General features: G+C 44.8%; 1 long non-coding RNA gene across 1 annotated transcript; it reads left to right on the forward strand.

Moving 5' to 3' along the window:
• Positions 1-11,501: 11,501 nt before the first annotated feature.
• Positions 11,502-70,411, forward strand: LOC143809711 (uncharacterized). The gene is made up of 3 exons (XR_013222411.1): positions 11,502-11,586; positions 61,523-61,629; positions 70,174-70,411. It is a non-coding gene; the product is annotated as an uncharacterized LOC143809711 (long non-coding RNA).
• Positions 70,412-144,179: the final 73,768 nt, after the last annotated feature.

Genomic DNA, 144,179 nt, shown 5'->3' on the forward strand with positions numbered 1-144,179 from the left:
ACTATTGATTCCAGCCAATCTTGCGTTCAAAAAGTCAACTGGTGCTCCCTCCCTTCCAAGCCCCGACGTGCACCCAAACAGTGGTTTACCCCCACATATGAGGTGCCAGCATACTCAGGACAAACTAGACATCAACTTTTGGTGTCCAATTTCTCCAGTCACCCTTGTGAAAATAAAAAATTGCGGGCTTAAAAATCATTTTTGAGGAAAGAAAAATGATTTTTTATTTTCACGGCTCTGCGTTATAAACTTCTGTGAAGCATTTGGGGGTTGAAAGTGTTCACAACACATCTAGATAAGTTCCTTGGGGGGTCTAGTTTCCAAAATGGGGTCACTTGTGGGGGGTTTCTACCGTTTAGGCACACACGGGCCCACCAAACGCGACATTGTGTCCGCTAACGATTGGAGCTAATTTTTCATTCAAAAAGTCAAATGGTGCTCCTTCTCTTCCGAGCCTTGCTGTGTGCACAAACAGTGGTTTACCCCCACATGTGAGGTATCGGTGTACTCAGGAGAAATTGCCCAACAAAATTTTAGGTTCCATTTTATCCTGTTGCCCATGTGAAAATGAAAAAATTGAGGCTAAAAGAACTTTTTTGTAAAAAAAGTACTTTTTCATTTTTACGGATCAATTTGTGAAGCACCTGTGGGTTTAAGGTGCTCACTATGTGTTAGTAGTTGAGTTCCCACCACTGCACAGGGGGAATCTTGAGCCATGTCTGCTGCGGTCTCCCATTCTGCATCAGCCTCAGTGGAGACTGCTGCCTCTCCAGGCTCTGCTATTGTACCCTGCACTGGTCTGCGGCGAACAGGCTTTTCTGGGACTAAGTCCTGCTTTGCACACACTAAGCATGCCCAGGGTAAGATCTCTCAATGGAGATCAAGGGTCACATGCTCAGGTACTGCAGCAACTTCCATTGGTCCTCCAGGAAGGTCTTGTACCTGATCAAGTTCTGTGGCAGCCTTCCATTGGTCCTTCTGGGAAGGTCCTGAAGTTGCTGCAGCTATAAAAGGTTCTCATGACCACAAGGCCATGCGCTAGTATCAAATATGTACGAGCTCAGCACCAGTGTGATCGTGTGTGTGGTCAGGGACCTGGCTGAAATAAGCCCTTAGAATGCTGGCAACTCCGGCGAGGATTTTTGTGTGTATGCAGTCAGGGACCCGGCTGAAATAAGCCCCTAGAATGCTGGCACCTCCGGCGAGGAGTTTCTTATGAGTGAATTCAGGGCTGGCTAATAGCCATTAGAATTCCGGCTCCACCGGAGAGGAGCTGCGTGTTTGGTTTGGACTGCATGACCACTGTCGGCTCTACTCAGTAGCTGTGTCCCCTGTGGGTTAAACAGAGCACAGCGTTCTCTTTACTACGGGCTCTGTGAAGTAACAGAGTTCGTTTATACTAATTTACTTCACCGCCTTACTTAGCAGCAGGTTCTTTCCTGCACGGTGGATCCCGGGTTGCGAACGCACCTATCTCACCTAATAAATATATGCAGTGCATTCTGCCAACCCTAACACTATGCATCTAGATAAGTTCCTTGGGGGGTCTAGTTTCCAAAATGGGGTCACTTGTGGGGGAGCTCCAATGTTTAGGCACACAGGGGCTCTCTGAACGCAACATGGTGTCCGCTAAAGATTGGAGCCAGCTTTTCATTCAAAAAGTCAAATGGCGCTCCTTCCGTTCCGAGCCCAGTCATGCGCCTAAACATATGGGGTATCGGCTTACTCAGGACAAATTGGACCACAACTTTCGGAGTCCAGTTTCTCCTTTTACCCTTGGTTAAATAAAAAATTGTTGCGAAAATATAATTTTTGTGACTAAAAAGTTAAATGTTCATTTTTTCCTTCCATGTTGCTTCCGCTGCTGTGAAACACCTGAAGGGTTAATAAACTTCTTGAATGTGGTTTTGGGTACCTTGAGGGGTGCAGTTTTTAGAATGTTGTCACTTTGGGTATTTTCAGCCATATAGACCCTTCAAACTCACTTCAAATGTGAGGTGTTCCCTAAAAAAAATAGTTTTGTAAATTTTGCTGTAAAAATGAGAAATCAATGGTCAAATTTTAACCCTTATAACTTCCTAGCCAAAAAAATTTTGTTTCCAAAATTGTGCTGATGTAATGTAGACATGTGGGTAATGTTTCTTATTAGCAATTTTGTGTCACATAACTTTCTGGTTTAACAGAATAAAAATTCAAAATTTGAAAATGGCGAAATTTTCAAAATTTTCGCCAAATTTCCATTTTTTTTTCAGAAATAAACGCAAAAATTATCGACCTATATTTACCACTAACATGAAGCCCAATATGTCACGAAAAAACTGTCTCAGAATCACTACGATCCGTTGAAGCGTTCCTGAGTTATTACCTCATAAAGGGACACTGGTCAGAATTGCAAAAAATGGCCAGGTCATTAAGGTCAAAATAGGCTGGGTCATGAAGGGGTTAAAAACTTTAAAAAATATAAATGTTCAAATCACCCCCCTTTTTCCACATTCAAAATAAAGCAATAAAAAATTCTAATATACACATACTTGGTATCGCTGCTTTCAGAATCGACTGATCTATCAATATAAAAAAAGAATTAACCCAATTGCTAAACGGCATAATGAGAAAAAATTAAAAATGTCAGAATTACAGTTTTTTTTTGTTGCCACTACATTGCAATAACGGATGATCAAAGATCGTATCTACACCAAAATGGTATGAGTTAAAATGTCAGCTCGGTGCGCAAGAAATAAGCCTTCACTCAGCCCAAGATCACGAAAAATGGAGACGCTACAGGTCGTGGAAAATGGAGTCTTTTTTTTCATAATGGCAGGTCAGTTTTAGCATTTAATGAACCTAGTAAAAAAGCCAATCAAAAAACTAGTGCGGGATTGCACTTTTTTTTGCAATTTCACCAGACTTGGAATTTTTTCCCATTCTCCAGTACATAGTATGTTAAAACCAATGGTGTTCTTCAAAAGTAAAACTTGTCCTGCAAAAAAAAAGCTCTCACATGGCCATTTTGACCAAAAAATAAAAAAGTAATGGCTCTGGGAAGAAGGGGAGCAAAAAACGAAAACACAAACATAGAAATACTTCTGGTCATGAAGGGGTTTAAAACAAACATAAATCTTAATGCATTTTGCAATTATCACACTAGTCACTAAGCATAATACTCGACTCATGTTCTCTTAGAAATTATGATTTTCACAATAAATTATTAAAAAATATTTACAATTAAAAAGATAATCCTTTGAAGAATTGCAGTGAGATCAAAGAAGGGAAGTTCTTAAACAATACCTGTTAGTTATTTAAAATCCAGAGAGACTTGACTTACTTCGTATCCACAAGGATGAAAAATAACCATGAAAGTAGTATTCCAAAACTCCACTGTCCATTACATTTTTCAGGATGATGAATGATATTGTTCAGGACAAATCTATCACTGGTCACTGGAGGAATAAAATGACAGGGAAAAGTTATGGCTAGTTGGCTCCATATCTTGTGACATTATACATAAAAGTAATTGAAGTACAACAAATGCTTTTGTTTTCTTGTCCTGCTCGTCTTTTTGTTTTAGAAATCTGACAAGATGGATACAGATAATACTGAGCCGCTGCATATTGTGTTCAGGGAATGATTCCCTCTAATAACATATCAATAATAATGAGATTGGCTTTTCATATCCATCAGGCTACATCTAGTCAAGCCTAATACTTTCTATGCAGAAGGGTAATCACTTGTATGATGAAGACGGTAAACTAATGACAGTGACATGTTTATAGGCAATCTGGTAGAGGTAAAACAAATGCAATCCCTGTACCTTCAGATACGACTAATAGTTACATTTAATACACGTTATGGGCTTTTAACTCCAGCAGATTGTGAAATAGAGGATATATGATAGCTATAAACCCTTGATCATTGGGGAAAACTTTGATCATCATGCATTGAGCTTACTCTTTAACTGTTACAGCGTGTATGTATTATTGTCAGCTATGGAAGAAAGACGGCAGAATGTAATTTGGGTAGTTGGGCTGTACCAAGCTATTTAGTATAATACAGTCTATGGAAGATGTTCTAATAAATTACAATCTGACTTAGACAAACTTGAGTGTTTGGGCATCCACATAGCATGCAAGGTTCAGTGTTAATACAGTTGTGCTCAAAAATTGACATACCCCGGCAAAATTTTTGCTTTCTTGGCCTTTTTTCAGAGAATATGAATGATAACCCAAAAACTTTTTCTCCACTCATGGTTAGTGGTTGGGTGAAGCCATTTATTGTCAAACTACTACATTTTCTTTTTTTAAATCATAATGACAACCCAAAACATCCAAGGGTTCCCATCTCTATAAACCTCATCAGATACTGTCTAGCTGCCAGTTATTAGTTAGTTCAGCTAGACCTAGGCTCTCTGTTACTTGGCTGCTGTGTACTGTTTTGTCTTTCCCGTGTTTTGCCTTTGGCTTTAACTTTGACCATCGACTTACTTCCTGATTTTCCCCTCATGTGACTTTTTGGCTTTGACCCTGCTCACTGACCCTTCCTGCCTCTATTTTGCTCCTCTGGGCTGCAGCCTCTTCATGGAAGCAATCCAGTGGACTCCGTTGTAAGACCAGGTCCATGTATGGTGTTTAGAGGGTGAACGTCTGGAATCTGCCAGATGGAGTGCATTGTGCCAAGTCTGTCCAAGATAGACTTTTTGAGCTTGTGGCCCCTTACAGGTGTAACAGTCATTTATTAAAGAGAATCTGTCATCTGACTGATGCTACCCAAACCACAGGCATCTTGAATGAAACACTGGCTGCATCTTTTGCAGCTCTGTATGTTTACTGTCAAATACTGGCATCTCAAAAAGGCATATTTTAAGAAGCTGATCAAGGACTATGCATCTTAGATGACTAGTCTAACACAGGTTATTCCCTGTGTATGTGACTGTTCCTCGCATGGCATGTTTTCTCTAAAATTCCTCTGCAATTTAAAATAAAATATACATGGTTGAAATAACTCTAGAAGTGTTTGATTTAATGCTGCCCACGGTTTGTCTAATGTATGAGTGACTTGCAGTTATAGAAGTACATACATGACCTATACATCAAATAAGTCCCTCTAAAGACAAAGAGGCACTCTCTCCATCTGAAGAAAAAATGGTACAAAAGGCTCCAAAGACATATTGCTAGGGAATCTAGATTGTGAGCCCCATTGGGGACAGCGATGATAATGTGTGCAAAAACTGTAAAGCGCTGCGGAATATGTTGGTGCTATATACAGTGGCATGTAAAAGTTTGGGCACCCCTAGTCAAAATTACTGTTATTGTGAACAGTTAAGCATGTTGAAGATTAAATCATCTCTAAAAGGCCTAAAGTTTAAGATGACACATTTCCTTTGTATTTTTGTAAAAAAATATATATATTTTTCATGTTTACATTTTAAAAATTACAAAAAGGAAAATGGGCTGAAGCAAAAATTTGGGCATCTTGCATGGTTAGTATCTAGTAGCCCCCCTTTTAAAACTATTATAGCTTGCGAACGCTTTTTGTAGCCATACAAGGGTCTTTCAATTCTTGTTTGAGGGAATTTTTTTCATTCTTCCTTGAAAAATTCTTGCAGTTCTGTGTGATTCCTGGGTCGTCTTGCATGCACTGCTATTTTGAGGTCTAGCGACAGATTTTCAGTAATATTCAGATCAGGGGACTGCGAGTGCCATTGTAAAACCTTCAGCTTGCGCCTTTTGAAGTAGTCTATTGTGGATTTTGACATGTGTTTAGGATCATCATCCATTTGTAGAAGTCAGGCTCTTTTCAAATTAAACTTTTTTACATATTTGCATCAAGAATTTGTTGAAATTTCATTGAATCCATTCTTCCCTCTACCTGTGAAATATTCCCCATCCCATTGGCTTCAAGACAACTCCAAAACATGATTCATCCACTCCCATGCTTAATGGTTGGCGAGATGTTCTTTTTCTGAAATACTGTGTCCTTTTTCTCCACACCTAACTTTGATCATTGTGGCCAAAGAGTTCTATTTTAACTTCATCGGTCCACAGGACTTGTTTCCACAATGAATGTTTAGATTTTTTTTGCATACTTTTGACTCTAAATTTTACGGTGAGAATGCAGGAGAGGTTTTCTTCTGATGACTCTCATGAAGGTTGTATTTGTGCAGGTGTCTCTGAACAGTAGAACAATGTGCCAGAATTCCAGAGCCTGCTAAAATTTTCTGAAGGTCTCTTGCAGTCAAGCAGTGGTTATGATTTTCCTTTCTAGCAATACTATGAGCAGGTCTCACTGAAATTTTGCTTCATCAATACAGACCTTATCTTGACCTCCACTGTTCCTGTAAACTGACATTTCTTAATTACATTTTGAACTTAGGAAAGGGCAACTTGAAAACGCTGTGCTATCTGCTTATAGCCTTCTCCTGCTTTGCTGGACTCCATTTTCATTTTCAGACTGCTAGACAGATGCTCAGAAGAACCCATGGCTGCTGTTTTTTTGGCACAAGGTTAGAGAAGGCTGAGTTTTTATAAAGATGGGAAATTTGTTTTACCTGGCCTTTCCCAATGGTGATCGTGAACAAGCCATAACTCTTACGGGCTAAGTGAGGTCTGAAACGTTGGTCAAAGTTATCTCTGAGCATACAACTCTTCAAGGGTGCCCAAACATTTGCATAAGCCTAATTTCCTTTTGGTAATTTTTAAAATGTAAAAAATGAGAAAATATATATATTTTTTCCTAAAATACAAAGGAAATGTATCCTCTTTGTCTTTAGGCCTTTTGGAGATGATTTTATCTTCAACTTGCTTAACCCTAGAATGCATATTGGGGGCCTTTTAGGCCCCCATGCTTACATTTTTGCTATTATCTGCAAAATTACTTTAGTTATAATTTTGAAACTCCAGGTATTCCTCAAGTATGTCGTTGTTGATAATATCGAGTTTTTCATAGGCATTATGGTGTAACAATGCTTGTTTGGTGAAAACTACATCTGTACGAATTGGAGGCCTTTTAGGCCCTCGCTATTTTTATCATGTTCTCAGTAGTGTTTGTGTCTCTAGTTACTTTATTTGTACTCAGTAATGCTGGTGGAGGGGCCAGGGTGTGGATAATAACATGTGAGGATGTCATTTGATTTTTGGAGGGAGTGATAAGGCCATGACATCACCTCAGGTCCTTCGTAACACAGTAATGAGCTGTGTATAGAGTACTGAGGACAGTATACACTGTGAGCTAATTGCTGAAGGACCTGTGATAAGATAAGCTGTTGAGAGGAAATCTGATTCATTTTCAGTTTCTGTTTCTAAGAAGCTTGCAAAGGCTAGAGCTTGTGAGCCACAAAAATCCAGAGAATTGTACACCACCTAAAAGTATTAAAGGTAAGAGCTGCTGAGGGTGAGAGGAAGAAGGGGGGACATTACACTTACAGTGTGTCACACACAAGCAAAGAGTGGACAACCCTGATTCTGTTCATTGTTTTTTTTTTAGTTTGCTAACATCTAGTCAGCAATGGCACACTCTTCCTCCAAGTGTCTGACTGACTAAGAGATTGAAGCGATTATGTTTCAAAGCGATGATGAAAGTGAACTATCTTTGTCTGATGAAGAATATCTGCCACCAGCTAATCAAACATCCTCATCCAGTGATTCTTCTGATGATGAAGAAGTGAATCTAGTGGATCCTCAAGAAGTGATAAGCAGAACATCCAAAACTAATGTCTTTTGGGACAGTAATTCTACATTAGTCGGACGTACTCCAACACACAATATTGTGAGACAGGCTCAAGGAGCTGTGGGAAGTCCCAGTTACTTTACCCCTAAAGATGTATTCTGTACTTATTTTTCTGACAATATTGCAGAAGAGGTCCTATTATGTTCAAACCTAGAAGGAAGACGTATCGCTTCTGCAAAAAATAAGTCCTGGAAAAATATCTCAAAAGAGGAACTTTATGCATATATTGGACTTTTACTGCTGGCAGGGAGTCAAAAATCGTGTGATGTCCCAATACGAGAATTATTTCTGGACCCACTTTCTGATCCACACTATAAGGCGACAATGTCAGTGGGCAGATATGAGGAAATTAGAAGAATCATTCGCTTTGATGATAAGCGAACTCGTGCAGCGAGGTTTGAAACAGACAAATTAGCCCCTATCAGTTATATCTGGAACATATTTATCAAAAATTGCACAAAACTTTACAATCCTAGTACTAATGTTACTGTAGATGAGCAACTTGTACCGTTCAGAGGACGCTGCAAGTTCATACAATGCATGCCCAGCAAGCCAGCCAAGTACGGAATAAAAATCTTCTGGATGTGTGATTCTGCAAATTATTATGGCATAAATGGCGTAATCTACTGTGGCAAAGAGGTTAGTGCACCAGTACAGAAGGATCTGGGGTCTGAAATAGTCAAAACTCTTGCTGTTCCAATATTCAATTCAGGTAGAAACATTACCATGGACAATTATTTCACCAATGTTGAACTAGGCAATTTTCTGCTTGCAAAAGCTATTACACTTGTTGGTACTATCAAGCAAAACAGACGAGAAATTCCAGAAGCACTGAAACACAATCGTCAGCGAGCACTTTATGAGAGTGTCTTTGGATTCAATAACAAAGCGACTTTGGTATCTTACAAGGTGAAGAAGGAGAAATCAGTGATTTTACTCAGTACCATGCATCACAATTGCAGAATTGACAGCAATGACAGAAAATTAAAACCAGAAATCATCCTGCATTACAATAAAACAAAAGGAGGTGTAGACAAAATGGGTGAGATGGTGGGAGAATATTCGTGTTAGAAGCAAACAAAACGATGGCCTGTAGTACTATTTTCAAATATGGTTGATGTAGCAGCCATAAATTCATTCATTATTTATACAGAAACTCATCCGGAATTTCATGCACAGAGGAAGGACAGGAGACGCATATTCTTGAAGGACCTTTGTCATGAACTTGTAATGCCTCACATGATAGAGCGAAGAGACTTGAAATGCTTGCCAAAGCAAACTAAAGAAGCAATGAAACGGTGTGGCGTACAGTTTCAGATTATTCCAGAGCCAGGAGAAAGAAAACGAAAGCGTTGTTTCATGTGTCCAAGAAACATAGAGAGGAAAACTGAGCGATATTGTTCCACTTGTAAGGAAACAAAGAACACTCTTCTGAAAAAATAACATGTCAGAATTGTTTGGAAGACTAATATAATAGAAAAGAAAGTTAGAATAAAAATGTAGCTGCAGCTAGTTTGCTATAGATTTCTATGCGTTTTTGTGTGTTTTCATGTCTTTGTGTGAAATTTGGGGAAAAAAAAGATTTTTTTGGTGTTTTCTGTGAAAAATTATAATTAAAATTTTGTCCACTATTCATATTTAATTGAGCAATTTTGAAATAAACTTGTGAAAGTTATTTAAGTGTGTTTTTCTACATTATGTGCATGGGGGCCTAAAAGGCCCCCAATACGTTAATATGTATATTTTTAACGTCATGCGTACTAGGGTTAACTGTTCACAATAACAGTAATTTTGACCAGAGGTGCCCAAACTTTTACATGCCACTGTAAATAAAGAGATTATTATTATTATCATTATTATTATTCAACTTCCAGAGGCACACGGCTTCTCTACCAGAAGAAGAAGGTTGGGTCACTTCAAGGTTGGGTCACTGCAGGTACCATCAACAAGTTTAAACAATGTCTAGATGATTTCATAGAATTAGAGACAAATGGATCTTTTGAAATTCGAATTTGCTGGTTTCACTGCAAGGTTTAGAGAAATAGAATTGGGGCAAATAAAGTTGTTCGAATCTCAATACTGGAAAGCTTGTAATTGCTCAGCAAATACATGTGAGGGTAGAGAGAGGATCCCATGAAAGCTTATACTTTACAGGCATGAGAGAGTGAACCGTGCTGACCATAAGAGCTTACATTTTACAGGACAGATACTTACCCAGTGGTTCTGGAGATGGAAAAATTACTCTGCTGGTGAAACTGTGCTCCACTATAAGCCACTGATCTGTGATGGCCAAGGTACTGACCACAACCATGCAAGGTGCATTAATCCTCTAGAGGTCATAGCTGCAGGCAATGCAAAATGATGTTAGCCCACTATCTGTGTGAAATTGTGCTGGCCAAGTTTTATTTTGTGAATTGCAACTCGAATGTCAAAATGATCAAATTCACATGAAACCGCAAATTACTGGAAACTCGAGCTTTCGCAGATGTCTTTTCAGAATAAAATAACATTATTTTGCTTTATTCAATTTTTTCGCCACACTCTGTTGAACATGATGGACAAACATCTTGGTCTTTATAGCTATGTGCCATCCTAGGAAACTCTTTCTAGATTGGAGTTAGATAGGTGATTACCTGGGTCTATCTTTAGAAACAACAGTGATTAGCTGTTATCCATTTGCTGCAGCCAATATTGTCTCAATGCTGTTTCTCTTAGTAGTCATATTAATGGTGAAGCATGGCATTCTGGGTGGAATAAGATAACCTCTTTGTTAATTGTTCATCACTCAAACTAATACAGTGGGGGAGTTGTCAATGCACTTCAACTTTCCCAAAATTTCAGATTTGTCAGAATCCATACTGCAATACGCCGGCTGCCATTTTAACCCCTTCTTTCTCTGTTAACTAGATTTTGGGGTCTGGAGAGGCCGGAGAGTATTATAAATGTATTTTAAACAACATTGGGGCACTTCCTCTGATTTTATTAGATGAGAGTTGAATTGTTCACACAGAATCCAAATTGAATTTCAGGAGATTTGCTTGTCTCAATTAAAGAGGTTTGCATTCTTGACATCAGATAACCTCTTTATCGTCAATGTATTGTCTCAGAATAAAAATAAAAAGTCGGACACAGATATGCGTCATGACTTTTCATAATAGAGCCATGATAACTATTATTACATAAATGGAAATACACACATTTTTCTAATATATTTAATTAGATAACGATGTTCATTTTTTTGTGTATAACCCAATATTTTATTTATATACATTACTAGCTGAAGAGCCCGGCATTGCCCGGGCATAGTAACTAACTGCACAGCTTTTCTTTGTGGCTTAATATACACACACACACATACATGCACTGAGCTTTATATATATATATAGATACCCCTTTTCACATGTAAAGAGCCATGGACTAAATACAGCTGTAATAATAATAAATATTAATAAATAATTAAATAGTCACATTAAAAAAGTGTACAAAAATAAAAAATATATAAATGTATTTGAAAACATTTTAAACGCAACGAGCTCAATGTGATTTTGGTGTCATTTTCTCAAAAAAGTTCCAGAAATAGAGCGACTGTGTGCCAGACCACTCTCCTGTACTAATTATTGCATGCCAAAAGGGGGTGCTGCTGTGTATTACTCGGTGCAGCACAGACTCCTGTTTTCCTGCCTGTCCAGGCACATATGACGTGGATGTCACTCACCATGGCCTGGCTGGTTGACTGCTGGTTGCCTGGCAACGAAGTAAGCAGCCACAGCTGGCATGGAGTGCTGGGGCAGGGAGTACACATTTACATTGGTGTTGTCAGTTAGAGAGCCAGTGGTACGGAGCTGGGCGCCAAAGATGTCAGCCAAGGTGAGTGCTGCGGACTTTCGTGACAGAAGCGTGGCCATTGGGGGTAATAGGTGGTCTGTGAGAGATACAGAAGCCGTGTGATCCCCTCCTCAGCACTGTGCCCCCCTCAGCACTGTGTGCCCCCCTCCTCAGCACTGTGTCTCCCTGCCCCTCCTCAGCACTGTATGCTCCCCTCCTCAGCACTGTGCGCCCCCCTCCTCAGCACTGTGTGACCCCCCTCCTCAACACTGTATGGTGAGTTAGTGTGGTTATGTGGAGTGGGTGTGGCTTGATACATACACACACGCATACATACACTCATCTTTATATAGAGAGATTTTAGTCAAATGCAAAAATTGCATTTTGGGGCTACGTTTTATGACATTTATTTAAAACAGTTTATTTTCATTTAATAACAAATTCCAATATGCAATATGCAACTATTTCTATGCAAAATCTCAGCAAAGTTTACCATTATACAAAGTCTTATGCACAATCAATCATATTATTCTAGCACTATGACATACTCTTTTTTTCATATATACTTGTTTGTTGCTTTTATTCATAAAACATTTACAGTTTCTTAAAAATGTGACTTGAGTAATAAAGCGTCATTATTCCAATAAACAGTATGTGTGAATGTAAGGTGAGATTTCTTGTTAGTCCTCAAATGCAAATGCTAATTTGCTGTAAATTCAAGGTTATTTTAGACAATTCGAATAATTTCTTGCATGATTGTCAAGGTATTCAAGGTTACTATGGAAACTTCAAATGGTTTGCCAAGATGTTTGAAATGTAATGATACGGCATGGGTAATCCAACTTAAAGCTGTGTTTGATATTATAATTTTGAAACATTAGATACATATAAAAACGAACAGAGCAGAATGTTCTATTCATGTGGTATTCATGTATTGAAATGGAAATGATTATACATATATATTCATATATACACTGCTCAAAAAAAATAAAGGGAGCACTAAAATACCACATCCTAGATATCTCTGAATGAAATATTCCAGTTGCAAATTTTTATTCATTGCATAGTGGAATGTGTTCAGAACAATAAAACATAACAATCATCAATGTAAATCAAAATGAATATCCCATGGAGGTCTGTATTTGGAATGGTACTCAAAATCAAAGTGGAAAATCAAATTACAGGCTGATCCAACTTCATTGGAAATGCCTCATGACAAGGAAAAGATGCTCAGTATTGTGTGTGGCCTCCACATGCCTGTATGACCTCCCTACTGTACAATGCCTGGGCATGCTCCTGATGAGGCGGCGGACGGTCTCCTGAGGGATCACCTCCCAGACCTGAACTAAAGCATCCGCCAACTCCTGGACAGTCTGTTGTGCAACGTGACATTGGAGGATGGAGCGAGAAATGATGTGCTCAATCGGATTCAGGTCTGGTGAACGGGCGGGCCAGTCCATAGCTTCAATGCCTTCATTTTGCAGGAACTGCTGACACACTCCAGCCAAATGAGGTCTGGCATTATCCTGCATTAGGAGGAACCCAGAGCCAACCGCACCAGCATATGGTCTCACAAGGGGTATGAGGATCTCATCTTGGTAATCCATGGCTGTCAGGCTACCTCTAACGAGCACGTGGAGGGCTGTGCGGCCCTCCAAAGAAATGCCACCCTACACCATTACTGACCCACTGCCAAACTGGTCATGCTGAAGGATGTTGCAGGCAGTAGATTGCTCTCCATGGCATCTCCAGACCTTGTCCCGTCTGTCACATATGCTCAGTGTGAACCTGCTTTCATCTGTGAAGAGCACAGGGCGCCAGTGGCGAATTTGCCAATCCTGGTGTTCTGTGGCAAATGCCAAGCGTCCTGCACGGTGTTGGGCTGTGAGCCCAACCCCCATCTGTGGATGTCGGCCACTCAGACCATCCTCATGGAGTCGGTTTCTAACTGCTTGTGCAAACACATGCACATTTGTGGCCTGCTGGAGGTCATTTTGCAGGGTTCTGGCACTGCTCCTCCTGTTCTTATTGGCACAAAGGCGGAGGTAGCGGTCCTGCTGCTGGGTTGTTGCCCTCCTACAGCCCCCTCCATGTCTCTTGGTGTACTGGCCTGTCTCCTGGTAGCACCTCTAGCCTCTAGACACTATGCTGACAGTCACAGCAAACCTTCTAGTGACAGCTCGTATTCATATGCCATCCTGGAGGAGCTGCACTACCTGAGCCACTTGTGTGGGTTGTAGAGTCCGTCTCATGCTACCACGATTGTGAAAGCACAATCAGCATTCAAAAGTGATCAAAACATCAGCCAGAAAGCATTGGTACTGAGATGTGGTCTGTGGTCCCCACCTGCAGAACCACTCCTTTATTGAGTGTGTCTTGATAATTGCCAATAATTTCCATCTGTTGTCTATTCAATTTGCACAACAGCATGTGAAATTGATTGTAAATCAGTGTTGCTTCCTAAGTGGACAGTTTGATTTCACAGAAGTTTGATTTGCTTGGAGTTATATTCTTTTTATGTGTTCCCTTAATTTTTTTGAGCAATATATATATATATATCTATCTATATATATATAATTGTCTAAGGTGTACTTCCGTCTTTCTGTCGGCAACTTCCGTCACGGATATTCATTCGCTGATTGGTCTTGCCAGCTGCCTGTCATGGCTGCCGCGACCAATCAGCGACGGGCACAGTCCGATTAGTCCCTCCCTACTCCCCTGCAGTCAGTGCTTGGCGCCCACTCCATACTCCCCGCAGTCACGGCTCACACAGGGTTAATGCCAGCGGTAACGGACCGCTTTATGCCGCAGGTAACTCACTCCGTTACCGCCGCTATTAACCCTGTGTGACCAAGTTTTTACTATTGAGGCTGCCTATGCAGCCTCAATAGTAAAAACAACTAATGTTAAAAACAATAATAAAAAATAACAAATCATTATATACTCACTTTCCGCCGCCTTTCCAACGCTCGGGTGACCGGTCCATGCAAGCGGCAGGTTCCAGTGCTAAGGTTGGTGTGCGACAAGGACCTGCCATGACGTCACAGTCATGTGACCACGACGTCATCACAGGCCCTGCGCGCCTGCGTGAGAAGGACCTGCCGTGACGTCACAGTCATGTGACCGCGACATCATCACACCCTCGGACCGGAAGCTGCCGCCTGAACCGAACACACAGAACTACAAGGGGCCCCTCGGAAGGTGAGTATATGTTTATTTTTCATTTTTTAACCTGTGACATATGTGGCTGGGCAATATACTACGTGGCTGGGCAACATACTACGTGGCTCTGTGCTGTATTCTACGTTGCTGTGCAATATACTATGTGGCTCTGTGCTGTATACTACGTAACTGGGCAATATACTACGTGGCTCTGTGCTGTATACTACGTCACTGTGCAATATACTACGTGGCTCTGTGCTGTATACTACGTCACTGGGCAATATACTACGTCACTGGGCAATATACTACGTAACTGGGCAATATACTACATCACTGGGCAATATACTACGTGGCTCTGTGCTGTATACTACGTCGCTGTGCAATATACTACGTGGCTCTGTGCTGTATACTACGTAACTGGGCAATATACTACATCACTGGGCAATATACTACGTCACTGGGCAATATACTACGTGGCTGTGCAATATACTACGTAACTGGGCAATATACTACGTGGCTGGGCAATATACTACGTGGCTGGGCAATATACTACATCACTGGGCAATACACTACGTCACTGGGCAATATACTACGTCACTGGGCAATATACTACGTGGACATGCATATTCTAGAATACCCAATGCATTAGAATCGGGCCACCATCTAGTATATATATATATATATATATATATATATATATATATATATATATATATATATATATATATATAATGTGGTAGATCGGCTCACTCAGCTGCTCACATAGGAAGGCGCAGACATTGCAATGCTGGTTTATTTAAAATATAGTGGGGGAAAATTATTTAGTTAGCCACCAATTGTGCAAGTTCTCCCACTTAAAAAGTATTTGGTCATTAACAAAAGTTCATTTCAGTATTTTGTTATACATCCTTTTTTGGCAATGACAGAGGTCAAATGTTTTCTGTAAGTCTTCACAAGGTTGGCACACACTGTTGGTGGTATGTTGGTCCATTCCTCCATGCAGATCTCCTCTAGAGCAGGATGTTTGGGGCCTGTCGCTGGGCAACACAGACTTTCAATTCCCTCCAAAAGTTTTCTAAGGAGTTGAAATGTGGAGTCTGGCTAGGCCCCTTCAGGACCTTCATATGCTTCTTGTGAAGCCACTCCTTCGTTGCTCTGGCAGTGTGCTTGGGATCATTATCATGCTGAAAGACCCATCCACGTTTCATTTTCAATGCCCTAGCTGATGGAAGGAGGTTTGCACTCAAAATCTCACGATACATAGCCCCATTCATTCTTTCATGTACATGGATCAGTCATCCTGGTCCCTTTGCAGAGAAACAGCCCCAAAGCATGATGTTGCCACCCCCATGCTTAACAGTAGGTATGGTGTTCTTTGGATGTAACTCAGTATTCTGTCTCCTCCAAATACGACAAGTTTTGTTTCTACCAAACAGTTCTACTTCGGTTTCATCAGACCATATGACATTCTCCCAATACTCTTCTGGATAATTCAAATGCTCTCTAGCAAACTTCAGGTGGGCCCAGACATGTGCTGGCTAAATCAAGGGGACACGTCTGGCACTGCAGGATCTGAGTCCCTAGTGGCGTAGTGTGTTACTGATGGTAGCCTTTTTTACGGTAATCCCAGCTCTATGCAGGTCATTCACTAGGTCCCTGTTGTGAATTCTGTTGTTGGGCTCCCTCCGGTGGTTATCAGTGGTAGCGCTGCTGTCTGTCCTTCACAGCAGTTATCAGGTGTGTTCACTCTGGACTGGGCTATTTATTCTGGCTTCACCCTTTAGTGAGTGCCAGTTGTCAATTGTATCTGGAGGATTCACATCTCTTCATGGTCTCTCTTACTTCCTGGTCTTTTCACCAAGATAAGTCCTGCTTGTTTTGCAGCCCACATTTTGTGGGCCTTATTGTTTAGTGCATTTCATGTTTTTTCTTGTCCAGCTTAATCTGTGTAAGGATTTATGCAGTCAAGCTGGTATCTCTGGAGAGGCAGATATACCCTTCATGTCTTTAGTTAGATGTGAAGTTTTTGTATTTTCTGTGGTGGATATTTCATAGTATTTTAATACTGACCGCATAGTACTCTGTCCTATCTTTCCTATCCAGCTAGATTGGCCTCCTTTGCTAAATTCTGTTTTCAGCCTGTGTATGTTTTTTCCTCTCCTCTCACAGTCAATATTTGTGGGGGGCTGCCTATCCTTTGGGAATTTTCTCTGAGGCGAGATAGCTTTCCCTTTTCTATCTATAGGGTTAATTAGTCCTCCGGCTGTGTCGAGGTGTCTAGGATCAGTAGGTACATCCCACGGCTACTTCTATTTGTGGTGTTAAGTCCAGGGTCTGCAGTCAGTACAGTTACCACATTCTCCAGAGTACGTCTCATGCCGTTCCTAGGCCACCAGATCATAAAAGTACAACTGGCCAACAATGAGTTAACCGCATCTCAAAAGAAGGGAAAGAAAGTGCTGAGCCATTTTTTTTCTGTACTCTGTTGTGTTTTTTTCCCTCTTACCTCTGGGTGGCTCAGGAGTTAGGCGCTGATATGGATGTTCAGGGACTTGCTTCTCATGTGGATCAACTTGCTGCTAGAGTACAGGGTATTTCTGATTATATCGTGCAGACTCCTGTTTTAGAGCCTAGAATTCCTACCCCTGATCTGTTTTTTGGGGACAGGTCTAAATTTCTGAGCTTTAAAAATAACTGTAAACTGTTTTTTGCTCTGAAGCCCCGTTCCTCTGGTGATCCCATCCAGCAGGTTAAAATTGTCATATCTCTGTTGCGTGGTGACCCCCAGGATTGGGCATTTGCCCTGGAACCTGGGAATCCGGCGTTGTTTAATGTAGACACCTTTTTTCAGGCGCTTGGGTTATTATATGATGAACCTAACTCTGTAGAGCATGCTGAGAAAACACTGTTGGCCCTGTGTCAGGGTCAAGAAGCGGCAGAATCATATTGCCAGAAATTTAGAAAATGGTCTGTGTTGACTAAATGGAATGAGGATGCTTTGGCGGCAATTTTCAGAAAGGGTCTTTCTGAATCCGTTAAAGATGTTATGGTGGGCTTCCCCACGCCTGCTGGTCTGAGTGATTCTATGTCTCTGGCCATTCAAATTGATCGGCGCTTGCGTGAGCGCAGAGTTGTGCACACTATGGCGTTGTCTTCCGAGCGGAGTCCTGAGCCTATGCAATGTGATAGGATTGTGTCTAGAGCCGAACGACAAGGATTCAGACATCAGAATGGGTTGTGTTTTTACTGCGGTGATTCTGCTCATGTTATTTCTGATTGCCCTAAGCATGTCAAGAGAATCGCTAGTTCCGTTACCATCAGTACTGTACAACCAAAATTTCTGTTATCTGTGACCCTGATCTGCTCATTATCGTCATTTTCTGTCATGGCATTTGTGGATTCGGGCGCCGCGTTAAATTTAATGGACTTAGAATTTGCCAGACGTTGTGGGTTTCCCTTGCAGCCTTTGCAGAGTCCTATCCCTTTGAGGGGCATTGATGCTACACCATTGGCTAAAAATAAACCTCAGTTTTGGACACAGCTAACCATGCGTATGGCGCCAGCCCATCAGGAAGATTGTCGTTTTCTGGTGTTGCAGAATCTGCATGATGCTATTGTGCTGGGGTTTCCATGGTTACAGGTGCATAATCCGGTGTTGGATTGGAAATCTATGTCTGTGACTAGTTGGGGTTGTCAGGGGGTTCATGATGACGTTTCTTTGATGTCAATTTCCTCCTCCCCCGCTTCTGAAGTTCCTGAGTTTTTGTCAGATTTCCAGGATGTTTTTGATGAGCCCAAGTCCAGTTCCTTTCCACCGCATAGGGACTGTGATTGTGCTATTGACTTGATTCCAGGCTGTAAGTTCCCTAAGGGCCGACTTTTCAATCTGTCTGTGCCAGAACATGCCGCCATGCGGAGTTATGTTAAGGAGTCTTTGGAGAAGGGGCATATTCGGCCATCTTCTTCTCCATTGGGAGCAGGTTTCTTTTTTGTTGCCAAGAAGGATGGCTCCTTGAGAGCCTGTATTGATTATCGCCTCTTGAATAAGATCACGGTCAAATTCTAATACCCTTTGCCTTTGCTCTCTGATTTGTTTGCTAGGATTAAGGGGGCTAGTTGGTTTACTAAGATTGATCTTCGAGGGGCATATAATCTTGTTTGTATTAAGCAGGGCGACGAATGGAAAACTGCGTTTAATACGCCTGAAGGCCATTTTGAATATCTTGTGATGCAATTCGGACTCTCTAATGCTCCATCTGTGTTTCAGTCCTTCATGCATGATATATTTCGGAATTATCTTGATAAATTCATGATTGTATATTTGGATGATATTTTGATTTTTTCGGATGATTGGGAGTCTCATGTGAAACAAGTCAGGATGGTATTTCAGATCCTTCGTGATAATTCCTTGTTTGTGAAGGGGTCTAAATGCCTCTTTGGAGTACAGAAGGTTTCTTTTTTGGGCTTCATTTTTTCTCCTTCATCTATAGAAATGGATCCGGTTAAGGTTCAGGCCATTCATGATTGGATCCAGCCCACATCCAAGAAGAGCCTTCAGAAATTTTTGGGCTTTGCTAATTTTTATCGTCGTTTCATTGCCAACTTCTCCAGTGTGGTTAAACCCCTGACCGATTTGACGAAGAAAGGCGCTGATGTGACGAATTGGTCCTCTGCGGCCGTTTCTGCCTTTCAGGAGCTTAAACGCCGATTTACTTCTGCCCCTGTGTTGCGTCAGCCGGATGTTTCTCTTCCTTTTCAGGTTGAGGTTGACGCTTCTGAGATTGGGGCAGGGGCCATTTTGTCTCAGAGGAATTCTGATGGTTCCTTGATGAAACCGTGTGCCTTCTTCTCTCGAAAGTTTTCACCTGCAGAACGCAATTATGATGTCGGTAATCGTGAGTTGTTGGCTGTGAAGTGGGCATTTGAGGAGTGGCAACATTGGCTTGAAGGGGCTAAGCACCGTATTGTGGTCTTGACCGATCATAAGAATCTGATTTACCTCGAGTCTGCCAAACGGCTGAATCCTAGACAAGCCCGATGGTCCCTGTTTTTCTCCCGTTTTGATTTTGTTGTCTCGTATCTTCCGGGTTCTAAGAATGTTAAGGCTGATGCCCTCTCTAGGAGTTTTTTGCCTGATTCCCCTGGGGTCCTTGAGCCGGTCGGCATTCTGAAGGAGGGGGTGATTCTTTCTGCCATCTCCCCTGATTTACGACGGGTTCTTCAGGAATTTCAGGCTGACAAACCTGACCGCTATCCTCTGGAGAAACTGTTTGTTCCTGATAGATGGAATAGCAAAGTGATTTCTGAGGTTCACTGTTCTGTGTTGGCTGGCCATCCTGGGATTTTTGGTACCAGAGATTTGGTTAGTAGGTCATTTTGGTGGCCTTCTTTGTCATGGGATGTGCGTTCCTTTGTGCAGTCCTGTGGGACTTGTGCGCGGGCCAAACCTTGCTGCTCACGCGCCAGTGGGTTGCTTTTGCCTTTGCCAGTCCCTGAGAGGCCTTGGACGCATATTTCTATGGATTTTATTTCGGATCTTCCGGTTTCCCAGAGGATGTCGGTTATCTGTGTGGTTTGTGACTGGTTTTCTAAGATGGTTCATTTGGTACCTTTGCCTAAATTACCTTCCTCTTCTGAGTTGGTTCCGTTGTTTTTTCAGCATGTGGTTCGTTTGCATGGCATTCCGGAGAATATTGTGCCCGACAGAGGTTGCCAGTTTGTTTCCAGGTTTTGGCGGGCCTTTTGTGCTAAGCTGGGCATTGATTTGTCTTTTTCTTCCGCATTTCATCCTCAGACAAATGGCCAAACTCAGCGAACTAACCAGACTTTGGAAACTTATTTGAGATGCTTTGTGTCTGCCGATCAGGATGATTGGGTGGCTTTCTTGCCATTGGCCGAGTTTGCCCTTAATAATCGGGCTAGTTCTGCTACCTTGGTTTCACCTTTCTTTTGCAATTCTGGGATTCATCCTTGTTTTTCTTCAGGGCAGGTTGAGCCTTCTGATTGTCCTGGGGTGGACTCTGTGGTTGACAGGTTGCAGCAAATTTGGGCTCATGTTGTGGACAATTTGGTGTTGTCTCAGGAGGAGGCTCAGCGTTTTGCTAACCGTCGGCGGCGTGTGGGTTCCCGGCTTCGGGTTGGGGATTTGGTCTGGTTGTCTTCCCGTCATGTTTCTATGAAGGTTTCTTCCCCTAAGTTCAAGCCTCGGTTTATTGGTCCTTACAGGATTTCTGAGATTATCAGTCCAGTGTCTTTTCATTTGGCCCTTCCAGCCTCTTTTTCCATCCACAATGTTTTTCATAGATCTTTGTTGCGGAAATATGTGGTACCCGTCGTTCCCTCTGTTGATCCTCCTGCCCGAGTGTTGATTGATGGGGAGTTGGAGTATGTTGTTGAGAAGATCTTGGATTCTCGTTTTTCAAGGCGGAGGCTTCAGTATCTTGTCAAGTGGAAGGGTTATGGCCAGGAGGATAATTCGTGGGTTGTTGCCTCTGATGTTCATGCTGACGATTTGGTTCGTGCCTTCCATTTGGCTCATCCTGATCGGCCTGGGGGCTCTGGTGAGGGTTCGGTGACCCCTCCTCAAGGGGGGGGGTACTGTTGTGAATTCTGTTGTTGGGCTCCCTCCGGAGGTTATCAGTGGTAGTGCTGCTGTCTGTCCTTCACAGCAGTTATCAGGTGTGTTCGCTCTGGACTGGGCTATTTATTCTGGCTTCACCCTTTAGTGAGTGCCAGTTGTCAATTGTATCTGGAGGATTCACATCTCTTCATGGTCTCTCTTGCTTCCTGGTCTTTTCACCAAGATAAGTCCTGCTTGTTTTGCAGCCCACATTTTGTGGGCCTTATTGTTTAGTGCATTTCATGTTTTTTCTTGTCCAGCTTAATCTGTGTAAGGATTTATGCAGTCAAGCTGGTATCTCTGGAGAGGCAGATATACCTTTCATGTCTTTAGTTAGATGTGAAGTTTTTGTATTTTCTGTGGTGGATATTTCATAGTATTTTAATACTGACCGCATAGTACTCTGTCCTATCTTTCCTATCCAGCTAGATTGGCCTCCTTTGCTAAATTCTGTTTTCAGCCTGTGTATGTTTTTTCCTCCCCTCTCACAGTCAATATTTGTGGGGGGCTGCCTATCCTTTGGGAATTTTCTCTGAGGCGAGATAGCCTTCCCTTTTCTATCTATAGGTTTAATTAGTCCTCCGGCTGTGTCGAAGGTAGTGTTGAGCATTCCGATACCGCAAGTATCGGGTATCGGCCGATACTTGCGGTATCGGAATTCCGATACCGAGATCCGATACTTTTGTGGTATCGGGAATCGGTATCGGGATTAATATCAATGTGTAAAAGAAAGAATTAAAATAAAAAATAGGGATATACTCACCTTTCCGGCGGCCCCTGGAATTTACCGCCGTAACCGGGAGCCGTTGTACCTAAGAATGCGCGCTTGAAGGGCCTTAGATGATGTCACGGCGCTCTGATTGGTCCGTAGCGGTCGCGTGACCGCTACGCGACCAATCACAAAGCCGTGACGTCACATAAGGTCTTTCAAGCGCTTGAAAGTCCTTAGGTGACGTCACGGCTTTGTGATTGGTCGCGTAGCGGTCACGCGACCGCTACGGACCAATCAGAGCGCCGTGACGTCATCTAAGGCCCTTCAAGCGCGCATTCTTAGGTACAACGGCTCCCGGTTACGGCGGTAAAGTCCAGGGCGCGTCAGAGGGTGAGTATAACCCTATTTTTTATTTTAATTCTTTCTTTTACACATTGATATGGATCCCAGGGCCTGAAGGAGAGTTTCCTCTCCTTCAGACCCTGGGAACCATACAGGATACCGTCCGATACTTGGTGTCCCATTGACTTGTATTGGTATCGGGTATCGGTATCGGATTAGATCCGATACTTTGCCGGTATCGGCCGATACTTTCCGATACCGATACTTTCAAGTATCGGACGGTATCGCTCAACACTAGTCGAAGGTGTCTAGGATCAGTAGGTACATCCCGCGGCTACTTCTAGTTGCGGTGTTAAGTCCAGGGTCTGCGGTCAGTACAGTTACCACATTCTCCAGAGTACGTCTCATGCCGTTCCTAGGCCACCAGATGATAACAGGTCCCCCCGTGTGGTTCTGGGATTTTTGCTCACCGTCCTTGTGATTATTTTGACCACGTCCTTGTGATTATTTTGACCCCACAGGGTAAGATCTTGCATGAAGCCCCAGATCGAGGAAGATTATCAGTGGTCTTGTATGTCTTCCATTTTCTTATTATTGCTCCCACAGTTGATTTCATCACACCAAGCTGCTTGCCTATTGCAGATTCAGTCTTCCAGCCTGGTGCAGGGCTACAATTTTGTTTCTGGTGTCCTTCGACAGCTCTTTGTTCTTCACCATAGTAGAGTTTGGAGTGTGACTGTTTCAGTTTGTGGACAGGTGTGTTGTGAACTCTATTTTTGGGCTCCCTCTAGTGGTCACAAGCGGTACTGTGTAGTGTTGTCTTTCTGCAGGTTGGCAGCATCAGCTGGTTCGTTATCCTTGGTTGGTTTCCTATTTAGCTCACCTGGATACTCAGTTCCTTGCCTGCTCTCAATGTATTCAGTGCTCTTCAGATTCCTTGTGACTACCTTGCTCCCAGTCTCTTCAAGACAAGCTAAGTTTTGTTTGTTTATTTTTTGATTATCAGCATTCATCATGTTTCTTGTCCAGCTTGCTAAAATGTGATTTCCTCGCTTGCTGGTTGCTCTAGGGGACTGAGTTTCTCCCCCCACACCGTTAGTGGGTGCGGGGGTTCTTGAAATCTCAGTGTGGATATTTTGTAAGGGTTTTTTACTGACCGCACAGCCCCCTTTTCTATTTTCTGCTATCTAGTGTTAGTGGGCCTCATTTGCTGAATCTGCTTTCACCCCTGTGTATGTGCCTTCCTCTTACCTCACCGTTATTATTTGTTGGGGGCTTCTATATCTTTGGGGATTATTTCTCTGGAGGCAAGTGAGGTCTTTCTTTCTCTCTAGGGGTAGTTAGTTCCTCAGGCTGGCTCGAGACGTCTAGGATTTTAGACACGTTCACCGGCTACCTTTAGTGTGTTGGATAGGTTCAGATTTGCGGTCAGTCCAGTTTGCCACCTCTCTAGAGCTTGTCCTATGTTTTGTTACTTAGCTGGAGTATTTTGTGATCCACAACCACTAAGGATCATAACAGTAGAGCAGGCCAAAAAGTGTTTAATGCATCGCAGAAGTGGGATAAAAAGAAGACCTGAGTACATTTTTTTTTTTCCTCCCGCTTTTCCTTTGCTGCAGTCTGTTTAGCTTCTTTCATCCCCTTGAACTCTGGGTGGTTTTGAGCTCAGCTGCAGACATGAATGTTCAGACTCTGGCTTCTAGTGTGGATCATCTTGCGGCACGGGTGCAAAGTATTCAGGATTTTGTTATTCATAGCCCTATGTCTGAACCAAAAATACCCATCCCTGAGTTGTTTTCTGGAGATAGATCTAGGTTTCTAAATTTTAAGAATAATTGTAAGTTATTTCTATCTCTGAGACCTCGTTCCTCTGGTGATTCCGCTCAGCAAGTTAAAATTGTTATCTCCTTGTTACGTGGCGACCCTCAAGATTGGGCTTTCTCTCTGGCGCCAGGAGATCCTGCATTGCTTAATGTAGATGCATTTTTTCTGGCTCTTGGACTGCTTTATGAGGAGCCTAATCTTGAGAATCAGGCAGAAAAAGCGTTGCTGGCTATCTCTCAAGGTCAGGATGAAGCAGAGGTGTATTGTCAAAAATTTCGGAAATGGTCGGTGCTTACTCAATGGAATGAGTGTGCCCTGGCTGCAAATTTCAGAGAAGGTCTTTCTGAGGCCGTTAAGAATGTTATGGTGGGGTTTCCCACCCCTACAAGTCTGAGTGATTCTATGGCTTTAGCCATTCAGGTCGATCGGCGTTTGCGGGAGCGCAAATCTGCTCATCCTTTGGCGGTATTTTCTGAACAGAGACCTGAGTCTATGCAATGTGACCGAACTCTGACCAGAATTGAGCGACAAAGTCATAGACGTCAAAATGGGTTGTGCTTTTACTGTGGTGATTCTACTCATGTTATCTCAGCATGCTCTAAATGCTTAAAAAAAATCGCTAAACCTGTCACCATTGGTACTATGCAGCCTAAATTTATTTTGTCTGTTACTTTGATTTGTTCTTTGTCGTCCTACCCGGTTATGGCTTTTGTGGATTCGGGTGCTGCCCTGAATCTGATGGATTTGTCGTTTGCCAGGCGCTGTGGTTTTGTCCTGGAGCCTTTTGAATTTCCCATTCCTCTGAGGGGAATTGATGCTACGCCATTGGCTGAGAATAAGCCTCAGTATTGGACGCAAATGACCATGTGCATGACTCCCGTACATCAGGAGGTGATTCGCTTTCTTGTTCTGCATAATTTGCATGATGTTGTCGTTTTGGGTCTGCCATGGCTGCAGGCTCATAATCCAGTTTTAGATTGGAAAGCTATGTCTGTGTCAAGTTGGGGTTGTCAGGGAATTCATGGCGATGCTCCGTTGGTGTCTATTGCTTCTTCCACTCCTTCTGAGGTCCCTGAGTTTTTGTCTGACTACCAGGATGTATTTGATGAGCCCAGGTCCAGTGCCCTGCCCCCTCATAGGGATTGTGACTGTGCAATAAATTTAATTCCTGGTAGTAAATTCCCTAAGGGACGACTTTTTAATCTGTCTATACCAGAGCATGCCGCGATGCGGAGTTATATAATGGAGTCTTTGGAGAAGGGACATATTCGCCCATCCTCTTCCCCTCTTGGTGCAGGATTTTTTTTGTGGCCAAGAAGGACGGTTCTTTGAGACCTTGTATAGATTATCGTCTTCTGAATAAAATCACAGTCAAATTTCAGTATCCTTTACCACTATTGTCTGATTTGTTTGCTCGGATTAAGGGTGCCAGTTGGTTCACCAAGATAGATCTCCGTGGTGCGTATAACCTTGTACGCATTAAGCAGGGAGATGAATGGAAAACAGCATTTAATACGCCTGAAGGCCATTTTGAGTACTTGGTGATGCCTTTTGGACTCTCTAATGCTCCTTCTGTGTTTCAGTCCTTCATGCATGACATCTTCCGAGAATATCTGGATAAATTTATGATTGTTTATCTGGATGACATTTTGGTCTTTTCTGATGATTGGGAGTCCCATGTGAAGTAGGTCAGGATGGTGTTTCAGGTCCTGCGTGCTAATGCTTTATTTGTGAAGGGCTCAAAATGCCTCTTCGGAGTACAGAAGGTCTCCTTTTTGGGTTTTATTTTTTCTCCTTCTACTGTGGAGATGGACCCAGTCAAGGTCCAGGCTATTCATGACTGGACTCAGCCCACATCTGTTAAGAGTCTTCAGAAGTTCTTGGGTTTTGCTAATTTTTACCATCGTTTCATCACTAATTTTTCTAGCGTGGTTAAACCTTTGACGGATTTGACCAAGAAGGGTTCTGATGTTACTAATTGGTCTCCTGCGGCCGTGGAGGCCTTTCGGGAGCTGAAGCACCGGTTTTCTTCAGCTCCAGTCTTATGTCAGCCAGATGTCTCTCTCCCCTTCCAGGTCGAGGTTGATGCTTCTGAGATTGGAGCAGGGGCTGTTTTGTTGCAGAGAAGCTCTGATGGCTCTGTGATGAAGCCATGTGCTTTCTTTTCAAGAAAGTTTTCGCCTGCCGAGAGGAATTATGATGTTGGTAATCGGGAGTTGTTGGCTATGAAGTGGGCATTTGAGGAGTGGCGACATTGGCTCGAAGGAGCTAAACATCGCGTGGTGGTCTTGACTGATCACAAAAATCTGATTTACCTTGAATCTGCCAAGCGCCTGAATCCTAGACAGGCTCGTTGGTCGTTGTTTTTCTCCCGTTTCAACTTCGTGGTCTCATACCTGCCTGGTTCGAAGAACGTGAAAGCTCATGCACTTTCTAGGAGTTTTGTGCCTGACTCTCCGGGAGTTTCTGAGCCGGCTGGTATTCTCAGAGAGGGAGTGATTTTGTCTGTCATTTCCCCAGATTTGCGACGAGTGCTGCAGAAATTTCAGGCGGATAGACCTGACCGTTGTCCACCAGAGAGACTGTTTGTCCCGGAGAGATGGACCAGCAGAGTTATTTCCGAGGTTCATTCTTCGGTGTTGGCGGGTCATCCTGGGATTTTTGGTACCAGAGATTTGGTGGCTAGGTCCTTCTGGTGGCCTTCCTTGTCGCGGGATGTGCGTTCCTTTGTGCAGTCTTGTGGGATTTGTGCTCGGGCTAAGCCTTGCTGTTCTCGTTCCAGCGGTTTGCTTTTGCCTTTGCCTATTCCGAAAAGGCCTTGGACGCACATTTCCATGGATTTTATTTCGGATCTTCCAGTATCTCAGAAAATGTCTGTCATCTGGGTGGTGTGTGATCGTTTTTCCAAGATGGTCCATTTGGTGCCCTTGCCTAAGTTGCCTTCTTCCTCCGATTTGGTTCCTCTATTTTTTCAGAATGTGGTTCGCTTGCACGGCATTCCTGAAAATATTGTGTCTGATAGAGGATCCCAGTTTGTGTCCAGGTTTTGGCTGACTTTTTGTGCTAAGATGGGCATTGATTTGTCTTTTTCGTCGGCCTTCCATCCTCAGACTATTGGCCAAACCGAGCGAACTAATCAGACATTGGAAACTTATTTGAGATGTTTTGTTTCTGATCAGGATGATTGGGTGACTTTTTTGCCATTGGCCGAGTTTGCCCTTAATAATCGGGCTAGTTCTGCTACTTTGGTTTCGCCTTTTTTCTGCAATTCTGGTTTCCATCCTCGTTTTTCCTCGGGTCAGGTTGAGCCTTCTGACTGTCCTGGGGTGGATTCTGTGGTGGATAGGTTGCAGCAGATTTGGAACCATGTGGTGGACAATTTGAGGTTGTCACAGGAGAAGGCTCGGCGCTTTGTCAACCGCCGCCGCGGTGTGGGTCCCCGACTTCGTGTTGGGGATTTGGTGTGGCTGTCTTCTCGGTATGTTCCTATGAAGGTCTCCTCTCCTAAATTCAAGCCTCGCTTCATCGGTCCTTATAAGATCTTGGAAATCCTTAACCCGGTGTCTTTTCGTTTGGATCTCACAGCATCGTTTGCCATTCATAATGTGTTCCATAGGTCTTTGTTGCGGAGGTATGTGGTACCTGTGGTTCCTTCTGTTGAGCCTCCTGCTCCGGTGCTGGTTGAGGGTGAATTGGAGTACGTGGTGGAGAAGATTTTGGATTCTCGTATCTCTAGACGGAGGCTTCAGTATTTGGTTCAGTGGAAGGGCTATGGTCAGGAGGATAATTCCTGGGTTGTCTCCTCTGATGTTCATGCGGCCAATTTGGTTCATGCCTTCCACACGGCTCATCCTGATCGCCCTGGGGGTCTTGATGAGGGTTCGGGGACCCCTCCTCAAGGGGGGGGTACTGTTGTGAACTCTATTTTTGGGCTCCCTCTAGTGGTCACAAGCGGTACTGTGTATTGTTGTCTTTCTGCAGGTTGGCAGCATCAGCTGGTTCGTTATCCTTGGTTGGTTTCCTATTTAGCTCACCTGGATACTCAGTTCCTTGCCTGCTCTCAATGTATTCAGTGCTCTTCAGATTCCTTGTGACTACCTTGCTCCCAGTCTCTTCAAGACAAGCTAAGTTTTGTTTGTTTATTTTTTGATTATCAGCATTCATCATGTTTCTTGTCCAGCTTGCTAAAATGTGATTTCCTCGCTTGCTGGTTGCTCTAGGGGACTGAGTTTCTCCCCCCACACCGTTAGTGGGTGCGGGGGTTCTTGAAATCTCAGTGTGGATATTTTGTAAGGGTTTTTTACTGACCGCACAGCCCCCTTTTCTATTTTCTGCTATCTAGTATTAGTGGGCCTCATTTGCTGAATCTGCTTTCACCCCTGTGTATGTGCCTTCCTCTTACCTCACCGTTATTATTTGTTGGGGGCTTCTATATCTTTGGGGATTATTTCTCTGGAGGCAAGTGAGGTCTTTCTTTCTCTCTAGGGGTAGTTAGTTCCTCAGGCTGGCTCGAGACGTCTAGGATTTTAGACACGTTCACCGGCTACCTTTAGTGTGTTGGATAGGTTCAGATTTGCGGTCAGTCCAGTTTGCCACCTCTCTAGAGCTTGTCCTATGTTTTGTTACTTAGCTGGAGTATTTTGTGATCCTCAACCACTAAGGATCAAAACACAGGTGTCTTTTATACTGATAGCAAGTTCAAACAGGTGCCATTACTACAGTAGGAGGACAGAGGAGCCTCTTAAAGAAGAAGTTACAGGTCTGTGAGAGCCAGAAATCTTTCATGTTTTTAGGTGACCAAATATTTATTTTCCACAATAATATGCAAAATAAATCTTGCCAAATCAGACAAGGTGATTTTCTGGATTTGTTTTCTCAATTTTGACTCTCATAGTTGTGGTCTACAGGCCTCTCTCATCTTTTTAAGAGTGAGAACTTGCACAATTGGTGGCTGACTAAATACTTTTTTCCCCACTGTATGTATTCTATTCTGTTGGGTCACATTATTTTACAGTACGTGGAAGATGAAATGTCGAGTTTTTCAAGGTCATTGGTGTGTAAAAATCGGATGCCGCTCACATAGTCCGTACTTTTCCTAGGGTCTACCCCTAATTTAAGCTGTTTTGACAGCTTATATGCCCCCCTAAAGCTGTTGTCTGTGCATTTGGTTTTGCCTCTCATTGATTTCAATGGGGTTTGGATAGGTTCAACGAATGGTTCGGTGAACATTGGGAAGTTAAAAGGTTTATTTATCTCTACTCCTAGACTCATAATATCTATGCACGAAGTGGAAAACCTGCCAAAATGTACAAGCAGGGTCATCCACACATCTTTCAAGGCACCAACTGTAGTACCTAAGTCAAATATTGTGAACAAAGTGTAGTTGTGTTTTTTCTTCTCCCCCTCCTCCACTTCCACCTCCTCATTTTTACCCAATCCACGCTGAGCAGATGAGATGAAGCTGGGCTGAGTTATATCTTCCGGTCTCATGTGTTCCTCCATCTCCACCTGGATGCAACCGCTCTCCACGTCAGCCAGAACACACTGAGCAGAGCGTGAGGAGTGCTGCCTGCCTATGACCAGCAGTGATGTCATTGAAGTTACCTCCAGTCAGAGGAATAGAAGTCAGTTAATTCCAATGGCTAGTAGATACTTATAATCAGGGCTGCCACTATAAATTTCAGGGCCCCATACTGGCAAAATTTTTGGGGCCCCCTTGAGACTCCGCCCAGGCTCCACCCCTAGAACTGTCCACAGTACCCCCACTCTCTCTTGAAAAAACTCCACTTCTCACCTATCACACATTAACAGTTCCCATCACCAGATCACACATATAGCCAGCAGCTTTTGATTTGGCCAAAATATTTTTTAAGCCACCACCATAACACGGTAGACACTTTTGGCTGGGCCCTACTCTACTGTAACCTACTAAATATTTGTTAAAATGTGCAATACAATTTAGATATATTTTTATTTATTTTTCAATTTTTTAAATGACCAATAATATCACATACAACAAACAAATACACCATGTCAAGACCACATATTACCACCAGTGACCAAATAATATCATATACAAAGAACAAATACCACAACACCATGATCAGACACCATATTACCACCACAGTGATCAAATAATATCAAATAGAGGGAACAAATACCACCGCACCATGACCAGACCACATATTACCACCACAAAGTGACCAAATAGCACATAAAAGGGACAAATACCGAAACACCATGTCCAGACCACATATTACCACCACATAGTGACTGAATACTACAATACTGATCAGTAATTAAAAAAACACAATACTATCACCATAAGTGCCATTATACACAGGAGATCTGTACTTAGTATGCAGTGTCTGTGTACAGGTAATAGTGATCACTGGTGGTATTATACACAGGAGCTCTGTATATAGTATACCGTGTATAGTGTCAGTGTATAGGTAACACACTGACTCACCAGTGACATCTCTAGGTGAAGTCCTTCATCTTTCATCCTGCACAGACCGCCATCACTTCTTCCAGCCAGGACTTGTCTCTGCAGGAAATAACAGTTATCTCGAGCTCCACTTGCAGAACACATTACTTAATTTTTCCCAACTTCTACATTACACCGCATGAAGAAAAAAAGGCAACATAGTGTCACTCTACACAGTAACAGGACCGCCCCCAATTTAAAACAGTATCCTCATAAAATAAAATAAGTAAGTCACTGCAGTAATATCTCTTAATTAGCCCCTATGCTAATAATATTCCCCATCCTGGCCCCCGTGTGTCTCATTCCTGGCTTCAGCCATACGTTCTCCCATCCTGCCCTCATAAGTATCCATTCTGCCCCATATGATCTCCCCATCCTGCCCCATCTGTCTCCATTGTATCCATCCTGCCCCATGACCAATCCTGCCCCCATATCTTTCATTCTGCCCCGTATCTCCAATCATACCCCGTATCTCCATTCTTGCCCCACCTGTCTCCAGTCCTGCCCCCAGTGTGTCCAGTATTCTGCCCCCAGTGTGTCCAGCATTCTACCCCCAGTGTGTCCAGCATTCTGCCCCAGTGTGTCCAGCATTCTGCCCCCAGTGTGTCCAGCATTCTGCCCCCAGTGTGTCCAGCATTCTGCCCCAGAGTCTCCAGCCCTGCCCCCAGTGCTGCAGCATTCTGCCTCAGTGTGTCCAGCATTCTGCTCCCAGTGTGTCCAGCATTCTGCTCCCAGTGTGTCCAGCATTCTGCTCCCAGTGTGTCCAGCATTCTGCTCCCAGTGTGTCCAGCATTCTGCCCCCAGTGTTTCAGCATTCTGCCTCAGTGTGTAATGCATTCTGCCCCCAGTTTGTCCAGCATTCTGCCCCCAGTGCTCCAGCATTTTGCCCCAGTGTGTCCAGCATTCTGCCTCCAGTGTGTCCAGCATTCTGCCCCCAGTGCTCCAGCATTCTGCCTCTGTGTCCAGAATTCTGCCCCTGTGTCCAGCATTCTGCCACCAGTGTGTCCAGCATTTTGCCCCCAGTGTGTTCAGCATTCTTCCCCCAGTGCTCCAGCATTCTGCCCCCAGTGCTCCAGCATTCTGCCCCTAGTGTGTCCAGAATTCTGCCCCCAGTGCTCCAGCATTCTGCCCCCAGTGCTCTAGTATTCTGCCTCAGTGTGTCCAGTATTCTGCCCCCAGTGTGTCCAGCATTCTGCCCCCAGTGTGTCCAGCATTCTGCCCCCAGTGCTCCAGAATTCTGCCCCAGTGCTCCAGCATTCTGCCCCCAGTGCTCCAGCATTCTGCCTCAGTGTCCAGCATTCTGCCCCCAGTGTGTCCAGCATTCTGCCCCCAGTGTTCAGCATTCTGCCCCAGTGTGTCCAGCATTCTGCCCCAGTGTCTCAAGCATTCTACCCCCAGTGTCTCCAGCATTCAGCCCTCAGTGTGTCCAGCATTCTGCCCCCAGTGTTCCAGCATTCTGCCCCCAGTGCTCCAGCATTCTGCCCCTAGTGTGTCCAGAATTCTGCCCCCAGTGCTCCAGCATTCTGCCCTCAGTGCTCTAGTATTCTGCCTCAGTGTGTCCAGTATTCTGCCCCCAGTGTGTCCAGCATTCTGCCCCCAGTGCTCCAGCATTCTGCCCCAGTGCTCCAGCATTCTGCCGCCAGTGTGTCCAGCATTCTGCCCCCAGTGCTCCAGTATTCTGCCTCAGTGTGTCCAGTATTCTGCCCCCAGTGTGTCCAGCATTCTGCCCCCAGTGTGTCAGCATTCTGCCCCCAGTGCTTCAGCATTCTGTCCCAGTGTGTCCAGCATTCTGCCCCCAGTGCTCCAGCATTCTGCCCCAGTGTGTCCAGCATTCTGCCCCCTGTGCTCCAGCATTCTGCCCCAGTGTGTCCAGCATTTTGCCGCGAGTGCTTCAGCATTCTGCCCCCAGTGTGTCCAGCATTCTGCCCCCAGTGCTCCAGCATTCTGCCACAGTGTGTCCAGCATTCTGCCCCAGTGTCTCAAGCATTCTACCCCCAGTGTCTCCAGCATTCAGCCCTCAGTGTGTCCAGCATTCTGCCCCCAGTGTTCCAGCATTCTGCCCCCAGTGCTCCAGCATTCTGCCCCTAGTGTGTCCAGAATTCTGCCCCCAGTGCTCCAGCATTCTGCCCTCAGTGCTCTAGTATTCTGCCTCAGTGTGTCCAGTATTCTGCCCCCAGTGTGTCCAGCATTCTGCCCCCAGTGCTCCAGCATTCTGCCCCAGTGCTCCAGCATTCTGCCGCCAGTGTGTCCAGCATTCTGCCCCCAGTGCTCCAGTATTCTGCCTCAGTGTGTCCAGTATTCTGCCCCCAGTGTGTCCAGCATTCTGCCCCCAGTGTGTCAGCATTCTGCCCCCAGTGCTTCAGCATTCTGTCCCAGTGTGTCCAGCATTCTGCCCCCAGTGCTCCAGCATTCTGCCCCAGTGTGTCCAGCATTCTGCCCCCTGTGCTCCAGCATTCTGCCCCTAGTGTGTCCAGAATTCTGCCCCCAGTGCTCCAGCATTCTGCCCCCAGTGCTCTAGTATTCTGCCTCAGTGTGTCCAGTATTCTGCCCCCAGTGTGTCCAGCATTCTGCCCCCAGTGTGTCCAGCATTCTGCCCCCAGTGCTCCAGAATTCTGCCCCAGTGCTCCAGCATTCTGCCCCCAGTGCTCCAGCATTCTGCCTCAGTGTGTCCAGCATTCTGCCCCCAGTGTGTCCAGCATTCTGCCCCCAGTGTTCAGCATTCTGCCCCAGTGTGTCCAGCATTCTGCCCCAGTGTCTCAAGCATTCTACCCCCAGTGTCTCCAGCATTCAGCCCTCAGTGTGTCCAGCATTCTGCCCCCAGTGTTCCAGCATTCTGCCCCCAGTGCTCCAGCATTCTGCCCCTAGTGTGTCCAGAATTCTGCCCCCAGTGCTCCAGCATTCTGCCCTCAGTGCTCTAGTATTCTGCCTCAGTGTGTCCAGTATTCCGCCCCCAGTGTGTCCAGCATTCTGCCCCCAGTGCTCCAGCATTCTGCCCCAGTGCTCCAGCATTCTGCCGCCAGTGTGTCCAGCATTCTGCCCCCAGTGCTCCAGTATTCTGCCTCAGTGTGTCCAGTATTCTGCCCCCAGTGTGTCCAGCATTCTGCCCCCAGTGTGTCAGCATTCTGCCCCCAGTGCTTCAGCATTCTGTCCCAGTGTGTCCAGCATTCTGCCCCCAGTGCTCCAGCATTCTGCCCCAGTGTGTCCAGCATTCTGCCCCCTGTGCTCCAGCATTCTGCCCCAGTGTGTCCAGCATTTTGCCGCCAGTGCTTCAGCATTCTGCCCCCAGTGTGTCCAGCATTCTGCCCCCAGTGCTCCAGCATTCTGCCACAGTGTGTCCAGCATTCTGCCCCCAGTGCTCCAGTATTCTGCCACAGTGTGTCCAGCATTCTGCCCCCAGTGCTCCAGCATTCTGCCCCAGTGTGTCCAGCATTTTGCCGCCAGTGCTTCAGCATTCTGCCCCCAGTGTGTCCAGCATTCGGCCCCCAGTGCTCCAGCATTCTGCCACAGTGTGTCCAGCATTCTGCCCCCAGTGCTCCAGTATTCTGCCACAGTGTGTCCAGCATTCTGCCCCCAGTGCTCCAGCATTCTGCCCCCTGTGTCCAGCATTTTGCCCCCAGTGTGTCCAGCATTCTGCCCCCAGTGCTCCAGCATTCTGCCCCAGTGTGTCCAGCATTCTGCCCCCTGTGCTCCAGCATTCTGCCCCAGTGTGTCCAGCATTTTGCCGCCAGTGCTTCAGCATTCTGCCCCCAGTGTGTCCAGCATTCTGCCCCCAGTGCTCCAGCATTCTGCCACAGTGTGTCCAGCATTCTGCCCCCAGTGCTCCAGTATTCTGCCACAGTGTGTCCAGCATTCTGCCCCCAGTGCTCCAGCATTCTGCCCCCAGTGCTCCAGTATTCTGCCACAGTGTGTCCAGCATTCTGCCCCCAGTGCTCCAGCATTCTGCCCCCTGTGTGTCCAGCATTTTGCCCCCAGTGTGTCCAGCATCTCTGCCCCCAGTGCTCCAGCATTCTTCCCCAGTGTGTCCAGCATTCAGCCTCGGGCCCCCCCGGATCGCCACTCTCAATAATAATAAAAAAAAGTTCTTATCTGACCGCGGTCCTGCGGCGAATGCGAAGCTCCCTCCACTCAGCTGAATCGCTCACTTGCCAGCAACAGACACTGACGTCAGATGCCGGCAACGTGCGCACTGCGGCTGACGTCAGCTGTCTGCCTCCGATTGGCTGGCGGCTGTTAACTATTGACGTGCGGGCCCGCACGTCAATAGTGTTGCCGCAGCGCCGCTAAGGGCCCGGTTTAGCTTGCCGGTAGGGGCCCGGTGAGCAGATGAGATGGGGCCTGATGAGGGCCCCCTCTGCCCACCGGGCCCCATTTGCCAGTCAGGGCAGCCCTGATGGCGGCCCTGCCTATAATAGCCAATAACTACAATGTTTTTTTTTCCATCTTGGTAAGCATTTGGTAAGTAAATTGTAAATAATGGCCATGACTGATGTTCATATTCATGGTTTTCCTTCATAACAGCATCTAAATATAAATTTCTGTATTTTTTAGATAATATAAAAGTCAAAACAAGAAAAACAAAGTAAATTGCCATTATATTCCTCATTACTCTCCGATGCCTCAATTTATTGTCTTGAAAGTGTTTTTTTTTTTTTTTCTTAGCAAAACACGTTGTCATTCTTGTTTCCAAGGTACTATTTTGTAAATGCCTATGTAGAAATATAGCTTTCTGTGCTTTGAATGCACAGTATTACTCTCTGATTTAGATTTCTTTAGTTCAGTAATGGAAAATGAAAAACAAACGGCGGGCCTAAGATAATAGACTTTCTTTCTTTGAGCTGTGAGTAGCTTTTTCACATATAAAAGGTCACCAAATAGCTGTAGTCCATTAGGGAATGCTCAGCAAATGTTGGTTTGATATCTTTTATTGTAAGAAAAAAAAATCCCTCACAAAAAAATAAGAAAATAAAAAAATAAAATGATACAAAAGCATTCAAGCAGAGATGGAAAATAAAGAGTTCTCGAGCTGAATGCTTGAATAAAAGGATCTATGCGTACCTTTAACAGCAAAATCATTTATGTCCATGAACAGAGTTTTGCATAAAAAGATTTAGAATTCAAAACAAAACATATTCAATTTTTTTATCTCTTGTTTTTGTAAAATAAAAGTAACATATTAATGATTAAAATAAAGAAATGTAGACTAATTTTATGAAAATAGTAATTTTTAGAGTTTAAACTTCTACATGGCATACATGAAGTAGAGAGTGGTCTCATCTGGGAAAACTGCAGTTAAAATGAAGTAACAGTGATGATCAACTGATCAACCGGGTCTAGTTCCTCATCCTTATTTGCTAAGTGTTCTAAATTGTTGCTATTTTCTAGAGCAGTAATGAAATTCATATTTCATATATTTCATGTTTTCATGCTATAGCGCTACAGAGGGCTACTTTATTTGTTGGTTATATATGGAGATGGTGTCGCGATTTCTACCTTGAATATGGCATAGGAGCTCTGAGAGTGACAGCTCAGCAGCCCTATGGGATCTGGAGTTTGCTGGACTGTCAGTTTTGTGAGTGACAGTCCAGTTATCCAATCTAATTCTGGGGCGAGCTGGGTGGTCAACGGTTTGATTGACAGCCCTGCTGCTCAATCTTGTTCAGTCTGTGGGCTTTCCTCAGGTGCCTCCAATCCCTAATCACTTGTTAGGTATTTACTATCAGCTAACAAGCTAGTCTGTGTCAGTTGTACCTCTGCTTTAGGTAGGTGGGTTTGCAAGACTCTGATCTTGCTGATGACCCTGGATTTTGTTGTGACTACTCTTTTGGATTTTCCCTTCTGCTTTTGTTGTACCCTCCTGGCATTTGACCCCAGACTGATACCTGACTACACTTAGAATTATAGAATAATAGAATGGTAGAGTTGGAAGGGACCTCCTGGGTCATCTGGTCCAACCCCTGCTCAAAGAAGGATTCACTAAATCATCCCAGACAGATGACTGTCCAGCCCCTGTTTGAAGACTTTCATTGAAGGAGAACTCACCACCTCTCACCACTTTTTTATCACCCCTCTGTACTACGAGCCCTCCTGGTATCTGACCTCAGACCTTCTGACTACCCTGTCTCATGGCGTGCCCATGAATAGTGACTCAGTGTCACAGATGGCTACTCTTAGTTTGCACCTGTACACACCTGTTTTCTGTTTGGAAGTGATGTTCAGTATTTTGTATACATAGGCTCTCTAACTGAACATTCCACCCAGGGCTGGACTGGGACTAAAATTCAGCCCTGGCATTTGAAGTCACACAGGCCCATTTGTCACATGGTGACTGTATAATATCTTTGTACACTTGTAGGTTACAAGAAGTGAGGGGAGTGTAACATGACTATATAACATATAATCACAGCTGTATACAGCATTACAGCTCAGTCCCCATAGAATGTAATACAGCGCAGCCCCCATAGAATGTAATGCAGCACAACCCCCATAGACTATAATACAGCACAGCCCCCATAGATCCAACTGTCATGTGAGGAGTAAGCTACAAGCCATGTATCTTGCAGCACAGCCCCCATAGAATGTAATGCTGCACAGCCCCTATAGAATGTAATGCTGCACAGGCCCCATAGAATGTAATACAGCACAGCCCCCATAGAATGTAATGCAGCCAGCACAGCCCCCATAAAATGGAATGCAGCCAGAACAGCCCCCATAGAATGGAATGCAGCCAGCACAGCCCCCATAGAATGGAATGCAGCCAGCACAGCCCCCATAGAATGGAATGCAGCCAGCACAGCCCCCATAGAATGTAATGCAGCCAGCACAGCCCCCATAGAATGTAATGAGGCCAGCACAGCCCCCATAAAATGGAATGCAGCCAGCACAGCCCCCATAAAATGGAATGCAGCCAGCACAGCCCCCATAGAATGGAATGCAGCCAGCACAGCCCCCATAGAATGGAATGCAGCCAGCACAGCCCCCATAGAATGTAATGAGGCCAGCACAGCCCCCATAAAATGGAATGCAGCCAGCACAGCCCCCATAGAATGGAATGCAGCCAGCACAGCCCCCATAGAATGGAATGCAGCCAGCACAGCCCCCATAGAATGGAATGCAGCCAGCACAGCCCCCATAGAATGTAATGAGGCCAGCACAGCCCCCATAAAATGGAATACAGCCAGCACAGCCCCCATAGAATGGAATACAGCCAGCACAGCCCCCATAAAATGGAATGCAGCCAGCACAGCCCCCATAGAATGGAATGCAGCCAGCACAGCCCCCATAGAATGGAATGCAGCCAGCACAGCCCCCATAGAATGGAATGCAGCCAGCACAGCCCCCATAGAATGTAATGAGGCCAGCACAGCCCCCATAGAATGGAATGCAGCCAGCACAGCCCCCATAGAATGGAATACAGCTAGCACAGCCCCCATAGAATGTAATGCAGCCAGCACAGCCCCCATAGAATGGAATGCAGCCAGCACAGCCCCCATAGAATGGAATACAGCCAGCACAGCCCCCATAAAATGGAATACAGCCAGCACAGCCCCCATAGAATGGAATACAGCCAGCACAGCCCCCATAGAATGGAATGCAGCCAGCACAGCCCCCATAGAATGGAATACAGCCAGCACAGCCCCCATAGCCCCACAGCCCCCCAATCCAGTCATCACTCATTGATAAAAAAAAAAACAAACACTCTACTCACCTCTCTCCTCGTGCCCCGCGCTGCTCCTGGCTCCGGTCTCAGCAGCCGCAGTCTGCCCGCCCGGTCACACAGCAGGTGCGCGATGATATGACGTCATCGCGCACCCGCAGTGTCAGCGGCAGGCAGAGCGGGGAATGATGGGAGAGGGGGCGTCAGCGGACGCACTCTCCTCCATCATTGCATTCAACTGTACTGGCGTCTATGACGCCGGTATAGTTGAATGCGGGGCCGGGAGTGTGCTGCGAGAGCGGGGGGAGTGTGCCGCGAGAGCGGGGGGGAGTGTGCCGCGACAGCGGGGGGAGTGTGCCGACAGCGGCACACTCGAGCGGCCCACTACTGCCATCGGCCCTTCTGGCATTTGCCAGAACTGCCCGATGGCCAGTCTGGCCCTGATTCCACCCATCAGCCTCTAGTGGATTTAATCAAAGCAGGATCCTATCTACCCACATAAATGTAGGCTTCAGCCTAAGGCCTCTTTTACACTTCAGTCTTTTTGTTTCCGTCTAAATCCGTCGTTTTTTGAAAAAAACGGATCCAGCGAATTTGCCAGTTGGATCCGTCTTTTTCTCATAGACTTGTTTTAGCCACAGATGGCCACACATTTCATCTGTCGTGCTCTAGAATGGAAGCCTATGGGCGCAGGATCCATCGCTGTCCGTTAATTTACACTGAGCATGCTCCAAATCTGTATTTAGTAGCCAATCAGCCAGACAGCCCCAAAACTATAAAAACCTGCCATGTGGCTTCATTCTTCAATGAGCCAGCAAGAAGCATACAAGCAAGAAGCCTGCCAGCAACCTGCTTGATGGATAGATGCATAGAAGGTCACAATATTTGCTATAACTCCTTCCATTTCTTCCACTTGCTTTACAACCTCTCACAGATGGGGTGTTAAAAACACTCAATATATAGCTTTCCATTATTTTACAGTAGCCAATCAGGTTTGGGATCCTCCCATTTGGAGATAAGAAAACACGGATCCATCGAAAAAACAGATGAAACAGATGCGATGGATCCTGTTTTTTGACGGATCCGTCGCTTCCATTTTTCATGGATCTGCCGCGATGACAGATTGTGACTGATGCCAGAAGACAGAAGTGTGAAAGAGGCCTAAGGCCTCTGTTAGGTGTCCAGTTCCCACCGCTGCATAGGGGGAATCTCGAACCATGTCCTCTGCAGTCTCCCATTCTCCTCCAGCTACAGTGGAATCTGATCAGCAGTGACATCGATCCCAGCGTCTGGCTCAAGCTGATACTGTGCGCTTGGGTACTGCTACCTTTCCAGGCTCTGCCTTTGTAGCCAGTACTGTTCAGCAGCATTTCAGGAACTAAGTCCTGATTTTCCCACACTGAGCATGCCCACAGGATGACCTCCCATTGGAGGTTGGAGGTCACATGCTCAGGTCCTGTTGCGGCTCCTATTGGACCATCAGGAAAGGTCTCGGAGCGCTACTGCTATAAAAGGTTCACATGGCCACTCGGCCATGCGCTAGTGTAAACTTAATAACTTGTGTGTGTGTGTGGATGAATGCCTGTCAATGGATTAAAGCTCTGAATCATTCCCATCCTTAGTGTTGTTGCCTGCTCGCGAATGGTAGAGCTAGCTAGCACCCGACAGCGCTATCCTGCATATTTGCACAAGTTGCTGAATCCAGTTAGCCGCGACTGACAGAGCGGAGTCAGGCGCAGATAGTGCGCTTTCCTGGCCCTAGTTAGGGTGGTTAGTGGCGTCCACCAGAGCTGCGCTGCACGCACTCCTGTGCGGTAAATATTTACTTTAGTTGTTTCCCTGGCACCGCAGTAGTGGTGTCAAGCGCAAGAGATCTACAGGGACTCTTCCCTGAGTCTTGGGGCAGAGTTCTCTAACTCCTTGCTTGCGCTCTCTGTGCGGTATCGCGGCCCTGTGATGCAACAGGGTTCGCTTCCTTCATTCTGGGTGAAGCTAACCCGAATGTGTACTCACATTATACCACCATATAGACCGTCATTACCAAGCAGCAGATGTTTAAGCTGCACATTGGACCCTGGACTGTGAACGCACCTTATATCATCTCTAATTATTATTTGGTACGTTCCGCCAGTCCTAACAGCCTCTTTCACACTTTCGTCGTCGGGCGGCTGTCACAACCTGTCGGCGCGATGTATCGACGGATGTCAAAAATAGTGTAAAACGGATACATCCGTCTTATCTGCTTTTTCCATCCATTTTTTTGATGGATCCGTGTTCCATACCTCCAAATTAGAGGCTCTCAAATGTGACTGGCTACTGGAAAATAATGGAAACCTATATCTTGAGTGTTTTTAACACCCCATCTTTGAGAGGGTTTAAAGCAGTGTTTCCTAAACTCCAGTCCTCACGGACCCCACAGGTCATGTTCTCAGGATTTCCTTAGCATTGCACAGGTGGTGGAAGTTTCATCAAGCCCTTAGGAATTCTCTCACCTGTGCAACACTATGGAAATCCTGAAAACATGACCTGTGGGGTCTGTGAGGACTGGAGTTTGGGAAACATTGGTTTAGAACAAGTGGCAAAAATTGAAGGAGTTATAGCAAATATTGTCACCATCTATGCATCTATCCATGAGGCAGGTTGCTGGCAGGCTTCTTGCTGGTATGCTTCTTGCTGGCACATTGAGGAATGAAGCAACATGGCAGGTTTATATAGATTTGGGGCTGTCTTGCCAATTGGCTACTAAATACTGATTTTGAGCATGCTCAGTGTAAAAAAAATGGAATCCAGCACTGTGACGTACCACGACGGATCCTGCGTCCATAGGCTTCCATTCTAGCCAACGACGTATGCCGCAGGATCCGTCGTGGCATGTTTTTCTGACACAGACAAAAAACATTTCATTGAATGTTTTTTCAAATTCACAGGATCCGTTTTTTCACAAAACGACGCATTATGACGGAAAATGAAAGACAGAAGTGTGAAAGAGGCCTAAGAGAGGATTCACATTAGATAGCTATTGGCATACTTGAGTTGGCCAATTTATGCACTAAGTATTGTCAATTTTTCCTATTTTCTAGAGCAGAAATGCAAGTCATATTTTCATGCTCTCGTGCTACAGAGTGCAACTTTATTAGTTCCTCATCCTGGCAGCCCAATCAAACAGCTGTCTTTGCTGAGTAGTGTTATTGCCATCCATGTGTTTATGCTGAAGCACATATTGGTTATTAATCTTTGTAATAAAAGCATGACTTGAGTCATCTGGAAGGATAGCTCCTTGTACAGAGCCACCCACTATTCTGGCTCATAGGGCTCACACTCACTTGCGAGAATTTCGGATGAGTCTCGCACAGCAATACCCGGCACTGCACCTGGCACAGAGGAGCGGAGCGTGTGGCTGCATGTACTGTATTCCTATGCGGCCGCACGCTCCGATCTGAGTGCCGGCAGCAGTGCCCGGTATTAACATGCGAGACTCATCTTAGTTTCGCGCAAGTGAGTATGAGCCCATAGAGGGAGACCTATGTTTGTGACATGCTTATGACACATTTAGTTTTTTACCTTGAGAAAGGCACCAGTCTGGTATTGAAACAAATTGGTATAAATATAAATCCTTGCTTATACTCTCCGAATCTCATTCCTTTCGTAAAGCACATTCCGCACATCGTGATATTCTTTGCTTTGTCAATTTTTATATCTTGGCATATCTTTCTTAGGACTGTCATCAAATATATTGCTGGATATTGTAAACTGCTTAGCCATCAATATGAAGGCATACACATGGGTCTGATTATGGTGGGCTTAGTGGTTGAATTCGAACCCATGGCCTTAAAGCGGACATATGGGAAGTACAATAATATTAAAGATGAATATAGTATATGAATATAGTTAGGGGCCCAAGAAAAATACAAAAAGAGCCTAGATACTAATTTAATATGCAGGTGAGCAAATAATTGGGAACCTGCTGGAAATGCTGCATTGAAGACTATGAATTTCAAACTATGTAATTGACCATAGAAATTAATTCTATCAACTGAGTGCTATCATGGACCAGAAGCAGAAAGAAGATGCTATAAAGTGCTTGCGGACCCAAGATAACTTATACATTGTAATTACCCCATCTAATTCCAGTGGAAATTACTGTATATCACATGAATATAAATGCTGCTGGGGTTTGTCCGATTTTTATTAGATTGCAACTAATCAAGAACAAACCAAGCTGCTTTGAGACAAACAGTAAATATTAGGAGGATGAATACAGAATGTGTTGGCTCTTGGTCATTGAGTAGCTTCCTGCTTTTGGAGGGTTACAGGACACAAAGGTACATTTATGTCAGCTCTTGAGCTTTACCTACAAAGAGACAACAAACTTGATGGTACACAGACATACATAGGCAAAAAGCTTGCTGGTTACAAATGTCTCACAAGGCAAGAGGCAGAAAAACTGAGGTACATAATTTGTAATTTTTAGAGATGAGCAAACTTATTTGAGTAGAACTTAATTCTCCTTGAATTTTACAAAAAATCACATTCTCCAGCATAGAGATCTTTTCCTATTTGCACCCCACAAATTCAGCAAAATGGCCCCCAGCTCAATGCACACATTTTCTGCTCTCAAAACATCTCGCTGTCTATTCCTAAGTGTCTCTCTTCTTCCCATTCTCCTGTCAGCGCATTCTCTTCAGAGTCTTTACTACAGACCAGATTAGGCCTTGTACTGATATCACTGAAATTCGTACCATCACTTGCTATGACATCTAGCTTCAAGATCTGGAGTAAAGATTAAATAGAGAAAGTGCGCAACAGGAGAAGAGAAAACAAGAGGGGCCGAGGATCAGATAACAGGCTGCAGGAATGGTTGGACAGATGAGTGGTAAGATGGGTTTTTCCTTATTTTTCATCATCTGTTTACTGGAAAGACCCCAGAGAATAATAAGAAACATCCAATTGGGTGAGAATAACGTGGAAGGAAAAAAGAACATTTTTACTTTTTTCACAAAACATTTACTTCAGATCCAAACTTTATTATTTTCACAAGGGTATCAGGAGAAAATGTAACTCAAAATTTTTTGTACAATTTCTCCTAAGAACGCTGATACCTCGTGGGGGGAAGGCCACTTTATGGTTGCATGGCAAGGCTCAGAAGGAAGGGAGCACCGGTTGACTTTTTGAACGCAAAATTGGCTGGAATCAATGATGGGTGACATGTTGCAGTTGGAGACCCCCTGTTGTGCCTAAACAGTGGAAACCCCCCAATTCTAACTCCAAACCTAACACAGCCCTAACTGCAACCCTAACCCCAACACACACCTAAACCTAATTCCACTGAGCATGTGCCTGCCATTTTCTTCCAGGAAGAAGATGCGGAGGGCTGGGGAACCGAGCCGGAGGGTCCAGGGATGACATAGGTACCGGGGGGGCTCGGGGGACCCCATTTCTCTCTCCTCTGGTTTGCCACATCATATCAGAGGAGAGAGAAATGAATGGGAAATTATTCCGTGAATAATGGCGATCATGAGGCTAGGAATGATAACCGAGACCCCAGAGGTTTTCCAACTCTGGGGGGCTCTATACTCTTATTTCTCAGCGCAGTTAATAAGCATTGCTGAGGAATAAGTATTCTTTATTTGCCGCCATTAAAAGGAGTATCGACGGTCATTAAGGTTGTTAATATGAGATCGGAATGATGTAGCAGCAGAGAGCCTTATTCCAGCAATGTGTCATATATTAAGCTGTGTGCTGTAGTTTCAGGACAATCAGTGTTTTATCAGCGGGAGATTATTACTAGAGGACTATGTCTCACATGCAGACTAGTCAGGCAAATTTTTGTAACCCTGCCCTCGTAACTGTTTGGCAGCTTGGTGTCAATTCTCAGTGTACACAAGAAGTTGCCAGTCAGGTGTGTGGAGGAGTGGGGGGTATGCACAGTCTTAGTTCAGTGACATGTACAGCAGAAAAACAATGATTATATAAAAATTGCACCAAGCAGCCCAGTAAGTGACACATCTCTGGAATCAAGTTCTCTGTTTCTACATCGAGCTGCTATCGGATTTCAGAGCAAACGTCTGCTGACAGATTCCCTTTAATGCTCCATATCCTTGTGCAGTGACTGAGGATTGGACTATGGAATTAGCTCTGATTTTTTTGGGAGGTCCTTCGCATACCTATGAGGACTTGCATTACAGACAACACAAACACTTCTTAGAACCTCAACATTTAATACATGGGACTTGTTAATATGATATACAATGAATGAGAAACATTAAAATATGTTTACTTCTTTTATTGATCTATCTTTGCAGTGTTTTAATGATTTTTACAGAAATGAAGTAATAAAGGATTTTTTGTCTCCTTTTTTGCCAGCAGAGGGCAGTTTCATCCAATATACGGTGTGATTTGAGATATCAGGTCTCTACCCAGCTCTGAACAGCTATAAAAATGTAATAGAATTATGTTGATCTAATCTACTACTTTATTTTATTGCATTTCCACTTAATCATATCTGACCAAATTGCTGCTGCATAAATGCTCCATCCCAAGGATGCTTTTTTGAGCACAATGGTATATACATAGGAAAAGGCACAAATCAATCTCTATACGATAATGTGCCAGTTAATTTTGCTTTGTACTTTACTCTGAAAGATTGCTTGAAATTCAAATCAAATTCTGTTCGTGTTCATCCTGCAGAGAAGGGTCTGAAACCTACATATAATAAGCTTGTCTGCATTCACTTTACATGATGTATCAAAAACTCAAATAGCTCGCGTCAGCTTTTCACATCTAGCACATAAAAAGTTAGGGGTGAATAGGAACAATCTGTGTTTGACAGGAATAATATGATGGATGCTTGTCAGCGTAATTAGGCTTCGGATTGTAGTACTGCAAAAATAATCTCTTCCATTAAAAAGCTTAAAGAGAACCCGTCTGTCCATCCATGCTGCCCAAACCACGGGCAGAATGAATCAGAGCCTAGCTGTACAATTTCAGACAAGTATGTTTTTCTTCTTCATAGTTTGAAGATCCTCACACCACTTTGATTGATTAACAGGTCTCCCCCATATGTGTGTACATGGGACACCTGTCAATCAACTGCTTTGAAGCCGGCTGCGAGCTGCAGTGGGCTAGTCTTGGTCAGCTCCTTAAAGGGGTTGTCCACTACTCGGCCAATCCCTTCTTAATCCTCATGTTTCTCCCTTGTAAAAGAATAACACTTAGCGCTCATACTCACATGTGAGAAACTCAGATGAGTCTCACACATCAATACCCGGCACTGCACCCGGCACTCAGATCGGAGCGTGCGGCCACATAGCAATACATGCGCTGAACGCTCCGCTTCTGAGTGCCGGCAGCAGTGCCGGGTATTGACATGCGAGACTCATCCAGTGTCTCGCAGTGTGAGTATGAACCCTTATACTTACTTCTGGTGAGTAACAGGGCTGGCCTTAGGTTGGATGGTGTCTTTATCATATAGAGCCCAAATAATAAAATCACACAGTGGCCTAAGAATATTGATATAAATAATTTAAATAAAACTCTCTCTTTGGAATACATAATGTAGGAGTAAGTTTTTTTTCATTTTTTGCGAGCTGCTACTGCAGTTGACTGCATTCAGTGTTTGCATAAACTGGCATTGTCCAAATGTAAAAGGTAGAGGTAATCACACTGCTAAATAGCATTTACTATGCAAAAAGGGATTGTTCATACAAAATCTGCTTGTTGTCAAGTGTAGAGACACAGAGGTCAGTGGGTGCTCTTGTCCCCTAACCGAAACCGCATGGACCAGACCTCATCCCACCGAACGTTCGCTCTCCATTTACCATCGGCATAATACTACTCAGATAACACAGGGTGAGGGAAAAACAGTGTGGCAATACTTTATTAAACCACAAAGCAGGCAAATAACACACAGAATGGTTCCAGCAAATTACCAAATCTCACCCTTCTGCTGAGTCGCTGGGATAAGAGCAGCTGTGACTTTAGAGCTTCCAGGGTCGACTAACCCCACTTGTGATACTCACACAGAGAGAAAGTAATGACAAGCTTAGGAAGATGACAGTATATTCAGGTTCAAGGCCTGTTGATGGGAAGGTCGCAACATGGATTCAGCTTTCAGGGCCGTCAACCCCACCTGACAGTCTATTCAGGTACAAGGCCAGTTGACCAGAGAGTCACAACCTGGCTTCTCCGAACATCTCCATGGAACCAGGTGATCGGCGGGTCTCATTCCTGGCTTTCCCAAATGTATCCATGGGTTCAGTGGAGCAGATCGGTATTCTTTCAGCCTGGGCCTCAGTCCCCTAAGCTGAAATCCTGTAGAATGTTAAATCTGTGTTCCTTGTGATGGAGCCATGATATCTTGGTGTTCCTGGCTGTGGTTTTGTAGAGTCTCTGGTTCTTTGGATCTCTTGGATGTCTCGGATGTCTGGATGCATGGATGCATATTGTTGCAGAGACATATCCCTTTTATAGTTCACAACTGTTCTTCAAACCATTATTCACAGGTCAAGGACAAGTGTTGATGAGATTAACTAGTATTGTTTGATAATTTAGTTTATCCTTCAATATTTGCAAGTCAGCAAACTGCATGGCCTGGTATAATATGCAATCAATATAACAGCAAATATAATTGTTCAGTGACCCTCCATCCCTTTTTTGCAAAGAGAACAGTACAATAAACTGTAGGAGCTTATATTAGAGGTAAATAACAACCATTCATCAATTTATAAACATCAATTTAACTTACAAGAAGAGTCAACAGTTTTGCCACTTGACCAACTGAAGAGAGAAACACAAATTCAAAAGTCAACATATAGATAACAGTCTATTTCTCCTGGCTTACTGAAAATAGACATCTGGTTAATTAGGATAAAATTCTGTGTCATCACATCAAGTATGTGCAGTTTTGGACACAGTTTTGTGTGTCACAATTGAATCAGGTGGCTTTAGGCTTTGTTCACATAGCATTTTAGCCTCTGGTCTTTAGCACCAATGTGGTTTATGTCTAAAGCACAGGAAAATGGGATTCAAGCATATTGTCATGTTATTCAGAGGCCACAGGCTCAAAAAGGCTTCCTCGGACAAACTTGGCACTTGCAACTCGGTCTGTCAGATTGCAGAGGTACCCCGACATTCACACTTTAACCCCTGTATAGGGATCTGGTCTTACAACAGGGTATATTGGATTGCTTCTATGGAAGGGATGCCATCCAGCAGTACGAACCAGAGGCAGGAAGGGTAGTCAGGGAGGGTCATAGCCAAGAGCTCACATCAGGAACAGAATCGTAATGCAAGGGGACAGCCAAAATTCAAGTTAAGATCTCAACACAACACGAATCAAGAAAACAACAAAAGAAATGACTAGCACAAGACAGGAAGAAAAATAATTGACTGGCAGTGGAAGTCAGAGACCCATGTTTTTAAATAGCCAGGGCTCTCAGAAAGGAGCAGTCAAAACCAGACATTTAATGCCATAGTATTCTGATCTCATGGCACAAAAAGTTCCAGGACTAAAAGACGACTGATGCTATGAAACATCACTTGCAACAAAAGCGTGGCTCCACCTAGCGGCTAAAGTAGGAAAAGGCAAAGATATCTATAATATAACGCTGGGAGCGTCACTCTGTCCGAAGCCTTTATAGACTGCGCAAGCGCCGGCGCAGTCTGGACCCCACAGAGTAACGCTCCCAGGAGATCGCGGTATGCGTAAGCACTGAACACACACCGCGATCTCCAACGGAGAAGCAGGGACAAGCAAGGAGGGTGAGTATGCAATATTTACCTGTCCCCCGTTCCATCGATGCGTTCTGCTCCATCCTCCACATCCTCTGCCTGTGACGTTCAGTTCAGAGGGCACGATGACGCGCTTAATGCGCGCCGCCCTCTGACTGAACACAGCCAGATGATGTGGAGGATGGAGCAGAGCGCATCGGTGGAACGGGGGACAGGTGAATATAGCAAGTGCTGGGGGCCTGAGCTAGCGGCGACTCCGGCACCTGACCCCCACAGCGCGCCGGTGTCCCCGCCTGCTCAGGCCCCCAGCACTCGGCACCCAGCACAGCCACGCACAGCCGCCCGCACTCACCACAGCCACGCACAGCCGCCCGCACTCACCACAGCCACGCACAGCCGCCCGCACTCAGCACCGCCACGCACAGCCGCCCGCACTCAGCACCGCCATGCATAGCCGCCCGCACTCAGCACCACCACGCACAGCTGCCCGCACTCAGCACCGCCACGCACAGCCGCCCGCACTCAGCACCGCCACGCACAGCCGCCCGCACTCAGCACCGCCGCGCACAGCCGCCCGCACTCAGCACCGCCGCGCACAGCCACCCGCACTCAGCACTGCCGCGCACAGCCGCCCACACTCAGCACAGACGCGCACAGCCGCCCGCACTCAGCACAGCCGCCCGCACTCAGCACAGCCGCCTGCACTCAGCACAGCCGCCTGCACAGCCGCCCGCACTCAGCACAGCCACCCGCACTCAACACAGCCGCCCGCACTCAGCACAGCCGCCCGCACTCAGCACAGCCGCCCGAACTCAGCACCGCCACGCACAGCTGCCCGCACAGCCGCCCGCACTAAGCACAGCCGCCCGCACTCACCACAGCCGCCCGCACTCAGCACAGCCACCCGCACTCAGCACAGCCGCACTCGGGCAGTAGAGCCGGAGAGAGAAAGATGGGAGCAACATATGGCAGAATGGAATGTATTTAGAGGCACTATTGTTGTATAATGTATTTTTAACCCCTTCACCCCCGGAGCTTTTTCCGTTTTTCCGTTTTCGTTTTTCGCTCCCCTCCTTCCCAGAGCCATAACTTTTTTATTTTTCTGTCAATTTGGCCATGTGAGGGCTTATTTTTTGCGGGACGAGTTGTACTTTTGAACGACGTCATTGGTTTTACCATGTCGTGTACTAGAAAACGGGAAAAAAATTCCAAGTGCAGTGAAATTGCAAAAAAAGTGCAATCCCACACTTGTTTTTTGCTTGCCTATTTTGCTAGGTTCACTAAATGCTAAAACTGACCTGCCATTATGATTCTCCAGGTCAGTACGAGTTCATAGACACCTAACATGACTAGGTTCTTTTTTACCTAAGTGGTGAAAAAAAATTCCAAACTTTGCAAAAAAATAAATAAATAAAATTGCGCCATTTTCCGATACCCGTAGCGTCTCCATTTTTCGTGATCTGGGGTCGGGTGAGGGCTTATTTTTTGCGTGCCGAGCTGGCATTTTTAATGATAGCATTTTGGTGCAGATACGTTCTTTTGATCGCCCGTTATTGCATTTTAATGCAATGTCGTGGCGACCAAAAAAACGTAAATCTGGCGTTTCGATTTTTTTTTCATTACGCCGTTTAGCGATCAGGTTAATGCTTTTTTTTTATTGATAGATCGGGCGATTCTGAACGCGGCGATACCAAATATGTGTAGGTTGGGTTTTTTTTTTATTGATTTATTTTGATTGGGGCGAAAGGGGGGTGATTTAAACTTTTATATTTTTTTTATTTTTTTCACATTTTTTTTTACTTTTTTTTTTAACTTTTACCATGCTTCTATAGCCTCCATGGGAGGCTAGAAGCAGGCACAGCCCGATCGGCTCTGCTACATAACAGCGATCATCAGATCGCTGTTATGTAGCTAAAATGCAGGTGTGCTGTGAGCGCCGACCACAGGGGGGCGCTCACAGCCACCGGCGATCAGTAACCATAGAGGTCTCCAGGACCTCTATGGTTACAATGTACAAGCATCGCCGACCTCCGATCATGTGACGGGGGTCGGCGATGCGCTCATATCCGGCCGCACGGCCGGATGCGGTAGTTAAATGCCGCTGTCTGAGTTTGACAGCGGCATTTAACTAGTTAATAGCGGCGGGTGATCGCGATTTCACCCGCCGCTATTGCGCGCACATGTCAGCTGTAAAAAACAGCTGACATGTCGCGACTTTGATGTGCGCTCACCGCCGGAGCGCACATCAAAGCGGGGGTCCCGACATGTGACGTACTATTCCGTCACATGTCGGGAAGGGGTTAATGTTTGCATAGTTTTTTTTATACACACTAACCTTTTTTATAACAATGATGTCACCCTATATCATTGTGTGCGCTCTATAATTTAGCAGCATTAGACACATGAGGCAAATTGTGCTCCTCTCCCGCAAAAGAATAATTGATGTGTGTAACACAATGACTTCTGCTTCTGTTCCTAATTAAGTGGCTAATTTTACAACTTTTGTTTTAGGCATCAGGAAATTATTACTTGATCAGCCCCTTTTGAACACCCAATATATTTATTTTCACCTGTAGTGCAGTGGTCTCCACGCTGTGTAGTGATGAGGCAGTGACCCAGCAAAGTTCAAAGTAAAACGTGTTTTATTGTCCAACTCACAGAAAATACACAGCACTAGTGTTGAGCGATACCGTCCGACACTTGAAAGTATCGGTATCGGATAGTATCGGCCGATACCCGAAAAGTATCGGATATCGCCGATACCGATACCCGATACCAATACAAGTCAATGGGACACCAAGTATCGGAAGGTATCCTGATGGTTCCCAGGGTCTGAAGGAGAGGAAACTCTCCTTCAGGCCCTGGGATCCATATTAATGTGTAAAATAAAGAATTAAAATAAAAAAATATTGATATACTCACCTGTTGTGATCCTGGTGGCAAGGATCGCAAACTGACCTGCTAAGTAACAGAAATCCTTAGGACAAGCTCTGGGGATGTGGGAGCTATACTGACCGCAACCCTGATTCTATCAATACACACTATAGGCAGCCGTGGAGCGTTACCTAAAATCCTAGACGCCTCGTCACAGCCTGAGAAACTAGCTACCCCTAGAGAGAAAGCAAGCCTCACTTGCCTCAGAGAAATCACCCCAAAGTTTTAGACAGCCCCCCAAAAATAATAACGGTGAGTTAAGGGGAAAACACAAACGTAGACATGAAAACAGGTTTTTAGCAAAATGAGGCCCGCTAACACTAAATAGTCAGTAGACAGCAAGGGATCTGTGCAGTCAGTATAAAATGCTATCAAAAATAATCCACGCAGAGATTACAAGAACCCCCACACCGACTCACGATGTGAGGGGCACAACTCTGCACCCCAGAACTTCCAGCAAGCGAGAATATTACATATAAGCAAGCTGGACAGAACTCATCATATACAGAGAAACATTTTCAAGGAAATAATGAGCAAACATGAACTAGCAAGACTTAGCTTCTCAGGAGGAGACAGGTCACAAGGAAAGTCCAGAGAGATCAGAACCAGTACTGAATACAACGACAGCAGGCAAAAAGTGAAGGTCCAGGTGGAGTTAAATAGAGGCCAGACTAGCAGAAAACGAGGCAGCTGGGTTCCAGCTACAGACCCGCAGTAAGCACTAAAGGCCACCAGAGGGAGCCCAAGAACAGAACTCATACCACTCATGACCACAGGAGGGAGCCCGAGAACGGAATTCACAACACTCACCTCTCCGGAGGCCCCTGCACCTCACCGCTGTTAACCGGCAGCCTTCTTTGCTTAAAATGAGCGCGTTTAGGGCCTTCCATGACGTCACAGCTTCTGATTGGTCGCGTGCCGCTCATGTGACCGCCACACGACCAATCACAAGCCGTGACGTCATTCTCAGGTCCTAAATTCCAGGAATTTAGGACCTGAGAATGACGTCACGGCTTGTGATTGGTCGCGTGGTGGTCACATGAGTGGCACGCGACCAATCAGAAGCCGTGACGTCATGGAAGGTGCTGAACGTGCTCACTTTAAGCAAAGCAGGCTGCCGGTTACTACCAGGGCGCGTCAGAGGGTGAGTATATCCCTATTTTTTATTTTAATTCTTTATTTTTTACATGGATATGGATCCCAGGGCCTGAAGGAGAGTTTCCTCTCCTTCAGACCCTGGGAACCATACACTGGGAACTTCCGATTCCGATTCCCGATACCACAAAAGTATCGGATCTCGGTATCGGAATTCCGATACTGCAAGTATTGGCCGATACCCGATACTTGCGGTATCGGAATGCTCAACACTACACAGCACACATCTCCTTCGGATCGCAGCCAGGAAAACAAGACAGTCCAAATCTGAGACCTGGTTGCCATGGGTGACTGCACCGCTGTGTACGCTGTGGGCGCCAGGCCTTTTGGCTTTGCTTGGCCTTTTGGCTCTGCTTGCCTGTGTTACCTCACATAGGTGAGCCTTCTGCTCTGCACACTTGCAAAAACCAAACTGATATACCCAACCCTCTGTTTCAGGGTTATTTACAAGGAACCTGTGGCCGTACGCCACATGGAAAACCCAACCGGGAAGGAAATAGACTGCGCCCCAAACCAACCATTAGTCTGTTTCAAATATAAAAGCCCAGAGCAGGTTTTCTTAAATCTGCCTTGCACACATAGCTTACCCAAGATAAACACTTTTATTTTGCATTGCAATTACAGCTATGCCTGTGACTGCAATGCACTCCCATGGCCTCAATACACCTCCGTAAGTATCCTGAGGGGGATACATAGCGACCCTTGCATGTGACATCGGTCACTGCCTCACACACCACAGGTGCCATTCCCATTCTACTTTGTTGGCCCTGGCTCTTCTGGCGCTCGTGTGACATTGTTAGTGTTACATGATCACTGTGGCCACTCTCCACTCCCATGGATGTAATTGACATATGAAGGGAGTGACATATGATAGTGAGCAGCGGATCTCCCTTCCTCCAGATGTCAATTACTGTACAGTATGTCCATAGGAGAGGGAAGCTGCAAGGATTGCGTGACGTAAGAATGTCACGCGATTCCTGGGAGAACCAGTGCCTACACCACTGGAACGGAGAAGGCAGAAGGAGTTGTATGAATAATGGACAACCCCTTTAAGGCTACAGCAGTTAATATTGGTTAGAAAAAACACTGAAGTTGTTTCTTTGCTAGGCAGGTAACATATACAGTATTAAGGTACTTTTCTCAAATATACAGCCTTTAACACTAAAAGATATATAGGATGCATAGGCAAAAACAAATTAGTTTATCCTTTCACAAAACTAAAAAATGGTCGGCGGTGAGAATTTTGATCTTTCACCTGAGCTCATATTCTGGTGGCATGAATCCACTGATGGTCCTTAGAGAATGCGACTTTCTGAGATTGGTTCTTCCTCCTTGGTAGCATAAACCTGTGCACCATTACTCTTTCCCAAAAATGACCAAAAATTCAGCTGTTGAGTAAATGCTAGGGTCATACAACAGAGTTGTAGAAGGGCATCATGTCTACAATAGAAGACCCAGTATGATGTTCACTATGTGCTGTCTTCTGCATACATCACTGTGCTGACTATAGCCTGCTGACACTGTCACTGTGTAGTCTGCTGACAGGTAAAAAGGGCAAAAAAAAAAATCAATATTCTGAAATTCCTGTGGCAAACTTGCAATATTTGGGTTCACTGTATCTAACACGCATGATTCTAGTAACGAAGAGCCATTTTATTTTCCATAACCTAAAACTGCCTTAAAACTAAGCTAAATATCTACACAATGTACAATTAAGACAGGGTTTCCAATAATGGGTATTTGTTAAGAAGGCAATCATTCTTTCAGCAGCTGACTGTGTATTTCTTCTCAAGAATAATTACAATAAAAAACAGAATCAATAATGAAGTCTCTTAGAGGCTAGAGACTTATTCTGTTTGTCAGTCATTATTTTTATGGGCTACTAACCTGGGCTGATTGATCTTTTTTCCATTGAATTTACAGAAGATTCCTCTACAACTGCCTGCTAACAGTCCCTGACGGATACTTTCAGTGGAAACTGTTAATGCTTCTATCCGCATTAATGAGACTTTTACATTGTAAATTGGATATTTATTTGCATTTGTAGCTAGAGCTTGCATTTGTCTTACTTTTGGGTGGTCAAATATTAAACGTGGAAGGGAAAAAGCTTTACGAACAACTGCATAATATATAACTGTATATGTATATATAATTATATATTGCATAATAGTTGTAAAGCAATACACATTGTAATAATGAAAAGAGAGTTAAATAATTGTCAGTATAAAGAATGTTTGATTAATGTTTTTTTTAACAGATTACAGAATATGGCTGAACTTTACAAAATGCATAATATAGGTAACCTATTATGATATACAGTATATAGTGGCTGGTACAGTGTAATGGTTAAGTTCACTGTAGGAAAAATAAATTAAATAAGTTATATATCAAGGCTCCTAACACTATAATACCTATCTTAGGTTGCTGTTATAGTCTAGTGATTAAAGTACACAACCAACAACGTGGAGACTGGTGTTAAAATCCTGGCTCTGTCCTGTTGGAAATAATATACCAGCAGTCAGTGGCGTAACTTGAAACTCATGGGCCCTGATGCGAAAGCTCCAACGGGGCCCCCAAATATTTTAAATCTTTAATAGCAATAGTATTTTTATATAGGCCAAAGGGAATGTTAGAGCCCCCTAGGCTCCAGGGCCCGGGTGCTATTGAACGCCTGCACCTGTTGTAGTTACACCCCTGCCAGTAGTGGTCCTTGGGCAAGACTACTAACACTATAGTGCCTACCTCAATAAACATGAGTGTTATGAAAAAAGAAAGTCATGCCCGCTTGGACATCGCCCGGATTAACAAGGTCTGCATCAGATGTCGAGGATCAGGACAGTCTGATGATGATGATAAATGTGCTACTGGGACAAACCATACATGGACTAGGCAAGAGAACCTGGATCTGATGAAATGCTACTATAACAGCAGACTAAAGGAGAGAGGATATATGAAGCGTATGAGGAAACTCTGGATGGATACGAGACCTGTATGTCCACTGCTTAAGAAACAACTAGTCATCCAACATTTCAATGTCATAAAGAGAAAGCTATTATCACAACTTGAGACTGATCAACTGCACTGCAGATCCACTCCACATAAAGACCTGGAAGAACAACATGTGCAACTCCCTGAAAATCCTGATTCAATTCTGCAACTAGAGAGCACTGCAGCTGATCTGAAATAGAAGATCTTAGCTAAACTTAATACCATCAATACCAGAGAGATCTACTGCCAAGGCTCAGCAAAGAAATACCACCAGACAGTATGCAAGAAGATGCCAATAGAGCACTTGCATCAATACCTACCACCAACCATAACTCAAACTAATAAACTGATCTATGGTACTGCCTCAGCAATCTTGGAAATGCTTGGCTATACAACCAGCAAGAACAACAGAAGTGCATGACCCCCTTGGTTACATCGGGGGCTTATCTACAGCATTATAGAATGTAGATAAGCCCCTGATGGCGGTGGCCTTAGCTTATAGGCCTAAAATGGGGTGACAGATTCCCTTTAACAAATGTAACTATTAAACAAAGATAACACAAGTAAGCACAAAATGCAGTTTTTAAATGAAGGTCTTTATTATTAATGGAAAACGACATCCAAACCTACTGGGCTCTGTGTAAAAAAGTGATTGCCCCCCACCCCCTCCCCTACAACATAAACTAACTGTGTTTTATTACATTTATTCCCTAGCCACAACCAAGCCTGACTACTGCCACACCTGTTCTCAATCAAGAAATCACTTAAATAGGGCCTGCTTGACAAAGTGATGTAGACCAAAAGTTCCTCAACACTTAGACATGCTGCGATCCAAACAAATTATTGAACAATTGAGAAACAAAGTAATTGACATCTATCAGTCTGGAAAATGTTATAAAGCCGTTTCTAAAGCTTTGGTACTCCAGCAAACCACAGTGAGAGCCATTATCCATGAATTACGGAAACATGGAACAGTGGTGAATCTTCCCAGGAGTGGCCAGCTGACCAAAATTACCCCAAGAGTACAGCGACAACTCATCCAAGAGGTCAAAAAAAGACACCACAACAACATCCAAAGAATTGCAGACATCACTTGCCTCAGTTAAGGTCAGTGTTAATGATTCTACCATAAAAAAAGAGAGAGAGAATTTCAAGACATAAACCACTGCTGAGAAATAAGGACATAAAGGTTCATCTGAGTTATGCCAGAATATATCTTGATGATCCAAGAGACTTTTGGGAGAATATTCTGTGGACTGAAAAGAAAAAAAGTTCAACTTTCTGGAAGGTGTATGTCCCATTACATTTGGTGTGGAAGTAACCCCAGCATTTCAAAAAAGGAACATCATATCAACAGTAAAATATGGTGGAGGTAGTGTGATTGTCTGGGCCCAATTTTCTGCTCCAGGACATAGAAGACTTGCTGTGGCAAGTGAAGCCATGATTTCTGCTGTCTACCAAATAATCATGAAGAAGAATGTTCTGGCATCTTTTTGTGACCTGAAGCTGAAGCACACTTGGGTTATGCAGCAGGACAATAATCCGAACACACACCAGCAAGTCTGCCTATGAATGGCTAAAGAAAATTAAGACTTTGGAATGGCCTAGTCAAAGTCCAGACCTTAATCAGATTCACATGCTGTGGCATGACCTAAAAAGGCTGTTCATGCTTGAAAACCCTCCAATGTGGCAGAATTACAACAATTCTGCAAAGATGAGTGGGCAAAAATTCCTCCACAGCATTGTAAAAGATAAAAGACACATTTCCAGTTATCACAAACGCTTGATTGCAGTTGTTGCTGCTATGGCCCAACCAGCTATTAAGTTTAAGGGGCAATCACTTTTTCACACAGGACCTTAAAGGTTTGAGTTTCTTTTTCCCTTAATAACAAAAACCTTCATAGAAAAAAAGGGATTTAGTGATTTCTTGTGTTATCTTTGTTCAATATTTAAATTTCTATGTTGATCTGAAAAATTTTAGCGTGACAAACATGCAAAAGAATGGGAAATTAGGAAGGGAGCAAACACGTTTTCCACACAACTGTATTTCATATTTTTCTCATGGGGCTAAGAACAAACAAGCAGATAGTTGCTAACAACAACCTGCCTTTTGTTCCCGGCCCAGACTGCTCCTGATGCTTCATTCATCCCTTCAGCAGAGCAGCTCTACCTCTTCTGGGTTGCTTTGTCAACTGTACGCTGAGCTGAGAGGAAGAGAAGAAGTTGCTCTATGAGGCTGGGGTCACACTTGGCGTAAGACAATACGCCACGTATTATACGTCCGTACTACGGCCGTAATACGGAGAAATGTTCCCAAAATATTGATCCGTAGTCAGGGTGTGTCAGCGTATTTTGCGCATGGCATCCTCCGTATGTAATCCGTATGGCATCCGTACTGCGAGATTTTTGCGCAGGCTTGCAAAACCGACATCTAATGGATTTATGTGCTCAAATGTTCGGGAAAACATATATATATATATATATATATATATATATATATATATATATATATATATATATATATATGTCATTGAGACACATATATATATATATATATTCTGTATTTAGATTTCATTCAGCGCGATATCTGTGAACAGCCGGTAATTCAATTGCCGGCTTTTCATTTCTCCTGCACAAACCCGACAGGATATGAGACATGGTTTACATACAGTAAACCATCTCATATCCCCCTTTTTTTTGCATATTCCACACTACTAATGTTTGTAGTGTGTATGTGCAAAATTTCAGCGCTGTAGCTGCTAAAATAAAGGGTTAAATGGCGGAAAAAATTGGCGTGGGCTCCCGCGCAATTTTCTCCGCCAGAATGGTAAAGCCAGTGACTGAGGGCAGATATTAATAGCCAGGAGAGGGTCCATGGTTATTTGCCCCCCCGTGGCTAAAAACATCTGCCCCCAGCCACCCCAGAAAAGGCACATCTGGAAAATGCGCCTATTCTGGCACTTGGCCACTCTCTTCCCACTCCCTGTAGCGGTGGGATATGGGGTAATGATGAAGGGTTAATGCCACCTTGCTATTGTAAGGTGACATTAAGCCAGATTAATAATAGAGATGCGTCAATTATGACACCTATCCATTATTAATCCAATAGTACGAAAGGGTTAAAAAAAACACACACACATGATTTAAAAGTATTTTAATGAAATAAACACAGCGGTTGTTTTAATAATTTATTGCTCTCTCAATCCATTTCCAGGCCCTCGCTTGGCAAAATAATAAACGCACAAGATACATACCCTCAGCTGAACCGTCACGTCCCACGAGGTAATCCATCTGAAGGGGTTAAAATATTTTACAGGCAGGAGCCCTGCAAATGCAGCTGTGCTCCGTGCCTGTAATCCCCGGTGAATAAATGAAATGTAGGTCATTGACCTACATTTCCTTCAGTCGCGGTGATGCGCGGTGGATGTCCTCATATGACCTGGAGTGTGGGAAAAAGTTCCCAGGCTGCAGTTCATGAGAACCTCCAGCAGGGGCGCATCACCGCGACTCAATGTAAGTACAGATCCAGCTTTCCTTTCAGCACCCGGGGGATTACAGGCACGAGCGAGTGGTTTATCGCAGCTCGTGCCTGTAATATTAGTTAACCCCTTCAGATGGATTACCTCATTGGACGTGACAGTTCAGCTGAGGGTATGTATCTTGTGCGTTTATTATTTTGCCAAGCGAGGGTGTTGCTGATGGATTGAGAGAACAATAAATTATTAAAACAACCTGTGTGTTTATTTCATTAAAATACTTTTAAATCATGTGTGTGTGTTTTTTTTTTAACCCTTTCAAACAATTGGATTAATAATGGATAGGTGTCATAATTGACGCCTCTCCATTATTAATCTGGCTTAATGTCACCTTACAATAGCAAGGTGGCATTAACCCTTCATTACCCCATATCCCACTGCTACACGGGAGTGGGAAGAGAGTGGCCAAGTGCCAGAATAGGCGCATCTTCCAGATGTGCCTTTTCTGGGGTGGCTGGGGGCAGATGTTTTTAGCCAGGGGGGGGCCAATAACGATGGACCCTCTCTAGGCTATTAATATCTGCCCTCAGTCACTGGCTTTACCACTCTGGCGGAGAAAATTGCGCGGGAGCCCACGCCAATTTTTTCCGCCATTTAACCCTTTATTTTAGCAGCTACAGCGCTGAAATTTTGCACATACACACTACTAACATTAGTAGTGTGGAATATGCAAAACAAATGGGGATATGAGATGGTTTACTGTATGTAAACCATGTCTCATATCCTGTCGGGTTTGTGCAGGAGAAATGAAAAGCCGGCAATTGAATTACCGACTTTTCACTAACACCGCTGCGTATTTCTCGCAAGTCACACTGCTGGTCCGTGTGGAATCCGTATTTTTCTCGCCCCCATAGACTTTCATTGGCGATTTTTTTGCGCAATACGCTGACAAACGCAGCATGCTGCGATTTTCTACGGCCGTAGAAAGCCGTATATTACGGATCCGTAATATACGGCTGATAGGAGCAGCCCCATAGAGAATAATTGTGCCGTGTGAAATGCGAGTTTTACGGACGTAGTTTCTGCGCTCTTACGTCCGTAAAACTCGCATGTGTGACCCCGGCCTTAACATGATATCACCGGCTGGTGCGGTCTGTGACTGCTCTGAGCCAGCAAAGATCTGCACCAGGCAGCATATTTTTACAATTGTAATGTGTATGCAGCCCATATAATTGAAATAAGCAGTAACATGTGCTAAATTACAAATCATATCATTGTAATTTGGGCAGTTAAAAGGAGTTATCAGGGACTTTTTTATTCTTTCTTATTAGCGTAAGAACTTACAGATAGGTATTTGCTAACTACCTCTGCCCGAAACCTATCTCTGCTGGCTCAAGGTGGCCACAGACCATTCCTGCTTGTGACTCTGGTGATGTCACATTGACAGAGTAGCGTCTCCTTTACTGCTCTACTCTGTTGATGGGACGTAACTGCTGATGTCATGCCGATTGACTGTCGGCTTCATGAGCCACTACCCATTTAATGAAGTTACAAAGTTCAAAGTGTTTCGGGTGTTGAAACCCAACCTATCTGATATTGGTGGCTATCTGATATTGATATTGGTGGCTTATTATAAAGAATTGGTCATAAATACCTTTTGACCGGACAACTTTGGTATAATACTATATTTCACTTTCAAATTGTCATCTTGCAATAAAGTGTCACCACAAAACTGTATAACATGCCTACTAGTGATGAGCGAGTATACTCGTTACTCAGGTTTCCCCAAGCATGCTCGGGTGGTCTCCGAGTATTTGGATGTGCTCAGAGATTTAGTTTTTGTCGCCGCAGCTGCATGATTTACAGCTGCTAGACAGCTTGAACACATGTGGGAATACCCTAACTAACAGGCATTCCTCACATATATTCAAGCTGTCCAGCAGCCGCAAATCATGCAGCTGCGGCGACGAAAGGTAAATCTCCGAGCACGCTAAAATACTCGGAGACCACTCGAGCATGATCGGGGAAACTCATATAACGAGTATACTTGCTCATCTACGGTATTTCAGAGATCACTATTGCTATATTATCGGGTCCTTAACAAGGGAATGAAGTAAGCTTAATTTGATAATTTGATTAAACACAACCTGATTTTTTTTTTATTTCTCTATTATTCTTTCTACAGTTTAACAATTTCCAGAGAATGTGTTAAATGGTAATTCAAATGATCTAATAGAAAATGTCAGATCCGACTTCTGAATAATAACTGTACTAAAACACAACACTTCATATTTAGAACTGTCAGATTGCTTCAGCTAGGCTACATATCATCATTCTGTATAAAATATACAATTACATTTTCTTCTCCTGCCCGCGTTAGAATAAAATGGCTTAAAAGCAGCTGAGTGAATTTTTCTGGAATTAGAACCTTAATAACCCATTATACAATACTCAGCTAGATAAATATTTTGCCTTTAAACAGTCAAATTGCAGTATTCATTTTAATTTGCTTTGGAATACAAATGGCAATTAACCTTCTGTAAGAGTCGTGTGTTAATTGTGGATTTACAGATTTAACTATTCATATATTAAATTAAACATGCATAGTACAATCTTAAAATTCCAAAGAAGCAGATTAGCTGCTGGAAATTGATGTTAAATCGATAATGACTGCTTTTAAAAAATACCAAAATGTATTTATTTAAGTCATGAATATTTCATTTTATGAAGGTCATAGTAAAATAATCATGATCACTAATCTTGCCTTGTATTACTTGTGATGTCAAGTTGGGTTTCCAGATCCACCATTGTCATTCCTTTGTTATTTTTTTTTAACATGTATGAATAAATTGACAAATGGGTGTTACCATTTCCCAACTCAATATTTTGTTCTTAGGGAGTGTGAAAACTCAAAGAAGAATGAAGACTGGACACAGACACTATTTCATGTCTAGAACAGCTGCTATTTTATTCTACAAGATGCAACATTTTGACTAGCTTAAGGTAGTTTTCTCATCTTAGCAATGGCGTATTGCTAAGATTTATAATCACTTCCAGCATATTCACAATAATGATGTTCATGTGTAAGTGAATATCAAACAGTACTTATACTGAACACTGAGACATTAAAAGGAATCTCTCATCTCGGAAAATGTTATTTACCTATAGATATAGGGTAAGTCTGCAGGTAAATATCATTATAATGCTACTTGGCCTAACTGGAAGTGCGGCTACAGGGAGAAAAATAAATTATTTCAGCTACAGTGACCGCAAACAGCACCACTGCAGTCACTGGTCACAGCACCACTACAGTCACAGTTCACAGCACCACTGCAGTCACTGCTCACAGCACCACTGCAGTCACTGCTCACAGCACCATTACAGTCACTGATCACAGCACCACTACAGTCACAGCTCACAGCACCACTGCAGTCACTGCTCACAGCACCACTACAGTCACTGCTCACAGCACCATTACAGTCACTGATCACAGCACCACTGCAGTCACTGCTCACAGCACCACTGCAGTCACTGCTCACAGCACCATTACAGTCACTGATCACAGCACCACTACAGTCACAGCTCATAGCACCACTGCAGTCGCAGCTCACAGCACCACTGCAGTCACAGCTCACAGCACCACTGCAGTCACTGCTCACAGCTCCATTACAGTCACTGCTCACAGCACCACTACAGTTACAGCCCACAGCACCACTACAGTCACTGATCACAGCACCACTACAGTCACTGTTTACAGAACCACTACAGTCACTGATCACAGCAACACTACAGTCACTGCTTACAGCACCACTACAGTCACTGATCACAGCACCACTACATTCACTGCTTACAGCACCACTACAGTGACTGATCACAGCAACACTACAGTCACAGCTCACAGCACCATTACACCATTGGGCTTCCCACATCACTCTGGTTCCAGGACCACTGTTTTCTTGACCTTTAGACCCCTGATGCCCTGCAGTGGACTGCCTTATATGGTGATATGATCACTATTTCAGCCCTCTTGTTTAACCCCTTGGTACATGCTTTCCTCCTCACTGCTCTATATGGCAGCTCCCTCTATAACTTTATGCTTTAAGGGAGATTTTTTTCTTCTTACTACAATGGGATATCTATGCTAGTTTCTCCACAGCATTAAATAGACTTATTGTGGCCTCTCAGAAGGGGGGGTTCATTATCTGGTTTTCTGGGGACGCCCAGAACAGGGTTTTGTTTATTTAATGTGCAACTATTGTATGTATATGGGGTATTGTTTCAGGTATATTTCTGTCATTTGAGCATAATATTGTATATGCTATAGTGTTGAGCATTCTGATACTGAAATATCGGGTATCGACCGATATTCGCTGTATCGGAGTTCCGATACTGAGTTCCGATACTTTTAGAATATCGAATACCGGAATCGGAAGTTCCCAAAATGCAATGAGCCAGTTTGATTTTATTCAGCCAATGAGGATCATAAGAAGTGTGGGCACATCCTGTTAGGCATGTTAGGCATGGTAACTAATGGCATGGCTGTGATTGGCTGGTGAAATGATGTCACGATGCATTATAATGGAGTGTGGGCGGTGCGTGGGCAGAGACTGCATGTCTGTGTGTAGACGGGGTCTGTGTGGGCCTCTCGGGGGTCTGTGCAGGCCTCTCAGCAGTCTGTGCGGGCCTCTCGGGGGTCTGTGCGGGCCTCTCGTGGGTCTGTGCGGGCCTCTCGGGGGTCTTTGTGTCTGTGTGCAGGCATTGTCCGATGGAACTACAAGTCCCATCGGGCTATGCCTGCTACAATGACAGTGATTGATACATTAGCCAATGTTGGGACAGCGATAGTCCTATCATCCGGCTAATGTGTTGAATGTAAAAAAAAACACAAACATGCATACAACATTCTACATACATACAACATACTACATACATACTACATACAACACACTACATACATACTACATACTACATACATACTTCATACAACATACAACATACATACATACTACATACAACATACTACATACATACTACATACAACATACTACATACATACTACATACATACAATATAGTACATACATACTACATACAACATACTACATACATACAACATACTACATACATACTACATGCAACATACTACATACATACAATATACATACAAAATACTACATACATACTACATACATACAACATACATACTACATATATACTACATACATACAACATACATACTACATACATACTACATACATACAACATACATACTACATACATCATACATACAACATACTACATACAACATACATGCTACATACATACCATATACAACATGCTACATACATACTACATACTGTACATACTACATACAACATACTACATACATGCTACATACATACTACACACATACAACATACTACATACATACTACATACAACATACTACAAGCATACAACATGCTACATGCATACATACTACATACAACATATTACATACATACAACATACATACAACATACTACATACATGCTACATACATACAACATACATACTACATACATACTACATACATACAACATACATACTACATACATACAACATACATACATCATACAATACATTCATACATTACATACAATAAATACATATAGACATACAGTACATATAACATAGAGTACATACTCACCATCACTTGTCACTTTGAAAGCCCGAAGCCAGTGTCACCTGTAAAAAATATTAAAATAACAAACAAACAATATTACTCCCTGATCTGCATAAATCCACGAGTGTCCCATGACGATCTCCCGTGGAGAGCAGCAGCATTAGCTGATGCGACCGCTCTCTAGGGGCTCCAGGAATTCAATGACGGGAGGCAGGTATCCTTCCGCACTGTATTCCTCTGCCACTGCAGTGCAGTGCGAGGATGCATTTTTCTCGCATCAAATGATCCGTTGGACATCTGTGTGACATCCGTATGCCATCCGTCTTGCAAGATTTTCACTCAAGCTTGCAAAATGGACATATAACGTTTTTTTCACCTGAAAAAATTTAAATCATCAACAAGAACATTATTTAATGGCCCTAAAACAGGTGCCAGCCACCAATCTATGCAGCAGAGTCCCTGCTTGTGTTGGTGCACTTCTGCTTGATGAGCAACATGTCGGATGTACTGACTTTTAACACCACAGAGCGTGTGCTTTACAACTTGGTACTTTCCCAACGTTTTGGAGAGCCATACCCAGTTATTGTAGATCCGAGGAGGCGGAGACGGATGTGGGTACATCCACTTTTGAAGCAACTGATCAATAAAGGTCATTTCAACTGTCTATATGCTGCTCTGAGGACAAATCCAGACAAGTTATTCAACTATTGTCGGATGAGGATCCAAACGTTTGATATTTTGTTTGAGATTTTGCGACCAGGGATCACCAAGAAGGACACCAGGATGCGCAAATCAATTTCTGCAGAGGAGCGCCTTATCCTTACTTTACGGTATGTATAAATCCTCTGTTTACAAAGAATGTTTTGTATTTAATGGTCTTACCCATTTTTAAAATTAGCTAATTAACTGGTTATGAAACTTCAACATCATTTCGGCTTCTTTTATAATATTTAAGTTTATCGAACATCAAAGCCATCGCATGTTCTTAATGTTTGATTAATCATGGCATATTATTTATATAATTGTAGTTTTGGCCCATATAACACTGTAATGTGTTAATTTAATATTTAGAAAAAATACTCTTTTTTTCTTTTAGCTTCCTTGCCACTGGACTATCATATGCGGCACTGCATTTAGAGTTTTTACTTGGCAAATCTACAATTTCTGGAATTGTGCGGGATACATGCACAGAAATATGGAGAAGACTCCATCAAGAGGTGATGCCTGAGCCTAAAATGTCTGATTGGTTACGTATTGCCCAAGGATTTCAGGACACCTGCCAGTTTCTGCACTGTATTGGGGCTCTGGACGGAAAGCACATCCGTGTACATAAGCCGCCGGGATCAGGGACCCAATTCTATAATTATAAACAGTTTTTCTCTGTAGTGCTGTTGGCCCTAGTCGACAGCAACTACAGGTTTATAATTGTAGATATTGGGGCCTATGGGAGAATTGGAGACTCTAGAGTCTTCAGTTCTTCCATTATGGGTCGGCGGCTGCGCAACAATGATTTGGATCTCCCACCCCCAAGTCACCTACCAGGGGCTAATTTGGATGCGGTGCCTTAGATGATGGTAGCAGATGAGGCGTTTCAATTATCAAGGAATGTCATGAGGCCATATCCACGGAGAGGCCTGGACTACCGGCGTAGAATTTTTAATTTGCGCCTTTCCCGTGCCCGCCGTCTTGTAGAGTGTTCATTCGGCATTCTCACTGCAAAATGGTGGGTACTTCAGTCCGCAATACAACTGAGTGAAGGCAATATCAATGGTGTGATCAAAGCATGTGTTGTTCTTCACAACTTTACTAGATACCATGATTGCCCATCATCTGCTGCTGATGAAATTGATTATGCAAATACTGTCTTGTCTACTCCATGTGTTCTTCCTTCACGTCGTCAGCCCTCAGGCCTAAAAGTTCGTGATGTGTTAACAAATTATTTTGTGTCACCAGAGGGATCGACTGTTTGGCAAGACAATGCTGTTGTGCTTTAAAGTTTAGTTATATTGTTAGTTAATAAATAGCATAATGTTCATGTTTGAATTGTGTAGTATGTTTCTCCTTAAAAAATCCCTAAATTTGTTAAGTTGCCACATCATCTTTTTAGTCAGAAGAATACATAACACTCATATTTGGTAAAAAGTTTTACTGCTCAAAGCATATATATATTAGCCCAAAACATATTGACATCATATGTAATTGTAGGCATATTAACCAGAGGAAACCAGAAACCAGAACATGCCAAGGGCGCAAGTAACTTAGCACATAAAAAAGCAGAAATGAAAGGCCAAAACCTTGTTTGAAGAAATTACAGGTTCTGGTAGGTTGGGGGTGGCGATGGTGATGGCGGGTGTCCAGCATGTGCGGAACTTGGCCTAGGTGGTTGACCAACCAGACTGTCAACCTGTGGTATGGCAGATATATATGTAGGGTGTTGTTGCAAGTTTCTATACTGTGTCTGAGGTAAAACATGATGTTGAGGGTAGAAGGGCATCAAGTCCTGTGTACTGTATTGACCCATTTGGTCATACCCCCCAATATGGCAATGTCGAGCAGACACATGTTGGGCCCAGCCTCCAAACATGTGTCTGTTCAAGTGGTCAGATTGGGCATTTGCTGGATATTCATTAATTGGCCTGTTTTGGTGTTGTTGGGTGCTTTGGCCAGGCTGTTGTTGTGGAGCTATACGTGGCAGGGGTGGTGCTGCGACTGTTTGGGTTTGTTCCTGTGGAAGGTCTTGCACCGCCAGAAGGTTTGTAGCTGATATTTGCCACCGTTCGAGGTAGTTGAACACATGAGTCGGGTTGTTTGGGGGTGTTGCCGCATCAATCACAATTTGTAGACAACCTCTGGTCCGCAGCCTGAGCGAGCGTGGAATGGGGCGTAAATAGTGGGCAAGACTGCGGAAGTACGCTTCCTCACCATCGTCATGTGCAGCCCTGGACAAATAGTCCAACACCCCTGTATCCACTTGCCTCCTGGTGCCAGGGTTAGAAGCCACCCTTCTGCGCCGACCACGGTTTGGTCTTGTAGTAGGATGTGGTGATGTATCCAGAGCCAAGGTTGGACTGCTGCTCTGGGCTCCTTCCTCAACCTCTGGATTGGCCTCCTGTGTGGCAGAAGACGCTGCTGCTGGTTGTGGTGGTGGTTGGTTGCTGCTTGGTGCTTGGCCTGATGGTCCAGCCATTTTGGCACCTTCACCAACGGGGACAATCACCAACTCCGAGTCAGATGCAGTCTCCCTTTCTGTCAGATTTGACTCTGTTCTGGATTTCAAAAAGGATTTTTTAGCAAAAAATTAGAAACATATTCACGTTAGAAGATGTGTAAAATATTTTGTGACATGCACTTACGGTCTGAGCTCCATCACCGGTGCAAGAAAATTAAGCCGATCAAAATAAATATATTTTCTTTCTTTTTTTGGTTGCTGCATCACCACTCCGCCCAGAAACTTGATGTTCACGCCGGTATTGGTCCCGGCAACTCCGCCAGCGTCTAGTGACATCATTCACTGCAAAGAAACAAAATTTGTTTTTGGAATAACAAATAATAATAAATAATCTTTATTTTTAGATAGCGCTAACATATTCCGCAGCGCTTTACAGACATTATCATTGCTGTCACCAATGGGGCTCCCAATCTAAATTCCCTATCAGTATGTCTTTGGATTGTGTGAGGAAACCGGAGTGCCCGGAGGAAACCCATGCAAACACGGAGAGAACATACAAACTCTTTGCAGATGTTGTCCTTGGTGGGATTTGAACCCAGGACTCCTATCCACTGAGCCACCATGCTGCCCAAGCACATAACTCCAACAGGTACAGGGTTTGCAATCAGACACAGGCCCTGGAGCCTAAGAGGACATAAAACTCCCTTGGTAATATATTAAAGGACTATAGCTACTACATTTGAACCATATTTGTGTGTCTTGTTAATGTTTTTGCAGCCTCAACCAAGAGCTTTGAACATTTACATCACTCATAAACACACCACATATGATGTGTTCATGCCTATTTTTATCAGGAACCCAATATAAAAGCCCATTTTTTGGTAAAGGATGGTACTTACAAATTTCTTGCTGAACCTCTTGAGGTCGCTCATCAAAATCGGGGAACATGTGGCGACAGACTGCCCTCCATGCTGAGTCTTTACGTGCACGGTCCACATAATGTGCGTCGCGTTGGTCCCATAATTCTGGTCTATCATGGACCAGAGCAATCAGCATCTCAACATTTATATGCCTGGCCATGCTGCTACACAGTACACTCCGTGGAGGCGTGCTTCCTGCTTTGCAATCCAGCGTGGGCCAGAAATTAGCATGCCAAAGCTTCCTGATAATGGATGATTCAATTTCCTGTCACCTGGAGAAGTCTTCCGTATTTCTCGCAATGCACACGCATGGTCCGTGTGTAATCCGATTTTTTTGCGCACCCATAGACTTGCATTGGCGATTCTCGGCCGAGATACGCTGACAATCGCAGCATGCTGCGATTTCACTCGGATGCGGAATACGGGTGAGAAAATATCGGAGGATGGGAGCTGACCCATAGATTAACATTGGGATGAGCGCAATGCGATTTTTTATCGCATTGCACTCGTCCGTATTACTGTCTAGTGTGACCCTGGCCTTAGTGGTGCTCCTTATTTCTCTTTGTCTACCTCAGCACCATTACAGTCACTGATCACAGAACCATTACAGTCACAGCACCACTACAGTCACTGATCACAGCACCGCTACAGTCACTGCTTACAGCACTGCTGCAAATACCGCTCAAAGCAGTGCTCACTGTACTGTGAGAGCTGACTGTAAGCACACCCCAACTCAGTCCACAAATATATCTTCAGGTAAATAGCATTTTTCTTTGTAAAATCAAAGAGCCAAGTAACTGTGCCTTTTTCTTCTTGGGTGACTGTCCATTCAGAGAAATCAGAGGCAGCATGCAAACTACATACAAGTCTCCTCTATTCAAAAACAAAAGGCATGTAAAAAACAGACAGAACATAGACTCAAATAAACCCTGGATGGAGAAATATCTGTTTTCATTGCTGAAATACAGATAGGTTTTACATTCTTGATCATCACTCTGGGTCTGACTTCTGGAACCCCCACTAAACTTAACAATGAAATGGCTACAAACTGAGCAGCTATAACAGTTTTTTCAGTAGGGCTTGAAGCCACAAGGCACTGCAGTTGGCCCCATCCAAATGAAATGGAACCACAGGAGGACCAACAACACATCTTTGCAGGGAAAAAACTGTGAAGCGGACCCTGCTTTAAAGTAGCTTTGTGGAGCCTCAAAAGGTATGACCATCATCAATTAACGGCTTTTTCTAGCGAAGTTCCGTCACTTACTAAGGTGCTTAAGGAAAGCTTAAAAGAGCCAAAACATATGCATTATATAGAAGCTTTTATGAACATCTAATCTGGTTACAGAGTTCGGATTCAACCTTCTTTGGGACTATGTGTAGTAATATTAGTGAGAGAACCAAGCCCATCAGCTATGTGGACATTCGGCAGGATGTTGCTTCAATACCATATTAGTCCCTTCACAATGTGGCACTTTAAACATCAATTAGACAATATAAAAGTGTTGAAGGACACGCACCAAATGCAATATTAATTATAACATTCTGTTGTCAATTTATTCATGTGTTTCAAGAGAAAGAATACCATACAGAGTGCTGAAGATGGAATGCCCATTAATGGACATTGTAGATTCCTTTTTAGTAAATCTACATAAATATATCTAGAATAAAACATTTTAGGAAATTTCCATTTCTACCATCTCCTGTATCTCATCGGAGGGCTGTAATGTAACTTTACAAGAATGAAAATATAATCAATAGGATAGATCTGAATAAGTGTGCCTTTTGTGTATTTTAGGGTTCAATTTATTCTGCGCAAAAGCTCCAACTGCTGCCATAGAAGTATTACTGCTATAGAAGAATACATTGCATCACACTGGCACCAAACAAGGGAAGAAAATGTGCCCAAAGAGCCATAATTTTGTCCATAATCCATCATTCATGTCCTGCTAAACAGTGTCTTTTGTATCCTATAATGGGTCAACAACTTTTAATTTCAGAGTATGGAAAGTTCCTGTGTCTTAGTATATAGTATATTTTGCAGTGAGACTGATTTCTTCGCCCTGATGATGATTTCAGTAAGGTATCCACGAGACAGAAGATAGATCAAAGTGGTTTAATGTCAATGCATTTCAAAGTCATCTGGCTTCTTCAGGACAACCACATGTACTAATGGGCATGTCATCAGTACATGTGGAAGTCCTGAAGGAGAAATCAGATGACTTTGAAACGCGTTGACATTAAACCGCTTTGATCTATCTTCTGCCTCATTGATCCTTTACTGAAGTCATCATCAACGCAGAGAAACCCACTATCCCATCCTCACTACATGATTACCCTTTGTGGGTGTTGCAGCAGCTGATCATTAAACCATTGCAGTGGTTGTGTCTTACACAAATCTATCTGGTGAGCATCTCCTTAATTTTTAATCGCATCATACGCGGACAAAGACCTATTGCTCTTCACTTTTTCTCCCCAGTGTATACATAGTATATTTGGGGCTCGGTACATGTATTTGAGGAGATAACAGTACCTATTTGTTACTAGTGTTGTATTCATTTTATTTGCTGAAAATACTGTAGTATAGTATTTTGTCAGACCCCTGTTACTTATGAGTCTTATGAGTAGCTGCAAACACAAAAATTCTAAATATTTTTAAAAAATCAAGATATCTCCAAAGTTGTGTTTTTTTTACGGCACTTTAGAGTATTTAGAGCAATATATAAATTTTTCCAAAGATGAACATTGCCTTTTAAAACATTAAAATGTATTATTTCAGTTCTTTTTTTATATTCACAAAATATTAAGTTTTAGGAAAGCCAAGGAGACTGTGAATTTTGAGATAGGTTCCTATTTATTTCACTTAGACTAAAGGGTTTCTCATTCCTTACTTCTACCTTTTAGCTTTAAAGAGTAACCTTTCCATCTCTATGAAATACGCTTCTCCTGCTGAATTATTTAAAATATAGATCATTATATGTGATTAGATGGAAACTGGTTTAGTCAGCATTATAATGCGATTTCTGGTATAGTCAGCAAACATATCACTTATCACAGAATTTTAACACAACAGTATTCTGAAACCTTTACCGATAGCAAATTTTAATCAGGAGTCTTAAGGTTCTCACTGCTGCAAACTCATGGGCCATTCAAAGCTGAAAGTTACATATAATGACCAATGTTTTTGAAAATATCCATTGTATCAGTTATTTGTTGCACTGTTGTGATGTAGTAAACGTGCATCAAATTTTAGGTAACCATAACATATATACTTGTATGATAATATTCCATTAAATTAGTATTTCTATCTACTCAAAATTTATTAAAATGGAAAAAATGTCCCTCAAATGCCAACTAATGGCCACATTAATACAGAGACCTATTTAGTAGTGTATTGAGCCTCCCTTGGCTTTCAGAACCACAGCAAATCCTCAGGGTATAGATAGCAGTAGGTGTTGAACTAATTTTGCGAGAATATTGACTCATGCTAGGATAGCTTCTTGCAGTTGCCATAAATTAGTTAGAGATACCAACATGCTTTGAACAGTCCTCTCTACATCATTCCAAAGATGCTCTACCTAACCAAGTTCTAGAGATTGTGAAGGTCAAATAAACAAGAAAAAAATGTTGTTATGTTCAAGGAACTGACCCATGACTTTTGTAGCTTGGTGTTTTGTGCCAATTATCAGCATCATCTGGTCCATCAGAATGTACCACAGAAATCTGGATTCATCTGACCAGGCAGAATTTTTCCATTGCTAAGAGGGTATCTTTTGAAATTTGAATTTGCCAAAATTTTCTCTAAAATTCAAATGGCATCAAATAAATTAGCATGAATGTCAATACTTAAAAACCTGTAATTGTTCAGAAAATGCATGTGGGGATAGGAGAAAGAAAGATAACCCCGCTGACCATAAGAATTTACACTTTGCAGGCAACAAAGAGAAAGGGGACCCTACTGACCATAAGAGCTTACACTTTACAGGCGAGAAAGAGAGAGGACCCTACTGACCATAAAAGCATACTTAGTACACCAATGTCAGACTCCCCCTGTTTGGTTCAGGCTCCGGCTCTGAGCCCGCACCTTTCTAGACACATGTCAGCTGATATATACAGCTTACATGTGCCCACAACAGCCGCAGGTAGAATGGCGATCAACCCATGGCTGTTAACTAGATAAATGCCATTGTCAATCTCTGACAGCAGCATTTAACTGACGCTTACCAGAAGCGCATCAGAAATCCCATCCTTCGGTGATCCTAACACATGATCACGGGTCATAGATGGATCGTCATGACAACCAGAGGTGTTATGGTCTGGTGATTAAGGAGCAACATGCGACTAGCTCTGAGCAGGTGGTAACTATACCGACCGCAGTTCCTGATCTTAACACAGACACTAGCAGTAGCCGTGGGATGTTCCTGTCACTCCCTGGACACCTCGTCACAGCCGGAGATCTAGCTACCCCTAAAGGTAGAAGCAGGAAAGCTATCTTGCCTCAGAGAAAATCCCCAAAGGATAGGACAGCCCCCCACAAATAATGACTGTGAGAGGAGAAGGAAATGACATACGTAGTATGAAACAAGATTTAGCAAAGGAGGCCACTACTAGCTAGAAAGAATTAGTACAGGACAGAACACTGTGCGGTCAGTAATAAAAACTAGAAAAAGTCCACCGCAGAGAAATGCAAAAAACTCCACACCTGACTAAAGGTGTGGAGGGCAAACTCTGCTGCCCAGAGCTTCCAGCTTAGCTGACTAGATACATACTGATAAGCTGGACAAATGAGCAAAACATAGAAAGTGCTAAACAACAAAGTCCACAACAAGTGAACTGCAAAAAGACAAGCAAGAACTTAGCTTTGCTGAAATGGTCAGAGTGACAGGGAAATCCTCAGAGAGCCATGACTCCAAGCTCAACAATTGACAACTCTCATTGAATTAGGGAAAAGGCCAGACTAATATAGCAGAGCCTGAAAAACGATCAGTGAAAACAGCTGCTGATGCTAAATCCAAGAAGCAGCCATTCCACTCAAAACCACAGGAGGGAGCCCAAGAGCAGAACTCACAAAAATGCTACTTATAACCACCGGAGGGAGCCCAAGAGCGGAATTCACAACAGTACCCCCCCTTGAGGAGGGGTCACCGAACCCTCACCAGAGCCCCCAGGCCGATCAAAACGAGCCAAATGAAAAGCACGAACCAAATCGGCGGCATGGACATCGGAGGCAACCACCCAAGAATTATCCTCCTGGCCATAACCCTTCCACTTGACAAGATACTGAAGCCTCCGCCTCGAAAAACGAGAATCCAAAATTTTCTCAATCACATATTCCAACTCCCCCTCAACCAACACCGGGGCAGGAGGATCAACAGATGGAACAACGGGTACCACATATCTCCGCAACAAAGATCTATGGAAAACATTGTGGATGGCAAAAGAGGCTGGAAGGGCCAAACGAAAAGACACTGGATTGATTATCTCAGAAATCTTATAAGGACTGTAAGAGTCATGTCGGTCTGGTAGTTGGGGGCAGGTATATCTCGCCTAGATATCTGTCCTATGTGAGTTAGGCTGCTCAGTGTCTTCAGCATACTCAGGGGTTAATAAGTGCAGGTTTAAAAGATGACCAGCTGGAGGAATCAGGCGTCAGCCTGGGGCACACAGAATGCCTGTCTGTGTGAGACAAACGTGAGTGAGAGCTATGCTCATGATCTATGTAATGTTAGCTGGGTGGGAGAAGCCCCCCAGTTGTTAGTTAGGAACGTGTTTGTTTAGTTAGTGCCGGACAGGCAAGGATTTAAGTTTATGTTTTGTTTTATGATTGCTTTCACGTTAATAAATCTGACCTACGGTCAGTCTGCTCAGAATCCTGCTGTCGCCTCAGAGTTTAATGCACAAACCACGTGACCTTTGACCCCAGCAAAGGCGATCCCGGAGTGTTTTGTCACATTGTGGTGGAGAACGCGGGCACTCCGTGGCACAGGCGACAGTATGGAAGACGTGGTGAAAGCACTAGTGCAGTCCACTGCCATACAGCAGCAGGCCACTGCCGCACAGCAGGAAGCTAACCGCTTGATGGCCGCACAGCTGAAGGAGTTGGTAGACGTGACGACTGCAGACCGCCAGCTTCTCCAACAGGTGGCGCAGTGCTTGGTGAGCATGCCTGAGGCTAACCCGGAAGCAGAGTCCAGGAGAATCCATGTGAGTCGGTACTGGCAAAAGCTGACCGCAGAAGATGACGTCGAGGCGTACCTGACAACGTTTGAGCGGACAGCGTTGAGAGAGAAGTGGCCGAAGGAACGATGGGCCGATCTAATTGCTCCGTTTCTCTCCGGTGAGGCCCAAAAAGCTTACCATGACTTGGACCCGGAAGTCGCTCAGGACTTTGAGAGGCTGAAATCTGAGGTCCTGGCCCGGCTGGGTGTGACGACAGCTGTCCGTGCACAGAGGGTACATCAGTGGACCTATCAGCCAGATAAACCGCCGCGATCGCAGATGTTCGACCTGATCTACTTGATAAAGAAATGGCTGCAACCCGAGGTACTGACAACTCCGGAGATAATCCAGCGGATCGCTCTGGACAAGTACCTGAGAGTACTACCACCGGCGCTGAAAAAGTGGGTGAGCCAAGGAAATCCCGCGACAGCGGATCAATTGGTGGACTTGGTGGAGCGTTATTCCGTGGCGGAAGGACTTCCTGATGATACCGCTACTACCCGAACTGTACCTCCTCCTCGTGGAACCGGTAAGACTGTTCCAGGGACTGCGGGGGAAGGAAAATTGCCAAAAACTGTGGGGGAGGAACACGGGACTGCTCGCACCCCGAGATCAAGGGTGTCGGACTCTGGTTTCAATAGGGGGCCTGTTAGGTGTTTCCGTTGCCATGAGAAGGGCCATGTTTCTGCGAACTGTCCTGTTACCACTGAACCCATGCAGTGCGACGTTACGGACTCTAAGAAACGCATGTCTTTTGTTACACGGCTAGTAAGTGTGAATGCGGGTCAAAAGGATACAGCAAAACACCTGTGTGAGTTGTCTGTAGATGGGAAAAATGTTGTGGCATTGCTAGACTCTGGAAGTGTGGTGACTCTGGTGAAAGCCAGTCTGGTGGCACTTCCATCTGGTCCGTCTGATAAATTTTCTGTAACGTGTGTGCATGGTGACACCTGCTCACATCCTACAGCGGTCATATGTATCTCCACGCCCTATGGGTCTGTGCAACACAAAGTGGGACTCATTCCCGCATTGTTACATGATATAATCCTGGGCAGGGATTTTCCTCATTTCTGGCAGTTGTGGGAGAATCAGTTGCTCCTTCACGGTAGCTGTAACCGTGAATCTTCTCCCATGCTATCTGGAGGTCCCAAGCTCCTGGAGGAGACCCCACAGGAAGATGCTGCTGGGGAGATTAGTGAATCTAACCTTCAGTACCCCTTCTCAGTTATGGCGGGGGAAATTGAGGAAACTGAGGAAACTCAGCGAGAGGCGGGGGCAGGTAGCCATCCAGCCCCCTGCCTGCCAGATTTGGAAGTCCAGGTGGATGACTTTCACAGCGAGCAAATGAAAGATCCCACTCTGGCTCCGGCTAGGAAAAACGTAAAAATAATAGATGGGGTACCCGTAGAACCTGACACTAGGCTAGCATACCCATATATGGTTCTTGAAAATGATTTGCTCTACCAGGTAGAGAAAAAAGGGGAGGACACTGTGCAACGATTAGTGGTACCCAAACCTTATCGGCGGAAGGTACTGGACCTGGCCCACGGACATATAATGGGGGGACATCTGGGGGTGCAGAAAACCACTGAAAGGATATCCCATTGTTTTGTGTGGCCCGGCTTACATAGTGATGGGCGTAACTATTGTGAGTCCTGTCCAGAGTGCCAGATCTCCGCACCTAAAACTCGGTTCCGTAGCCCTTTGGTACCCCTCCCTATCGTTGGAGTCCCATTTGAGAGAATTGGGATGGATTTGGTTGGGCCCCTTCCCCGGTCCGCACGTGGGCACCAACATATTCTCGTCATCGTGGACTATGCCACTCGCTACCCGGAAGCCATCCCTTTACGAAACACGGCTACCAAAACGATTGCTAAAGAGTTGGTACAAGTGTTTAGTCGGGTGGGAATTCCTAAACAGATACTCACCGACCAGGGGACTCCCTTTATGTCAAGGATAATGAAGGAGCTCTGTAGGCTCCTACAAATAGACCCATTGCGTACATCTGTCTATCACCCTCAAACAGATGGGTTGGTTGAGCGGTTCAATAAAACCTTAAAACAAATGCTCCGGAAGGCGATAGACAAAGACGGGAAGAACTGGGATTACTTGTTACCCTATTTGCTGTTTGCCATTAGGGAAGTTCCCCAGTCTTCCACAGGATTCTCGCCTTTTGAACTCTTGTACGCACATCGTCCCCGTGGTCTGTTGGACGTCGCAAAAGAAACCTGGGAAGGTCAAGTCACTCCCTTTAAAACGGTGATCGACCATGTAACACAAATGTAAGACCGTATTGCCGCGGTCATGCCCATTGTTAGGGACCATATGTTACAGGCCCAGGGAGCCCAGAGGCAAAGTTATGATAGAGGTGCTAAGGTCCGTACCTTTGCATCCGGGGATAGGGTGTTGATCCTAATCCCTACGGTGGATAGTAAATTTCTGGCGAAATGGCAGGGCCCCTTTGAGGTCATGGAGAGGGTTGGTGAAGTGAACTATAAAGTATACCAGCCTGGTAAAAGAAAGGCAGAACAGATTTACCATGTGAATCTGATAAAACCCTGGAAAGACCGCTCTGCCCTAGCGGTGGATATACCCCGCCCGGTTTGCGCACCTACCGTACCGGAGGTGCAGATTGCCGAGACTCTCTCGGAACGACAAAAATCTGAGGTGAAGCAGTTTTTGTTACAGAACCGACAGTTTTTCTCGGAAAAACCTGGCCAGACTAAGCTGGTGAAACATGAGATCGTCACAGAACCCGGGGTCACAGTCCATGTGAAGCCTTACCGGATTCCGGAAGCCCGCCGTGAAGCCGTCTCCCGGGAAGTGAGGGCAATGTTGGACTTAGGAGTCATTGAGGAGTCGCACAGCGCTTGGTCCAGTCCAATAGTGTTGATACCCAAGCCGGATGGCTCCATAAGATTTTGTAATGACTTTAGGAAACTGAATGCGGCTTCTAAATTTGATGCGTATCCTATGCCCCGGGTCGATGAGTTGATCGACCGGCTTGGTAAAGCCCGATACATTACGACCCTGGATCTAACAAAGGGGTACTGGCAGATCCCTCTGGCCGAGGCGGCCAGAGAAAAGACGGCATTTGCTACACCGGAAGGTCTGTTCCAGTATATCTACATGCCATTTGGACTTCACGGAGCACCAGCAACGTTCCAGAGACTGATGGATCGAGTCTTGAGGCCCCACAGGCAGTACGCTTCTGCCTACCTCGATGACATCGTAATTTACAGCATGGACTGGGGGACTCACCTCCAGAAAGTACAGGCGGTGATTGATGACCTGCGAGAAGCAGGCTTAACTGCGAACCCCAAGAAATGTCACATCGGGCTTGAAGAAGCCCGATATTTGGGCTACGTGATAGGCAGAGGAGTGATTAAGCCCCAGATCGACAAAATACAGGCTATTCAGAGCTGGCCGCAGCCAGTGAACAAGAAACAAGTTCAAGCGTTCCTGGGGATTGCCGGCTATTATCGCCGGTTCATACCCAACTTTGCAGCCATTGCCACCCCCTTGACGGATCTTACCAAAGGGAAGGATTCCGTCATGGTAAAGTGGACTTCCGCGGCCGAAGAGGCCTTAAACAGCCTGAAACGGGCTTTGTGCTCTCAGCCCGTACTAGTGACTCCCGATTTCAGCAACGAGTTTGTGGTGCAAACTGATGCCTCTGATACTGGTATCGGAGCTGTACTTTCCCAGGTGAAGGACGGAGTGGAACACCCGGTCCTCTACCTCAGTCGGAAATTAAATGTACATGAGCAGAGGTATGCCGTGGTTGAAAAAGAGTGTCTAGCCATTAAATGGGCTCTCGACTCCCTCAAGTATTACCTGGCAGGTAGGAAGTTTAAGTTGGTCACGGACCATGCCCCTCTCAAGTGGATGCACCTCCACAAGGACCGTAATAGTAGGGTAACTCGCTGGTTCCTTGCCCTGCAGGCTTAATCTTTCACAGTAGAGCATCGCCCAGGGGCGCAGATGGGAAACGCCGATGCCCTATCCCGAGTGCACTGTTTCGGGGGTGTCCTTGCTCGACCGGAGTGGTCTGAGCAGGGGGGGGGATATGTAAGAGTCATGTCGGTCTGGTAGTTGGGGGCAGGTATATCTCGCCTAGATATCTGTCCTATGGGAGTTAGGCTGCTCAGTGTCTTCAGCATACTCAGGGGTTAATAAGTGCAGGTTTAAAAGATGACCAGCTGGAGGAATCAGGCGTCAGCCTGGGGCACACAGAATGCCTGTCTGTGTGAGACAAACGTGAGTGAGAGCTATGCTCATGATCTATGTAATGTTAGCTGGGTGGGAGAAGCCCCCCAGTTGTTAGTTAGGAACGTGTTTGTTTAGTTAGTGCCGGACAGGCAAGGATTTAAGTTTATGTTTTGTTTTATGATTGCTTTCACGTTAATAAATCTGACCTACGGTCAGTCTGCTCAGAATCCTGCTGTCGCCTCAGAGTTTAATGCACAAACCACGTGACCTTTGACCCCAGCAAAGGCGATCCCGGAGTGTTTTGTCACAGGACCAATAAACCGAGGCTTGAACTTAGGGGAAGAAACCTTCATAGGAACATGACGAGAGGATTACCAGACCAAATCCCCCACACGAAGCCGAGGACCAACACACCGACGGTGGTTAGCAAAACGCTGAGCCTTTTCCTGAGACGTCAAATTGTCTACCACATGAGTCCAAATCTGCTGTAACCTGTCCATCACAGAATCCACACCAGGACAATCAGAAGGCTCAACCTGCCCTGAAGAAAAACGAGGATGGAAACCAAAATTACAAAAGAAAGGCGAAACCAAAGTAGCCGAACTGGCCCGATTATTAAGGGCAAACTCGGCCAATGGCAAGAAAGCCACCCAATCATCCTGATCAGCAGACACAAAGCATCTCAAATAGGTTTCCAAGGTTTGGTTAGTTCGCTCAGTTTGGCCATTTGTCTGAGGATGGAACGCCGAAGAAAAAGACAAATTAATGCCCATCTTAGCACAAAAGGCCCGCCAAAACCTGGAAACAAACTGGGAACCTCTGTCAGACACAATATTCTCTGGAATGCCATGCAAACGAACCACATGCTGAAAAAATAATGGAACCAAATCAGAGGAGGAAGGCAATTTAGGCAAAGGTACCAAATGGACCATTTTAGAGAACCGGTCACAAACCACCCAGATAACAGACATCCTCTGGGACACAGGTAGATCCGAAATAAAATCCATGGAAATATGCGTCCAAGGCCTCTCCGGGACAGGCAAAGGCAAAAGCAACCCACTAGCGTGGGAACAGCAAGGCTTAGCCCGGGCACAAGTCCCACAGGACTGCACAAAAGAACGCACATCCCGCGACAAGGAAGGCCACCAAAAGGACCTAGCAACCAAATCTCTGGTACCAAAAATCCCAGGATGACCAGCCAACACAGAACAATGGACCTCAGAAATTACCTTACTTGTCCATCTATCAGGAACAAAAAGCTTCCCCACAGGACAGCGGTCAGGTTTATCAGCCTGAAATTCCTGAAGCGCCTGCCGCAAATCAGGGGAGATGGCAGACAGAATCACCCCTTCCCTAAGAATGCCAACCGGCTCAAGGACTCCGAGAATCAGGCAAAAAACTCCTAGAGAGGGCATCCGCTTTAACATTCTTAGATCCTGGAAGATATGAGACCACAAAATCAAAACGGGAGAAAAACAGGGACCACCGAGCCTGTCTAGGGTTCAGCCGCTTGGCCGACTCAAGGTAAATCAGATTCTTATGATCGGTCAAGACCACAATGCGGTGCTTAGCTCCCTCAAGCCAATGTCGCCACTCCTCAAATGCCCACTTCATATCCAACAACTCCCGATTGCCGACATCATAATTGCGTTCCGCAGGCGAAAACTTTCGGGAAAAGAAGGCACATGGCTTCATCAAGGAACCATCAGAATTCTTCTGTGACAAAACGGCCCCTGCCCCAATCTCAGAAGCGTCAACCTCAACCTGAAAAGGAAGAGAAACATCCGGCTGATGCAAGACAGGGGCAGAAGTAAATCGGCGTTTAAGCTCCTGAAAGGCCTCAACAGCCTCAGAGGACCAATTAGTCACATCAGCGCCTTTCTTCGTCAAATCGGTCAGGGGTTTAACCACACTAGAGAAGTTGGCAATGAAACGGTGATAAAAATTAGCAAAGCCCAAAAATTTCTGAAGGCTCTTCACAGATGTGGGTTGAATCCAGTCATGAATGGCTTGGACCTTAACAGGATCCATTTCTATAGACGAAGGAGAAAAAATAAACCCCAAAAAAGAGACCTTCTGAACTCCAAATAGGCACTTAGACCCCTTCACAAATAGAGCATTATCACGAAGGATCTGGAATACCATCCTGACCTGCTTCACATGAGACTCCCAATCATTGGAAAAAATCAAAATATCATCCAAATACACAATCAAGAATTTGTCAAGATAATTGCGGAAAATATCATGCATAAAGGACTGAAATACAGAAGGAGCATTAGAAAGCCCGAAAGGCATCACCAGGTATTCAAAATGGCCTTCGGGCGTATTAAATGCAGTTTTCCATTTGTCACCCTGTTTAATACGAACAAGATTATATGCCCCTCGAAGGTCAATCTTGGTAAACCAACTAGCCCCCTTAATCCGAGGAAACAAATCAGAGAGCAAAGGTAAAGGGTATTGGAATTTGACCGTGATCTTATTAAGAAGGCGATAATCAATACAGGGTCTCAAGGAGCCATCCTTCTTGGCAACAAAAAAGAATCCCGCTCCCAATGGTGACGAAGACGGCCGAATATGCCCCTTCTCTAAAGACTCCTTTACATAGCTCCGCATGGCGGTATGTTCAGGCACAGACAGGTTGAAAAGTCGGCCCTTAGGGAACTTACAGCCAGGAATCAAGTCAATAGCACAATCACAGTCCCTATGTGGAGGAAGGGAACTGGACTTGGGCTCATCAAATACATCCTGGAAATCTGACAAAAATTCAGGAACATCAGAAGAGGGGGAAGAGGAAATTGACATTAAAGGAACGTCACTATGTACCCCTTGACAACCCCAACTAATCACAGACATTGATTTCCAATCCAGCACTGGATTGTGTACTTGTAACCATGGAAAACCCAGTACAACAACATCATGTAAATTATGCAACACCAGAAAACGGCAATCTTCCTGATGTGCTGGAGCCATGCACATAGTCAGCTGAGTCCAATACTGAGGTTTATTCTTGGCCAACGGTGTAGCATCAATATCCCTTAAGGGTATGGGACTCTGCAAAGGCTGCAAAGAAAAACCACAGCGCCTAGCGAATTCTAAGTCCATTAAGTTCAGAGCAGCGCCCGAATCCACAAATGCCATGACAGAAAAAGATGACAATGAGCAAATCAGGGTCACAGACAGGAGAAACTTAAGCTGTACAGTACTAATGGCAACAGATCTAGCGACCCTCTTAATACGCTTAGGGCAATCAGAAATAGCATGAGCAGAATCCCCACAGTAAAAACACAGCCCATTCTGAAGTCTGTATCCCCTCTGTTCCGCTCTAGTCAAAATCCTATTACATTGCATGGGCTCAGGACTCTGCTCCGAGGACGCTGCCATATGGTGCACCACTTTGCGTTCGCGCAGGCGCCGATCAATCTGAATGGCCAGAGACATAGATTCGCTCAAACCAACAGGCATGGGGAACCCCACCATAACATCTTTAAGGGCTTCAGAAAGACCCTTTCTGAAAATTGCTGCCAGAGCATCCTCATTCCATTTAGTGAGCACAGACCATTTTCTAAATTTCTGGCAGTATAATTCTGCCGCTTCCTGACCCTGACACAGGGCCAACAGTGTTTTCTCAGCATGCTCTACAGAGTTAGGTTCGTCATACAATAATCCAAGCGATTGAAAAAATGCATCTACATTAAGCAATGCTGGATCCCCTGACTCAAGGGAGAATGCCCAGTCCTGAGGGTCACCACGCAGCAGAGAAATAACTATTTTTACTTGCTGAATGGGGTCACCAGAGGAACGGGGTTTCAGAGCAAAAAACAATTTGCAGTTATTTTTAAAGTTCAAAAACTTAGATCTATCTCCGTAAAACAAATCTGGAGTAGGAATTCTAGGCTCTAAGGCCGGAGTCTGAACAACATAATCTTGAATACTCTGTACTCTTGCAGCAAGCTGATCCACACGAGAAAACAACCCCTGAACATCCATGCCCGCATCCAAATCCTGAATCACCCAGAGATTAAGAGGAAGGAAAAAGATAAAACAGACTAAAGAAAAAAAAATGGCTCAGAACTCTTTTTCTTTTCCTTCTTTTGAGATGCATTCAGCTCATTTTTGGCCAGTTGTACTGTTATGGTCTGGTGATTAAGGAGCGACATGCGACTAGCTCTGAGCAGGTGGTAACTATACCGACCGCAGTTCCTGATCTTAACACAGACACTAGCAGTAGCCGTGGGATGTTCCTGTCACTCCCTGGACACCTCGTCACAGCCGGAGATCTAGCTACCCCTAAAGGTAGAAGCAGGAAAGCTATCTTGCCTCAGAGAAAATCCCCACAGGATAGGACATCCCCCCACAAATAATGACTGTGAGAGGAGAAGGAAATGACATACGTAGTATGAAACAAGATTTAGCAAAGGCTACTACTAGCTAGAAATAATTAGTACAGGACAGAACACTGTGCGGTCAGTAATAAAAACTAGAAAAAGTCCACTGCAGAGAAATGCAAAAATCTCCACACCTGACTAAAGGTGTGGAGGGCAAACTCTGCTGCCCAGAGCTTCCAGCTTAGCTGACTAGATACATACTGATAAGCTGGACAAATGAGCAAAACATAGAAAGTGCTAAACAACAAAGTCCACAACAAGTGAACTGCAAAAAGACAAGCAAGAACTTAGCTTTGCTGAAATGGTCAGAGTGACAGGGAAATCCTCAGAGAGCCATGACTCCCAAACTCAACAATTGACAACTGGCATTGAATTAGGGAAAAGGCCAGACTAATATAGCAGAGCCAGAAAAACGATCAGTGAAAACAGCTGCTGATGCTAAATCCAAGAAGCAGCCATACCACTCAAAACCACAGGAGGGAGCCCAAGAGCAGAACTCACAAAAATGCTACTTATAACCACCGGAGGGAGCCCAAGAGCGGAATTCACAACACAGAGGTTTTCTGCAGACCTCTATAGTTGCCATTGCCAGATGGCAATGAGCACCACCTGGTGGTCAGTGCTAATAGCATGTGAGCATTTCTGCTACACACAGGCGATCGGATCATTGCCTGTGTGTAGCAGAGCAGATCAAAGTACTGCAGCTTCTAGTCTCCCATGGAGACTATTGAAGCATGCAAAAAGTAATACAATGTTTTTAAAAGTATAAAAAAATAAAAAAATATAAAAAAATAAAAAATATATAAAAGTTCAAACCACCCCCCTTTTGCCCCATTCAAAATAAAACAATTAAAAAAAATCAAATATACACATATTTGGTATCGCCACATTCAGAATCACCTGCTCAATATAAAAAAGCATTAACCCAATCGCTAAAGAGTATAATGAAAAAAAAAAGTCAAAACCCCAGAATTTACATTTTTTTCTGCTAGATGTCATGGCTGCAGGGAGGCCCACACAACAATGCAACAGATACTAGTGCAACATTAGCTTCCTTTCTGGTGTTCAGCAGTGTAAGAACTGATGCCTAGTGTTGTTTTTTTAACTGTAAATCGAATCTCAAAATGTTCGAATTTGCGTGCACCTTAAATTTCAGGATATTCGACTTTTAACTAGATCCTCCTCAGATCGATCTGCTCATCTCCGCTCAAAACATGTTTCAGTAGTGGGTGATGGCATGTACTATCCAAAGTAAGTGGGTCCAGTCTCATTGTTACCAATAGATCTCCTCTCCTCTATGCATATCTCTGTCTTGTACTTTACATTTTAATTATTATTTGAATTTTCACAGTTTATAGACATACAAGAAATATTTAGTAATTTAGATATTTATTGGCTTCAATTTGGATGTGTCAGTGATATTCATGGTGTTGTGGACACTGTAAATGACTCTATATTGTGTGGCGGATATCGTAATTAATGTTGCATGGTAGTGATGCTATTGTAAAAGGGGAACATCATTTAAATTCCTGCCTGGGGCACAAGAATATCTAAAATAACCTCTGACGTTTGAAGGTGAACATGAAAGTAGAAGATGCATAATTGCTCATTTTGGGCCTATTTATCTACATATGGAAATGCTAAAAATGTTTCATTTTAGGTTTATTTATATACACAAGGAAACCCTAAAAATTGTTCAGCTTGGACTTATCTTTCTATATATACAAACGCAAAATAAAATTCATTTTAGACTTATTTATCTACAAATGGAGATCTTAAATATTTTTCAGATTGGGCTTATCTATCTACATAAATAAACGCTAACACATTTTCATTTTAGGCTTATTTATCTACACATGGAGACCTAAAAATTGTTCAGATTGGGCTTATCTATCTACATAGTCAAACGCAAAAAAAATGTTCATTTTAAATTTATTTATCTACACATTGAGACCCTAAAAATTGATCAGATTGGGCTTATCTATCTACATACATAAATGCTAACAAATTTTCATTTTAGGCTTATTTATCTACACATAGAGACCCTAAAAATTGTTAATTTTGGGCTTATTTATCTACAATATGGGGACTTTAAAAATTGTTCAATTTGGGTTTATTTATATACATATGCAAACACTAAAAAAAATTTCATTTTGGACTCATTTATCTATGCAAGTAAACCTTAAAATTCTTCATTTTGGGCTTAGTTATCTACATATGCAAACCTTAAACACAGCCTTGGTACTAAATAAGTACTGGTTCAAGAATTGAAATATTGTCAAGAGGACATTAATTCACTTTCTGCTCATTTCTCGGACACAAATAACTCCTATTAACAGAAAAGAGGTTGTAAATCGCCTATCTGTAGTAACAGCTGAGGCTGTATTACACACTAAATTAATGTAGTATTGAAAAGAGAAAATCTATTTGACCCACTTTTCTTTTGTAACGTTTTTATAGAGATAGCATTTATTTTTAAGACAGTCATTTCATTTACGGCAATTATAGTATGGTCTCCGTGATATGTAGAAGAGCTGTTTTTTTACCTTTTGTGTGCTCAAGTACGGCCTCCACGCGACATAAAGCGGCTTCATTTCTTCACTTTCGAACACGCACTACTTTATTTTTAAGACAAAATAAAACAGCTTATGAATAGTTGATTATTCTGTACATAAAAATGAACTCCTTAAATTCTGTTTCATTTGTAAAATCTGCAAATACAGAAGCCTGGGCCGACTAACATGTTTTTGCATGAATATAGGCATCACAAATCAGAGCCCTTGAGGAATGAAATTACCAGTGATTCATTCATAATTCATGACTTTTATTATCTTCCCACTACATTTAGTATGAGGTTCAATTTATAGCTTCATTTACATTATACTACATGAATAATGGGAAAAATATGCAAACCCATTTCTTTGTGATCTTCAAGGCCATTGAATGCCAACATAAAATATAACATTGTAGTTACCGTGTAATACAAGTACCAGGTGTGGTTATGCAGTGAAAAGTCAGTACAGTCTTTAAAAAGAGCATAAATGGTATTTAATCATTTATGTTACGGTAAGAAAAAAATTATCCGAGCAGCAAATGAGATTAAGTAAACAGATTTCTCAAATTCTAATGTTACTCCTGTGAATTTTATTCACCCAAAACCCCAGAAGAAATACCTTAAGCATTTTTTTTCTAATTCCTAAACAAGACAGTTATCTCGTAATTGCATTTATGCGAAAGCTCTTCACTTTATGTAAAACTATTTATCTTTTTGTTATAAATCTTATAAACCTAATATTCTATTATATTTTATTATTGCTGTTGTTAATATTAACCAAATGATACGAGGTTCTCCTGACTTATGATGTCTTTCCTATTTTTTTCTTATTTTTTTTTTTTATGCCAGATTAACAAGTATCTATTCAGTTTGTCTGCAGAGAAATAAACAAACTCATCAATTGGTTATTAAAGCCTAATGTACAAGGAAAATTAACTTCTGAAATATTGGAAGAAGTGAAACAACAATGTTGATACTTAATGAGAATATTATCACGGCTATCAAAAAAGTCAGCATATTTGCACCCCATGTTAATGTATGTAATGAACGGATATATTCCCAAGTGGAAAAAAGCTATTATATTGTGGCTAAAAGAAATCCTTCATAAAGGCAGACCATGCATGGCAGTGAAGTCTGGCTCACATGAGATAGCAGTTAAAAATACATAGCAGAAAAAAGGCAGCAGTATTTACCCACACAGGCATTACACACATGTCCCGGATCTGGACTGTGCTCCTCTCACCCTGGTCCATTCAACTCAATTGTGCTCCATACATGTGTCTTGGTACTAAGATTTTAGTATTCTTTTGGCCTCCAGTATATCTGATATCAGCTTCCATGTCTTCCAGGTCTTCTGTCTGCATGTGGCCTCCTGTACCTATGCTACCTGCTTCCTAATATCCTGTCAGCCTGTAGCCTCCAGTACTGTTGCTACCTGCTTCCAAGTCTGTCTGCCTGCAGCCTCCACTACCTCTGCTACCTGTTTTCCTGTCTTCTGTCTGCCTGCAGCCCTCAGTACGGCTGCTAATGGATTCCAGGTCTTCTGCCTGCCTGCAGCCTGCAGTACCTCTGCTGCCTGCTTCAGAGTCTGCTGCCCTCCTGCAGCCTCCAGTACCTCTACTACTTGTTTCCCAGTCTCCTGCCCACCTGCAGCCTCTAGTACCTTGGCTACCTTCTCAGCCTCCTATCTGCCTGTGGCCTCTAGTACCTCTGCTAACTGCTTCCAAGTATCCTGCTGTCATGTCGGACACTGTTCAGACCAGGTCATCTGACAGACAGCGGTAATTCCGCGTTTGACCACTGTTTGCTCATTGGCGTCGGCTAGTTTTCGTCTGGCTGCTCCGGGGTTAATTTATCTGATCCTCGGATTGGAAGCTGGGCCATGCCCATTTCCTTTAAATGGTTCTCCTGATCTTTGGGCGTCGCCGATTATAGCTTCTGTCTTATCCGTAGTTATCTCGGTCCAGAGTGGAGAGCTGGTTGTTGGAGAATCGTTGCTGGTGGTGTATTTTCCTTGTCTTATTTACTCCTTCCTATATTTGTATTTATTTTGCCCTGCACCGTTATAGTGTATTCCTGTTTGACTGCGGCGTGGTGTATATTTTCCTTTATCCTTGTTTGTTATAACTGTGGGTATTGGTCTATTGCATTCACTGGGTGGTGGGCGGTGGTATTCAGTCTAGGGCTGAATCAGGAGTCAGGGTGAGGGTGGAGGCCTGAACATGCACACCTTCAGTGTAAACTTCAGGTAGAGGGTCAGACAGGGTTTCCCTAGTCTGAGGGAAATTGCAGGGGCCCGGATTATTAGCTCTCGCCCTCCTTGTATCCCCGTGACATTATAATCGGCCCAACAAAAAAAAGGGGTTCCTTTTTTTTTTCCTCTCTGTGTTTTGTCATGGATCCCATGACTTCCATAACCCGCCAGTTGGAGGCGCTGTCCCTACAGGTCACTGAGTTGAGGGGAGCAGTGCAGCAACAGGGACTAGCAGTATCTAATATACAGGCTGGAGCGACAGGAGGAGTTAATGAGCCCAAGTTTCCTTTGCCTGAAAAATTTGCTGGGGAACGCAGTAAATTTGTTTCTTTTCGTGAAGCTTGCAAACTGTATTTCCGTATGCGCCCGATCTCCTCTGGTAATGAGGCTCAACGTGTGGGCCTGGTGTTGTCATTATTAAGCGGGGATCCCCAAGCATGGGCATTTTCGTTGCCGTCTGATTCTGCTGCATTTAACTCAGTGGAGGGTTTCTTTTCTGCTCCAGGACATATTTACGACGATCCAGACAGAATGGCTCTAGCAGAATCTAAGTTACCCACTATTTGCCAGGGGGAGCGTGTTGCAGAGGATTACTGTTCTGAATTTCGCCGCTGGGCGGTTGACACTCAGTGGAATGAGCCAGCATTGCGGAGTCACTTTATTCATGGAGTTTCTAATAGGGTTAAAAAAGCCCTCCTGATGTACGAGACTCCTGCTTCACTAGATTCCGCTATGAGTCTTGTTGTCCGCATTGATCGCCGCTTGCGTCAGGGGAATCATGAGACGCCGCCTGTGGGTGAAGGTTTGGGTTCACGTGAGGTTGCTGCAGGTGAGCCCACGGAATCTATGCAAATCGCAGGGGTGTCACATGTTAAGAATCGTACCCCTGTACTCAGGAAGCAGGGAGCCTGTTTTTTTTTAGGTAAAACTGGTCATTTTATTAATATCTGTCCTCTGCTGTTAAAGAAAAATGCAACGGCGGAAAACTTCTGAGCTCAGAGGGTGTGGAGGAGTCCAGTCTGAGCTTATGTATATCCTCCATGATGATTTCTCAGTGCATGCTCCCTGCCCAAGTTGTTGTCGCTGGCAGAGAGATACCAATCACTATTTTTGTGGATAGTGGTTCCGCCACAAATCTCATTGGAGGAGTTTGCGCGCACTGCTGGTTTTAAGATTGAAAAACTGCCTCATCCTATCCGTGTGGTCACCATCAATTCTGCTCCTCTTCCACAGAGGGAGATTACTGAGTTCGTGGCTGAGGTAAAACTCCACATTGGGGTTCTTCATTTCAAGCAGGTCATATGTAAGGTGCTCAAGAGTCTTCCGGCACAATTGGTTCTGGGTAGGGTTGAGCGAAACGGGTCGTTCATTTTCAAAAGTCGCCGACTTTTGGCTAAGTCGGCGTCTCATGAAACCCGATCCGACCCCTGTGCTTGTCGGCCATGCGGTACGCGACTTTCGCGCCAAAGTCGCGTTTCAATGACGCGAAAAGCGCCATTTCTCAGCCAATGAAGGTGAACGCAGAGTGTGGGCAGCGTGATGACATAGGTCCTGGTCCCCACCATCTTAGAGAAGGGCATTGCAGTGATTGGCTTGCTGTCTGCGGCGTCACAGGGGCTATAAAGGGGCGTTCCCGCCGACCGCCATCTCACTGCTGCTGATCTGAGCTTAGGGAGAACTTGCTGCCGCTTCGTCAGAAGCAGGGATAGCGTTAGGCAGGGTCCACTAACCACCAAACCGCTTGTGCTGTAGCGATTTCCACTGTCCAACACCACCTTCGGTGTGCAGGGACAGTGGAAGCTACATGTTTTTATTTTTTTTTTCTCTCAGCGCTGTAGCTCATTGGGCTGCCCTAGAAGGCTCCGTGATAGCTGTATTGCTGTGTGTACGCCACTGTGGAAACCAACTGCTTATTTCAAAGCACATATCCTCTTGTTCCTTCCTTTCTGCACAGCTACAGTATCTATTTTGTTTGTCCACACTTTTTATTTAATTTGTGCATCAGTCCACTCCTGTTGCTGCCTGCCATACCTGGCTGAGATTACTGCAGGGAGATAGTAATTGTAGGACAGTCCCTGTTTTTTTTTTATTATTTTTTTTGTGGGAGATTAAGATTTGCATTTCTGCTAGAGTGCCATCCCTGTGTGTGCCATCTCTCACTGAGTGGGCCATAGAAAGCCTATTTATTTTTTTCCTTGATTTGGGTTCTAAAATCTACCTCACCAAAAAAACACTACATCAATCAGTGGGAGAAAAATATTGGCCTCAGTCAGGGCTTGTGTGCCACTCCTGTGTGTGCCATCTCTCATTCAGTGGGCCATAGAAAGCCTTTTTTTTTTTTTTTTTTTTTTTTTATTATTTGGTTTCTAAAGTCTCCCTTAAAAAAAATAAATAAATAAAAAAACAGTGGGAGAGTAATATTGCCCTTTCAGCTTGTGTGCCAGTCTTGACTCCTGGGTGTGCCACCTCTCTCTCTCAAATTGTGGGCCATAGAAAGCCTATTTATTTTTTTCCTTGATTTGGGTTCGAAAATCTACCTTAAAAAAAACACTACATCAATCAGTGGGAGAAAAATATTGGCCTTAGTCAGGGCTTGTGTGCCACTCCTGTGTGTGCCATCTCTCACTCAGTGGGCCATAGAAAGCCTATTTATTTTTTTCCTTGATTTGAGTTCGAAAATCTACCTTAAAAAAAAACACTACATCAATCAGTGGGAGAAAAATATTGGCCTCAGTCAGGGCTTGTGTGCCACTCCTGTGTGTGCCATCTCTCATTCAGTGGGCCATAGAAAGCCTTTTTTTTTTTATTATTATTATTTGGTTTCTAAAGTCTCCCTTAAAAAAATAAATAAATAAATAAATAAAAAAACAGTGGGAGAGTAATATTGCCCTTTCAGCTTGTGTGCCAGTCTTGACTCCTGGGTGTGCCACCTCTCTCTCTCAAATTGTGGGCCATAGAAAGCCTATTTATTTTTTTCCTTGATTTGGGTTCGAAAATCTACCTTAAAAAAAAAACACTACATCAATCAGTGGGAGAAAAATATTGGCCTCAGTCAGGGCTTGTGTGCCACTCCTGTGTGTGCCATCTCTCACTTAGTGGGCCATAGAAAGCCTATTTATTTTTTTCCTTGATTTGGGTTCTAAAATCTACCTCAACAAAAAAACACTACATCAATCAGTGGGAGAAAAATATTGGTCTCAGTTAGGGCTTGTGTGCCACTCCTGTGTGTGCCATCTCTCACTCAGTGGGCCATAGAAAGCCTATTTATTTTTTTCCTTGATTTGGGTTCGAAAATCTAGCTTAAAAAAAACACTACATCAATCAGTGGGAGAAAAATATTGGCCTCAGTCAGGGCTTGTGTGCCACTCCTGTGTGTGCCATCTCTCACTTAGTGGGCCATAGAAAGCCTATTTATTTTTTTCCTTGATTTGGGTTCGAAAATCTACCTTAAAAAAAACACTACATCAATCAGTGGGAGAAAAATATTGGCCTCAGTCAGGGCTTGTGTGCCACTCCTGTGTGTGCCATCTCTCATTCAGTGGGCCATAGAAAGCCTTTTTTTTTTTTTTTTTTTTTATTATTTGGTTTCTAAAGTCTCCCTTAAAAAAATAAATAAATAAATAAAGAAACAGTGGGAGAGTAATATTGCCCTTTCAGCTTGTGTGCCAGTCTTGACTCCTGGGTGTGCCACCTCTCTCTCTCAAATTGTGGGCCATAGAAAGCCTATTTATTTTTTTCCTTGATTTGGGTTCGAAAATCTACCTTAAAAAAAAACACTACATCAATCACTGGGAGAAAAATATTGGCCTCAGTCAGGGCTTGTGTGCCACTCCTGTGTGTGCCATCTCTCACTTAGTGGGCCATAGAAAGCCTATTTATTTTTTTCCTTGATTTGGGTTCTAAAATCTACCTCAACAAAAAAACACTACATCAATCAGTGGGAGAAAAATATTGGCCTCAGTCAGGGCTTGTGTGCCACTCCTGTGTGTGCCATCTCTCACTCAGTGGGCCATAGAAAGCCTATTTATTTTTTTCCTTGATTTGGGTTCGAAAATCTACCTTAAAAAAAACACTACATCAATCAGTGGGAGAAAAATATTGGCCTCAGTCAGGGCTTGTGTGCCACTCCTGTGTGTGCCATCTCTCATTCAGTGGGCCATAGAAAGCCTTTTTTTTTATTATTATTTGGTTTCTAAAGTCTCCCTTAAAAAAAAAAAAAAAAAAAAAAACAGTGGGAGAGTAATATTGCCCTTTCAGCTTGTGTGCCAGTCTTGACTCCTGGGTGTGCCACCTCTCTCTCTCAAATTGTGGGCCATAGAAAGCCTATTTATTTTTTTCCTTGATTTGGGTTCTAAAATCTACCTCAACAAAAAAACACTACATCAATCAGTGGGAGAAAAATATTGGCCTCAGTCAGGGCTTGTGTGCCACTCCTGTGTGTGCCATCTCTCACTCAGTGGGCCATAGAAAGCCTATTTATTTTTTTCCTTGATTTGGGTTCGAAAATCTACCTTAAAAAAAAACACTACATCAATCAGTGGGAGAAAAATATTGGCCTCAGTCAGGGCTTGTGTGCCACTCCTGTGTGTGCCATCTCTCATTCAGTGGGCCATAGAAAGCCTTTTTTTTTTTTTTTTTTATTATTTGGTTTCTAAAGTCTCCCTTAAAAAAAAATAAATAAATAAAAAAACAGTGGGAGAGTAATATTGCCCTTTCAGCTTGTGTGCCAGTCTTGACTCCTGGGTGTGCCACCTCTCTCTCTCAAATTGTGGGCCATAGAAAGCCTATTTATTTTTTTCCTTGATGTGGGTTCTAAAATCTACCTCAACAAAAAAAACACTACATCAATCAGTGGGAGAAAAATATTGGCCTCAGTCAGGGCTTGTGTGCCACTCCTGTGTGTGCCATCTCTCACTCAGTGGGCCATAGAAAGCCTATTTATTTTTTTCCTTGATTTGGGTTCGAAAATCTACCTTAAAAAGAAACACTACATCAATCAGTGGGAGAAAAATATTGGCCTCAGTCAGGGCTTGTGTGCCACTCCTGTGTGTGCCATCTCTCATTCAGTGGGCCATAGAAAGCCTTTTTTTTTTTTTTTTTTTTTTTTTTTATTATTTGGTTTCTAAAGTCTCCCTTAAAAAAAAATAAATAAATAAAAAAAACAGTGGGAGAGTAATATTGCCCTTTCAGCTTGTGTGCCAGTCTTGACTCCTGGGTGTGCCACCTCTCTCTCTCAAATTGTGGGCCATAGAAAGCCTATTTATTTTTTTCCTTGATTTGGGTTCTAAAATCTACCTCAAGAAAAAAACACTACATCAATCAGTGGGAGAAAAATATTGGCCTCAGTCAGGGCTTGTGTGCCACTCCTGTGTGTGCCATCTCTCACTCAGTGGGCCATAGAAAGCCTATTTATTTTTTTCCTTGATTTGGGTTCGAAAATCTACCTTAAAAAAAAACACTACATCAATCAGTGGGAGAAAAATATTGGCCTCAGTCAGGGCTTGTGTGCCACTCCTGTGTGTGCCATCTCTCATTCAGTGGGCCATAGAAAACTTTTTTTTTTTTTTTTATTATTTGGTTTCTAAAGTCTCCCTGAAAAAAAAAATAAAAATAAAAAAACAGTGGGAGATTAATATTGCCCTTTCAGCTTGTGTGCCAGTCTTGACTCCTGGGTGTGCCACCTCTCTCTCTCAACTTGTGGGCCATAGAAAGCCTATTTATTTTTTATTTTTTTATTATTTGGTTTCTAAATTGTCCCTGAAAAAAACATTTTATCTTATTTGGTTTCTAAAGTCTCCCTGAGAATAAAAAAAAAAAAAAAAAAATAGGTGGGAGATTAATATTGACATTTGTGCTTGAGTGACAGTCCTGCGTGTGTGTCATCTCTGTGATTTGGTGCCACAGAAAACAGAGGGTGCAACATTGTGCCTGATTTTCCTTGTGGTCTCACCAACCTGTTAAGGAATATAGAAATCATACTGAAGTTATAGCTCACCGTGTAAGTTGTTTGACAGCAACAAATAAAGTTACTTTGGTTAAGTTTTTAAAACAATGAGGAAGTCTGGTGCAAGAGGTCGTGGCCGTGGGCGTTCATTGTCAGCTGGTAATGATGGTAGTGGTAGTGGAGCATCAGGTGGTCGTGGGGATAAAAATATTCCACCTAAGTCTGGAGCTGTGGAGCCAGTTTTGTCGTCTGGCTACACAAGGCCTCGAAAGCTTTCTTTTCTGGGAGTAGGAAAACCGCTTTTAAAGCCGCAGCAGCAACAGCAAGTTTTGGCTTACATTGCAGACTCAGCCTCTAGCTCTTTTGCCTCCTCTTCTGATACTGGTAAATGTAAAAGCAGCGCGTCGCTTGTGGATGTTCACGGTCAGGGACAAGTCGCTTCCTTGTCCTCCTCAGCAAAAACTACAACAAGAGAGAAGGATGCAGCAGGCGACACAACGGGTTACTCCATGGAGCTCTTTACACATACCGTCCCTGGCTTAGAAAGTGAAACACTTAACAGGCCATGCCCATTACAAGTAGATTCTGACATGGAGTGCACTGATGCACAGCCACAGCCAGAGTACTATGCTGCTCCTTTGACTCAGACCACCACATTGCCCTCTCAGGGTACTGATCCACAATCAGACCCTGATGAGACTATGTTGCCCCACCACGAACGCTATACCACCGACCGACACAGTGACACAGACGAAGTTGCACACGAGCTCGAAGAGGAGGTAATAGATGACCCGGTTGTTGACCCCGATTGGCAGCCATTGGGGGAACAGGGTGCAGGCGGCAGTAGTTCAGAAGTGGAGGTGGAGGAGGGGCCGCAGCAGGCATCAACATCGCAACAGGTTCCATCTGCCGGGCCCCTATCTGGCCCAAAACGCGTGTCAAAGCCAAAACCTGTTGGAGGACAGCGTGGCCATCCGGTTAAAGCTCAGTCTGCAATCCCTGAAAAGGGATCCGATGCTAGGAAGAGTGCAGTCTGGCATTTTTTTAAACAACATCCAATTGATCAGCGCAAAGTCATCTGTCAAAAATGTTCAACTAGCATAAGCAGAGGTCAGAATCTGAAAAGTCTCAATACTAGTTGCATGCATAGACACTTAACCACCATGCATTTTCAAGCCTGGACTAACTACCAAACGTCCCTTAAGGTTGTAGCACCCTCGGCCAATGAAGCTAGTCAGCAACGCAACATCCCTTCCGTCACTGTAAGGCCACCATTTTCCGCACCACCGGCAGTATCTGTGCAGGTTTCTTTGACAGCCAAAAGCAGTCAGGGTCAGGGAATCACCAGTTTTGTAGGAGGAAATATTGCATCTAGGGCACCGGCAGAAACAATTCTGTCTCCAACCGTCTCTCAGTCTGCCATGTCCACCGGCACACCCGCAAGTTCCACGATCTCCATCTCTCCAGTTCAACTCACACTACATGAGACTCTGGTTAGAAAAAGGAAGTACTTATCCTCGCATCCGCGTACACAGGGTTTTAACGCCCACATAGCTAGACTAATCTCGTTAGAGATGATGCCCTACCGGTTAGTTGAAAGCGAAGCTTTCAAAGCCCTGATGGAGTACGCTGAACCACGATACGAGCTACCCAGTCGACACTTTTTTTCAAGAAAAGCCATCCCAGCCCTGCACCAGCATGTTAAACAGCGCATCGTCCATGCACTCAGGCAATCTGTGAGTACAAAGGTGCACCTGACTACAGATGCATGGACCAGTAGGCATGGCCAGGGACGTTATGTGTCCATCACGGCACACTGGGTGAATGTGGTGGATGCAGGGTCCACAGGGGACATCAATTTCGGGACAGTTGTGCCTAGCCCACGGTCTAGGAAACAGTTGGCTGTAGGCGTTCGCACCCCCTCCTCCTCCTCCTCCTCCTGCAGAAGCTACAGCTCTTCCACAGACCGCAGTCGGCCAACCACTCCATCGGCAGATGACACTGTTGCACACCAGTTGTCCCATTATGGGCCAGCTACTGGCAAGCGTCAGCAAGCTGTATTGGCTATGAAGTGTTTGGGCGACAACAGACACACCGCGGAAGTTCTGTCCCAGTTCTTGCAACAAGAAACGCAGTCGTGGCTGGGCACAGTAGATCTTGAGGCAGGCAAGGTAGTGAGTGATAACGGAAGGAATTTCATGGCTGCCATCTCCCTTTCCCAACTGAAACACATTCCTTGCCTGGCTCACACCTTAAACCTGGTGGTGCAGTGCTTATTGAAAACTTATCCTGGGTTCTCCGACCTGCTCCTCAAAGTGCGTGGACTTTGCTCACATATCCGACGTTCGCCTGTACACGCCAGCCGTATGCAGACCTATCAGCGGTCTTTGAACCTTCCCCAGCATCGCCTAATCATAGACCTTGCAACAAGGTGGAACTCAACACTGCACATGCTTCAGAGACTGTGCCAACAGAGGCGGGCTGTTATGTTTTTGTGGGAGGATACACATACACGGGCAGGCAGTAGGATGGCAGACATGGAGTTGTCAGGTGTGCAGTGGTCCAACATACAAGACATGTGTCAAGTCCTTCAGTGTTTTGAGGAATGCACACGGCTGGTTAGTGCAGACAACGCCGTAATAAGCATGAGCATCCCCCTAATGCGTCTGCTGATGCAAAGTTTGACGCACATAAAGGAGCAGGCGTCTGCACCAGAGGAAGAGGAAAGCCTTGATGACAGTCAGCCATTGTCTGGTCAGGGCAGTGTACAGGACGAGGTAGCGGGCGAAGAGGAGGTGGAGGACGAGGAGGATGATGGGGATGAGTATATTTTTAATGTGGAAGCTTTCCCGGGGGCACTGGAAATTGGTTGCGTGGCAAGGCCGGGTTCTGGTTTTTTGAGACACACAAGTGACGTAGATTTGTCTGAAACTGCCCCTCAACCAATCACAACCGGAGATTTGACAACTGGAACTTTGGCCCACATGGCGGATTATGCCTTACGTATCCTAAAAAGGGACACACGCATTACGAAAATGATGAACGATGACGATTACTGGTTGGCCTGCCTCCTTGATCCACGCTATAAAGGCAAATTGCAAAATATTATGCCACATGAGAACTTGGAACTAATATTAGCAACCAAACAATCAACTCTTGTTGACCGTTTGCTTCAGGCATTACCAGCACACAGCGCACGTGATCGTTCTCACACGAGCTCCAGGGGGCAGCAGACTAGGAGTGTTAGGGGTGCACACATCAGAAGTGGCGTTGGACAGAGGGGTTTTCTGACCAGGTTGTGGAGTGATTTTGCTATGACCGCAGACAGGACAGGTACTGCTGCATCAATTGAAAGTGACAGGAGACAACATTTGTCCAGTATGGTTACTAACTATTTTTCATCCCTTATCGATGTTCTCCCTCAACCGTCATTCCCATTTGATTACTGGGCATCAAAATTAGACACCTGGCCAGAATTGGCAGAATATGCATTGCAGGAGCTTGCTTGCCCGGCAGCAAGTGTCCTATCAGAAAGAGTATTCAGTGCTGCAGGTTCAATATTAACCGAAAAAAGGACTCGTCTGGCTACCCAAAATGTTGACGATCTAACATTCATTAAAATGAACCACAACTGGATTTCGAAATCTTTTGCCCCACCTTGCCCGGCCGACAACTAGCTTTCCTATGAAAAGCTCTTACCTGTGGACTACTGTGAATTACTTTTCTAATGTCTAATTTTCTGCAGCTGATTGTCCAGCCTACGACATGTTTACACCTCACTAAATGGCCAAACTCCCCACACGGGGCCTTGGTATCGCGACTTGGCGCAAGCACCCGTGAGACTGCTGTTTGTCTGAAGAGGTGGGTGTGCTCGCTTTTGGTCGACGGCATTGCTACTGGGTCCCTCATAGTACAATAAAGTGTCTCTGGCGGTGGTGGTGCGCACCCAACGTCAGACACACTGTTGTAACATGAGGGGCCCTGGGCCTGTACCGCCGGCTACAAGAGAGTTCACCCACCCCCAGGTCAAACATTGCTCTACCACTTCCACAGTTATCTCTCACACTTCCACCAATGTTTAGTCTATGCGCTGACATCCTTCCATACCTGCCACTGACAATACCATTGTGTTAACATGTATGATGGTACTTAACATAGTCAGGGGCAGTGTCCTCTATTTACCACAGTAAATACTTTGCGCTAAATTATTAGGTCTGAAACAACGCAGAGGATCCCACCCCTGAACCTAATGATTGCACCCTTTAGTGTTTTTGTTTTGTTTTAATGCGAGACATTCACATTTATTTGTTGTTTTGGACTACTAACTGGCAGACACTCATTACAATCGGCCTCCACTAACCAGACCACTGCTGCCCGTGTACCCCTGGAACCAATTATAAAGTGCCTACAGCCAGCCCATTTTATTATGTTAGGCCTTCGAAGCCTGTCTGCGGTCACTCCTTCCACTAGGCCTCCACTGACCAGACCACTGCTGCCCGTGTACCCCTGGAACCAATTATAAAGTGCCTACAGCCAGCCCATTTTATTATGTTAGGCCTTCGAAGCCTGTCTGCGGTCCCTCCTTCCACTAGGCCTCCACTGACCAGACCACTGCTGCCCGTGTACCCCTGGAACCAATTATAAAGTGCCTACAGCCAGCTTATTTTTTTATGTTAGGCCTTCGAAGCCTGTCTGCGGTCCCTCCTTCCACTAGGCCTCCACTGACCAGACCACTGCTGCCCGTGTACCCCTGGAACCAATTATAAATTGCCTACAGCCAGCTCATTTTTTTATGCTAGGCCTTTGAAGCCTGTCTGCGGTCCCTCCTTCCACTAGGCCTCCACTGACCAGACCACTGCTGCCCGTGTACCCCTGGAACCAATTATAAAGTGCCTACAGCCAGCCCATTTTATTATGTTAGGCCTTCGAAGCCTGTCTGCGGTCCCTCCTTCCACTAGGCCTCCACTGACCAGACCACTGCTGCCCGTGTAACCCTGGAACCAATTATAAAGTGCCTACAGCCAGCCCATTTTATTATGTTAGGCCTTCGAAGCCTGTCTGCGGTCCCTCCTTCCACTAGGCCTCCACTGACCAGACCACTGCTGCCCGTGTACCCCTGGAACCAATTATAAATTGCCTACAGCCAGCTTATTTTTTTATGTTAGGCCTTCGAAGCCTGTCTGCGGTCCCTCCTTCCACTAGGCCTCCACTGACCAGACCACTGCTGCCCGTGTACCCCTGGAACCAATTATAAAGTGCCTACAGCCAGCTTATTTTTTTATGTTAGGCCTTCGAAGCCTGTCTGCGGTCCCTCCTTCCACTAGGCCTCCACTGACCAGACCACTACTGCCCGTGTACCCCTGGAACCAATTATAAATTGCCTACAGCCAGCTTATTTTTTTATGTTAGGCCTTCGAAGCCTGTCTGCGGTCCCTCCTTCCACTAGGCCTCCACTGACCAGACCACTGCTGCCCGTGTACCCCTGGAACCAATTATAAAGTGCCTACAGCCAGCTCATTTTTTTATGTTAGGCCTTCGAAGCCTGTCTGCGGTCCCTCCTTCCACTAGGCCTCCACTGACCAGACCACTGCTGCCCGTGTACCCCTGGAACCTATTTTACAGTGCATAGAGCCTATTTTTTTATTTTATTTAATATTAATGAAGCCAGGATGGACTACGATGTACCACGCTATGAGCTACCCAGTTGACAATTCTTTTGCGAGAAAAGCCATCCCACCCCTCCACCAGCATGTTAAAGACCGCATTGTCCTTGCATTCTGTCAATCTGTGAGTCCAAAGGTACACCTGACAACAGACACATGGACCTGTAGGCATGGCCACGGAAGGTTACGTGTCCTTTGTGGCTCAATGGGTTAATGTATTGGATGCATGGTCCACACAGGGGACAGCCTGCTAAGTTTACGTGTCCTTTGTGGCTCAATGGGTTAATGTATTGGATGCATGGTCCACACAGGGGACAGCCTGCTAAGTCTGTCTGCAGTCCCTAATTCATGTTGTCCTCAACTGAATAAAGCTGAGCTTCTACCTTCTGCCTCTTATTAACTGCTGTTTTTTTAAAAAATTGGCTGTTCCGGCCTACTAAAGGTGTCTTCCCCTGCCTGGTGTTGTCCTCAACTGAATAAAGCTGTGCTTCAACCTTCTGTTCCAAACATACAACCAAAAAATGGTACAGTACAAAAATTGGCCACCAGCTACAAAAACTTTCTCCTGCAAGTAGTTAACTGAAAGGTTTTTTTCCATTGAAAACACAGATATGGCATCCACCGAGTGTTGTCCTGTCGCGTCTTCTTTATATTATTGCCAAGAAGCTGCAACTGAATAAAGCTGTGCTTCAACCTTCTGTTCCAAATTACGATTTTTAAAAATGAAATTGGCTGTTCCGGCCTACTAAAGGTGTTTGCCCCTGCCTGGTGTTGTCCTCAACTGAATAAAGCTGAGCTTCTACCTTCTGGCTCTTATTAACTGCTGTTTTTTAAAAAATTGGCTGTTACGGCCTACTAACGGTGTCTGCCCCTCCCTGGTGTTGTCCTCAACTGAACAAAGCTGAGCTTCCACATTCTGGCTTTCGGCCTATACTATCAGATATTAAACTGCATTTGGCCTACTAGTGTGGTTAGGCCCTTGAAACAGTGTCTGCTGCTCTTGGGTTTGCTACTCCACTGAACAAAGCAATGCCGCCTGTTTAGTCCTGTTACCAATTTTGAACTGCATTTAGCCTACTTTATTCTTTGGCCCTATATCTGTTTCCTCCTCATCCTGCCCATTGCCCAGCCACTGCTAGATGAGTCTGCTGGTACATTGACCTAGACCACTACATTCCCCTTGTACTCTACACAGCCAGAATCTGACCCTGATGAAAGTAAGGTTCCCCTTCCCGCATGTTATACCACCTTACACAGGGACAAAGAGGAAGGTGCAGATGAAAGTGCAGGTTCCTTCATCAGGTGGGGGGGCATACTCGTTGGCGACGTCACTGGCACAGGGCCCCTCAGAGTACGCAAAAGTGTCGCTGCTGGTGGGAGGCGCCCCCGCCATGCAAACACACCGCCGTACTTTGAGGGGCCCTGTGCCAGTGCCAATGCGAACGAGTGGGCCCCCCCTGCTTGCTCAGGATCACAGCACTTGCAACGTTGAAATACTTACCTCTCCTTGCAACACCGCCGTGACGTAGTCCGCATTTCCTGGGCCAACGAAAAACTTGAGCCAGCCCTACTCCCCCCACAACTTTTGCCAAATGACCCCCAATTTCCTATGCCCAACTATTATTATAAAGTTAATTAAGATTGACAAGCTTCAGAAACAAGAATGGATGTTTTTGGCATTAAAATGGGCACTGTAGGTGTTTTCCTGGCCTCCACTCACTGCCGACTATGCTTCCCCATTGACTTGCATTGGGTTTCGTGTTTCGGTCGATCCCCGACTTTTAGCGATAATCGGCCGACTGCACTCGACTCGACTCTGGACAAAGTCGGGTTTCACAAAACCCAACTCGATCTTAAAAAAATGAAAGTCGCTCAACCCTAGTTCTGGGTTTTCCATGGTTGTCTACACACAACCCGGTGATTGACTGGAAAACTCAGGACATAATCCAGTGGAGTGATTTCTGTCAGGAGAATTGCCTGGCCACATGTGTGTCTGCTGTGACTTCAAGCGTTCCTGAGTCACTTCAGGATTATGCGGATGTGTTCTCTGAGAAGGGTTGTTCAGAGTTGCCGCCACACCGCTCCTATGACTGTTCTATCAGGTTTAAACCAGGGGCCAAGTTGCCTAAAGCAAGGATGTTCAACATCTCCGGTCCGGAGAGACAAGCGCTCAAGGATTACATTTCTGAAAGTTTGAGCAAAGGCCACATCAGGCCGTCATCTTTGCCGGTGGCAGCAGGGTTCTTCTTCGTGAAGAAGAAAGATGGCGGATTACGCCCGTGTTTGGATTTCAGGGAGTTGAACCAGATTACGGTTCGTGATCCATACCCTATGCCACTCATACCTGACTTGTTCAACCAGGTGGCAGGTGCTAAGTGGTTTACCAAGCTTGACCTCAGGGGGGCGTACAACCACATAAGAGTCCGTCAAGGTGATGAGTGGAAGACGGCTTTTAATACCCCTGAGGGTCATTTTGAAAATTTGGTGATGCCTTTTGGGTTAACTAACGCACCTGCAGTGTTCCAACATTTCATCAATGATGTGTTCTCGCATGTTTTGGGGAAATTCGTTATCGTGTACCTAGATGACATCCTCATATATTCTTGCAACAGTGATGCTCATTTAGATCATGTCAGGCAGGTGTTACAGCTTCTCAGAGAGAATAAGCTGTATGCTAAACTTGAGAAATGTGTATTTTTTGCTCAAGAGTTGCCGTTCTTGGGTTATATTGTGTCTGCTTCTGGTTTTAAAATGGACGCCGCTAAGGTGCAAGTGGTGCTGCATTGGGAACGTCCTGATAACCTGAAAGCACTTCAGCGGTTCCTTGGGTTTTCTAACTACTATAGGAAATTTATCAAGGATTTTTCTATCATTGCTAAACCGCTAACTGACATGACTAAAAAGGGTACCAATTTCTCCGTTTGGCCTGAGGCTGCTGTTCGCGCATTTGAATTTTTCAAGAACAGTTTTGTTTCAGCCCCCATTCTTGTGCAGCCAGAAGTATCTAAACCCTTTGTCGTGGAAGTCGATGCATCTGAGGTTGGTGTGGGGGAGGTACTATCTCAAGGCTCATCCTTGAGTGGTTTGCGTCCGTGCGCCTATTTCTCCAAAAAACTGTCGTCCGCTGAACATATCTATGATATCGGCAACAGGGAGTTGTTGGCTATTAAGTTGGCCTTTGAGGAATGGCGACACTTCTTGGAGGGGTCGGTACATCAGGTCACTGTTATTAGCGACCATAAGAATCTGCTGTATTTGGAGTCTGCCAAGCATCTGTCCCCCAGGCAGGCTCGCTGGGCATTGTTTTTCACGCGGTTCAACTTTGTTGTCACTTACAGACCAGGGTCTAAAAACACTAAGGCGGATGCTCTGTCCAGGTGTTTTCCGGGGGGAGAACCTCGGGAAGACCCAGTACCCATTCTCCAAAAGGGTGTTGTGGTTTCAGCCCTCACTACCGAGGTTGAGGCTGAGATTGCCGAGGCTCAGGAGGAGGTACCATCTGAGCTTCCCATCAACAAATCTTTTGTACCGCTTCATCTCCGCCTAAAGGTGTTGGCGGAGTATCATGATACTGTCCTGGCTGGCCACCCAGGGGTTAGAGGTACTTTGGAGTTGGTGTCACGTCGGTTTTGGTGGCCCAAAATCCAACAGGACGTGGTCTCATATGTGTCAGCTTGCACCACGTGCGCTAGGGCGAAGACGCCCCGCTCCCGTCCTGTTGGCACACTACTTCCTCTGGAGGTACCTAGTAAGCCATGGACGGAAATCTCCATGGATTTCATCACGGATTTGCCTCCCTCAGCTGGGAACACAGTCATTTTGGTGATTGTGAATCGGTTTTCAAAAATGTCGCACTTTGTGTCTTTGCCGTCTTTACCTAACGCTAAGACTCTTGCTCAGGTGTTTGTGCAGGAGGTGGTCAGGCTTCATGGAGTTCCGTCTGACATCGTGTCAGATAGGGGTACCCAGTTTGTAGCAAAATTTTGGAAAGCATTTTGCTCACGGCTGGGGATCAAGTTGTCTCATTCGTCTGCGTTTCATCCCCAGTCAAATGGTCAGACCGAGCGTATGAACCACAATTTGGAGCAGTACTTACGCTGCTTTGTCTCTGATAACCAGGAGGAGTGGTCTACCTTTCTTCCTTTGGCTGAGTTTGCCATCAATAATCACCGTCAGGAGTCGTCTGGGGAGTCTCCGTTTTTTTGTGTTTACGGGCTACATCCTCAGTTTTGTACGTTGAGTCAGAGAGGCTCTTCCGGCGTTCCGGAGGAAGACCAGTTAGGAACACAATTGTCATCAGTCTGGAGGAGAGTGAAACAGCGCCTGTTGAGTGTGGGTGCTAGGTACAAACGTGTGGCTGACAGTAGGCGTGTGCCAGGTCCGGACCTGAGTGTGGATGACTGGGTGTGGTTATCCACAAAGAACATAAGACTCAAGATACCATCCCTTAAATTGGGTCCACGGTTTATTTGTCCATTTAGGGTCACCGCCGTCATTAACCCAGTAGCGTACCGACTGGAGCTCCCTACGGCGTATAAAATACACAACGTGTTCCACAGGTCTCTTCTTAAGAAGGTGGTGGGTTCTGTGGATGCGGCGCCTATGCCACCTCCAGTCTTGGTGGATGGTAACTTAAAATTTGAAGTCTCCAGGGTGGTTGACTCTCGTGTGGTGCGCTGCACTTTACAATATTTGGTACACTGGCGTGGTTATGGGCCTGAGGAGAGGTCCTGGGTACCAGCCTCGGACATTCATGCGGATCGGCTGGTCAGGTGTTTTCATCGTCGCCATCCGGACAAGCCGGGTCCTATAAGCCGTGAGGGCCCTGGGGTCCCTCGTAGAAGGCGGGGTACTGTCATGTCGGACACTGTTCAGACCAGGTCGTCTGACAGACAGCGGTAATTCCGCGTTTGACCACTGTTTGCTCATTGGCGTCGGCTAGTTTTCGTCTGGCTGCTCCAGGGTTAATTTATCTGATCCTCGGATTGGAAGCTGGGCCATGCCCATTTCCTTTAAATGGTTCTCCTGATCTTTGGGCATCGCCGATTATAGCTTCTGTCTTATCCGTAGTTATCTCGGTCCAGAGTGGAGAGCTGGTTGTTGGAGAATCGTTGCTGGTGGTGTATTTTCCTTGTCTTATTTACTCCTTTCTATATTTGTATTTATTTTGCCCTGCACCGTTATAGTGTATTCCTGATTGACTGCGGCGTGGTGTATATTTTCCTTTATCCTTGTTTGTTATAACTGTGGGTATTGGTCTATTGCATTCACTGGGTGGTGGGCGGTGGCATTCAGTCTAGGGCTGAATCAGGAGTCAGGGTGAGGGTGGAGGCCTGAACATGCACACCTTCAGTGTAAACTTCAGGTAGAGGGTCAGACAGGGTTTCCCTAGTCTGAGGGAAATTGCAGGGGCCCGGGTTATTAGCTCTCGCCCTTTTTGTATCCCCGTGACACCTGCCTGCCTGCAGCCTCCAGTACCTCTGCTACCTGCTTCCCAGTTTCCTGTCTGACTGTGGCCTCCAGTACCTCACCTACCTGCTTCCCAGTCTTCTGCCCACCTGCAGCCTCCAGTACCTCTACTACTTGCTTACCTATCTCATGTCTGCCTGTAGCCTCCAATACCTCTACTATCTGTTTCCCAGGTGCCATAACAGCATGCTGCAGTGACACCCATGGTCCATGTGTCCAACCAAACCTTGGGCTTGGAGGCTCTACCTCACCATATGATCCAAAACACCAGGCCTGAAAACTCATGTATTTATAGGATGCAGCTACATCCCTTGATAAAGATGTAGGCAATGCAGGTACGAAATGCTGATGAAAGAGCCACTCACACACTGACCATTTATGGAGGGGGTCGTTGCCTAGTATTATAATTGCACAATTGGCACAATTGGATTGCATAGGATGCCAGTTACACAGATGTAGCCATTACTATGTGACTAGGAGGGTTGCCTAGCACTATATAATTGCACTCTGCAGGGACTGGCATCCTAGTTTACAGGGCCAACATTTGTGGGCTTGGCTCCATCCAACATAAAAATGAAAAAAATGTGCAGTAAATTAAATATTAGGTATTGGTCAATATTTTGGCCAAGCACGCAAACTCAAAACTGACGTCAATGGTCTTCATTGTATTGCGAGTCCCCACAGTAAAATCAAAGCAAAAAAACAGCAAAAGGACACAAAAAATTCAAAAACAGCAGAAAAAAGGCAGCCATATTAACCAACACACGTCTGTGTTGGTAAATACATTCTCCTTCTTTCTTTGTTTTTTGGAATTTTTGCGTCCTTCTGTTGTGTTTTTGATGAGATAGAAGTTATAGCTTAAATCCATGCTGTAGTTATGTTCTATTATGGAGATACAGAAATCAAATTTTGCAGCTCTGTTTCGTTATGAAACAGCATCATTGGAAACTGGTTTCTTCATTCTTCCTTTCATTCTGCGTCAGTGCTATGTGTTGAAATACATACACTTTGATTTCAAAATCATTACTGCTTTTTAGATATTTAGCGACAAGCCACTCTGGATTGTATTTCAGAGTAACTAAGCCATCACAGATCACTGGTTCACAGTGGTGCACACATTGTAGGACAGAGTAATTTTCCATCTCCACATTCATTGAGTAACTCTCTCTCCTTTAGAGTGTAAGTTCTTATTAGTAATTGGGCCTCTCTCCCTTTCTCCTGTATAGTGTAAGGGTGAGTGTCAGCCGGGGCCATAGTCATGGCCTGCATAGGTGTCTGCACAATCGCGCCCAGGCCACCCGCATCACATAGATAAAGTCCCACAGCTTAACTTGCTTGGTTCCCCATGTGCCACCTTTAGCACAGGAGCACTACTTTGTCTGACTTAGTACACAAACAGAGTCTGATTCCAACTTTAAATGCAGAACTTTACTGGTTTTCATGCGTAGCATCAACATAGAGGTCCACACAGTTCACTTCTTTGTCTTTCCCTATGCACTTCCCTACATACTTCAGTAGGTTCACGGGTTGTGCCGTTTCAACCGGCACTGCAGCGTCCTCCCTGTTCAGCTTCACTACTTTCAGGCTTCCCTTGTCCGTTTCAGACATGAGGGCATCAGCCCATGCAGTAAGCTGCCGCATATTGAAGCGACCTGCGTCCCTTTCCTTCTGCACCGCATCTCTTTTCTTGCTGCATTGCTGCACTTCTGGCCCCCTGGCCCCAGGGTGACTGGGCTCCCCACTTCAAACATTATGGAGTCCTCCACCCTATACGGGCTCCTTGGCCCTTCTGACTAAACCGGAATACCCTCTATCCTATACATGGTTGGCTACTCCTAAATAACTATATAACCTAATGTACCCGCATCTAGTGTCATAACTGAGGTACTGCACTTTCCCTAACAACAATGTACAAACAGGAGCATTAGATACAGAATACTACATATAACCATAAATACACAATTTAACAACATTACAAGGTGACAATATACAATACAATTAACCGGGATGTGTTTGGGGCAGAAGACCACTTTTATGACCCCCTTACATAAGCAGAGAGTCCTCTCTGTCCTGTAGAGTGTAAGCTCTTATGGTCATCGGTGTCCTCTCTTTCTGTCCTGTAGAATGTAAGCTCTTATGGCCAGTGGGGTCCTCTCTTTCTGTCCTGTAGAGTGTAAGCTCTAATGGTCAGTGGGGTCTTCTCTCTCTGCCCTGCAGAGTGTTAGCTCTCATGGTCAGCAGGGTCCTCTCTCTCCTGTAGAGGGAAAGCTCTTATAGTCAGCGGGGTCCTCTCTCTTGTAGAGTGTAATCTCGTATGGTCAGCGGAGTCCTCTCTCTTGTAGAGTGTAAGATTTTATGGTCAGCAGGGTCCTCTCTCTGTCCTGCAGAGTGTAAGCTCTTATGGTCAGCAGTGTTCTATCTCTGTCCTGTAGAGTGTAAGCTCTCATGGTCAGTGGTGTCCTCTCTCTCTGTCCTGTAGAGTCTAAGCTCTTGTGGTCAGGGGTTCCTCTCTTTCTCCTGTAGAGTGGAAGTTTTTATGGTCAGAGGGGATCTCTCTCTTTCCCCCCCACATACATTTTCCAGGCAAATACAAAATTTCCATCAATGATATTTGCTCATATTTATTGGCTGCTAATCGATTTTTTTTTAATAAAATGTAGCAAGGTTGGTGAATTTGAATTTAAAATGATCCGCTCATCTCTACTGTTATGCCAAATTTGCATATACATTTTCTATTACAATTTTTATTACATAAAGAAAACATTTATGCTCTTAGTATAGATAGCATGATATTTCTGCAATATAAACGAGCAAATAAAGTTATTTCAATTTGTGAAGAAGAAATCTACCAAAATGCCAATAAAACAGGACAAGTAAACAAGTAGTAGGGCAATTTATTGAAAGCTTTGCTTTTCTTTTTATGAACAGATGCAGCTATGATGCACTGGTCAATAAGAAAAACAAAGAAATTAGGAAAGAAGGTGACAAAAAGAAAAAAAATGGGGGTTTCAAGAGAAATAGGATAAATGCGCGTGAGAGTACTCTTTTTAAAACCTTAACTACAAAAACATACTCCATGCCAAGGGACCATATTTGATTAGACTTGTAATGAGGGTCAGATTGGATGGAAGCAGGGCCGGACTTAGCCCAAAAGGCGCCCTGTGCGAGACTGCAGGACGGCGCCCCCCCCCCCCTCCAAACTTTGAAAGAAAACAATAACTCTTTAATATTCACAACAACACGTTTACTTAGAAAACTTGTGTTTCCCTGCAAAACACTTGAAGAAACACTAATATTGCAATAACGGGAATTATAAAGTGCTTTAAAGTGGACCAAAAGGAAAAAATGACGCTTGGTCCAAAGCCATATGGGCTGACAGCCAATCAGAGTGCAGAGCGGCGGCCTGCAAGGCCAAACACCGCCCTGCACTCTGATTGGCTGTCAGCCCAACGCTGACAGCCAATCGGAGTGCAGAGATGATGGCCAGCATGGAGAAGAGTTCCGGACGGGTGGCAGCAGGTCGGGTGCCGTGCGGACCAAGAGTCATTCTATGACTTTTGATCCACCTTAATACTAAATAAAATATCTTAAAATATCAAATATAAATAATATAATAAATATGCAACATACATGAGAAAAACTGTCATTAAATATGTGCACAATTTTCAACCTTCAAGACAAAAAAATAAAAATAAAGTGCACTATACTGTAATCCAGCAACAACAAGAACATAATAACGTGCTACATAAACTGATTTAAAAAGCAACTTTCCGTGCTTTTACTTTGGCAAACTCATCAATAGTTTCATTTAAGTCTAGAGATGCCAACACATCATTTTCAATTGACAAGACTGCAAGTGAGGATAACCTGCTCTCTGTCATAGTGGACCTTAAATATGTCTTAATGAGCTTAAGTTTTGAAAAACTGCGCTCTCCTGAGGCCACAGAAATCGGGATGGTGCACAGAATCTGAAGTGCAGTCCAGCCTACGTCACACGCAGAGAGCCGAGCGACAGGGCGGGCGCCGGGCGGGCGGCACTGGGCAGGAGCAGGCGAGCAGCAGATACAGATAGCGCAAATGGCGCGGCGGGGGGCGCCACAAGAGGTGCGGGCGCCCTCAGGCCATTAAGCGTCTACATTGTGATCAGGGGTGGGATTCAAATTTTTAACAACAGGTCCTCTAAGTCGCGGCGGCCGGAATTTTGGCCACGCCCATTTTCAATAACCCCGCCCATACTAATAAGCCACGCCCAGTTCAATAGACAGACCAGACACCATATCACCACAGTGACCTATAATACTATCTACAAGGCACAAATACCGCCACACCATGACCAGATGACATATTACCACCACAGTGATCGAATAATATCAAATACAAGGAACGAATACCACAACATCATGACCAGACCACATATTACCACCACATAGTGACTGAATACTACAATACTGATCAATAATAAAAAAAACCACAATACTATCACCATAAGTGCCATTATACACAGGAGATCTGTACTTAGTATGCAGCGTCTGTGTATAGGTAATACAGTGATCACCGGTGACATACACAGGACCTCAGTATATAGTATACAGTGTATAGTGTCAGTGTATAGGTAACACACTGACTCACCAGTGACATCTCTAGGTGAAGTCCTTCATCTTTCATCCCGCACAGACCGCCATCACTTCATCCAGCCAGGACTCGTCTCTGCAGGAAATAACACAGTTATCTCGAGTTCCACTTGCAGAACACATTACTTAATTTTCCCAACTTCTACATTACACCACATGAAGAAGGCGACATAGTGTCACTCTACACAGTAATAGGACCGCCCCTCCATTTAAAACAGTATACTCAAAAAATAAAATAAATACATCACTGCAGTAATAATATCCCTTAATTAGCCCCTATGGTAATAATATTCGCCATCCTGGCCCCCGTGTGTCTCATTCCTGGCGTCAGCCATATATTCTCCCATCCTGCCCTAATGAGTATCTATCCTGCCCCATATGATCTTCCCATCCTGCCCCATCTGTCTCCATCGTATCCATCCTGCCCCATCTGTCTCCAATCCTGCCTCCAGTGTCTCCAGTCATGACGCCATGTCTGTCATCCTGCCCCGTGTCTCCATTCTGCCCCTGTGTCAAGCATTCTGCCCGTGTCCAGCATTCTGCACCAGTGTCCAGCATTCTGCACCAGTGTCCAGCATTCTGCCCCAGTGTCCAGCTTCCTGCCCCTGTGTCCAGCATTCTGCACCAGTGTCCAGCATTCTGCACCAGTGTCCAGCATTCTGCACCAGTGTCCAGCTTTCTGCCCCTGTGTCCAGCTTTCTGCCCCCTGTGTCCAGCTTTCTGCCCCAGTGTCCAGCTTTCTGCCCCAGTGTCCAGCTTTCTGCCCCAGTGTCCAGCTTTCTGCCCCAGTGTCCAGCGTTCTGCCCCAGTGTCCAGCTTTCTGCCCCAGTGTCCAGCGTTCTGCATCAGTGTCCAGCGTTCTGCCCCAATGTCCAGCGTTCTGCCCCTGTGTCCAGCTTTCTGCCCCAGTGTCCAGCTTTCTGCCCCAGTGTCCAGCTTTCTGCCCCAGTGTCCAGCTTTCTGCCCCAGTGTCCAGCGTTCTGCCCCCGTGTCCAGCGTTCTGCCCCCGTGTCCAGCGTTCTGCCCCCGTGTCCAGCGTTCTGCCCCAGTGTCCAGCGTTCTGCCCCAGTGTCCAGCGTTCTTCCCCAGTGTCCAGCGTTCTGCCCCAGTGTCCAGCTTTCTGCCCCAGTGTCCAGCTTTCTGCCCCAGTGTCCAGCGTTCTGCCCCAGTGTCCAGCTTTCTGCCCCCCAGTGTCCAGCTTTCTGCCCCCCCCTGTGTCCAGCTTTCTGCCCCCCAGTGTCCAGCTTTCTGCCCCCCCTGTGTCCAGCGTTCTGCCCCAGTGTCCAGCTTTCTGCCCCCCAGTGTCCAGCTTTCTGCCCCCCCCCTGTGTCCAGCGTTCTGCCCCAGTGTCCAGCTTTCTGCCCCCCTGTGTCCAGCTTTCTGCCCCCCTGTGTCCAGCTTTCTGCCCCCCAGTGTCCAGCTTTCTGCCCCCCAGTGTCCAGCTTTCTGCCCCCCAGTGTCCAGCTTTCTGCCCCCCAGTGTCCAGCTTTCTGCCCCCCAGTGTCCAGCGTTCTGCCCCAGTGTCCAGCGTTCTGCCCCAGTGTCCAGCGTTCTGCCCCAGTGTCCAGCGTTCTGCCCCCGTGTCCAGCGTTCTGCCCCAGTGTCCAGCGTTCTGCCCCCCGTGTCCAGCGTTCTGCCCTCGTGTGCAGCGTTCTGCCCCAATGTTCTTTCTGCCCCCCTGTGTCCAGCTTTCTGCCCCCCAGTGTCCAGCTTTCTGCCCCCCCCTGTGTCCAGCGTTCTGCCCCAGTGTCCAGCTTTATGCCCCCCAGTGTCCAGCTTTCTGCCCCCCAGTGTCCAGCGTTCTGCCCCAGTGTCCAGCGTTCTGCCCCAGTGTCCAGCGTTCTGCCCCAGTGTCCAGCGTTCTGCCCCAGTGTCCAGCGTTCTGCCCCCGTGTCCAGCGTTCTGCCCCAGTGTCCAGCGTTCTGCCCTCGTGTGCAGCGTTCTGCCCCAATGTCCTTTCTGCCCCCCTGTGTCCAGCTTTCTGCCCCCCAGTGTCCAGCTTTCTGCCCCCCCCTGTGTCCAGCGTTCTGCCCCAGTGTCCAGCTTTCTGCCCCCCTGTGTCCAGCTTTCTGCCCCCCTGTGTCCAGCTTTCTGCCCCCCAGTGTCCAGCTTTCTGCCCCCCTGTGTCCAGCTTTCTGCCCTGGGCCCCCCCCCGATCGCCGCTCTCAATAAAAAAAAAAACAAAACAAGTTCTGCTTACCTGACCGCGATCCTGCTCTGTCTGGTTATCGGTGGGGGCGGCCATCTTCCTGAGGCCGCGCGTGCGCAGGTGGAGTGCTCTGCTGCCTGGGGCTTCAGGAAAATGGCCGCGGGATGCCGCGCATGCGCAGATGGAGATCGCGGCGGCCATTTTTCTGAAGCCGACATGCGAACAGGTAAATTCTGCGCCGCCGGCGACCCGCCCCCCGCATTGTGCCGCCCCCCGCATTGCGCCCCCCTTCCTATGCCACTGCTTGGCGCCCTGTGCGGCCGCACAGGTCGCACAGGGCAAAGGCCGGCCCTGGATGGAAGACATTTTTTTTCACCATGTACCAAAATATTCTATTTTTGCATACAAAATCTCATAGCTCCATGTGTTCTAAACATTGATTTCATAATTCCCTTTTTGCCACCTTTGCTTTGAGGACTGCAACTATTTGAAAGTTAAATCACGTGAACGGTGATTTTTGAAAAAACAAAAACTAAAAGAGTTTTACAGTGTTGTGAAAATGACATTAGCCCACGTTATATATGAATTTGGGTCTTCTTTGGCTGCTGTTCCTGGTACCTTTCGGGATTCATTTCTGGCCAGCTTCTGGATGCCATTCCAGATAGATCCTGGTTTTGACCCTGTTCGTGCACTTGATATCATCTCCTGGAATGTGACCCTAGTCTGTCTTTGAATCATGTTCCTAGTATCTTATAGTTCTAGTTTCTGAGCATTAATTTCATAATTCCAGCACTGAGCTTTTTCATTATGTTCCCAGTTCTAGCTCCAAGTTGTTTCTGGAATCCTGTCTTATGATTATGAGTCGCCCACCAGAGCAATGGGGATACTCGGTACCGGGTCCCGTCACACTTAAAGGGGATGTCACGGTGGCTGTGACCCGATCAGTGGCCCTGGGCACTCAATTAAAGAGGAAAGGTCTTTAAGGGGTATTTTGGAATAAAGTCTATTTGTTACGCAACATGTGGCTCTCAGTCAGAGGGGACTGACGCTGCTTAAAGGGGTGTTCTGGGGTGATGTTGTTGCAGCAAGAAGGTGGCACTTCCCACAGGTGAAGCGGGGTCCCCAGGGCTCCCAAGGTGTATGGCAAGGATGGTGGGTTGCTGGTAAATAACAGAGGACACAGGGTGGCAGTCTTTACCTGGTTTACTGAAGTAGCAGTCAGCCTCAGTCCAGGGTACCAGCAACAGGTGCAGAAGGAGCCCAGGCAGCCCAAAGACAAGTAGAAATCCCCTTAGCAGGTCAAGTTGGGAGCCTTCCACTATGCACTGATTTTCTGGTCCTTTGCTACCTATAGCTTGCTGGCAAGGTACCCCTTTCTCTTTCCTGTCCTGGCACATTACCTGCATGGTAGGCAACTTGAGCTGTTCTCTTGGGGTCTCTGACACGGTGACTCCAGGCTCCAACTGCTGCTGTACCTCAGGTTTAGTATGGGCAATATACGTATAGTCCTATGCCCTCCAGTTCTACTGTGGACCTTGCAGTTATCCACAAATTTGGGCTCCAGGTGCCCGGTTTCTGCGCTCTGGCTCACAGAAGGCCCAATCGTTGCCTCCTTGAGCTCCTAATCGCTCCTCTGAGCTCCGTTCCTGTCTCTTGTCTCTCACAGACTTACTAACTCCTCCCCCAGACCAGGATAGAATTCAGGGAAGTTCCCCTCAATCAGGGTTTTGAGCTCCCCCTTCTGGCCTGGAGTTAGAATGTGTTGTGTATATAGCTTGCCAGCCAAGGGGATCCCACTTGTCTCCATGCATGGTACTATCCTCCTTGAGAGGAAGGCAGCACCACTGTTGTACATGAACTCCTGGGGTGCCACATTCCCCCTTGTTAAATGCAGTACTCCCAGACTGGGAAAAGAAACATAAACATACAGGTTAAATAGTGCAAAACATTTTGAAATACATTTGGACAGGTATAAACTTTTTCTTCCCTTGCGGTAGGCATTTTTGGCTTAAATGATGCAAACACATTTATATAGTACAACTGGTCTTATACCAGGGTGTCCTTGTTCATAATTAACAGTACCGATGTGAGGGACCTGTCTAAACCACTAACATCGGGCTTGGGCAGGCTACAAGGTGTATATCCAGACCTGGGGTTCAGCCACTCCAGACGGTTTTCTGCTTCAGGTCTGTGACCAAGCAAGGTCCTACCCACGCTGGCAATGTGGGTAGAACCAAAGGTGCTCCTTGAGGGTGCCAACTATTTACAGTGACAGTTTTTGGGTAATTCACTGTCCATTACCATATTGTCCATTTTAAACCTATAATAAACATAAGCAAACATTTTTAGACAGGTAACAGCAATCATTGACATCTCATATTTTTAGTCCCTGTAACGGGCTGGGATTTGGCCACTGGTACTACAGGTTGACCTACGCATTACAGGGATTGATAGTGACTAGTGATGAGCGAATATACTCGTTACTCGAGATTTCCCGAGCACGCTCGGGTGACCTCTGAGTATTTTTTAGTGCTTGGAGATTTAGTTTTCATCACTGCAGCTGAATGATTTACATCTGTTAGCCAGCATAAGTACATGTGGGGGTTTCCTGGTTGCTAGGGAATCCCCACATGTAATCAAGCTGGCTAAGAGATGTAAATAATTCAGCTGAGATGAGGAAAACTTAATCTCCGAGCACTAAAAAATACTCAGAGGTCACCCGAGCATGATTGGGAAATCTCGAGTAACGAGTATATTTGCTCATCACTAATAGTGACCTAACAGGGTTCACTGTTCTCGCTACCACTGGTGTAGTGCACTCTCTTATGGCTACGCTTCTGGTGAGTCTACATAACACAGGTATACTAGACCTTCTGGGACTACTTCGACTCAATGTGGGCATGACAGATTCACCGATAGCAGGGGTTGGACTCTCTGGTTCCACTGCTGGTGTGACGTCTGTTGCTTGAGCCCGCTGTTGTAGAGTCTCTTCTGTGTCAGGACGGTTTTGAGTCACATCTGCTTCAGATATTTCCAACTGGGGAAAAGTCAAAACAGGCAACACTATAGCTTGATGTACTTGAGTCAAAGACTGGGGAAAATCTCCAAGAACACTATGGATTCTCTTTTCCTCTTCTTCCATAGGTTAAGAAGTACTTGGATCTTTTTCCTTGTCTCTCAGTTTGTCAGGGCATATTATAAGATGATCCCTTGATACCGCAGTCGAGGTTTCTCCTTCATCTTTGCTTTAAGACACACTTTAGTATTGTCGAAGTTTGATGGTAAGATGGTATATGGTTCTGCTTCCCACTGGTCATCAAGTTTATGCATTCTTCTTTTTCACTTTAGCACTTGTTCACCTGGTTACAAGGGAATTGCAGGGGCACGTTGATTGTAATTTCTCTCTTGTTTTTGTCTTGCCTGAGACAAGCTTCTATCTACACACTCTTGTACTTGGCGGTATTTCTGTTGGCGCTCAGTATCCCAATCTGCATCTGGTGATGTTGCTTCTGGTGTGAGGACTCCCATTTCAAGATCAACAGGTAATTTGCTAGATCTTCTTCTCATCAGGTAAACTGGAGTGCAGTTGGTGGAATTCACTGGGATGTGATTGTACAAATCTACAAGTCTGCCAACTTCTATATAATAGAATATTCATAAGTTTCTTTTTTCCAAAGGCAAGATTTTCAGTAATTCGATTACCACTTGGTTTATCTTGTCACACATACCATTTGTTTGTGGGTGGTACGGTGTTGTTCTTATCTTCTTACATCCGTACAGGTTGAAGAACTCCTGGAACAGCTCTGCTTGAAAGGCTGGGCCTTGGTCGATGAGTACCTTATCAGGGTATCCATGTGGTCGACAAAAGTGTTGTTGGAATGCTTTGGCTGCCGTCTTCGCTGTCTGGTCCTTGACAGGCACGACTACCAGTAATCTGGAGTAATGGTCCACAATGGTCAGAGCATAAACCATTGGAGTTAGCTTCACATGATCCAGAGCGACCAATTCAAGTGGCTGTTTGGTGACTATGGGCTGTAGGGGAGCCCTCTGACTGTCACGGTCCCTTCTGTGCAGGTTGCTTGGGCCACACTGTCGGCATCACTTCTCAATGGCTTTTCTCATGCCAATCCAATAAAGCCTTCCATGGAGTAGGATCTCTAACTTCTTCCATCCGAGGTGTCCTGCTCCATCGTGGTACACTTCCAAGACCATTGGGGCATCTTATCTTGGGACTACCACCTGCCAGATCAGCTCATGAGTGCGGAACAGCTTACCTTCCACAGCTGTTGAGTCTCTTGTGGAGCGTCTGGACCAGGGTATGAATCTGCTTGCGTCAGCAGCTCTTTTACGAGACGGACTGCTGGGTCACTATCCTGCGTCTCTGCCCATCCATGGTGGGGCAATGGGATCAGCGTGGCTTCTTGCTTGTTATTGCAATTGTTCCTCACATAATGAAAATATTGAGTCACCCCGGGGTGATGGAAAGCTGGTAACTCAATCTCTTCAAGTGCTTATGGATCTTCTCCCACTTCTGGTAAATGGGGCATCCTGAACAGCGCATCGGCATTTGCATTCTTATGCCCTGCACGGTACTTAATGGTGAATTCATAGTTGGAAGGCCGGGCCATCCATCGCTGCTCCAATGCGCCTAGTTTTGCCATCTTCTGGTGTGTCAGCAGGTTGTTGTCCATTAAAACTGTGAATCTTGATGAGGCCAGGTAGTGTTTGAAGCGCTCCCTTACCACCCAGACTAAGGCGAGGAACTCCAGCTTGAAGGAACTGTAGTATTATGGGTTCTTTTCAGTGGGACGAAGCTTCCTGCTGGCATAAGCAATTACTCTTTCATTGCCTTTCTGCACCTGGGACAACAGCACAAATGGTTGGTCATAGTCAGGGTAGGCCAGTACCTCATCTCCCGTGAGAGCCAACTTCATCCTAGTGAAGGATCCTTCCAGGCAGTTGTTCCACTCAAATGGAGGGCCCTTGTTTTTGGTCTTCTTGGATTGGCCTACTAACAGGTCTTGCAGGGGTGCAGCTATCTTAGTGAAGTCTTTAATGAACCTTCAGTAGTAACCTACCAATCTGAGGAAATGACGGACTTCGTGGATGTTGCTGGGTTTTGGCCAGTCCCTGATCACGGTGATCTTGTCAGGGTCTGGTGCCTCTCCTTCTGAGCTTACCACATGGCCCAGGTACTGCACTTTGGGCTTTAACAGGTGACATTTAGATGGCTTTACCTTCAGGCCAAAGTTAGACAGAGCTTCAAACACCTCGGCCAGGTGTTTCAGGTGGTCTTCATATGTCTTGGAGAAGACGATGACATCATCCAGGTACAACAGGATGGTTTCAAAATTCTTGTACCCGAGACAGCACTCCATCGTCCTCTGGAATTTTCCTGGTGCGTTGTACAGTCCGAACGGCATGTAGTTGAATTCAGAAAGGCCCATCGGTGTCATGAAGGCGGTCTTTTCTTTATCCGCCTATGCCATGGGAACCTGCCAATACCCACTAGTGAGATCTAAGGTTTAGAAATAGTTAGCAGATTTTAAAGCAGCTAATGACTCTTCTATTCTGGGCAACGGGTAGGCATCCTTGTGTGTAATGTGGTTTATCTGCCTGTAATCAACACACATCCTCATTGTACCATCCTTTTTCCTGACGAGAACTAATGGAGCTGCCCAGGGGCTACAACTATCTTTTATTACCCCAGCCTCCTTAATCTCTTGTAACATACTTTTGGCACATTGGTAGTGAGCTGGAGGTACAGGCCGGTACCTCTCTTTAATGGGTGGATGACCTCCAGTGGGGATATGATGTTGTACCCCTTTTACCTGCCCAAAATCTAGCGGGTGTTTGCTGAATACCCGCTTATACTCATGGACCACCTAGTAAGCCCCTTGTTATTGGAGTGATGGGGTCAGTGCCCACGCGTAATTTCTGACACCAGTCCTCCATGGTGCCTCTCGTGGTCACCTACAATCCAAATCTGGAGGTGCTAAGGGGAGCTGCATGGAAATTACAACCCGTACTACAAAAAGATGTCCACTTACAATCCATTTTTCCAGACCCCCCACTACTGTGTTTTAGGTAGCCCCCAAATCTAAGAAGCATCATTGTCAAAAGCTTCCTGTCCTCTCCAACAGCTGCAGGCACCTTTCCTTGCAATCAGAAAAAATGTAAAACCTGTCCATTTATAATGACCACAGACAAGATAAAGATCCCCAATTCACATCAGGACTACAAGATACCAGGTACTTTCAGCTGCGTCACTTCTAATGTGGTGTGTTGTGAATTAGACTTTTTGGCTCCCTCTTGTGGTCACTAGTGGTATGACTCTGGGATTGTCTTTTTTCTGTTTGGCACTCACCTGGGTCGTTAGTCCAGGGGTGTCGCTATATTAACTTCCTGGATCCTTAGTCCAGTGCCTGGCATCGTTGTAATCAGATCCTTCTGTTGCTCCTGTCTGCTGGTCCTGGCTCTTGCAAAATTAAGCTAAGTCTTGCTTCTTTGTTTTTTGAGTTACTTGCTTTGCTACTATTTTTGTCCAGCTTGTACTAAATGTGATTTCTGACCTTGCTGGAAGCTCTAGGGGGCTGGTGTTCTCCCCCCGGCCGTTAGACGGTTCGGGGGTTCTTGAATATCCAGCGTGGATATTTTAATAGGGTTTTTGCTGACCATATAAGTCGTCTTACTATATTCTGCTATTAGCTAGTAGGCCTCTCTTTGCTAAATACCTAGCTCACTCTTATGTTTGTCTTTTCCTCTTACCTCACCGTTATTATTTGTTGGGGGCTTGTATCCAACTTTTGGGGTCTTTTCTCTGGAGGCAAGAAAGGTCTTTCTTTTCCCTTCTAGGGTTAGTTAGTTCTCCGGCTGGCGCGAGACGTCTAGAACCAACGTAGGCACGTTCCCCGGCTACTTCTATTTGTGGTGCTAGGATTAGATATATGGTCAGCCCAGTTACCACTGCCCTATGAGCTGGTTTTTTGTGTTTGCAGACTTGGTATTGATTCCTGAGACCCTCTGCCATTGGGGTCATAACAGTATGCCAGGCCTACATTGAATGTTTAATGCATTGCAGAAGTGGGATATAAGAAAGGAAATTCTGATTTTTTTTTTTTTTTTCCTCTCTTCCTCCCCTTTACCTCTGAGTGGCTTGAGCTTGCTGCAGACATGAATGTCCAGACCTTGATTACAAGTGTGGACCAGCTTGCTGCTCGTGTGCGAAGCATACAAGATTTTGTTACCAGTAGTCCTATGTCTGAACCTAAAATACCTATTCCTGAACTGTTTTCTGGAGACCGATTTAAGTTTAGGAATTTCAGGGATAATTGTAAATTGTTTCTATCTCTGAGACCCCGTTCATCTGGAGACTCAGTTCAGCAAGTTAAAATTGTTATCTCTTTTTTACGGGGCGACCCTCAGGATTGGGCTTTCTCGCTAGCGCCAGGAGATCCGGCATTGGCAAATATTGATGCGTTTTTTCTGGCGCTCGGATTGCTTTACGAGGAACCCAATCTTGAGGTTCAGGCAGAAAAAGTCTTGCTGGCTATTTCTCAGGGCCAGGATGAAGCTGAAGTGTATTGCCAAAAATTTCGGAAATGGTCCGTGCTTACTCAGTGGAATGAGTGTGCTCTGGCCGCAAACTTCAGAAATGGCCTTTCTGAAGCCATTAAGAATGTGATGGTGGGTTTCTCCATTCCTACAAGTCTGAATGATTCCATGGCGCTGGCTATTCAAATTGACTGGCGTTTGCGGGAGCGCAAAACCGCTAATCCTCTGGTGGTGTTGTCTAAACAAACACCTGATTTGATGCAATGTGATAGAATTCAGACCAGAAATGAGCGGAAAAATCATAGACGTCAGAATGGGTTGTGTTTTTACTGTGGTGATTCTACACATGTTATATCAGCATGCTCTAAACGCCTAACAAGGGTTGTTAGTCCTGTCGCCATTGGTAATTTGCAACCTAAATTTATTTTGTCTGTGACTTTAATTTGCTCATTGTCCTCTTACCCTGTTATGGCGTTTGTGGATTCAGGTGCTGCCCTGAGTCTTATGGATCTGTCATTTGCCAAGCGCTGTGGTTTTGTTCTTGAGCCGTTGGTTAATCCTATCCCTCTGAGGGGTATTGATGCTACGCCATTGGCGGAAAATAAACCGCAGTTTTGGACACAGGTAACCATGTGCATGACTCCTGAACATCGGGAGGTGATTCGTTTTCTTGTTCTGCATAAAATGCATGATTTGGTCGTTTTGGGTTTGCCATGGTTACAGACTCATAATCCAGTCTTGGATTGGAAGGCAATGTCTGTGTCAAGTTGGGGCTGTCAGGGTATTCATGGTGATTCCCCGCCGGTGTCTATTGCTTCCTCTACTCCTTCGGAAGTTCCTGAGTATTTGTCTGATTATCAGGATGTGTTCAGCGAGTCCAGGTCCAGTGTTCTGCCTCCTCATAAGGACTGTGACTGTGCCATAGATTGAATTCCAGGTAGCAAATTTCCTAAGGGAAGACTATTTAATCTGTCTGTACCTGAGCATACCGCAATGCGTTCGTATATCAAGGAATCTCTGGAGAAGGGGCATATCCGTCCTTCCTCTTCCCCTCTTGGTGCGGGATTCTTTTTTGTGGCCAAGAAGGACGGATCTTTGAGACCTTGTTTTGACTATCGGCTTTTGAATAAAATCACTGTTAAATTTCAGTATCCTTTGCCTCTGTTGTCAGACTTGTTTGCCCGAATTAAAGGTGCCAAGTGGTTCACCAAGATAGATCTTCGTGGTGCGTACAACCTTGTGCGCATTAAGCGAGGAGATGAATGGAAAACCGTGTTTAATACGCCCGAAGGTCATTTTGAGTACTTGGTGATGCCTTTTGGGCTCTCTAATGCTCCTTCAGTGTTTCAGTCCTTTATGCATGATATATGCATATGATTATGCATGCATAATGGCTAGAAGGTTGGAGGAGTGTTTAAACTAGGGATTGGGGGGGAGGGTATTCATTTTATAGGAGGGGAAGATAGTGCAGATAGAGACCTGGGCACAAATAAGGAAGTTGGGGGTGGCGGTGGCATGGGGGGTGGGGTTAGAACAGTTAGTAATTTAAGAAAGAATAGAGGTACAGAGAGTAACATCAAGTGCATGTATACTAATGCCAGAAGCCTCGCCAACAAAATGGATGAATTAGAACTAATGTTGTTGGAGCATAATTATGACATGGTGGGGATATCTGAGACGTGGCTGGATGAGAGCCATGAATGGGCTGTTAACTTGCAGGGCTATAGCCTGTTCAGAAATGACCGTACAGATAAGCGAGGGGGAGGGGTGTGTCTATATGTAAAATCTTCCTTAAAACCCATCCTGCGTGATAATATAGGTGAATTTAATGAAAATGTAGAGTGTTATGACCCCAGTGGACAGGGTCTCAGAGGAACGTGTAAGTCTGCAAGATACAAAAATCCAGCTCATAGGGCTGTGGTAACTGGGTTGACCAAATAGCTACTCCTAACGCCAACACTAGAAGTAGCCGGGGATCATGCCTACGGTGATCGCTAGATGACTCGCGCCAGCCGGAGAATCTAACTACCCCTAGGAGAAGAAAACAAAGACCTCTCTTGCCTCCAGAGAAAGGGACCCCAAAGCAAGATACAAGCCCCCCACAAATAATAACGGTGAGGTAAGAGGAAATGACAAACACAGAAATGAACCAGGTTCAGCAAAGAGAGGCCAGCTTACTAATAGCAGAATAAAGCAAGATAACTTATCTGGTCAACAAAAACCCTATAAAAATCCACGCTGGAGATTCAAGAACCCCCGAACCGTCTAACGGTCCGGGGGGAGAACACCAGCCCCCTAGAGCTTCCAGCAAAGGTCAGGATACAGATAGGAACAAGCTGGACAAAAATACCAAACAAAACAAAAGCAAAAAGCAAAGAAGCAGACTTAGCTTGAAAAACAGGAACCAGGATCAGAGGACAAGAGCACAACAGATTAGCTCTGATTTCAAAGATGCCAGGCATTGAACTGAAGGTCCAGGGAGCTTATATAGCAACGCCCCTGAACTAACGGCCCAGGTGAGGATATAGGAAAAGACAGACGCTCCAGAGTCAAATCACTAATGACCACTAGAGGGAGCAAAAAGCAAAATCACAACAGTACCCCCCCCTTAGTGAGGGGTCACTGAACCCTCACCACGACCACCAGGGCGATCATGATGAGCGGCGTGAAAGGCACGAACTAAATCGGCCGCATGAACATCAGAGGCGACCACCCAGGAATTATCTTCCTGACCATAGCCCATCCACTTGACCAGGTACTGAAGCCTCCGCCTGGAGAGACGAGAATCCAAGATCTTCTCCACCACGTACTCCAACTCGCCCTCAACCAACACCGGAGCAGGAGGCTCAGCAGAAGGAACCACAGGCACAACGTACCGCCGCAACAAGGACCTATGAAACACGTTGTGGATAGCAAATGACACAGGAAGATCCAGGCGAAAGGACACAGGATTAAGAATTTCCAATATCTTGTAAGGACCAATAAAACGAGGTTTAAATTTGGGAGAGGAAACCTTCATAGGAACAAAGCGGGAAGAAAGCCACACCAAATCCCCAACACGTAGTCGGGGACCCACACCGCGGCGGCGGTTGGCAAAGCGCTGAGCCCTCTCCTGTGACAACTTCAAGTTGTCCACCACAAGATTCCAGATCCGCTGCAACCTATCCACCACAGAATCCACCCCAGGGCAGTCAGAAGGTTCCACATGACCCGAAGAAAAACGAGGGTGGAAACCAGAGTTGCAGAAAAACGGCGAAACCAAGGTGGCGGAACTAGCCCGATTATTAAGGGCAAACTCAGCTAACGGCAAGAAGGTCACCCAATCGTCCTGATCAGCAGAGACAAAACACCTCAAATAAGCCTCCAAAGTCTGATTAGTTCGCTCCGTCTGTCCATTAGTCTGAGGATGGAAAGCAGACGAAAACGACAAGTCAATGCCCATCCTACTACAAAAGGATCGCCAGAATCTGGAAACGAACTGGGATCCTCTGTCTGACACAATATTCTCAGGGATGCCGTGCAACCGAACCACGTTCTGGAAAAACACAGGAACCAAATCAGAAGAGGAAGGCAGTTTAGGCAAAGGAACCAAATGGACCATCTTGGAAAAGCGATCACATATCACCCAGATAACAGACATGCCCTGAGACACCGGAAGATCAGAAATGAAATCCATGGAGATATGTGTCCAAGGTCTCTTAGGGACAGGCAAGGGCAAGAGCAACCCGCTGGCACGAGAACAGCAAGGCTTAGCTCGAGCACAAGTCCCACAGGACTGTACAAATGACCGCACATCCCTAGACAAGGAAGGCCACCAAAAGGATCTGGCCACCAGATCTCTGGTGCCAAAAATTCCTGGGTGACCTGCCAACACCGAGGAATGAACCTCGGAAATGACTCTGCTGGTCCACTTATCAGGCACAAACAGTCTGTCAGGTGGACAAGAATCAGGCCTATCAGCCTGAAATCTCTGCAACACACGTCGCAGATCTGGAGAAATAGCTGACAAGATAATACCATCCTTAAGAATACCAACAGGTTCAGCGACTCCAGGAGCATCAGGCACAAAGCTCCTGGAAAGAGCATCGGCCTTCACATTCTTTGAACCTGGTAAATACGAGACAACAAAGTCAAAACGGGAGAAAAACAATGACCAGCGGGCCTGTCTAGGATTCAGGCGTTTAGCAGACTCGAGATACATCAGATTTTTGTGATCAGTCAAGACCACCACACGATGCTTAGCACCCTCGAGCCAATGACGCCACTCCTCAAATGCCCATTTCATGGCCAACAACTCCCGATTGCCCACATCATAATTTCGCTCCGCAGGCGAAAACTTCCTAGAGAAAAAGGCGCAAGGTCTCATAACAGAGCAACCAGGGCCTCTCTGCGACAAAACGGCCCCTGCTCCAATCTCTGAAGCATCCACCTCAACTTGAAAGGGAAGTGAGATGTCAGGCTGGCACAAAACAGGCGCCGAAGTAAACCGATGTTTCAACTCCTGGAAAGCCTCCACGGCAGCAGGAGCCCAATTAACCACATCGGAGCCCTTCTTGGTCATATCCGTCAAAGGTTTCACAATGCTAGAAAAGTTAGCGATAAAACGACGGTAGAAGTTAGCGAAACCCAAGAACTTCTGAAGACTCTTAACTGACGAGGGCTGAGTCCAATCAAGAATAGCTCGGACCTTGACTGGGTCCATCTCCACAGCAGAAGGGGAAAAAATGAACCCCAAAAAGGGAACCTTCTGTACACCAAAAAGACACTTTGAGCCCTTGACAAACAAAGAATTTTCACGCAAAATTTTAAAGACCATCCTGACCTGCTCCACATGCGAGTCCCAATTATCAGAAAAAAACAGGATATCATCCAGATAAACGATCAGAAATTTATCCAGATAGTTCCGGAAAATGTCATGCATAAAGGACTGAAAAACTGAAGGGGCATTAGAGAGCCCAAAAGGCATCACCAAGTACTCAAAATGACCTTCGGGCGTATTGAATACGGTTTTCCATTCATCCCCTTGCTTAATGCGCACAAGGTTGTACGCACCACGAAGGTCTATCTTGGTAAACCACTCGGCACCTTTAATCCGGGCAAACAAGTCAGACAACAGCGGCAAAGGATACTGAAATTTGACAGTGATCTTATTTAACCCCTTCCCGACATTTGACGTACTATCCCGTCGAGGTGGGGTGGGCCCCCATGACCGCCGACGGGTTAGTACGTCATACGCGATCGGCCGCGCTCACGGGGGGAGCGCGGCCGATCGCGGCCGGGTGTCGGCTGCATATCGCAGCTGACATCCGGCACTATGTGCCAGGAGCGGTCACGGACCGCCCCCGGCACATTAACCCCCGGCACACCGCGATCAAACATGATCGCGGTGTACCGGCGGTACAGGGAAGCATCGCGCAGGGAGGGGGCTCCCTGCGGGCTTCCCTGAGACGATCGGTACAAGGTGATGTACTCACCTCGTACCGAACGTCTTCTCCCTGCATGCCCCGGATCCAAAATGGCCGAGGGGCTGTATCCGGGTCCTGCAGGGAGCACTTCCGGGTCGGAGCAGGCTGCAGATGAAAGCTGCAGCCTGCTCCGATGAAAGTATGATCGCGGATCTGATAGAGTGCTGTGCACACTATCAGATCTGCGATCTGTGATGTCCCCCCCGGGACAAAGTAAAAAAGTAAAAAAAAAAATTTCCACATGTGTAAAAAAAAATAAAAAAAATTCCTAAATAAATAATAATAAAAAAAAAAATATTATTCCCATAAATACATTTCTTTATCTAAAAAAAACAAACAAAAACAATAAAAGTACACATATTTAGTATCGCCGCGTCCGTAACGACCCAACCTATAAAACTGGCCCACTAGTTAACCCCTTCAGTAAACACCGTAAGAAAAAAAAAAAAAAAACGAGGCAAAAAACAACGCTTTATTACCATACCGCCGAACAAAAAGTGGAATAACACGCGATCAAAAAGACGGATATAAATAACCATGTTACCGCTGAAAGCATCATCTTGTCCCGCAAAAAACGAGCCGCCATACAGCATCATCAGCAAAAAAATAAAAAAGTTATAGTCCTCAGAATAAAGTGATGCCAAAATAATTATTTTTTCTATAAAATAGTTTTTATCGTATAAAAGCGTCAAAACATAAAAAAATGATATAAATGAGGTATCGCTGTAATCGTACTGACCCGACGAATAAAACTGCTTTATCAATTTTACCAAACGCGGAACGGTATAAACGCCTCCCCCAAAAGAAATTCATGAATAGCTGGTTTTTGATCACTCTGCCTCACAAAAATCGGAATAAAAAGCGATCAAAAAATGTCACGTGTCCGAAAATGTTACCAATAAAAACGTCAACTCGTCCCGCAAAAAACAAGACCTCACATGACTCTGTGGACCAAAATGTGGAAAAATTATAGGTCTCAAAATGTGGAGACGCAAAAACTTTTTTGCTATAAAAAGCGTCTTTTAGTCTGGTTTCACACTTGCATTTTTATCTGCATGCGTTTTTTAAAAAAACCACATGTGTGAAAAAATGCATGTAAACGCGGTAAAACGCATGCGTTTTTATAGAAAAACACAAGAAAACAAGAAAAAAACAAAAAACCCTAACCCTACCCCTAACCCTACCCCTAACCTGAAATACGTGGCACTGAAATACGTGGCACTGAAATATACGTTTATATACGTATATACGTATATAAGTGCCACGATATTTCAGTGGCCACGTATATAAGTGCCACGTATATAAGTGCCACGTATTTAAGTGCCACGTATTTAAGTGCCACGTATTTAAGTGCCACGTATTTAAGTGCCACGTATTTAAGTGCCACGTATTTAAGTGCCACGTATTTCAGTGCCACGTATTTCAGTGCCACGTATTTCAGTGCCACGTATTTTTCAGTGCCTGAAATACGTGGCACTGAAATACGTGGCACTGAAATACGTGGCACTGAAATATCGTGGCACTGAAATATCGTGGCACTGAAATATCGTGGCACTGAAATATCGTGGCACTGAAGTATTTACGTGCCACGTATTTTTCAGTGCCTGAAATACGTGGCACTGAAATACGTGGCACTAAAATACGTGGCACTAAAATACGTGGCACTGAAATATCGTGGCACTGAAATACGTGGCACTTAAATACGTGGCACTTAAATACGTGGCTCTTAAATACGTGGCTCTTAAATACGTGGCACTTATATACGTGGCACTTATATACGTGGCACTTATGACTGTCAGAAAATGTTCAGTAAACAGTTAGGGGTGAGGTTAGGGGTAGGGTTTCAGGTAGAATTGGGGAGTTTCCACTGTTCAGGCACATCAGGGGCTCTCCAAACGCGACATGGCGTCCAATCTCAATTCCAGCCAATTCTGCGTTGAAAAAGTAACACAGTGCTCCTTCCCTTCCGAGCTCTCCCGTGCGTCCAAAAAGGGGCTTACCCCAACATATGGGGTATCAGCGTACTAGGGACAAATTGAGCAACAACTTCTGGGGTCCAAGTTCTCTTGTTATCCTTGGGAAAATAAAAATTTGGGGGGCTAAAAATCATTTTTGTGGGAAAAAAAATATGTTTTATTTTCACGGCTCTGCGTTGTAAACTGTAGTGAAACACTTGGGGGTTCAAAGTTCTCACAACACATCTAGATAAGTTCCTTGGGAGGTCTAGTTTCCAATATGGGGTCACTTGTGGGGGGTTTGTACTATTTGGGTACATCAGGGGCTCTGCAAATGCAACGTGACGCCTGCAGACCAATCCATTTAAGTCTGCATTCCAAATGGCGCTCCTTCCCTTCCGAGCTCTGTCATGCGCCCAAACAGTGGTTCCCCCCCACATAGGGGGTATCAGCATACTCAGGACAAATTGGACAACAACTTTTAGGGTCCAATTTATCCTGATACCCTTGTGAAAATACAAAACTGGGGGCTAAAAAATCATTTTTGTGAAAAAAAAAAATAATTTTTATTTTCACGGCTCTGCGTTATAAACTGTAGTGAAACACTTGGGGGTTCAAAGTTCTCACAACACATCTAGATAAGTTCCTTGGGGGGTCTAGTTTCCAATATGGGGTCACTTGTGGGGGGTTTGTACTATTTGGGTACATCAGGGGCTCTGCAAATGCAACGTGACGCCTGCAGACCAATCCATTTAAGTCTGCATTCCAAATGGCGCTCCTTCCCTTCCGAGCTCTGTCATGCGCCCAAACAGTGGTTCCCCCCCACATAGGGGGTATCAGCGTACTCAGGACAAATTGGACAACAACTTTTAGGGTCCAATTTATCCTGATACCCTTGTGAAAATACAAAACTGGGGGCTAAAAAATCATTTTTGTGAAAAAAAAAATAATTTTTATTTTCACGGCTCTGCGTTATAAACTGTAGTGAAACACTTGGGGGTTCAAAGTTCTCACAACACATCTAGATAAGTTCCTTGGGGGGTCTAGTTTCCAATATGGGGTCACTTGTGGGGGGTTTGTACTGTTTGGGTACATCAGGGGCTCTGCAAATGCAACGTGACGCCTGCAGACCAATCCATTTAAGTCTGCATTCCAAATGGCGCTCCTTCCCTTCCGAGCTCTGTCATGCGCCCAAACAGTGGTTCCCCCCCACATTGGGGGTATCAGCATACTCAGGACAAATTGGACAACAACTTTTAGGGTCCAATTTATCCTGATACCCTTGTGAAAATACAAAACCGGGGGCTAAAAAATCATTTTTGTGAAAAAAAAAAATAATTTTTATTTTCACGGCTCTGCGTTATAAACTGTAGTGAAACATTTGGGGGTTCAAAGCTCTCAAAACACATCTAGATAAGTTCCTTAGGGGGTCTACTTTCCAAAATGGTGTCACTTGTGGGGGGGTTTAATGTTTAGGCACATCAGGGGCTCTCCAAACGCAACATGGCATCCCATCTTAATTCCAGTCAATTTTGCATTGAAAAGTAAAATAGCGCTTCTTCCCTTCTGAGCTCTGCTATGCGCCCAAACAATGGTTTACACCCACATATGGGGTATCGTCGTACTCAGGACAAATTGCACAACAACTTTTGTGGTCTAATTTCTTCTCTTACCCTTGGGGAAATAAAAAAATGGGGGTGAAAAGATCATTTTTGTGAAAAAATATGATTTTTTATTTTTACGGCTCTGCATTATAAACTTCTGTGAAGCACTTGTTGGGTCAAAGTGCTCAACACACATCTAGATAAGTTCCTTAAGGGGTCTACTTTCCAAAATGGTGTCACTCGTGGGGGGTTTCAATGTTTAGGCACATTAGGGGCTCTCCAAACGCAACATGGCGTCCTATCTCAATTCCAGTCAATTTTGCATTGAAAAGTCAAATGGCGCTTCTTCCCTTCTGAGCTCTGCCCTGCGCCCAAACAATGGTTTACACCCACATATGGGGTATCAGTGTACTCAGGACAAATTGCACAACAATTTTTGGGGTCCAATTTCTTCTCTTACCCTTGGGAAAATAAAAAATTGGGGGTGAAAAGATCATTTTTGTGAAAAAATATGATTTTTTATTTTTACGGCTCTGCATTATAAACTTCTGTAAAGCACTTGTTGGGTCAAAGTGCTCACCACACATCTAGATAAGTTCCTTAGGGGGTCTACTTTCCAAAATGGTGTCACTTGTTAGGGGTTTCAATGTTTAGGCACATCAAGGGCTCTCTAAATGCAACATGGCGTCCCATCTCAATTCCAGTCAATTTTGCATTGAAAAGTCAAATGGCGCTCCTTTGCTTCCAAGCTCTGCCATGCGCCCAAACTGTGGTTTACCCCCACATATGGGGTATCAGCGTACTCAGGACAAATTGCACAACAACTTTTGGGGTCTATTTTCTCCTGTTACCCTTGGTAAAATAAAACAAATTGGAGCTGAAATAAATTTTGTGTGAAAAAAAGTTAAATGTTCATTTTTATTTAAACATTCCAAAAATTCCTGTGAAACACCTGAAGGGTTAATAAACTTCTTGAAAGTGGTTTTGAGTACCTTGAGGGGTGCAGTTTTTAGAATGGTGTCACACTTGGGTATTTTCTATCATATAGACCCGTCAAAATGACTTCAAATGAGATGTGGTCCCTAAAAAAAAATGGTGTTGTAAAAATGAGAAATTGCTGGTCAACTTTTAACCCTTATAACTCCGTCACCAAAAAAAATTTTGGTTCCAAAATTGTGCTGATGTAAAGTAGACATGTGGGAAATGTTATTTATTAAGTATTTTGTGTGACATATGTCTGTGATTTAAGGGCATAAAAATTAAAAGTTGGAAAATTGCGAAATTTTCAAAATTTTCGCCAAATATTCGTTTTTTTCACAAATAAACGCAAGTTATATCGAAGAAATTTTACCACTAACATAAAGTACAATATGTCACGAGAAAACAATGTCAGAATCGCCAAGATCCGTTGAAGCGTTCCAGAGTTATAACCTCATAAAGGGACAGTGGTCAGAATTGTAAAAATTGGCCCGGTCATTAACGTGCAAACCACCCTTGGTGGTGAAGGGGTTAAAAGCCGATAGTCAATACAAAGCCTCAAAGATCCATCCTTTTTAGCCACAAAAAAGAATCCCGCACCAAGAGGGGAAGAAGACGGACGGATGTGTCCTTTCTCCAGAGACTCCTTGATATATGAACGCATAGCGGTATGTTCAGGTATCGACAGATTAAACAGTCTTCCCTTAGGAAACTTACTGCCTGGAATCAAATCTATTGCACAGTCACATTCCCTAAGAGGAGGCAATGCACTGGACCTGGACTCGCTAAAGACATCCTGATAATCAGACAAGTACTCCGGAACTTCCGAAGGCATAGAAGAAGCAATAGACACAGGCAGGGAATCCTCATGAATACCACGACAGCCCCAACTAGACACTGACATAGCCTTCCAGTCAAGGACTGGATTATGGGTCTGTAACCATGGCAGCCCCAAAACAACCAAATCATGCATTTTATGTAGAACGAGAAAACGTATCACCTCGCGGTGTTCAGGAGTCATGCACATGGTAACCTGTGTCCAATACTGCGGCTTATTTTCTGCCAATGGCGTAGCATCAATACCCCTAAGAGGGATAGGATTTTCTAATGGTTCAAGAATAAAACCACAGCGCTTAGCAAATGAGAGATCCATAAGACTCAGGGCAGCACCTGAATCTACAAACGCCATGACAGGATAAGATGACAGTGAGCAAATCAAAGTTACAGACAGAATAAACTTAGGATGCAAATTACCAACGGTGACAGGACTAACAACCTTAGATATACGTTTAGAGCATGCTGAGATAACATGTGTAGAATCACCACAGTAGTAGCACAAGCCATTCCGGCGTCTATGAATTTTCCTCTCATTTCTAGTCAGGATTCTATCACATTGCATCAAATCAGGTGTCCGTTCAGACAACACCATGAGGGAATTTGCGGTTTTTCTATCACATTGCATCACATCAGGTGTCTGTTCAGAATTTGCGGTTTTGCGCTCCCGCAACCGCCGGTCAATTTGAATAGCCAGGGACATGGTATCATTCAGACCTGTGGGAATGGGAAAACCCACCATAACATTCTTAATGGCCTCAGAAAGGCCATTTCTAAAATTAGCGGCCAGTGCACACTCGTTCCAATGTGTCAGCACGGACCATTTCCGAAATTTTTGGCAATACACCTCTGCCTCGTCCTGGCCCTGAGACATAGCCAGCAAGGCTTTCTCTGCCTGAATCTCAAGATTGGGTTCCTCATAAAGTAAACCGAGCGCCAGAAAAAACGCATCAATATCAGCCAATGCCGGATCTCCTGGCGCCAACGAAAAAGCCCAATCCTGAGGGTCACCCCGTAAGAATGAAATAACAATTTTTACTTGTTGAGCAGAGTCTCCAGACGAACAAGGTTTCAGGGACAAAAATAATTTACAATTATTCCTGAAATTCCTAAACTTAAATCGGTCTCCTGAAAACAGTTCAGGAATCGGAATCTTGGGTTCAGACCTAGGATTTCTGGTAACATAATCTTGTATACCCTGCACACGAGCGGCAAGCTGGTCCACACTTGTAATCAAGGTCTGGACATTCATGTCTGCAGCAAGCTTAAGCCACTCTGAGGTAAAGGGGAAAAGAAAAAAAAAATGAGAGAGGGAAAAAAAAAACTCAAAATTTTCTTTCTTATAATCCCACTTCTGCAATGCATTAAACATTTAATACTGGCCTGGCATACTGTTATGACCCCAGTGGACAGGGTCTCAGAGGAACGTGTAAGTCTGCAAGATACAAAAATCCAGCTCATAGGGCTGTGGTAACTGGGTTGACCAAATAGCTACTCCTAACGCCAACACTAGAAGTAGCCGGGGATCATGCCTACGGTGATCGCTAGATGACTCGCGCCAGCCGGAGAATCTAACTACCCCTAGGAGAAGAAAACAAAGACCTCTCTTGCCTCCAGAGAAAGGGACCCCAAAGCAAGATACAAGCCCCCCACAAATAATAACGGTGAGGTAAGAGGAAATGACAAACACAGAAATGAACCAGGTTCAGCAAAGAGAGGCCAGCTTACTAATAGCAGAATAAAGCAAGATAACTTATCTGGTCAACAAAAACCCTATAAAAATCCACGCTGGAGATTCAAGAACCCCCGAACCGTCTAACGGTCCGGGGGGAGAACACCAGCCCCCTAGAGCTTCCAGCAAAGGTCAGGATACAGATAGGAACAAGCTGGACAAAAATACCAAACAAAACAAAAGCAAAAAGCAAAGAAGCAGACTTAGCTTGAAAAACAGGAACCAGGATCAGAGGACAAGAGCACAACAGATTAGCTCTGATTTCAACGATGCCAGGCATTGAACTGAAGGTCCAGGGAGCTTATATAGCAACGCCCCTGAACTAACGGCCCAGGTGAGGATATAGGAAAAGACAGACGCTCCAGAGTCAAATCACTAATGACCACTAGAGGGAGCAAAAAGCAAAATCACAACAGTAGAGTCCCTGTGGGTGGAGATAAGGGGAGGGGGAAAAAATAATAAATTACTGATAGGGATTTGCTATAAATCTCCAAAAATAATGGAAGCAATGGAGAATATCCTCGTAAAGCAAATAGATGAAGCTGCGACTCAAGGAGAAGTCATTATTATGGGGGACTTCAACTACCCTGAAATAGATTGGGGAACAGAAACCTGCAGTTCCAGCAAAGGTAATCGGTTTTTGACAACTATGAGAGACAATTACCTTTCACAACTGGTTCAGGACCCAACAAGGAGGGGGGCACTGCTAGACCTAATATTAACCAACAGGCCAGACCGCATATCAAATATAAGGGTTGGGGGTCACTTGGGGAATAGTGATCACAAAATAATAAGTTTTCATGTAACCTTTAATAAGATGGGTAGTAGGGGGGTGACAAGGACACTAAACTTCAGGAGGGCAAATTTCCAACGGATGAGAGAGGATCTTGGTGCAATTAACTGGGACGATATCCTGAGGCATAAAAATACACAAAGAAAATGGGAGACGTTTATTAGCATCCTGGATAGGACCTGTGCACAGTATATACCGTATGGGAATAAACATACTAGAAATAGGAGGAAACCAATATGGCTAAATAGAGCTGTAAGGGGTGCAATAAGGGACAAAAAGAAAGCATTTAGAGAATTAAAGGAAGTAGGTAGTGAGGAGACATTAAATAAATACAGAAAATTAAATAAATTCTGTAAAAAGCAAATCAAGGCAGCAAAGATTGAGACAGAGAGACTCATTGCCAGAGAGAGTAAAAATAATCCCAAAATATTCTTTAACTATATAAATAGTAAGAAACTAAAAAATGACAGTGTTGGCCCCCTTAAAAATAATCTGGGGGAAATGGTGGATGAGGATGAGGAAAAAGCCAATATGCTAAATGACTTTTTTTCATCAGTATTTACAAAAGAAAATCCCATGGCAGACAAAAGGACTAGTGATAAAAATTCCCCATTAAATGTCACCTGCTTAACCCAGCAGGAAGTACAGCGGCGTCTAAAAATAACTAAAATTGACAAATCTCCGGGCCCGGATGGGATCCACCCCCGAGTACTGCAGGAACTAAGTACAGTCATTGATAGACCATTATTTTTAATCTTTAAAGACTCCATAATAACAGGGTCTGTACCACAGGACTGGTGTATAGCAAATGTGGTGCCAATATTCAAAAAAGGGGCAAAAACTGAACTCGGTAATTATAGGCCAGTAAGCTTAACCTCTACTGTGGGTAAAATCCTGGATGGCATTCTAAGGGATACTATACTGGAGTATCTGAAGAGGAATAACCTTATGACCCAGTATCAGCACGGGTTTACTAGGGACCGTTCATGTCAGACTAATTTGATCAGCTTCTATGAAGAGGTAAGTTCCGGACTGGACCAAGGGAACCCAGTGGACGTAGTGTATATGGACTTTTCCAAAGCTTTTGATACGGTGCCACACAAAAGGTTGTTACATAAAATGAGAGTAATGGGGATAGGGGAAAATATGTGTAAGTGGGTTGAGAGCTGGCTCAGGGATAGGAAACAAAGGGTGGTTATTAATGGAGCACACTCGGACTGGGTCGCGGTTAGCAGTGGGGTACCACAGGGGTCAGTATTGGGCCCTCTTCTTTTTAACATATTTATTAATGACCTTGTAGGGGGCATTCAGAGTAGAATTTCAATATTTGCAGATGACACTAAACTCTGCAGGGTAATCAATACAGGGGAGGACAATTTTATATTACAGGATGATTTATGTAAACTAGAAGCTTGGGCTGATAAATGGCAAATGAGCTTTAATGGGGATAAATGTAAGGTCATGCACTTGGGTAGAAGTAATAAGATGTATAACTATGTGCTTAATTCTAAAACTCTGGGCAAAACCGTCAATGAAAAAGACCTGGGTATATGGGTGGATGACAAACTCATATTCAGTGGCCAGTGTCAGGCAGCTGCTACAAAGGCAAATAAAATAATGGGATGTATTAAAAGAGGCATAGATGCTCATGAGGAGAACATAATTTTACCTCTATACAAGTCACTAGTTCGACCACACTTAGAATACTGTGCACAGTTCTGGTCTCCGGTGTATAAGAAAGACATAGCTGAACTGGAGCGGGTGCAGAGAAGAGCGACCAAGGTTATTAGAGGACTGGGGGGTCTGCAATACCAAGATAGGTTATTACACTTGGGGCTATTTTGTTTGGAAAAACGAAGACTAAGGGGTGATCTTATTTTAATGTATAAATATATGAGGGGACAGTACAAAGATCTTTCTGATGATCTTTTTAATCATAGACCTGAGACAGGGACAAGGGGGCATCCTCTACGTCTGGAGGAAAGAAGGTTTAAGCATAATAACAGACGCGGATTCTTTACTGTAAGAGCAGTGAGACTATGGAACTCTCTGCCGTATGATGTTGTAATGAGTGATTCATTAATTAAATTTAAGAGGGGACTGGATATCTTTCTGGAAAAGTATAATGTTACAGGGTATATACACTAGATTCCTTGATAAGGCGTTGATCCAGGGAACTAGTCTGATTGCCGTATGTGGAGTCGGGAAGGAATTTTTTTCCCCATGGTGGAGTTACTCTTTGCCACATGGGTTTTTTTTGCCTTCCTCTGGATCAACATGTTAGGGCATGTTAGGTTAGGCTATGGGTTGAACTAGATGGACTTACAGTCTTCATTCAACCTTAATAACTATGTAACTATGTAACTATATTTTCCGGAAGTATCTGGATAAATTTATGATCGTTTATCTGGATGATATTCTGTTTTTTTCTGATGACTGGGACTCGCATGTAGAGCAGGTCAGGATGGTGTTTCAGGTTTTGCGTGAGAATGCTTTATTTGTTAAGGGCTCAAAGTGTCTCTTTGGAGTACAGAAGGTTCCCTTTTTGGGGTTTATTTTTTCCCCTTCTGCGGTGGAGATGGACCCAGTCAAGGTCCGTGCTATTCATGATTGGACTCAACCCACGTCAGTTAAGAGTCTTCAGAAGTTCTTGGGTTTTGCTAACTTCTACCGTCGTTTTATTGCTAATTTTTCTAGCATTGCTAAACCTTTGACGGATATGACCAAGAAAGGTTCTGATGTTGCTAACTGGGCTCCTGCAGCCGTGGAGGCTTTCCAGGAGTTGAAGCGCCGGTTTACTTCGGCGCCTGTTTTGTGCCAGCCTGATCTCTCACTTCCCTTTCAGGTTGAAGTGGATGCTTCTGAGATTGGGGCAGGGGCCGTTTTGTCGCAGAGAGGCCCTGGTTGCTCTGTGATGAGACCTTGTGCCTTTTTCTCGAGGAAGTTTTCGCCTGCTGAGCGGAATTATGATGTTGACAATCGGGAGTTGTTGGCCATGAAGTGGGCATTTGAGGAGTGGCATCATTGGCTCGAGGGTGCTAAGCATCGTGTGGTGGTCTTGACTGATCACAAAAATTTGATGTATCTCGAGTCTGCTAAACGCCTGAATCCTAGACAGGCCCGCTGGTCATTGTTTTTCTCCCGTTTTGACTTTGTGGTCTCGTATTTACCAGGTTCAAAGAATGTGAAGGCTGATGCTCTTTCAAGGAGCTTTGTGCCTGACTCTCCGGGAGTCGCAGAACCAGTTGGTATTCTTAAAGAGGGAGTTATCTTGTCAGCCACTTCTCCGGATTTGCGACGTGTGTTGCAGAGATTTCAGGCTGGTAGACCTGACTCTTGTCCACCTGACAGACTGTTTGTTCCTGATAAGTGGACCAGCAGAGTCATTTCCGAGGTTCATTCCTCGGTGTTGGCAGGGCATCTGGGAATTTTTGGCACCAGAGATCTGGTGGCTAGGTCCTTTTGGTGGCCTTCCTTGTCACGGGATGTGCGGTCGTTTGTGCAGTCCTGTGGGACTTGTGCTCGAGCTAAGCCTTGCTGTTCGCGTGCCAGCAGGTTGCTCTTGCCCTTGCCTGTCCCGAAGAGGCCTTGGACACACATTTCCATGGATTTCATTTCAGATCTCCCCGTGTCTCAGGGCATGTCTGTCATCTGGGTGGTATGTGATCGCTTTTCTAAGATGGTCCATTTGGTACCTTTGCCTAAGCTGCCTTCCTCTTCCGATCTGGTTCCTGTGGTCTTTCAGAATGTGGTTCGTTTACACGGCATTACTGAGAATATTGTGTCTGACAGAGGATCCCAGTTTGTTTCCAGGTTCTGGCGATCCTTTTGTGCTAGGATGGGCATTGAGTTGTCGTTTTCGTCTGCCTTTCATCCTCAGACCAATGGACAAACGGAGCGATCTAATCAGACTCTGGAGGCTTATTTGAGGTGTTTTGTTTCTGCGGATCAGGATGATTGGGTGACCTTCTTGCCGTTGGCTGAGTTTGCCCTTAATAATCGGGCTAGTTCCGCTACATTGGTTTAGCCATTTTTCTGCAACTCTGGTTTCCATCCTCGTTTTTCCTCGGGACATGTGGAGCCTTCTGACTGTCCTGGGGTAGATTCTGTGGTGGATAGGTTGCAGCAGATCTGGAATCATGTGGTGGACAACTTAAAGTTGTCACAAGAGAAGGCTCAGCGTTTTGCCAACCGCCGCCGCGGTGTGGGTCCCCGACTTCGTGTTGGGGATTTGGTATGGCTGTCTTCTTGATTTGTTCCTATGAAGGTCTCCTCTCCTAAATTTAAGCCTCGCTTCATCGGTCCTTACAAGATATTGGAAATCCTTAATCCTGTGTCCTTTCGCTTGGATCTTCCTGTGTCGTTTGCCATTCATAACGTGTTCCATAGGTCTTTGTTGCGGCGGTACGTTGTACCTGTGGTTCCTTCTGTTGAGCCTCCTGCTCCGGTGTTGGTTGAGGGCGAGTTGGAGTACGTGGTGGAGAAGATCTTGGATTCTCGTCTCTCCAGGCGGAGGCTTCAGTATCTGGTCAAGTGGAAGGGCTATGGTCAGGAGGATAATTCCTGGGTGGTTGCCTCTGATGTGCATGCGGCCGATTTAGTTCGTGCCTTTAACACTGCTCATCCTGATCGCCCTGGTGGTCTTGGTGAGGGTTCGGTGACCCCTCCTTAAGGGGGGGGGTACTGTTGTGAATTAGACTTTTTGGCGCCCTCTTGTGGTCACTAGTGGTATGACTCTGGGATTGTCTTTTTTCTGTTTGGCACTCACCTGGGTCGTTAGTCCAGGGGTGTCGCTATATTAACTTCCTGGATCCTTAGTCCAGTGCCTGGCATCGTTGTAATCAGATCCTTCTGTTGCTCCTGACTGCTGGTCCTGGCTCTTGCAAAATTAAGCTAAGTCTTCCTTCTTTGTTTTTTGAGTTACTTGCTTTGCTACTATTTTTGTCCAGCTTGTACTAAATGTGATTTCTGACCTTGCTGGAAGCTCTAGGGGGCTGGTGTTCTCCCCCCGGCCGTTAGACGGTTCGGGGGTTCTTGAATATCCAGCGTGGATATTTTAATAGGGTTTTTGCTGACCATATAAGTCGTCTTACTATATTCTGCTATTAGCTAGTGGGCCTCTCTTTGCTAAATACCTAGCTCACTCTTATGTTTGTCTTTTCCTCTTACCTCACCGTTATTATTTGTTGGGGGCTTGTATCCAACTTTTGGGGTCTTTTCTCTGGAGGCAAGAAAGGTCTTTCTTTTCCCTTCTAGGGTTAGTTAGTTCTCTGGCTGGCGCGAGACGTCTAGAACCAACGTAGGCACGTTCCCCGGCTACTTCTATTTGTGGTGCTAGGATTAGATATATGGTCAGCCCAGTTACCACTGCCCTATGAGCTGGTTTTTTGTGTTTGCAGACTTGGTATTGATTCCTGAGACCCTCTGCCATTGGGGTCATAACAGTGGTGTACCTAATCATTTGTACTAAATGTCCAACTGGGGGTCTGTATGTAGGGGAGACAGGGCAGAAACTGAGAACAAGAATGAACTCTCATCGCCATATAATAAGAGAAAAAAGAATGGATCTACCTGTGGAAATACATTTCTGTCTCCCAGATCCTAACATTATGGACATGAAATGACTTGTATTAAAAGGTAGCTTCAAATCTCAAAGAGATAGAAGAATATGGGAATATAAACTGATGATGATCTTTGACACTCTTAGTGCAGGAATGAATGTGTCGCATGGATTTATGTCTTTTTACATTAACTAAGGAATTTGCCCCTCATACCATGTAGGGTCATCACAACAGAACCAGACAATAAAACAGTGGACAATAAAACATTCCTTATCTAAGAACTAGTCCAATATTTATGGACATAACTGTTTATCATTCATGGTAATTCTGCTTCATGTCACCTGTCTTATCCATGTTTTTTTCTGTTTTTTTTTTCTGTGATGTGTTGTGCATAAATATGTGATTCTCCAGAATTTCTTTTAGTCTATGCCTGATGAAGAGACCTGTGTAGTCTCGAAAGCTTGCAATTTGTTACCATCTTTTCAGTTAGCCATTAAAAGGCATCAACTACTGAGAACTCTCAATTCTAAATATTTTTCTATCCACTGGCTAACACGGTACCAAGATATATATCTTTCCTGTACCATTTGTCCTGCAGAGCCATTGTCCTCTGCACGGTTGGACGGGACCAAGGGTTCTGTTGCCTGTATTGCATTATTATTAACAGTAAACAGTTTAGCAAGTGTAGCATATCTGGGTAAGTGGACCTCTTTCTCTCCACAATTAAGGACACGTAATGGTACTCTCCCCATGTGGACATCAACCACCCCTCTGGCTGTCAGGATTGTGGCCTACTGTCTGAATACACAGGTTTTACCAGGGCCTGGTAATCTTTACCTCTGAGGCCTATTGCTGCCCGACACCATATTATCATTCCACACCTGGGGGGTATTGCAATGAGAATCGGATCACTCACTGTGACACGTTCAACTTCTCCACCAGACAATTCTATCTGTTGTCTCTGCACCAGGGCTCTGCTTACTGGAGCCAGCAGTTTCAGTCACCTATTCTAACAAGACAATAACCTCAGCAAGACAATTTTCAATTACATTAGTACCTATGGTCATCATGGGGTTACATTCACGTCAGCCAATATCAACAATTACTAGTCCTTGGGCCTTCAATTCTACCTGCCCCACCTTAATGGTGACCTCCTTGTACCCCACCTGTGGCAAAGGCTGACCATTACTGGCTACTATTGTCAAATCACTATCTTGGCCACGGGTAATGTCTGAGTCAGCCCAATAACGTTTATAAAGAATGTAAGGCATGGTCGTCACCTGAGAGGCGGTGTCCAATAAAGCGTTCTTCGGTATGCCGTCGATCACAATGGGGAGGACTGGTCATCCTCCGACGTACTTGGCTTGCCATTTTTGTGGGCCTGGTCATCCTATTCCTGGGGGTTGGCCCTCTGCCCCAGGGGTCGCTCGTTTAAATGGCAGAACCTTGCGATGTGTTCTGCCTGGTTGCAGCGGCGGCAGACGTGTCATCCGTCTTGATGATAGCGGTTATCGTCTCTTCCTCTGGTCGGCGGAATCCTCTTCTGTCGTCGTTGGGGATGTCCTCCAGTCTAGAAGCCAGCTTGATCTTCTCCTTTGGGGGTTCCTGTAGGGACAGCACGGTCCTGGCTAGTGTAGCTACGCTTCTAGTCAGTTCCTGCACCTGGAGGCGTAGTCCTGTTGAGGGGTCATCATCGAGGATCTGTATGTCGGCCTCAACAGGGACCTGATGGCAGGGTTCCAGTTCCTGTTGGTACATGAGGGCTGGACGACTAGAGGGCACTGTGTGGCTGGGCTGAGGTTCATGCAGCACCCGGATGGCCCTGTCTTTAAATTGTGCAAAGTCCAGGTCAGGGTTTTGCAAGGCCTTGATGCGTAGTTGAGCCGTGTGATTGTTGGACAGGAGCCCTTTAATGAACTGTTCTTTTAAGAGCCTGTCCCCATCCTGCATGCTGTTAGGGTCAACCTGTTTGATGGCCCGTAGTGCCTCTTGCAGATTAATGGCATAGTCCCGTATGCTATCCGGGGTTCGTTGTTTGCACCCGAAATACCTCATTTTGAATTCTGTAGCTGTGCGGGTGTCAAAAGTGGCTTTAAGTTTGGCAAATATCTGCTGAACAGTTCCTTTTTCCATATCTGGCCAGGATTTTACTTCTCTTAGCGCTGCGCCAATTAGTTGGCCAGTTAGGATGCTGACCTTTTGATTGTCTGTCAGGGGATATACTTCAAATAGGCTGCCTTTCCTTAAAGTCACTTAGTGTATGGGACTCCCCAGAATATTGTAGAAGCCAAGCCGCTCCTGGTATACAGGGCATGGATAGTGGCATTATGGAAGCGGTTACTGCGGCGGGGGCCGGCTGGCTTGTTGGAGCTGCGTGCACCCCGGGGCCTTTTGGCATTTCAGGACCCGCAGGGGTTCGGGAACATCACCAGGCCTGTGGCTGTGACCGCCGCCAATTCTCCTTCCCGGGGCAGACATGTCCCTTTCCCCGTGCTAACCTTGCAGAGGCCCGACGTCTTGCCTCCGGAGTTTGCAGCGATTCCCCCTCTGCACAATCAGGTGCTTCTCCCGGTCCTCCGTCCAGCGCTTTGCGACATTCTCACTTGTGGTGTTTCTGCACGGCATCTTCACTTCCTGCTTTCCTTGCAGCGTGGCACCCGCTTCATCTTCACACTCTTTTGGATCACTCCACCCACGATGGTACGCCATTCTTCCCCTTGCGCTCCTCGCAGCACGGCAATGGCAGCTTGCAAACAAACTGTCACAGTCTCTGGCACACAGTACCTGGCGATGCCAGGGCACAAAATCCTCTTCGTGACGCTAAGTTTGAGTCATGATGACTGCAACCTGGTCCGTGGCCCTGGGCACTCAATTAAAGGGGAAATGTCTTTAAGGGGTATTTTGGAATAAAGTCTATATGTGACGCCACCTGTGGTTCTCGGTCAGAGGGGACCGACACTGCTTAAAGGGGTCCTCTGGGGTGATGTTGTTGCAGCAAGATGATGGCGCTTCCCACAGGTGAAGCGGGGTCCCCAGGGCTCCCAAGGTGTATGGCAAGGATGATGGTTTGCCGGTAAATAACAGAGGATATAGGGTGGCAGTCTTTACCTGGTTTACTGAAGTAGTAGTCAGCCTCAGTCCAGAGTACCGGCAACAGGTGCAGAAGGAGTTCAGGCAGCCCGAAAACAAGTAGAAATCCCTTTGGCAGGTCAGGTTGGGAGCCTTCCACTATGCACTGGTTTTCTGGTCCCTTGCTACCTGTAGCTTGCTGGCAAGGTACCCCTTTCTCTCACCTGTCCTGGGACAGTACCTGCACGGTAGGCAACTTGAGCTGTTCTCTTGGGGTCTCTTACACGGTGACTACAGAAGGCCCAATCGTCACCTCCTTGAGCTCCTAATCGCTCCTCTGAGCTCCTTTCCTGTCTCTTGTCTTTCACAGACTGACTAACTCCTCCCCCAGACCAGGATGGAATTCAGGGAAGTTCCCCTCAAACAGGGTTTTGGGCTCCCCGTTCTGGCCTGGAGTTAGAATGTGTTGTGTGTATAGCTTGCCTGCCAAAGGGATCCCACTTGTCTCCAGGCATGGCACTACCCTCCCCGAGAGGAAGGCAGCACCACTGTGGTACCCGTACTCCTGGGGTGCCACAATTACTTACATCTCTGTACCATGCTTCATGTTTTTGTACTAGCTGGACGGTTTTGTTCCATGATCCATGTCTAGTCTTGTTGCTGTTCATGGTCATGGGAGAGCTTCTGTTCCAACTCACTTTGGCATCCTATAGACATCTCATGTCCCCGTCCCAGTGTGCTGCTGTGTGTGAGGTGCATCTCGCTTACTTTAGGGCTGCAGGCTCTTCTTTTGGGTCCAGGAATTTCTCTTCTGGAATCAGACATTAAAGATATATTTGTGAATGGTTGCAAATTGTGAATCCAAAACATGTTGTGTCTTCTCCTATCAATTATTAAAACAGAAAAAATTCAAAATATCGTCTTGGATGTGAGTCCTGGGAAGCGCTGCCGTTCATGGGGTGGATGTGTTTGTTTTGATTTACTTGTCCTGTGTGAACCTGTGGTTGGCTCTTTCACTTGGATCCACCCAATGCAAGCTGCATGCAAGTCCTGTCCATTGAAAAGTATCCCAGAGGAATTTTTTGAGGATACATAATCTAAAGCCATATCAGTCTTCCGCCAGGTGAGTGCAAGAAATTGTGCACCAATCAAAGACTATTATATATTGTGTTTACACACTTAGGGTGCCGCGTTCTGTCTGTTCTCTCCCAAACAGGGTTTTTTTTTGTTTATTCATATTCTTGTGTATATTATATAAGACCCTATTTGTGCTGATTTCTCATACAGTCCCTTGATTTCTTATGGAATCATGGCAGCAATGAATCCAGGCGACACAAGGTTTATAAGAACAACCAAACATTTACATGGTGAAAAGCAGTATTTACTGGCATATGTAGAGGATAAGGCCCAATGGGTTGTCATCTTCCCATAGGTACTGGATACAACTTCAGCCCTGGTTCTCGGTATAGGTAGAATGTCCTTCTCACTGGCTTCTATCGCCTTAGGGAGTCTTCTACATTAGCAGTATATTCGAATTTCAATACCTTCCGCCCCAGCTAGTCTTAGTCCATCTTTCTCGGTAGCTTCACAGGTTGAGTTCGCCCCAGGCCCCTGACATCCATATTGAGTTTAGACAGAATCATGCAAGTGTATTTTTTCCAATCCACAGTCCCAAGTGTTAGGCCCGCGCTGTCCCTAGCAGCCTCTGACTTAGACTTGCTGCTTCACAAACTGGTCTCCACACACTGACTGACCCTGTCACTTCCTAGACCTGCTTTTAACTTTCAGTTCCCCCTCCCAAACTGGGACAGTCATTACAGTTAACCCTGTCCCAACTAACTGCAGCCCCAGTGGCTATCATCCTTTTATAACATACATGAACATCAAATGCATTTAGGCCTTTGAGTGTCAGGAAGTAATCCATCAGCCCCCACCACTGCTACGGTTGCCCTGTCCTTGCTATGCCCTGCTGGCAACCTTTTACTGTTTTGGAGGCCACAATCTGGGGATATTCCTGCGGTCCACACTAGTGTTGAGCATTCCGATACTGCAAATATCGGGTATCGGACGATATTCGCTGTATCGGATTTCCGATACCGAGTTCAGATATTTTTGCGATATCGGATACCGGAATCGGAAGTTTCCATAGTGCAATGATGCACTATAATGGAGTGTCAAAAATAGGAGAAAAAGGAGCAAACTGATTACATCCGGTAAAAATAGTCATATAACTTTATAAATTCGTAGAAAAGATAAAACATCTCAACAGTACATAAAGAGCCATAAACAATGCAGATTGCTATGAAAGATAGACAGGTGTTACTTTATCCTTAGTCACTTTATGGATGCATGCTGACCTCCAGGTGTCCACTTTTGGATGCACTGCTCCCTCAGGGTTTTGGTCTTTGGACCTTTATGTTATTTTTTCAGGGACTCATGTGCAATGTGAGGTGGTGATAGGTGGGGGTGGGGTATATAGCAATCTGCATTGTTTATGTCTCTTTATGTACTGTTGAGATGTTTTATCTTTTCTACTAATTAATAAAGTTATATGACTATTTAGGTATGAGCGGGAAGCCTTCTGGCAATTGAGAGACTCTACAACATATTGCAAACTGTCATTTAATCCAATGGCCTCATTTGCCCACGAACTCCAGTTAATTTTGATTAAGGCCCTTGAGGCTAACATCATCACTAAGAGAGTTTTTGATGGATTGATTGTTAGGTCCCCAAAGGTACCAACATTTTATTTGCTGCCAAAAATCCACAAGGATGCCCT

Source organism: Ranitomeya variabilis, chromosome 2 (assembly GCF_051348905.1).
Source record: "Ranitomeya variabilis isolate aRanVar5 chromosome 2, aRanVar5.hap1, whole genome shotgun sequence".
NCBI lineage: Eukaryota > Metazoa > Chordata > Amphibia > Anura > Dendrobatidae > Ranitomeya > Ranitomeya variabilis.